The sequence below is a fragment of the Diabrotica virgifera genome, chromosome 2, assembly GCF_917563875.1.
Source record: "Diabrotica virgifera virgifera chromosome 2, PGI_DIABVI_V3a".
Taxonomy (NCBI): domain Eukaryota; kingdom Metazoa; phylum Arthropoda; class Insecta; order Coleoptera; family Chrysomelidae; genus Diabrotica; species Diabrotica virgifera.
The window spans coordinates 93260375-93368512 of NC_065444.1; the positions used below are offsets into that span (position 1 = coordinate 93260375).

Below are 108138 nucleotides of genomic sequence, written 5' to 3' on the forward strand. Positions count from 1 at the left end.
AGTCTACCTAATTTTACTTTCACATTTAGGCAGCAACCATTTTTGTTTTGAAAAATGTCTGAGTTTGACAAAACGGGACACTTATAAGTTGGATAAAATGGGATACAGTTTCTTATGTCCCGTTTTATCTACCTATTTATTTGTTGGCCTATTAATTTTAAATAGAGATAAAGAATACATATCTACCACGATAGAGATATGAAGCGTTTTCTCATACCGCAGAGAAGAACAACATATTTTTTATGTGACTTTTGTTTTAATATACGTACCTAGTCCTAAATAAAAGGTCTTATTTCCCATTTTGCCATAAAACATAAAAACGCCTATTTTGTTTGTGACTACTGAAGACAAGAATAAAAAACCGCTAAACGCCGTAAAAATGAGTGGCGCATAAAATATTCCAGCTACAAAAGATCTGATATGAATATTACGTGGCGCGAAAATGGATTTTCATTTGATGCAAAACAAAATTCTAGTTTTATTTTAAAAGATTTTTCCATAATATTTGCTAAATTTGAAGTAAACGCGCCACAAAAGAGTAAATTTGATACAGTTTGAATTTTGAAACTATTTTGTGGCGCGTTTACTTCAAATTTAGCAAATATTATGGAAAAATCTTTTAAAATAAAACTAGAATTTTGTTTTGCATCAAATGAAAATCCATTTTCGCGCCACGTAATATTCATATCAGATCTTTTGTAGCTGGAATATTTTATGCGCCACTCATTTTTACGGCGTTTAGCGGTTTTTTATTCTTGTATCAGGAGTTTTTCAAAGTTATTTATAAATTAAATGTATGAAGTTGAATGCAATGTTCCTCTATTACACGTCAAGCTTTATAAATGGTCACCTTTGTTGCATTATCTCCCAAATGATCTAGTGTCCATCGAATGTACACTAGATTTTTTTTTATTCGAAATAGATTGAAAAAAAAATTAAGATGGCCGGTAAATGAAGTCGGATTGCCCGTTGCCAGATCAAATTTAACGTCGTAACCACTACAACTACATAAACCATTTCGAGAATAATCGTTAATTGGATTATACTTTTGTAGCTTAAAAACTTCTAAACGGCTTAACCGATTTTGATCAGTAAACATGAGTTTGAAACGTATTGACCAGTAGTATCTGATGGATCTAAGGTCAAGTATGAAAATTGAAGCTATTACAGGAATTATTGAGCTTGAGAAACCGTTTTTCCCACAGGAAATAGATTTTATCATACTTATGAAGCCTATAACCTAAAAAATTCAAATTTTCCGGGATATGAGGTATACACCGTTAAATTCGTCTGGAATACTTTTATAAACGCTAAGTTATTGGCGCAATTTGTTGGTTGAAATGTTGAGTAATTGTTGAAAAACCAAAATTTTCAAAGTTTAGTTTTTCAGTTTTTCGGCTATACTGAGCCGTGTGCATGTCTGATTCTGACGGCTTAGACACCATTTGAAAGCTTAAGTCAACACTATTAATTTGATGTATTTGCGGTTCTCCTGGCTCTTCTTGATCCGAATATATATACCCCCAAAACATATGCCGTTTTGTACCTACCAAGTCCTATAGCTGGCTTATGGGTGGTCAAAAGTCACAAACTACACCGGTTCTAAATCGGCCCTGATCCCCTCTTCAAACAAAGAGGAAAAATATCAAATCGGTTTAACTTTCAAACACACATACATATATATCCACAAACATTTTCCCTTTTTTAAATAAAAATTAAGTCACATTTCTAGTCTCTATAACTTTTGAATGGAATAACCGATTTTCAAAATTAGACATGCGTTGGAAAGGTAATGATCAGTACTGTTAGAAGCCGCAAAAGTCGGACTTAAATTTTTGAAGTTTTTGGGAGTTTTGGGGGCCAGAACGAAAAACAGACCTAAATAGGAAGGGCCGTAAAATCTTGGATCACCCCTGGACCAAAATGGATGGTTGACATATGAATGGGTGAGTCTTTTTCTGAACTTGAAGATGGGAGTTGGCACAATTTTCAATTCAGTCAGATTTAGAAAATTGAAAATTTCGTGTATATAATAGTGTCGCGTGTAGGGGGGTGTATTTCTGCGCCACTGGCGAGAACTGCCGTTCTCTGGTAATTTTTTCGATATAAAACTAACAGCTTCAATAACCAATAAATCGAAAACTATTAATTTTATTAAAAAAATGTATAATGAACATTTTTTGCTTATAATTAATATTTTTACCAGCATTTGCGGTCAAAATATAATAAAAAATTTCCACCCTCGAGATGAGGTGGCAACCACCCCATGGTAAAAGCGTCTTTCGGCATCATATAGATTTTGATCCTTGGACTATCCACTACTTATTGTCAAATTTTCAAGCAAATCTATCCATTCTGTAAAAATTGCGAAGTGAAAAAATTCAGTACCTGGACTAATTATACTTTTGGAGCTCTATAACTTCTGAACGGTTTACCTGATGTTGATCACTAAACATGAATTTGAAACGTATTGACAAGTAGTATCTGACCAGCATCCAAAATCGAGTATGATAACTGAACGTATTACAGGAATTATTGAGCTTGAAAAACCGTTTTTCCCATAAGAAATAGATTTGATTATACTTATGAAGCCTATAACTTAAAAATTCGAATTTTCCCAGATATGAGGTATACACCGTTAGACGCGTCCTGAGTCCTTCTACAAACGCTCAGTTATTGGCGCAATTCGTAGGTTGAAATTTTGAGTAATTGTCGAAAAACCAAAATTTTCAAAGTTTAATTTTTCAGTTTTTTGGTTATGGCGAGCAGTGTGTATGTCTCAGCTTGATCGCTTAGGCGCCACTTGAAAGCTTAACTCAACCCTATTGATTTGGTGTATTTGCGGTTTTCCTGTCTTTCCTTGAACCTAAGATATATACGCCCAAAAAATATGCTATTTTGTATCTACCTAGTCCTCTAGCTGGCTTACGGGTAGTCAGAATTCAAAAATTAGACCGGTTCTGAATCGGCCCTCACACCTTCTTGAAACACAGAAAAAAAAATTCAGATCGGTGTAACTTTTCCACACACATAATACATACATACATACATATCCACAAACATTTTCCATTTTTTAAATAAAAATTGAGTCATATTTCTGAGCTCGATAACTTTTGAATGGTATAACCGATTTTCAAAATTAAACATGCGTTGGAAAGGTAATAATCTGTGCTATCAGAAGCCGCAAAGGTCCGGCTTAAATTTTTGAAATTTTTGGGAGTTTTGGGGACGAGAACGAAAAACAGGCTTTAAATGGGAAGGGCCGTAAAATCCACACCCTTGGACCAAAATGGAGAGGTAACATATGAATGGACGAGTCTTTTCCTAAACTTTAAGATGGGATTTGGCCCAATTTTCAATTCAGTCAGGTTTAGAAAATCGAAAATTTCGTGTATATATAGTGTCGCTTGTAGGAGTGTTGTGCGCCACTGGTGAGAACTGTCGTTCTCTGTGGATATTATTCTTTCAAGAGTAAATTTTACTATACAGTTTAATGTCTACTTAATTTAGACATAAATTAAGTTTTAGATAATTTTATACAAAAAATTAAATATTATATATGTGTAGGATGTGTAGGACTTTAATAAAAAAAATTTTTACTATTTTCCAGTTATTATAAATAGCTAAAGATATGTGTTTTGTGTGCTGCATTAAATGTTATACCTATAAAAAATAATACTATGATAATTTCTAACATATTTTCCGTAGTAAAAGTAACGAGAATGGTATCCCGTTTTGTCCAACTCTCCCCTACTTTACTTATATATTTTTTATATGATTTGTAAGTTTCATCGGTTCAAAGTGTTCGTTTTGGAAAAAAATTGGTTTCAAAGTAAAAAATGTATTTTTAATTTTGAAAAAAATTCTTTTTCTTTCAAAATAACTCAAAAACTATTAGTGATACCAAAAATATCAAACAGTAAAAAATTGTAGGTTTTGCTTTTCTGAATATTTTGGATTTTTTGTTTTCTTGATATGGCTGTTCAAAATTTGCATACACTCGTGATTAGTGACTCGTTCAAGCCCTTTTAACTACAGCCTTTTCAAAAATGAGCACTTTGAACCGATGAAACTTGCCAACCATATAAACAATACGTAAATAAAGTAAAGATACAACGATTAACTTCATTTGAGGTGGTAATTAGGGGGTGATTTTCACGATTTTTTTAACAAAAAAATAAAAGGGAACAACATTATTTTGAGCGTAAAAATTATAGAATAGAATAGAGATGTGCTTTATTGTCATGAAAAATTTAACAATTTTATAGACAAAGCTTACAAGAGTCATAAATAAAAATAATAACAAAAATACAATTTACTAAAATTATATAAATCGTCAAATATAAATAACATATAATGAAGTGAAACAAAAAACAGTAACAATCTATTGCAAATTGCATAATCTTCCTTAAGAAATTTAATAAGTTAAGCTGCTGCATATGACACTCAAATATAGATTAAGATTCTACTTATACCTAAGACTGACTGTAATTTCTTAGTTATTGGTTAAGAAACTCTGCTATTGAATAATGGTCTTCCAGGTAGATAGGTTTTTGTCATTTTACTGAACTTGCGGAAAGATGTTGCAGATTTAAGTTGTAGAGTGGTGACTTTTTCGAAAGGGGAAGCGATTCAATAAGGATATAAAAATATTTTCTTAAGGGTCGAGGGTCGAGCAACTTTCCACCTGATAACACTCTGATGCGCAGGGGCTCTCTATCAGCAAAGTACTTAATTATGTGAGACGTCCTGCGTACAAGGACTCACACACTAAATCCGTGACGCGTGAATGCGTGAGGCACTCTATTCCCGCTATTTCTAGTGACTAGTGACCTATCATTGATCTGTATTGCTAGCTCGGGCCTTGAGTCCTCGCGCCGGGCTTGGTTTTCTAAAGAAGAATCCTATTTAAAAAAAATATACTCCGAGGCATTTTCCACAACACACAACTTTCACTAAAATGACACTTATTTATACTCGAGGTCTATTCTCCTATCAACTTCTGATAATTGTTGAATGCAGTCTTTTTCAATGGATAATAGGGCTAACTTTCAAAGTCTGTCTTCGCTTGTTGAATTTATTTTAAACTCTTAATTTGAAACTTTTAATGCATCTTAATACTGCAAAACTTCGTTCAACTGATGCACTTGTGGCTGGGATAGTTAGTAGTAGTACTAATTCACACAACTTGACCACTTCACACAGCGACTTGTTTAAACCAGTAGTTATAAAGAAATCCCAGATTTCTGGGTATTTCTTTATCATTCATGTCAGTTGTTTCATAAATGATACAAAGAGAATGCAAAGCTGGGATATCAAAAAATTTTCGGACCGGCCCTGGCAAGGTATGGTGAAGTTGTACTGATATTGTACTCCTAGTTTTTACTAAAAACAAGTGGTATTATTAAATAGTTTTTTAAAATTAAAGTGTTTATCTACTAGATACTACTACGTAAGTTATCTATACGTAATTATTACTTTATTATTGTGAAAAGAAAACGTCAAATAATAAATATACACCAACGTTCAATCATTTTGTGAGGTTAGCTAGCATGCGGTTGGTTTGTCACTTACCAGAGCCGGACTGAAGCTTTCGCCACCGCAGCTAAAATGACTTCACACAATGTAAACACACCTTCCGATCTAACCAGTCCAGTAAATCAACGTTCGAATATCACAAACAGTTATGCATCAGCCGCTTCAAACTCTTTTCCGAGTAAGACCCAAGCAATTGTATTTAGTTGTATCGATAATGCTAAACTGCAGGATTATTTAATTCCGTTGGGCACAATAATCAACCCAAAAAATATTATTTTTTCATCTAGATTATCTCATAATAGAATCTGCATGTATTTGGCAAACAAAACCGTAGTAGATAATTTCATGCAACAACATGGCTCTATAGAACTACTCGGCGAAATTGTAACAGCACGGAGACTTGTCTCTCCAGCAGAAAGACTAGTCTTGTCTGGTGTCTGCCCGTCAATTCCTCATCAAGTATTAGTTGAAGAATTACAGAATATTGGTTTAAAGCTTATTTCCCCAATAACATTTCTGAAAATTAGCTCAACTCTTCCCGAATATAGTCACATATTGAGCTTTCGAAGGCAAGTTTATGTAAGCCCTATAACATCACCAATTCCAGATTCTATTCTAATAAATTTCGACCAAACACCTTACCGCATATTTTTGTCACAAGGTACACTCACTATGCAATATATACCAATGCAATAACAGTTCAGTAACGGAATCAACTCATATTGATTCAAACAATGAAGTACCAAATCAAACAGACCCAACAAGTATATTACACAAGTTACCAAACACTCAGCAGTCATCAAGTTATGCATTATCAAATCCGAGCATATCACCTACACCTACAAATCTCCATGACCAAGAAATTACTAATACTCCTACTCATAGCAACACTTTCAGTCATCCACATTCAGCGGCAATACCGTTTTCACAAACTCCTAAAGCAATATCCTCCAATCTATCAGCACCTCTTCCATTAGATACAATTGCAGAAAACTCCAATAAAACTGATACATCACCACAATTTTCCGAAACAACCATTTCAACCAATCTTACAATCAAAACTTCAAGCTCGACTTCTGTCATTACCATATGAGTCTGCTCCAGTACTTCCAAAGGTAATAAAGCCACAACATCCAAGTGAAAACTCTAATAGCACTTGCGAAAATGCAAGTTCTTCCATAAAACGCAGTATTGGTGAGATCGATACTCCTCCTTCAGACTCAGCAATCTCATCACAAAATCTGTTTGCAAAACCCAAATCTTCTAAACCAAAAAAACCGCGCTCATCTAAAGTCCCATCTACACGGGAAACTCTTGAACATTTTATTGATAATCATACCCCACCATTCGTTTTAAATTACCACCAATTGTCCTTACTGATTGATAATGTCCAAGGCTCCCCCGACACTATTAGCGTCGTTAAAGAATTTACAACTGATATGCCTGGTTTACTCTATCTTTTACAAAGCAGCTATCAATATGCAAATGATAGATCTACAAAAACTAAGTTTACAAAACTTCAAAAGAAACTTCATAAACATTTAGGGAAAGAGATTTCTGACTTAGACAGTGACTCTTCTGTAGATAATTGCTCAGTATCATCTAACTCCGAATCTGTTAACAACATTCAACTCGATACTTCAATGGAACATTGATGGATTTTTCCATCGTCTCCCTATGCTACAGCTTCTTTTATCTGAATATTCTCCAGATATTATTTGTCTACAGGAGACAAACTTAAAGGCCAATCAGTTGTACAATTCAAAACATTTCACTTGTTTCCGCAAAGACCGTACAGATGCAAGTCGTGCAAGCGGTGGTGTAGCGATACTAGTAAACAAATCCATCGAGGCGGTACAAATTCCAATAGTCAGTGATTTGGAGGCCGTTGCTATCAGAATCACATCTACCAGTTTAGTATCTATTTGCAATGTTTACCTTTCTTGCGACATACAAGTAAGTTCTGATAGCCTTTGCAGGTTATTAGAGCAACTGCCACGTGCTCGTATAATTCTAGGCGACTTTAATGCTCACAACATAATTTGGGGTTCAGATCACACATCTGCCAGAGGTTCAAGTATTGCCGATATCTTAGATCAACTTAATATAAATTTTCTTAATGATGGTAGCCCTACAAGGTTCAATATTTCAACAGGGTATTCCTCATGCATCGATTTAACTCTTTGCGACCCAAATTTAGCTCATTGTTTCAGTTGGGATGCTCAAACCTATACATATGGTAGTGACCACTTTCCAATCCTAATTAGAAACCATAATTATCCCTCATCAGGTCCCATATTCATATCTAAGTGGAGAATAAAAAATGCAAATTGGCAAAAATTCTCCGAATATATCGATAATAATATTTCCAGTTTGGATATAACAGACGATGTGAACTCGAATGTAGAGCAGTTTAATCAACTTATCTTAAGCGCCGCCCACAAATTTATTGGTAAATCTAAATCTGTTAAAGGCCGATGTCCTGTACCATGGTGGAATGACAGTTGTGCTACAGCAATCCGTGAAAGTAAATCAGCCCTAAACCGATACAAAAAACATAAAACACCCGAAAATAAATTAAAATTCAAAATGCTAAAAGCAAGGGCACAGCTAACTGTCAAAACTGCTAAACGATCTTCATGGAACAAATACACATCGGAAATTAATAGCAATACCCCCCTCTCTGATGTCTGGAACAAAGTTAGGAAAATATCTGGTTTACACACTTCATATAACTTCACGGGGCTAAAAGAAAATAATAATTTCATAACATCGAGCAGCGATATTGCAAACATTTTTGGAAGAATCTATCAAGGCCACTCATCGAATCAACAGTATACCGCCAATTTTCTCAAAGCCAAAGAATTCGCCGAACAAAATCCCATTTATCCGTTCGAAGCACAAAATAATTCATTAAACCATCCCATCTCTCTTCAAGAGATAAACTCATCTATTCTTAACTTGAAGGACTCTAGTCCTGGGCCTGATGATATTCCTTCAGCATTTCTGAAACATCTCCCTGCTTCAGCCATAACGTATCTCTTAAACATATTCAAGAGAATTTGGCTTCACCACCAATGGCCAGCTATTTGGTCAAATGCAATAGTCATTCCTCTCCTAAAAACTAATAAACCTAAATATGACCCAGAATCATATCGACCCATATCTCTGACATCAACAATCTGCAAATTACTAGAAAATATTGTTAACTCCAGGCTCTCATGGGTTTTAGAAAATTCTAATTTCTTAATCTCCGAACAAAATGGCTTTAGAAAAGATCGGTCAACCACAGACAACATTTTAGACTTGGAAAGTGAAATACATGAAGCTCTTGCTACAAACCAAAAATGTGTTGCTATATTTTTTGATTTAGAACGTGCATTTAATAAAGCTTGGAAGTACAACATTTTGAGACAACTTCATAAATGGAATATTCAAGGTCACTGCCTTGCTTTCATCCAAAACTTTTTAAATAACAGATCTTTTCAAGTAAAAATAAATAATATATTTTCAAATATTTATAGTTTGGAAAATGGTACACCCCAAGGATCCATACTCAGTCCAACACTATTTCTGGTAGCAATAAATGACATCATCAAAAACATTCAAGCACCCTTACAGGCTCGTTTATACGCTGATGACCTATGATTTGTAAGGTCATCAGTAACATATTTCAAGTCCAGATTATGCTAGCAAGATAACTAGCTAAAGGACTGTGTCCTACACGAAGCGTGTCCGCCTACCGTCCTTGTTACTGATGACCTTACAAATCATCCCTTGCAACGGCATCAGTTAATCACTTGTAACGCTGACCTGAAGATGATCTGTATATTGTAGAGATCGAAACCGGTTGTCGTAGTGAAATTAAATGATTGTGAGTACGTATGTGTCTAAAATATATAAAGAAGGTAGTGTTAGAATCCTGTGATCTTTGAAGTAGCTTCTGTAATGTGTTGTTCTTTTGAGGCCAAACAGATATATTATTGCTCTTTTTTGTAATGTAAAAATAACATCGGATTGGGCAGCTGTACTAGAACCCCAAAAAGGAAGATTATATCGAAGATGGGACTCGAACAGAGAAAAATATGTTATTTTGGAAGAGGCTAAATTCATTTCCTTCGAAACAGATCTTATTGCAAAGCAAGCTGAGGATAGTTTCTTGCTTAACACATCGATAGGAAGGAACCATTTAAGGTTGCTATCTAAAAAAATACCAAGAAACTTTACAGAATCAACGATACTGATCTGGCTGTTATGAAGAGATAAGGGTTGAACAGCTCCTTTATAGGATAATGCTACTGTTTTATCTACGTTAAAAGAGAGTAAATTAGAATTGGACCAGGGTTTTATTGTGAGTAGATCACATTAATTACATACATACTTTTGATGTTAGAAACGTTTTAAAAAAATATATAATAGTTATTTATGAAACAGTTCGTGAAGTATGCTTTTTGCGAACGCACGCGATGTGTAGAGCACGAGCACGAGCGACAGCGGAGCGAGTGCTATACATCGCGTAAGTTCGCAAAAAGTACTTCACGCACAGTTTCATACAATATTTTATCTACGATAAACAAATAAAAAAACTGATAACTGTTCTTCACTGGAATTCATTTCTATTCTACAATTTTTAGAACTTTGAAATTTAAAAATTCTAACTTTTTTCAAACCACAAAACTGTCAAAACTTTTGTTGTAATTTATTGCTCACATGTCATCACCACGACAACGCGAAAGTTAAGGATATTTGATTATATGAAAGTGTGTCAAAAACAGTGCGAAAAAGTAAATTCCATTTAAAATACATTGTTACTTCACGCACAACGCGCACTTTAAATCCTTCACGCACTGCTATCTATAATGACAGTTTTCACAAACTAAAAACTTATACATAATATGTCATAGAGTAGATAAAGTTTTTTTAAACACTTTAAAAAAGTTGTAATGAGATTTCACGTTGAATTATTCGATTTGGAAGTTGACGAATAAGAACCTACTTTTCATTAGCTACCACTCTACTTCCACTGGGTCTAGAGTCTAGAGACTTCATATGTACCTACACCTTTTTTTTTTCACTTTTTTATAAGCTATATTTTTACCACCAATATTTTTTTCGATAAAATACTTTTTGAGTTATTTGCGAAAAACCGCCTAAAATAATGTTTTTTTTTTAATGAACATATTTACTCGCAAATAACTCGAAAAGTATTGACTTAGTGAAAAAAACTATAGATCAAAAGTTGCTTCAGTTGTCAAAGAGACGTTGCTGAGGTCCTCCACATGAACAGAAGTATCATTAATCGTTTGTGGTTAAGGTTTCAAGAAGCTGGTGCTGTTGCTGAACATCATACAGGCCGTAAAAGGATAACTGCATCACTATTACAAATGACTTATCAGGTGTTTGTAAAGAGGCCAAACCATTATAAATAAACTGCATGAAGTACCTAGGGTTAAATGCTCGAAGACCTGTGAGAATGCCTGTGTCCTCCAGAGGAAATCGAGCTCATCGACTTCAGTGCGCACAAGAACACGAAAATTGGGTTAGAGGTGAGTGTGAGTGGCCTCTTAGGTCTGGATCCCGCGTATGAAAAAAAAGTTGATTAATAGCAAGCTGAAAATTTGTTAATAGCTTAAGGGTGTCTAGTCGGATAAACTTTGATATATGGGAACACTGGAACAGGGGCAGTTTTAATTGTGGAACAGGTTAAAAATTTGGAACGGTCATACCACGAAAACGGCACATTTATTTTGTCCGACAGAATAGACTTAAACTCTCCGAACAGATATTAAACACTCACGCAAAAATCAGACTGCTATTTATCACCTGTCATAATTCCTGTCATTTGACATATTCTACATGTTCCACTCATTAAAACGCCCATTTGGTGATAAATAGCAGTCTGATTTTTGCATGAGAGTTTAATCTCTGTTCGGAGAGTTTAAGTCTGTTCTGTCGGACAAAATACATGTGCCGTTTTCTTGGTCTGACCGTTCCAAAATTTTAACCTGTTCCACAATTAAAACTTCCCCTGTTCCAGTGTTCCCATATATCAAAGTTTGTCCGACTAGACACCCTTAAGCTATTAACAAATTTTCAGCTTGCTATTAATCAACTTTTTTTTCATACGCGGGATCCAGACCTATCTACTTTGTTTACAGATGAGTATCGATTTGGATTTGCACCAGCTTACAAAACAGACAAGAATTTGGAGATAATCTGGCAATACTGAACGATTGGCCACTGTACAGGAGGTTCACAGACAGCAGTATAATGGTATGGGTGGCATCACTCTTGGTGGAAGAACCAATCTCGTTTATCTGGAACGGTTTCTAAATGCAACATACTACCGCGATTTTATTCTCGAACCTATTGTTGTATCCTTTGCACAACAAGCTGGTCTCCGATTTCAATTAATGCACAATGCGCTTCCGCATACTGCTAGGGTCGTGCAAACATTCCTCGACGAGAATGAAATTGATGTTTTACCATTGCCTGTACAATCGCCAGATTTAAACTAAATTGAGCATGTATGGGACGCATTTTACAACAAAATATTGCGTTCAATACAAGACAGCAACTGTTTGAGGGCCTTTCAATGGAGTGGAACAGAATACGGCAGAAAGTCATTTACCATCTGATGAGGAGTTTGCCTTAGAAATATATGACAGCAATCAACAACTGCAGAGGTCATACCCACTACACTAACTGAACCCAAAGGCTACTCTATTGGGAGATGAGGGGCAATATATTTTTTTGTTGTTAACATTTTTTGATATATAGAGTTCTCTTTTAATTTTCCTAATACTTATTGCGATAATCCTAGGAAAAAAATGTTTTTTATATTCGGGACACTTGTTTATAACTGTTTTTTTAGAAATATTTGAAATCTTTCTGTAATCTCGCATTTTATTTTTTTATTCAGAAAATTATTCTGAATTTGCATGGATACGTAATCCCTTTCTTGTCGAGTCGTCGATCCAGCATTTAAGTGCAAATGAACAAGAAAAGCTGATTGATTTATCTTGTGATGATACATTAATAATTGAAAATAAACATTTTCAATAATACTTATTAGGAGGAAGACAAATCCACAGACATAAAAATTATAATAAATATATTTTCTAAAAACACTAATAATATATTCTTTTCACGCACACCTTATTTGCGCTACATAACTTAAAATATGTAGCGACTAATACCATACTGTCGGTGTGCGCATACGCCAGGGAATGTAAAAATTCACCCTCTTGCCTAAAAAAGTATAACTTCAAAAATAATTTTTTGGTACATGACTCAAAAAGGTTGAGAACCAATATTCTAGTAAATTTGTGTAAGGTAAGAATGTTCAACCAGTTGAACAGTCAGAACATTAATAAAGAATGCAAACAAATACCAACCATCCGTATTTCTTGACTTCGTAGATTATGAAACGGCATTTGATAATATGTATCGAGGTGTGTGCTGTAGAACAAGCTATTAATAATTGTACAATAGATTCGAGATGTAGGCAACTAATACATAATTATAATATTTATGAAAACGCAACTACGATAGTACGTACAACTATATGAAAATACAAATCTCATCCCAGAATAGAAATCAAAAAGTCAAAGGATATTTTAGGTAAAAATTTACTTTTAATTACTGTCAATTGTGGCTGAATCCCATATACGACAGAATAAGGAGGAGATATACAAAGTAGAATTAGGATGGGATAGATGAATTGGAAAGAAATGAGTGGTATGTTTTGTGGCAGAAATATTCCCATAAAACTGAAGGGTAAATTCTATAAAACTTCCATAAGACCAGCTATGATAAACGGAACTAAATGTTTGCCAATTAAAAATAAAGGGGAAAAACAAATGTAGGTGATGATGAAGCTTAGTTTGAAGAGTGGAATCGCAAAGAACGGATAAAATTAAAAATGAATATATTGGCACAAAGCATACATGAAGATGGTTTGGACATGTTTAATATTGAGATGTTAATCACCCAATATGAAGATTTGCTTATTTGCAAGTTCTCTGTAGGACAGGAAGACCAAAGACCTGAAAGAGACACTTAGGCAGGGCATTAGTCAGCAAAGGGGATTGTTATGGGATGGGTATGGATAGAAACTTATAAGAGAAATGTAACTGAAGAAGCTGACCTCTCATAGGGATAAAGATGATGATATGTCATGTAGAGAAAGGAAAGGTATCTAGTTTATAATAAAAACTACAGTTTTAAAGTATTACTAATATATTTTATAAAAACTTAATACACCATGTGATTTTTTTACTATAGTGCCTAATAACTAAATAAAATCTTTTTTTATTACATACAAGAATGAGATAAACACTTTAACTAAATTTTTACAATGAATTGGATCTAATGTTGTTCACAGATAGTAAATCAAAGCAGAAGCTAATATACAACATGTTAATGCAAATATCCATCTAAGAGAAACATAAACTTTTCTATGAAATATGAAAATTGTGATCTTTGTTTTGTGTAAGGAGTTATTGCTTATTATACGAGAAATAGTACAGAGAAAAAGTAGAAATAGTACCAGAGAAATATGAAATTATAATTCAGTGACTTGTAGTTTTACAATCTGTTATATAAAAAATTATACTGCAAGTGCAGAAAATAAAATATTTATTGAAATTTTTGTTTTCAGATGGAATATACTATAAAATGTGTATTAAAATGACCAATTTGTAAATATATAGAATGCAAGCTGGATCAAAATCAAACGCTACCAATTAGAAAACCAAGATAATATGTATGTATATGTAAATAAGCAGTCTCCTATTATATTCAGATACTTTTTGCGAATCGTGTACATATTTTATTAGCTACAATACGCTAAAAATGCTGTATACAACCTTTAGAATAGAGTACATAAGTCATTTTTGTGTTTGTTATAATTGAATAGTCTCATTTCGAAAACAATACATGTTATTAATATATAAATTTTTCAGGAAAAGTAAAACTCTTTCAGGGGCGACAGTACCCACAATGTACCACAAAAAATTGACTGAAATGGGCAAATACAAATTTCGTACTGCATTTACATTGATTTTCTCTAATTCTGCCCACTTAAGGTAAAATTTGTTGTAGCATTAGTAGAAGCATTGTTAGAAATGCATGTTTCTGAAAGACAATTAAAAGACTAAAAAATGTTACTTAGTTTTTTGTATTATGACGCGTCCTCACTGGTATAAAGCGTCGAACCAGCTTTTCGTCGCAAATATTTGGATGCTCGAGGTAAATGTGCTAATGTGGATGTGTTCGTAAGAATTTTCGACGCACACGCTCCATCGATTGTCCGTCCTCACTAGTAAGATTTACGACGAACAATTAGTTCAATACACACGAAAAATTTACCAATGAGGACGCGGCTTTAAGTTTTTAATTATGTGGACTTATGTAGTTTTCGAAATAAATCATAAGCTTTAATGTTTGTACTAAAACTTCAGCAAGAAACAGTCAAAATACATAGAAACTTAAATATACAGTGCTCTTCAGATAAAACTATCCACCTTAAATAACTTTAAAACCACTGATTTTTAGGGAAAGCGCAAAAACACGTCAAATAATAATTGAAGGGGGAGACATTATGCCATACTTAAGCTTGCAGGGAAAGGCACCCTCTCACCCCACGTAAGTACCATCCCTTAAATTTTTTTAAATCACTACCACCTTTTTTATTTATATTTGCATTATCCTTGTTGTACTGGTTTCAAAAATGTATAACACAAGATGCTTTTAGTGATTAGTTTATGAGGAAAATAAATACAAAAGTAAGAAAAATGGTATTGAAAAAATAACTTTTTAACAATTTTATTACAAACATTTAGAATGAACATTTCACTAGCAAAAATTTTTATCATCAATAAAATTGTTCAAAATGACTGCCATTCACCTCCATACAATAGTATAATAGCTAATAAATGGCAGAAATTCTGAACAATAAATTATTATTGTATAAATTTTTGGGAATGAAATATTCATTCTAAATGTTTGTAATAAAATTGTTAAAAAAAATTTTTCAATCCAGTTTTCTTGCTTTTGTATTTATTTTTCTCTTAAACTAATCACTATAAGCATAATGTGTAATACATTTTTGAAATCAGTACAACGAGGAGAATCCAAATATCAAATAAAAAAGGTGATAGTAAATTTAAAAAATTTAAGGGATGGTATGGGGGGGTAAGAGGGTGTCTTTCCCAGCAAGCTTAAATATGGCATGTCTCCCCCTTCAATTATTATTTGACTTATTTTTGCGCTTTTCCTAAAACTAAGTGGTTCAAAAGTTATTTAAGGTGGATAGTTTTATCTGAAGAGCACTGTATTATGTATGTGTATCGAACAAAAAGACTAAAAATATTCTTAGTATTTTTGATATTAAGTTTTTAATTTTGTGGACTTTCCAAATGAACCAAAATTTTTAATGTCACTAAAGCTTTCTTTATTTTCAGCAAGAAACGGTCAAAATACATAGAAACTTAGGACAACTTACTTAAGGACATAATTTGATATGGATAAGAACATACATGGTTTTCGAACTGAACCTAAACACATACTGACCTGCCATACAGTATTTTAAACAATAACCTTCGTTTTTTTGGCATGAAATGGTTTATTTCAATGTTGAAATCATCATGGCGTCGAAAAGTCATTTTTTACCCCAAATATGGACTTACGTTGTTTTCGAAATGACCGATTCAATTATTTAATAAAAATAGATGTTAAAAACTCCCATTAATTCTGTGTCGATACTTGGGAGTGTAAAAACCCCACAAAAATAGTAAACAAAAGTACTGAAACCATATTTTTTATAAAGTCCCATTGAATAAAAAATTGTAAAGTAAAAAATGAAACATCATGCTTTAATCTTTAATACAGAGATGTTCTTGTGTAATAGAAAATGTTTATCACTAACACACACTTAAGTATCTGACTAATTCTTATACACTATAATATAATATATTAATTAGCAGTTTCACATGCATCAATCCAATCATTGTAGACATCAACTGGCTCAGACAGAAAGTTTATAGTTGTTTGGAAATCTTCTAAACAAACCCGACATGTTATCCGAGCTGTACTCCTCCCTTTATCCCTAAAATATAACCAAAAATGTATTTTACTTAAAATATATTCTAAACGGTGGTTCTGAAGGCTGGGGAAGCTTACTTAGGTATAGAGGCTTACTTAGGGTCATTATTTTTTTTTAAGTTCATTTACAGTATAACGCAAAGAGAATGATAATGAATTATCCAATTATGAAATAACCAATTATGCAATTAATGATAATGAATAGTCTTATGTCAAAACAATAAAAGACTTGGGACACTTAATGAACAGTTGCGATGTGTCCAAGATATTAATAATATAACAGCAAATTCATTAAAATCTGTATGCTTTATCATTCACAACGGTCTGAGACTACCTTTTTGAGCTTTAAGAACAGTTTATTATGCTTTGGTCATATCTAAAGTGTAATGTGCATCTATTTTATGATCTCCACAATACCAAGTTCATTCTACTACATTGGAGAGATTGCAGAACAAATTTTTGAGATGTTATGCTTATAAATTAAACATATGCATTATTAATCATGATTTTACAGATATTTTAATAACACTCAACATAAATTTATTAACCCCTTGAATGTTGATGACGTCTAAGAACAGTATTACCGTTATTACTACTGAGTTTGCATCACACCTTCAGGCGTCATATTGTCGACCTAATCTGTAAACTATGTAACTCCATTTATCCAAATTTTACAGGAGACACAAAAAACTATTTCTCTAAATATGACTAATGCGAATAGAGTAGAGCGTCGATTATCCGAAATAATTGGGGGACATGGGTGTTTGGAAAACCGATTTGTTCGGATAATCGAACTATACTGATATAGTCATACATATTTATCCACAAGGGAATAAAAGCCAAATTTATATACCTACATATTTATTGTTATTTTGAAGAAAATTTAAGATATTTTAAGCGTTAATTACTAACGCTTACTCGTACTTGAGTGCGGGGCACAGGAGTCGAGAGGTCAGATAACCGGTCATTCGGTTGATCGACATTCAGATAATCGACGCTCTATTGTACTATATATCTCCCATTTTAAAAGATAGGACGCTAAAACGGAATATTTTATACATACAGTCCGTCTAATTTATTTACTGTTGCATGTCATTAGCTACTTTAGAGATCTAAGTTGACACTGTTGCCCAATTACCAAAAATTCTTGAATCAATTTTAAATCAAATACATCACATAATTTTTGCGGAAGTGGATTATACAGCAAAACAAATTAATATTCAATCTAAATAAATAAAAAACTTTAGAAATAGAAAACAAGAATTAAGTTATAATCTTACATTAAAGTACATACTTAATAAAAACAGTAAATATAATGAAACAAATACTTACAGTAAAGAATAAAAACAAATATGAAGTGTCATCACCACAACTGTCAAATAAATGTTACCAATTTATGCCAAAATATCACCTTCGTTTGATTACAGTTACGGTGTGTTCCGAACAAATGTGCTTCATAAAAACGCTTTTTAATCCATTTATACAAATTAAATGAAACATATTATTGTGTATTCCTTTAAGTTAACATTAATAGAAATCTTTAATTATTATTTCTACTTGTACATAACAAAATATGTCTAGTGGCTGTAATGCCAGTGTACTCGGCAAAATGATTCTAAAAAGAACACACCTACTGCCTAAATATTTCGTGTTGGTATCATGTGAAGTCACGGGCTATGACACAGATGACATGCAACGGTAAGTAAATTGGACAGAGTATACACATATCACTCTGTATAGTGTTTAATGAGTATTTAATATTACTTACCACCAACTTTTTCTTGAAAATATCACTTTCTAAACAGTGATAAGTCAGTCGTCAGTCATATGGTATGGGTATGACAAACTAGGGAGTTACATATTTTTTGTACCAAATTTGGCCACAAGGGAGATACAGTGGCATCAGATACATCTAGCAAAAATATGCAAATGCATCCTTTTTTAAATGATAAGTAGGGACTTTTTCAAACAGATGGCAGTAATAACTCATTTCAGAGAATTATGGAGTTACACAGTTTACAGAGTGGGAAAACGATATGCAGATATGCATAACATTTGTTTTATAAGTTAATATTTGTTTCACTTTGACTGAAACAAGTTGTATTTCTATTGAGTACATAGATTAATTTGTAACGTCAGCTTAGATTTATACTATGGATAAAGCAATTCCAGGGCCATCTCAACCTAAGCACTACAATGTAAATGCAGCAAAAAATTGAGTTTGCACCCAAATCAAGTTAGGTATATTTTGTCAGCAATGAAGGGTTAAAAACTTGATGAGATAACTCTGATTTAGTATTTGTGTTTAAATTAATAAATGGTTTAATTTGTTGTTCTGAACTTCTCTAATCTATTAGTTTATCAACACATTGCTTGCCACGTCGCTCATATATGAGAGACACAGATATTTCACCAGGGGCCATGTCGCTCATTTTTGATATATGTACATGTATGACTAACTTTCATGGCCGTGGATATCACCCAGCTAGCAAGAAAACGTTACATTAACGTTAAATTTAGGTTTTTTTGTATTGTTACGTAACATCTATCAAAAAATGACGTTACTGATATGAAATTTTAATACATATATTACACATATGAATTTATTCGTTTCTGAAACGTGGCTCTTTGGTAGGTTTTAATACGTACGAATTTATTCGTCTCTAACACGTGGTTTTTTGGTAAGTAGGGTATAGACGTATAGATCTCGTTTGAGATTGCAGCGCCATCGCGTTTATTTCGAACCTTTCACTAATGCCTAACCTTACATTTCCGTAATTAAAATCGTGTTTGTTTTTATGGAGTTATGTCAAAATAATCGAATTATTATTGTTGTGTGAATCAATGTGATTCTTGGATAAAGCGTACCTAATAGTAATTTATCGTTTCATTCATTCCCTAAATAGGATAAACAAAATAGAATTCTATTCAATGAGAGTTTAGTTGAAAAACGAAAAGTATGGAAATATCTTCTAAAATTGGGGAAGCAGTGGAAGCAGCCTAGTCCTTATATGAAAGTGTGCAGTTTACACTTTACGAATGAAGATTACTTCCAGGGTATGGTTATGTATTGTAATATAAAGTAGCTATTAATAATTTTGTAATAATTTTGTATCTTTCTCTCACATAAAAGTCAAATATATAATAAATGTTTATTTCAAATATTTAATAAATGTGTCAGCATCATGTATGTGGTTTTATTTACACAATAATTTTATTTATTTATTTATTTATTTATTTTCAACGGGACACTGCCCAATAAGATTACAAGTTTATAAGTCCAATATACATAATACATGTGTCAATAATAATAAAACTACAGTAAAATAGTAATAATAAAACAATAATACAATAAAATATAAATATCACAAACTTAAACACATAAATCAGATTCATATATCACAATAATGAATATCCAACAACTACTCAAACAAACAAACGTCTGAGGCCAGAGATGAATTCAGACTTCGGTGCAAAGAAATCTAGATCAGGTTGAGTGTTTGCCCATCTTAGTGCTCGAGATAAAAAGTTGTTATATGCATAGTTGGTTCTATGGATAGGAACATAGAATGTTTGATTTAATCGAGTTCTGCGGAGAGGTACATGGAGACCAACCTGCTCAAGTAGCTGAGGACACAAAACTGTTGAATTAATTATGCCATAGAGCATCATTGCATCCTTAATTACTCGTCGGTCACGCAATGAGAGAATACCCAATTGGGTTTCAATTTGATAATAATTTAACTGATTTAACTCAAAAGGTATACCCAGTTTATATGCTATGTACCTTAAGAACTTGTGTTGGACTGTCTCGATTTTTGTTATGTAAATATTGTAAGATGGAGACCAAACACAAGAACAATACTCTAGATGAGGTCTAACTAAAGAACAATATAGTAATTTAATTGCATCAATATTCTGAAAGTCTCTAGTGCATCTTTTTATAAAACCAAGCATTTGTAAAGATTTGGAAATTTTTGATGTATAATGTGATTCAAATAAAAGTTTACAGTCTAAATTAATTCCCAAATCACGAATTTCAGTAACCCAGTCAACAGGAATATTCTGTATATTATAATTATATTCTATTGGGTCTCTCGATCGTCCAAAAGAAATAGCATGACACTTAGATTCATTCAGGGCCATGGCATTCAACATACACCACTCACTCAACCGATCAAGATCATGTTGAAGATTAATACAGTCTTCTGTATTGTTGATAATTGTATAGAACTTTAGATCATCTGCAAAAAGCAGAGGTGAACTGTGTCGGAAGCAGTGGTGTATATCATTGATGAATATGTTAAATAACAGGGGCCCCAAATGTGAACCCTGAGGTACTCCTGAATGAACCTTAATCTCACTGGAAACAAAATCCCTGATACGCACCATCTGAACTCGGTCAATCAAGTGTGTTCTCAGCCACTCAAGAAGTGGACCATTAACACCCATTTGTTTAAGTTTAAATATTAAAATATTATGGTTGACCCGATCAAAGGCCTTGGAGAAATCGGTGTATAGTGCATGTACCCTACAACCCCTCTCCAATGCCTTCCTCAGGAAGTCCACAAATACTAGTGTGTTACATTCGGTTGATCTGTTATTCCGAAATCCAAATTGTTGGTCTACTAGTTGTTTTTCAAGTGAAGCTTTAAGATAGTCACATACAAAACATTCAAATATCTTTGGTATTACACTAATTATACTAATGGGCCTGTAATTATTCACCAATGAATTATCTCCCGCTTTATAAATGGGTGTTAAAAAACTATTTTTCCAACATTCTGGAAATTCACCCGTATTTAAGGATAGATTAAAGATGTGAAAAAGAGGTCTGGATAATATAAAACAACAGTTCTTGAGAAAGCTAGGAGGCAATCCATCAGGACCAGGACCCTTATTCGCATCCAGTTCTGATAATTTTAGATAAATATCAGATATAGTTATGTTGAAACCAGTCAGATTAGTAAGACCAAATGTAGGTGAGTCACTGGGTATGACACATATTTGAGTGGAATATACTGTAGAAAAATATTCTGCAAAAAGATTTACAATATCTGGTCCATGACCGGATTCAACACCACCATACCTCAACACAGCGGGCATAGAGGGCTTTCCTCTCCGTGAATTCACAAACGACCAAAATCCCTTCAAATTATTTCTTATTGATAATTCTGTTAAGTAAATATGATTTCTGTAGCTTTCAGCTTTTAACAATTTACAATTAGCCCTCAGCTGTGAAAAAGTCTGATAATCCAGAACTGATTTAGATAAAAGATATTTTTTATGAGCTTTCTTTTTCTCAACTATCCGGTTCTTTAACTCTAAAGAGAACCAAGGAGGGAATCTACGTTTTGAATACCTTTTTAGGGGGATGAATAATTCTATAGCTAAGTAAACTATATCATAGAAAATATTTACAATTTGATTCAGTGTTTTTCCTAAAAATAAATTATCCCAACAGAACTGTGACAAAAAATCAGTTATTTTCACATAGTCAGCCGACTTGAAGTCCCTATAAAAACCGTCACTAACCAAACCACCATCATTGGGGCGCCTTTTGGTCATCTTTATCTCAAATTCCAGGGGTGGGTGATGCATACCCTCCCTCAAAAGAGCTTCATTAGCTCTGGACACAGTTACATCAGCATCATCGACCAACACCAAGTCCAGAATATTACCAGTTGCATTCACAACAGTATTGGACTGAAACAAATTGTGGTATGCACACATACCAGTCACAACCTGCAGGGCTTCAACTTCAGAAGCTGTGGCACCTGGCAGAGGAATTGTTGAAGAGCACATATCATTTGAAAACCATTCGCAGTTTGGTAAATTGAAGTCAGCAGCCAGATAATAGTGTGCAGATGGATAATCTTCGGCTATTTTTTCCAGGGTTTCACAAAATATGGAATATTTGTCCAATGTAGACTTAGGTGGAAAATATGCTGTTCCTATAATAAACTGATTTGCACCTTCGGTCACCAAGACAAAAAGCTGTTCTATTGTCCCGTTAACTTTTAAAGATCTACTGCTTAAGCCCTTATGAACTGCAATAAGGACTCCACCACCTCTTGAGAATGAACTTGTTTCACTGGAGCGATCAGTTCTATATACGTTGAGGTCAAACAACTGCAGCTCTTCATCGGCATAGTTACATGTCAACCAGGTCTCGTTGAATATGATGATACTGTAGTGAGAATAGGAAACATTCATAAACAAATGGTCAAGCTTAGTTCTGAGACCTCCTACATTTTGGAAATAAACCCACAGTCCAGAGGAAGACTGTGTTAGTTTTTTGACATTATTCTAGGAGTGCCATTTAAGTACTTGATAAATAAGTTTTGTTCGCCCTTTCTCTCTCTTTCCTTAAGTTCACTCTTGACAGTGTTTAATGCTGTTCTCTGGTGTGGGGTAAGATCTGAATCGATAAAAATCTTTAGTGACCTATCAATATTTCTTCTGTTTCTGAGTATTGCCAGATAGTCTTTATGATTACGAAGGACAATTCTGTATGAACGGTATCCATTTTTGTTCTTTTTTCCAATTCGTACGGCCTCAGCAATATCAATGGCTGAGTTCATTAATCCAGACAAGAGGTCTGTGGCTTTGTTTAAATCGTCATCCTCACCATACTCAGGCATATTAAAAATCATAATGTTGTTGGATCTTTTCTGTCTCTCGATCATTTCACTTAACACTGATTGGTCTGTTGTGATTTGTTCAGTAGGTTCAGTTGTTTGAGCAACTCTTATATCTTTCAAACTGGATATTTCAGATCGAATTTCAGATTTAAGTTCATTAAAGCTTACCTGAAAAGAGCCTGGTTCGTCCACATAAGTAGGAATAACAATTTTTAATTTTCTTGTTTTTGTAAAGAATGTTTTAATTCATTTTCTTTTCAATATTATGGGACACCCCGTATATACGAGTAGGCCAATACCTAATTCAGTGAGTATGTATTAATTTTTATCATTATTTTCAAGTAAAAACCTTAAAGTTTTTTGTATGTAATTACCTGCCTACTCGCCTCATTTTAAAAAGACAATTCGCCAACCAACTCTCTTGGTTAACAGTCACTTACAATCATTCCGAAAAGTGTATAGAAACTCAATATAGTCCTCGCGAGTGATTTATACTTTATACTACTCAGCAATAGCAGTACGAAAAATAGCAGGCCTGCTCCAGCTTGTGCAACGAGAAATGACAAGGTAGGAAATATTTTTATTACAATTTACTTTAAGGTCTGGTTTTTTTACTGTTATTTTTTTTATTCTATTTTAAATTCACCCTATGCTAAACAGTCCACTAATAAAGCTCACTGAGTTAGTAATCTCCTCCAAGATGATTTATTGATCCGTTACGAGCCTGATAGATCCATTTTCTATATTTTTTTCTTGCATTTTTCATTTTTCTAAGAGGGTAATATAGTCGGGGAAAGTTTCTTTTAAACCTGAATTGTTTGATTTTATTGTCATACTTTGCTAATTTACAAAGATCAGAATCAAATTCAGGTTATTTAACCGCATTTCCTTTGACTTTATTTTTTGTTATTCTTTAACATAAGGCGATAAAATATTCTTTACAAAATTAAAATCACGTATCAATTAGTACATTGGTTTTTTGTTTGTGCCGATCGTTAGTGGTACCTATACCTCAGTTAATGTTGTTTTTTAAGTAAAAAAGGAACACATTAATGTAAAAGTAATTATTATTAAATTGTCAACGTCGGCCAATAGACAAATTTTGTTATAATAATTATTATACAGGTTGACTCTATTATAGATGAAACTGTGTGTTTATTTTACACAGTAATTTTTATTTAAAGGGTTTATGTTTTATAATTATTTTTTGTCTATAAATATTCAAATAGCAGAGGACATAGTTTTCTATTTTATTAGCACAAAGTTCGGTTGTATTTTATTAATTTTCGTGTGGTGAACCTATTTTATTTCCTAACGCTAATTTCATATTTTTCTAAATTTATTAATTCTACATTTAAATTTACAAAATGGCAGATAAAATTAAAAAATATCAATCTTTAAGACAAGTTGAAGTGCAACAAATGACTGAAATTCATGCTGTTGCTTTAAAGGTAGCTGCTGACGATAAGAATTTTTACCCGGTTTTGGAAGTTATGTATGAAGGATTGGAAAAAATTCGTGACAATTTTTATGATCTTCATAATAAAATAATTATGTTAGTTTCTGAGCAAGATAATGAGGACGCGCTATTTAAAGTCGAAGATGATTGCCGTAGTAATTTTGACAAATTATATTATAAAATTAAATTAACATACGTGCAAGCCTTTAGAAAATCTTCAACATCAAGTCAGCAAACTACATCAACTTCACAGTCTCAAAATCCTTTACCTATAAATTATTTTAATTTACCGAAACCGGAATTGCCATCTTTCAGTGGAAAAATAACTGAATTTAGAAGTTTTATAGATCAGTTTGATGCTCGCGTTCATACTCTTACTTACTTACAACCAATTGACAAATTTAATTTGTTACTATCGTGTTTAAAGGGTGCAGCGCGCGATGCTGTGGATCATATTGACATCACAGCAAACAATTATCCAATTGCCTATGATCTGCTTTGTGAAAGGTTTAATAATGTTAGGGTAATCGCTGCCAATTTATGGAATAACCTTGAAAGTTCACCACAACTGACTTCAGAAGATCCAAAAGAACTACGCAAGTTGTTAGATACATTTTCGAAAAATGTGGCATCTCTAAATAAGCTAGGACTACCCACAGTACATTGGGATTTTATACTTGTTCAAATGATTTTAAAACGATTAACTGTTTCTTTAGTAACACGTTTTGAGCTTTTTCATAATAATTCAACCATCCCAAGCTATAAAAAACTGATTGATTTTTTAAATCAAAGTTGTCTCGCTTTAGATAATATTGATTTTCACACTAAACCAAAATCTAACTTTTCTAAAAAACCTAATTCTTCCAAATCTACATCACTGCTTGCTCAAACAGAACCTGAACCAAAATGTTCTATCTGTAAAACTAATGATACCCATGCCATTTATAAATGCTCCGTTTTTTTGGCAAAATCTCCTGTAGATCGATTTCAATTAATAAAAAAGAACAAGATGTGTATTAACTGTCTTGGATCACATCGTTCTAGCCTATGCAAATCTACATGGACTTGTCACTCGTGCCATAAAAAACATCATACACTCCTTTGCTTCTCCTCTTCTAAGAAAGAAGAGAATGTTCAAGATTCGGCGGCATCCACTTTAAATTCAACGACTGGATCATCCGTTTCTGTGTGTTTTTCTTCCGCTGATAAAAGTACTTTGCTTTCCACTGCATGTATTGAGGTGCTTGATTGTCACGGTAACTACCAACCTGTTAGGTGTCTGTTAGATTCGGGAAGCATGACGTCCGTCATCTGTCAAAAGACCCTTAGGCGTTTAGGTTTACGTCCCATGAAAACTTCAGCTAACATCCAAGGATTAGGTTCTATGCAGTCGACCACTAATTTAGGTGGGGTTACCATTTCTTTTAAACCAGTACGTAAATCTTCTCCTATTTTGACAACCGATGCGTTAGTCTTGACAAAAATATGTGAGGATCAGCCTTTATGTAATTTAGAAGTTAATACTTGGCCCCATATTGCTAATTTAAAGTTAGCAGATGATAACTTCTTTCGTAGAGGATCCATCGACATTCTTTTAGGAGCTGATGTATTCTCTACAATTCTTTTGGATGGACGTATTTACGGCAATCAAGATCAACCTGATGCAATTAATACTATATTTGGCTATGTGCTTATGGGAAAAGTAAATATTTCAAAGGCACCTACTCTTACTTCTTTATTTTGCCAAGTTGAAGATACGGTTTCTTTGGATCAGCAAATAAAGAAATTCTGGGAATTAGAAGCAGTCCCTGAAGTTTTTTGCTTAGCTCCTGATGACGCTAAAGTGGAAAATATGTTTATGAATACTTATACGCGTGAACATTCAGGACGCTTTGTAGTAGATCTACCTTTTAAGGAAGAAAATCCTGTCTTTCCTAATATTAGATCACTTGCTCTTAGTAGGTTTTATTCATTAGAAAGAAGGCTTCAAAAATCTCCTGAACTTTATGACCAATACCGCACCTTTATGAAGGAATTTGTTGAGCTCGGTCACATGGAACCTGTCCCATTGAATAACTTCGATTCACCTTATGTTTACTATTCATCGCATCATTGTGTTTTAAGACCTGAAAGTCTAACAAGTAAATTAAGGGTCGTTTTTAATGGTTCCGGGCATCTTCCAAATCAACCCTCACTCAATGACAAATTATTCACTGGTCCTAAGCTTCAGACTGACATCTGTACAATTTTGATTAATTTTCGATTGCATGGTTATGTAATTACGGCCGATATTTCTAAAATGTATAGGCAAATTTTAATTAATCCTACTCAAACAGATTATCAAAGAGTACTTTGGCGTTCTAATAATTCTGAACCTGTTCGAGATCTTCGTATCAACAGAGTTGTTTATGGTCTCTCTTGTTCTCCTTATCTTGCTATTAGATGTCTACATCAGTTGGCTAATGATGACGGGGATTCGTTTCCTCTAGCAGCCGAGGCACTTAAAACTGGAACCTACGTTGATGATATCGTTTCTTCCTGTCCTAGTTTCGAAAATGCCTTAGCACTAAGAGACGAACTTATTGCCTTACTTGCCAAAGGAGGTTTTGAGTTGAAAAAATGGTCCAGTAATGTACCCGATTTATTGAAAGGATTAGCTGTATCAGATTTAGCAATAAAACCTCTTACATTTAATGATGATATTTCGTCCAAAACACTTAAAGTATTAGGGTTGGAATGGGACGCTTCTTCGGATACATTTGCTTTTAAAGTTCAAGTTTTAGACTCTTCTTGTACAAAACGTCATCTTTTGTCCAATTTAGCAAAAATATTTGATCCTCTTGGATTTTTATCTCCAATAACATTTCTAATTAAACACCTTATTCAAAGAATATGGACTCAAAAGATTGGTTGGGATGATGCTCCATCAAAAGAAATTATCCGTTTGTGGAAAAAATACATTGATGATGTAGCATATTTGAGTAAATTAAATTTACCTCGTCGTTTATTAATTGACGATATTTTACGCTTAGAAGTTCACTGTTTTGGTGACGCTAGCGAGAAAGGTTACTGCGCTGTCTTGTACTTTCGATGCTTATCACCTTCAGGCCAACCTTTTGTTTCTTTTGTTATAGCTAAATCTAAGGTCGCACCCATTAATAAGGGACTTACTATTCCCAGATTAGAATTGTCTGCTGCGGTTTTAGTGGCTCGACTAGTCTCTTTTGTTTCTTCTGTTATTAAAGATAAAGTAGAAATCAAGGAAATATACTGTTATTCTGATTCTGCTGTTACATTACGTTGGTTACAATCTTCCCCTCATCAGTGGAAAACTTTTGTGAGCAATAGAGTAGCTTATGTGCAGGAACGAGTAACTTCTTCATGTTGGCACTATGTTCCTTCTGAAGAAAATCCTGCTGACATTGGTTCAAGGGGTTGCTTACCCTCTGAGTTAATTAACTGTTCCAAATGGTGGGCGGGGCCAACCTTCTTACAATCTGATCCGCTAACGTTCTTCGAACTTAATTCAAAGGAGTCTACTAATGTAAATTTGGAAGTGCGGCCTGTCGCATTGATTGCTGAAATTCCCAATAATTTTTTAGATATTTTATTGGATCGTCATTCGTCTTTAAATAGGTGTGTTCGATGTTTGTGTTACATTATTCGTTTTTTCCATTATGTAACCAAAAACCGATATGGTAATCTGGAAATAGGTTGTTTAAGTTTATTAGAGCAACATAACTCCTTACTGGTTTTTGTTAAACGAACACAGCAGATCTTTTTTAATACTTTAATAAATTTTATCCAAGATAAACAGCTGCTTCCAAAAAATTTAAGAAAGCTTTCACCTTTTATCGATGCAAAGGGAATTCTCCGTGTAGGTAGTCGCCTAGCTAATGCGCCCATTTCGTATGATCGCAAATTTCCGGCATTACTTCCTAACAGTTGTAAATTAACTGATATGATTATTGAATCTACTCATCTGCAATATCTACACGCCGGGCTTCAAACTGTTCAATACCTAATTTCTCAGCGTTTTTGGATTATATCTTCCAAACGAGCCATTCGTAGAGTACTGTCTAAATGTGTTAAATGTTTTAAGGTGAATCCTTTGTCCCCAGTTCCGTTAATGGGAAATCTACCGCTAGCTCGAATATCTCAACTAAAACCTTTCAGTAATGTTGGAGTTGATTTTGCGGGCCCTTTTCCTATAAGAGCTTCCAAACTTCGAAAGTCTCAAACTCTTAAAGCGTATTTGTCGCTTTTTATTTGTTTCTCAACAAAAGCTCTTCATTTAGAGCTCGTATCTGATTTATCCACTGACGCGTTTTTAGCTGCGTTTAAGCGATTTGTCAGTCGTAGAGGCCGATGTCAACATGTTTATAGTGACAATGGCACTAACTTTGTTGGAGCCAGAGCAGAACTTAACAGATTGGCATCACAAGCTGCTTCTCATGAATCTATTCAATGGCATCTCATTCCCCCTTCTTCTCCACACTTTGGAGGTTTATGGGAATCTAATATTAAGACGGTAAAGGGTCATTTAATTCGCACAATTGGAGAACAAGTACTAACTTTTGAAGAGTTATATACTATTTTTTCTCAAATTGAGGCCATCATGAATTCGAGGCCAATATGCCCGTTAAGTTCAGACCCAAACGATCTTAGTGCGTTAACTCCAGGACATTTTTTGACCATGGAGCCTTTGAGTGCTCCGCCCGAAGAAACGTTGCTCGATGTTCCGCACAATCGGTTGAATCGTTGGCAATTATTAAATAAGTTGCACCAACAGATTTGGGAACGGTGGTCTAAGGAGTACCTCCAAACTCTTCATCAAAGGGCTAAATGGAATTCTCCGTCTCCAAACGTCCAACTAGGTACCTTAGTGGTAATCCGCCAAAATAATATTCCCCCGCTACAATGGCCTTTGGGCCGTATAATTGAGGTTCATCCTGGATCTGATGGTATAGTTAGAGTGGCCACAGTGAAAACTAATAGTGGTATATATAAACGCTCTATAGTAAAATTATGTCCTTTGCCTTTTGAGCCGTAACAATACTGCGTATTGTGGTGGGCGGTTGTGGTTCGTCCACATAAGTAGGAATAACAATTTTTAATTTTCTTGTTTTTGTAAAGAATGTTTTAATTCATTTTCTTTTCAATATTATGGGACACCCCGTATATACGAGTAGGCCAATACCTAATTCAGTGAGTATGTATTAATTTTTATCATTATTTTCAAGTAAAAACCTTAAAGTTTTTTGTATGTAATTACCTGCCTACTCGCCTCATTTTAAAAAGACAATTCGCCAACCAACTCTCTTGGTTAACAGTCACTTACAATCATTCCGAAAAGTGTATAGAAACTCAATATAGTCCTCGCGAGTGATTTATACTTTATACTACTCAGCAATAGCAGTACGAAAAATAGCAGGCCTGCTCCAGCTTGTGCAACGAGAAATGACAAGGTAGGAAATATTTTTATTACAATTTACTTTAAGGTCTGGTTTTTTTACTGTTATTTTTTTTATTCTATTTTAAATTCACCCTATGCTAAACAGTCCACTAATAAAGCTCACTGAGTTAGTAATCTCCTCCAAGATGATTTAGAGCCATTCAAAGAGTCCAACTCACTTCTAAAAGACTTTATTTGTTCAATCATGTCCATGGCCTGATTATTAATAAGTTGTTCCACCTTTTGTTCAAGAGAACTTATTTGTTTCTTCATCATAGGAATCATTTTGATTCCATCCTCACAGGATTCGCAAAAAAGTTTAAGGACTCTTCTACCCTTCAACTCCAACACCCTGATTTCTGATGCTGTCAGATTGGCACATTGATGATGAATATTTTGATCGCAACCATCACAAACCCAACATTCACCACCACTCACATCCAACAAACATTTTGTGCATGACATATTTAAAAGTTTAGATCAAGCACTGGCCTATCTTCAAAATATATTATTTGTAGAAGTACTGATAACTTTTTATGAAGAGTACTTAAGTTTTTGTTGAACTCAATTAGGAGAATATGTGCTTCTAATTGCAAATAAATGCAATTTCTGAAACATTCACTAATAAAAATGAAAGATAACTTACAGATTAATAGGGTCTGAACTTTTACGGATTTTTTGATACAAAACAACACATTAAACACTAATAAATATCACTTAAATTGTACATCATTAACAGAGCAGGAAAATATGTGCTTTCGCCAGTAATTATTGAAACTGAATGAGTCCTATTTATAAATATTATTTATACCAAAATTCTCCTAAAAAGTGACGTTAAAAAGGTTACGTAGAAATAACGTAAAATTGTTAGGTAACATCGCTGTGACTTTTATATGTAATTTTAGGTAAAAGTTGATGTAACTTCTCCCAAAATGTTGACGTTTGTTTGACGTTATATATACGAACATTGTTAGCTGGGCAGTGGCCCCTGAGAGTAGTAACCTGATTAAAGGATGACACACAATGTGTTAATATGTTCCTTCCAGAAGTCTCCGACATGTTGATTTGTTTTCAATCATACCTTTTCATCATAAAAACTATGGTATGCATTCGCCCATTGAGGGAACATTGAAAATTATAAATGAGACCAACTTTTGACGTAACTTCTCCCAAAATGTTGACATTTGTTTGACGTTATATATACGAACATTGTTAGCTGGGCAGTGGCCCCTGAGAGTAGTAACCTGATTAAAGCATGACACACAATGTGTTAATATGTTTCTTCCAGAAGCCTCTGACATGTCGATTTGTTTTCAATCATACCTTTTCATCATAAAAACTATGGTATGCATTTGCCCATTGAGGGAACATTAAAAATTATAAATGAGACCAATTTATGTCTCCTTGGCTTCATTTAAAAATCGGATAGAAAGAGCTTGACAGGAATACATACTTTTTTGTTTATTTTAATTCATTTTGTGTCATATACAATTATTGTCATTTCATTTAGTTTGTAGAAAATTACAGATATTGATTTTTATACTGTATGTTAGCATATCTTTCTTTAAAATTTAACCTGAAGTAAAACACTCCCTGGTGTAGTTGGTATATTTTAATAGAAATTAAAAAAATTTTAAAAATCCAAAAGGATTACGTTCAGAACATTTTCGGACTTATCAGTCCATCATCAGTGAACTTCCTGTCCTTGCTAAATAGCCACAATGCCAAACACTGGTTAAGATGTATGTTCTAACTACATGGTAAAACTTGTAAAAGAATTTGGCCTAAATTGGATGCCAATAGGTTACTTCTAGCAACATGATGCTCTACTAGATTACATTAAAAGAGTTTTTTAGGTGATTAAGTCTTCATTGAACCACGTTTAGTCTGTCAATTATTATTGACAGACTAAATTATTATTTCTTTGTCAATTATTATTGACAGACTAAACGTGGTTCAATGAAGACTTAATCACCTAAAAAATCTTTTAATGTAATCTAGTAGAGCAGGGGTCTCCAAACTTTCCAGCCTTAGGGCCATACTGATTACTCCTGTAAGTTCCGAGGGCCAAGATGGCAACACTGCATATTATTAATTTTCCTGTATTTAATTTTTTCCCATAAAATAACGAATAATTTAATTTTTTGTAAGTGTGGTAAGCTGTCAACATTATTAAGTATGTCAAATATTCACCTATTTTTGATATATTTTAATTTAATACAAGGTAGACATAAACAAACAAAATATTTCCACCAGTGGAAATCTCCAATCTCTCCCGAGATTGTCCACTAATAACATAATTATTCTTTCTACTATTTTTCAACGCCATCGTTAGAAATTGTCACAAACACACTTAACTATCCGAAATAATAAGAAGTCTGAAAAATAATAGCCGCAAATCACTAGGCTATGGAAGTTAGCATTCTATGTTGATTTGACAAAACATGTGAACGAACTGAATTTGAGATTGCAAGGAGAAAACCAGCATCTTCCTGATTTATACACTAATATCAAGTCATTCCGGATGAAATTGATACTGTTTCAATCACAACTACGAAGTAAATGTTTTTCACATTTTAAAACATGTGAAATATTCAGCCACACTACTGAGACTGAGTTTCCTATCGATTTTGCAATCGAAACTTTGAGTGCTTTGAAGATAAATTTTGATACTCGTTTCTCGGACTTTGATGCCATTGCGAATCAAATTAAGATTTTTAAGAATCCTTTTGATGCTGACATTGAAACCCTAGCCCCGGAACTTCAAATGGAAATGATTGATCTTCAGTGCAGTGATATAATTAAGAACAAATATGAAAACTCATCTTTGTTGGAATTTTATAAGAGTCTTCCACTGACACAATTTGATAATTTGCATAAATTTGCTCGTGGGCTGTTTTCCGTTTTTGGTACTACTTATTTGTGTGAGAAAACCTTCTCCAAAATGAAGTACACAAAAAATGTATACAGATCTAAATTAACTGACGAGCATCTTAAATCTCTTTTATATGCTGAAGTTAAATTTACTGCATAAATTATACATGTCTTTACTCATTACCATTCTGTGTTTCTTTATCCAACTTATCACAAACATTTTATTTGCTATAAAAAATATTAAGGAGTTTTCAAGTATGTCTCCGCGGGCCGGACAAAATCTGTCTGCGGGCCGGATGTGGCCCTCGGGCCGTAGTTTGGAGACCCCTGTAGTAGAGCATCATGTTGCTGGAAGTAATCTATTCGCAAAATTAAATTCCGACAGAGCGCTCAAAATTTCAAAGATGGACAATAACTCTAGGAAAACAATTCATTTTGTCATTTGACCTCACAGTTCTAAAACGTTAAATTAAAATTTTTTTTTCATAAAAAAATCTGGCCCCCCAATAATCACACAGCGTTTTAAAAATTATTGTTGTTCTGAAGCTATTTCCTTGTGGCATTTTTATAATTACGTATTTTTTATGGGAAATAAGCCACAATTTTACTAAAATTTATTCATAGTATTTTGTATTTTGACAACGAAACCCGATTTGGGCTTCGAAACGTTAATAAATTCATTTTTTAGTAAAATTGTGGCTTATTTCCCATAAAAAATACGTAATTAAAAATTATTAATCTATCTTAGAATCTCTAATTTTGTTTTTAATTTAGTTAATAGGTACACTACAATTTATTTTACAAGAACAGATAATAATTTTTAATGAAATAAAAACTGGAAACTAAGTGGGTGAATTTATTTTATAATAATTGTGTTCTGAAAATTATGAGGTGGTCGGAATATTTTGCATAACAGTGTACAGCTGTAGAAAATTGAGCAGTGTACTTTCTTCTTCTTCTTCTTTTTGTTGTTGGTCTCGCTGCAAGGCAATTACCAGCCTGATTTATAGGTGATCTTGATGTAGTCTGGCTCTAAGCCATATCAAAATCGCTAACTATGTTGTTGTAAAAAGCTTTTGATGAGGTGTGATATAATGAATATGAGTTTAATTATATTTAATTTATTATATTTTGAAGGATAAATACTTATTATTTATATACCGTCACTGTCACTGCCAAATCTTAAAATTTGTCAGATAACTTCAACCTCAAAAAATAGCTGTTTGTTTGTTTATTTTATTATTTGTCTGTCATAATAAATATAATATAATGTCAGACCAATCATACACTGCTCAAAATGATCAAATCTTACTAATGCCCAGTTGCACCAACAGATCTTAACCTTAAGTCAAGAATATTTATTTATTTATACTGCACATTTACAGCAATGATGCCAATTATAAATGCACAGTTGGCCAATACAAGGCAATAAGATCATACAATAATTTATACAATACAATAAAACAAATACACATTAAAACAATAAATAAGGGTATCACAGTTTATGTAGCATAGTACTCTTTTTCATATTATATAGGTCAAGGTCTTCACTCACGATAAAATCGTTCATTACCATTAAGCAGTTTGCCATCGGGGAGTTTGCATATTCTGGAGTTATTTTAAATAAAGTGTGTCTACATCTAAGTCTTTGGTCTGGTACATTAAAATTTATAAATGAAAGAATCGTAGGAGAATCTATGATTTGATAAACTATATTAAATATGAAAATGATTTGGGCATTTCTACGTCTTTCGCTCAATAACACAGTGTCAAAAAGCATTCTCTGCAAGTTATAGGAAACCTTAAAAGGATAAATCCCAAATTTCCTCGGATATAAAGACCTCAAAAATTTCTTCTGAATCCTCTGTATCATATCACCATGTGATATGGTGGAGGGACTCCAGATGGTACAACAATATTCAAGTTTTGACCTCACATATGCATTAAAAAGCTTAATTGTAGTGTCACAATAAAATTCTTTACTGGATCTTAGGATAAAGCCTAACTGTCTATAGCAATCATTAGTTAGTTTGAGAATGTGCTCATTGAAGGAGAAGTTGCTAGTGAATAACACCCCTAGATCTCTGATTTTTGTTAACCTTTCAAGTTTTACTTCGTTAATAAAATAATCTGTTCTTATGATTTCTCTCTTTCTAGAAAAAGTCAATAGTTTACATTTTGACTCATTTAAGTTCAAATCATTATTTTTACAGAATGTGGATATACCTCGAATATCTTGTAAATTAATAGTCATGTTCGTTCTTTATTGTAAGAAATAATTTTAAATCGTCTGCAAATAGAAGAAACTTGGCAAATTTTATATAATCGGTGATGTCATTTATAAACATAATAAAAAGTAAATGCCCAAGGATGTAACCTTGCGGTACACCTGACCTGGTTATAAAACTGTCTGAGTAGCAGTTCCCAAATTTGACTACATTAGTACAGTTGGTAAGGTAAGATTCAAAAAATTTTATAAGCTTGTCACAAAGTGCATATGACCTCAGTTTTTTTAATAGTACTGAATGATTTAGGTACTCTATCAAAGGCTTTTGCTAAATCAGTAAAGATAACATCAACTTGAGAATTATTTATGGACGAAGCAATATAGTGACTGAAAATGCACAGATTTGTTTGAGTTGATTTTTTGTTTATGAAACCATGTTGTTCTTCCATTAAAGTTTTTGAAACATGAGTATACAGTCTATTGTACATAATTTTTTCCAAGATTTTTCAATATCATAAGAATTAATATATTATTATAATATATTATAATAAGAATACCATAATATAATCATAGATATAATTGATAATAAGGTAAGAACCTAAAATTATGGTGCAACGTAAGTGATACTCAAGGAGCCCTATGTATAAATAGAGCTTAGCTAAGCTGGAGCTTAAGATCTGTTGGTGCAACCAGGCATTAGAGTCGTATCAGTTTTTTTTAGGAACCAGCTGTACATTCTATGTACAGAATATATACAGTGGAACCCCGATTATCTGTGTGCCGATTATTTGGGCTGTGGATTATCCGTGCTATGATTTTCTATTACTCAAATTGCATTTTTGAGGTTTTATCAAAATAGCGTCACCATAAATATTTCGATGGAAGCTCTATATGTCGAGAGGGAGATTCATAGTGCAAGATTTATTTTTTCTGTTATCTTTTTATGGTAGGTACACTTGTATTTATATACATACATTATGTATTATATAAGAAATAAATGTTTGGATTATCAACTATTTTCAATTATCCGTGCCATGTCCGGTCCGGAGCACGGATAATCAGGGTTCTACTGTACTACATTTTATTTCTTTATTTAATTTTGCAGTCGCTTTAACATTAAAAAATACTACGTTTAATACACACGTTAAATTAACAAAATGTGTGATTTGGCATTGGTTAGTTTATGTCATTACGTAGAGTATAATAGGAATGCATACTGAGCAAAACTGCAATAGTGTTTTTAAGTTGAAATCATTGTTAATTACAACATAAACTGACCGCAAACATGTACACAAATTAATGACAGACTCAATGTTTTCCTAGAGTTGATGCTTTTCAAATTCGCCACCAGGCATTGCCCACTTTGCGGTTACTCGCCAATTGGCATCCAATTTAGGCCAAATTATTTTACAAGTTTTACCATGTAGTTAGAACATACATCTTAACCAGTGTTTGGCATTGTGACTATTTAGCAAGGACAGGAAGTTCACTGATGATGGACTGATAAGTCCGAAAACGTTTTGAACATATTCCTTTTAATTAAATTTTTTTTAATTTTTATTAAAATATACCAACTACACCAGGGAGTGTTTTACTTCAGGTTAAATTTTATTTAAGTAGATGGTATACAGCCAACCCTTGAGGTATTAGGTGTTATTGCGTTTTATATATCTTTCTTTGTAATGGGGCAATCCCGTATATTAATAAATAGAAAAATAGCGTCAGTATTTCTGTTACTAATGTTAAACAATCCTATAATATTAATCATAGAATAGATACATGAAAAACTTACATTTTAACATCACAGGATTTCTCGTGATTGCAAAATGGGCAGTTAAACAGTATGTCCAATGGTTCTATAGCTTTTCTTTTTGGTGGAGGCTTTCTTTTTGACTTTCGACGACCCATTTTTTATCTTCAGTGGAAAATTTTAAAAGTAAAATGTTAATTAAACTTTATCGTTACTTCCTTACTATTACTAAACAAACTGAAAATGACACATGACATGACGCGTCTTCTTCTTACTGCTAAAAAGCCAAATGTCAAACTTAAGGCAGTGTCACAGCCACCTTTACTTTACAAGCCATGAAGAGAAAAATGCAGCGTCGCAATTGATGACGTCGGTAGTCTGACTTTCGGGCTACCGCTTTCAAAACCACAATTTTAAAGTACAAATTCAACTAAAATTTATAGTATTTTTTGAGTCGAACAGGAAAATATATTAATTAGAAGCTTTTACAAAATCAAATTAAAAGTAATTCCTTGCAAGTATCGTTATCAAAAAAACAAACAATGACAAGAATATGTGTAAAATACTTTATTTTAAATAAATAATATCTTATTTTAAATTATATACAAAATATCACTAAAAATAACTAGGTATAAAAACAATTGCTCACAATGTTTGATGTGCATTGTTGGGGTTTAAGAGTAGATAACTTTCTTTTTTGTTATCGCCCTTATCGTTATTTTTCTTTTATACTTTTCTGAAGATTCATTATTTTGATGGCTGTTATTTTTGTATAATTATTTAAAACAATATTACACATAATTTTTATAGCAGCAGAATAAACTTTGAAGGCATTTTCTCCACATTCACACTAAAATTCAAAATTTAAATGAAATCCTTCATGCTGTTGTAAATTTTTCATTACCAAAGATCATAAAGGTTTGTTCCAACACGACCCAGAAACCGTCCATGAATGATCACGATAATCTGACGTTTCTTGGTCGTGTTGGAACAAACCTATTAACATCAGGTGACAATAATTGTTTTGCAAAAATAATTTTTTAAAATTGGGAATTTTAATAATAAATTCAAATGTTGAACAAAAGTGATAATAAATAAATTTTACCGAATCCGTTGCTAAGCACAAAACCATCCCTTTGCAAATAATCATAGTAATAATCTGCTCCAGTTGTCTCTTACAATGCTTTGATATTAAGCTATCGATATATTTTCTCAACAGATAACAATAGATTTGTTCCAACATGAACTTTTGGACGGTCCAGAAACCGTCACGAAACTACTTGTACCGTTTGTTGTGCGCATGTTCGTAATTGTATCGCCCAGTTATCGTCCCATGACGGTAATCATATATTTGTCATTTTTGTTGGTGACAGCTTGTGTGCTTTTAGTCGATTAAAGGCTCAAAAACTTTAAATAATTAAATCCTAGTGCGCAAGTCAGTCCAACCAGCACATTATGCATTTGCCCGATTACTGAAATGATCATCACGAAACCGTCACCGAAAGATCACAATTCTTGTTGGAACAGTGGGAAGGACGATCCGATGACGATCATATTTTTGTTGGAACGGATTTTGTTTACTGCGCAGAAGCGTTACCGTTTCGTGACGGTTCTCGGTCGTGTTGGAACAAACCTAATATTACCAATTACAATATTAACAATTAAATAAAAACTTTAAACTAAGTAGGTGAATTTATTTTATAATAATTGCTTTTAAAAATTATGAGGTGGTCGGAATATTTTGCATAACAATATACATTCTGTGCACAGGATATATACCACATTTCATTTATTTAATTTTGCAGTCACTTAAACATTAAAAAATACGTTTTATACAAACGAAGAGCACAGGGGGAAAACAAGGAATGACACATTTTATACATATTAAGATAAACACCAATAAAGGTTTAATTCTTATGATATCTAAAAATTACTTAGGAGATTATTAGCAGAATTCTAGCAATTCTGATTGTATAATATTAATCTATATTAATTTAATAATGCACCAAAAAACTGTTAACATTCCTTATAAGGTTTGTTCCAACACCGTCCTGCGCAGTACCATGGAACGTATTATTTCGTTCCCATGGAACGTTAATTATATAGTAACGCACGTGATGGTTACATGACGGTTCTTCGTTGTGTTGGAACAAATAATACGTTCCATATGGTACTGCGCAGGACGGTGATCGGTACATGGACGGTTTCTCGTTGTGTTGAAATATACAAATCGAATAACAACATATTAGTTATTTTTAACTATTTTTACGTATATTATACAGTCTTATGCGTTCCTCCCCACTCACCCTGTATATGCAGATACATTCAATTTAAGAGAAACTTTATGATCATTTCTTGTATGGGATTTCACTAGCAGGAATAACTGTCAAATGGGATTTCAAATTGCGTAGATCCGGTTTTTTCTCCGGTGTGAACTTTCGTGTGATCAGTTAAATGAAGTTTTTGAGCAAAGTGCTTTAAACAAATTTCACACTGATAAGGTTTTTCTCATTTTCTCCAGTGTGTACTCTTAAATTTTTTTTAAAGCACCTGCTTGACTAAACTGCTTAAAACAAATTTCACACTTGTGTATGAATATACGCGTATAAACTGAATGTAATACGCATTTGAGTACAAGGGAAAATGAATGAAAAATTAAAGAAATATGATATTCAAATTAAAGGTAAATGACAATGTAGAGAAACTGAAAGAATAAAAAGGTACAAACAACAGAACAATTATTGTCAAAATATACCAAGCAGGTCGATCAGTTAAGGCTGTATGACACTATGCATTTTCTTGTATCATTTCTAATATCGTTTCTGATATCGTTTCTTGTATCATTTCTTGTACGTACATTTGTGCCCTGTATGACACTATGCAAGTTCTTGTATCGAAAATTGTATGAAATTCGGCACGTGATTGGTCGAAATTTTGTTTGTCACCCTGTGTCACGTTATGGTAGTACTGCATCTACAGCTGATTTTAAGGATTTTATAAAATTTATAAACTTTTAATTAACATTTTAATGTTAACCAGAATTTTACGTTGACTGTTTGAGGTTGATTATTTGTGTTTCTATTTTGTTTTGATATTTGTGCTAAAATATTTTCATTAGAATTATCTTCAGTTTGATCCAAATTAGGAACTATTGTATTTTCGTCTATTAAAAAATTATGCACCATGAAACCTAAATTTATAGTTTGAACCTTACTAGGAGCTAAATATATGGTTATTAGTAGAACAGTAGTCCATCAAACGGTATATTAAGTATCAATAAAAGATTTATAAATAATACCTACAAAAACACAAATAAATTCATCAATATATGATCCCATTTTCATTTCAGCCGCCATTATGAGTAAGTAATTATGACATTTTAGATGTTTTACCAGCAGGTTTTACGTTTTTGCTCTTTGCGCAGAAATTGGCGCAGTTCTTGTACAAGAATCTGTGTCTGACTCAAATTCTTGTATCGTTTCTGATATCGTTTCTTGTATCTGTGTATGACACTATGCATTTTTTTGACATATCAGAAACGATATTAGAAATGATACAAGAAAATGTATAGTGTCATACAGCCTTTAGCCACGCGGGCAAATGGTCCACCTCACTTCGCTTCGATATGCTCTAGTTCGTGTGAGTTCAAATCGTGGACCGGTGAACAGAAAACTAAAAATGGCTAACGAAGCGAAGAATATATTGCAAAGAAATCAAGGCACAAGTAATTAACGCAACAGAAAAGGTGATATGCACAAAAAACAAAACAAAAAGAGAATGATTCGATAACTAGTGTATGGAGGACATTAAGCACAAGGAATCGAGACAACAAAAATATATGAAATGAAAAGGCGTTAGTAGTCCAGAAATGCTAAGCATTCCGGTGTGATCCAAATGGTCGCATAATAATGTACACCGCCAAAATCAGAACTGAACCTGACTTCCGCGTTTATCTCTAGAATGGAAAGAGATACAGAATTTTTTAACTTGATCATGTGAGCTGTCTTTACTTTCAACCCCAACCGGGGGTAATCTAATGGCTATTGATATGAAACGCAAAAAGATTTCGACATTCGCTCGCCTATCATAATTAATCAGATCTGTTAGGAATTACATCTTATATTGTAGGTTTGTGTGTAGAATTTGGTAGTGTGTACAGTGAACGTGTAGCACGCAGTGTTAGGGTCGCGCATGCGTTTTTGGTAGTCGGTAGAGAGACTGAGAGACATATGAAGATCACATCGAACATCGCAAGCAATGGAGAAGCGTCGTGTAATGTAGCGTAGTTAGATATAGAGAAGTTAGCATGTAGTTTGTAGGCAATAAAGTACGTTGAAACATAAGCCGTTGATTAATCCGATCCACAATCCTTTTCTTAACAAGATCATTATTTTAACTTGTACTAACTAGGAACAAGAAAGAAATAAAAGAATAGGGAAAAGGGCATAAAGATAAAAATCTAAAATGCAATTCGAAATGGAATAGTTTATGAAATTTTTATTATATATACAAATTGGATAAAAAATATTACAATAGATGTAAAATATAAAATAAACATTTTGTTGCTTGATAAAACAAATTTGAAAAAACAAACATGTGTCTATTTTTCAAAAGCACTATTTTACATTCCCATTACATCGCTTTTATGTTCTACTCTTTGTTGTAGAAACGTTACTTTGACAAGGAAAATCTTCTAAAATAAACACTTCGCGATAAACTTGCATATACGTGCAAATAAATTCAATTTAAGAGAAACTTTAAACAAATTTTAACTTTATGATCATTGCCGGTTTAACACCTAACTTCGAGCCCTGAGCGCTGGAGGTTTACGGGCCCCCTTCATTGCTATTCACTGTCAGTTTTTTAACAAGAAAACACATGCATTTTTAAACAAGGAAGAAGATTAGGAAACGTAAAAAATAATCCAAAGAATACATTTCAAAACAAATAGAAAACAGAAAGTTGACATGACAAACAAAAAAACACCTTCTAAAAAATACATAAAGACAAAAATTATATCACTTTTTTTCTCCAGTTCTTCATTCATACAATAGTGATAATGTGTCTAGCTTTTCTTGCCCAAATTTGACTTTAAATATATGTTTTTATTATTTTTAACGCCAAAAAAGACCGCTCGCCTGATGCCTTAGAAATTTGTGCCGTCAAATAAATTTGCTGTAAAGTTAAAATATTGGGAAAAGTTGCCTTTACATCCTGGATGACATCAAATTTTTCATAAATTGTATGTTTATTCAAATTTTGGCATAACGTCACAAAATGGGTAATTTCATTATGCAAGTTCTCTTTTGTTTCATCAACATCTTTTTTATATTTCATGTTACATATAGCATTCGATTCTCTTTAAAAGATCTTGAGTAATATTGTCGCATATAAAATTAAATACTTCGATTCTGAATCTCTCTTGTCCCTTTAAAATAATTGTTTCATTTTCACCTGCTTCATCGAAAAATATTTTTCTTTCCTTTGGTCTTTGAAGGTCTGCTGTATAGTAGATGTATGAGATTGAGATATCCTCGCCTTCGCAAAAGAAAGTTTTCGCTTCTTGTTCAATTTCGCTAAACTCATTTCTTACGTCTCCAACAAAGCTCAAAAGAGATGCCAATAATTCTACTCCAATTGACACGTTTAAGTCCACAGTTTCTAACGTTTTGCTTGTTGCATTCACTCGTTCCAAAATTTGTGCCCAAATCAGTGTCAATAGAGCTGTTTCAAGGGTATCCAATTTATTATGCAATACCTTGGCTTCATTTCTAACTGCTGATTTTTCATCTATATTATTGGTTAACTGGTATCCTGGTCACCTTTATTCCTTGAGGTATCCTCTAACTACTCACCAATTTTCATGAAAATCGCTGGAGGTTCAACGTAATCGGAGGTGAAAACCTTCAGTGACTGCACTATCAAGCGTGTATTCGCAAATGTCTTTTTAAATGACTTGCTTGCGAAAAGTGTTTTAAACAAATTTCACACTGATAAGGTTTTTCTCCAGTGTGCACTCTCAAATGTATTTTCAATTTACTTGCTGTAATAAACTTCTTAAAACAAATTCCACACTTGTGAGGTTTTTTTCTAGTGTGAACTTTTATGTGTTCAGTTAAATGTCATTTTTGAGCAAAGTATTTTAAACAAATTTCACACTGGTAAGGTCCCACATAACAATTTCATGTTCTTAGTAGATTCATAGAACATACTTTTCAGAAAAAGTATATACTGAGAATGTGCGTAATTACCATTGCGAATGTGCAGAGCAGATACTGAGTATATACTACATTACAGTACTTAAACGTTCTATGTATATACTTAGAATGTACTACCGAACTTCTTTTCAGTATATACCAAGAATGTTCTTTTTAGAACATTCCAAGGATGTGCTATAAACCTTCTATGTGTATACTTAGAACATACTACCTAAATGCTATAAACCTTCTATTTATATACTAAGAACGTACTACCGCACATCTTTGTATGGGAAGAATATTATATTTTTAAGAATATTCTAAGAAAGTGCTATATTGCTTAGAAGTATGTTTTCAGCATCACCTAATCTCATCTTAGGTTCTACTGGTTCTACCAAATATCTATTTACATATTTTAATTGCAAATGAGAATGTAGTTAGTACCTACATTCTACAATATTACTTAAAAAGTAAGTACATTTTTATAAATTTTAGTTATTTATATAAATCATTATATAATATTTAGCTAAACTAAACTATGCATAATAAGTAACTAAAATTTATATAATACTTATATGTACTTACCTATTTAAGTAATATTGAGTTATCAAAATAGATTATGTATATGTATTTTGAAGCACCGCAAACAAAATAAACAGATTATGTATGTTCTTTAGTCCTAGTACTACATCATTCGCCTTCATCCTTAACACTGCATAGATCCATAGATGATACAAATAATGAAATAATGCCTGTTTTCTTTTTCATATTTTACGGTTTTTTCCTATCCCTGTTCCATTCAGGTAAGAATAGAAATGGTCAGAATATGATGGGGGGGGGGGGGGGGGTTATGAATGTATTGTGGAAATAACAAAATCGGTGGTCAGTGTTGCCAAACGGAGAGAAATTTCCCTTTTTGCGGGAATTTTCAACATAAAAGGTGATAAAGGGAAAAAGTTAACTCAAAAGGGAATTATTGTTCCAGTCCAAATTGTAAAATATTAAGAAAAAATCAAAATATTTGAAAATAATTCAACATATCTTCTCAGATTTTGTAAACAGGAGGGAAGTTTTTTTTTATAAAAGTGGGAATTTTTAAGGTAAGTTGACGGAAAAAGCTTACTCGACGGTTGGCAACGCCAAAGCCTTTGGTTGCTTTGGTTGTGCAGTTTGGCACGTTTTGGTTCTGCGAAATGGCCTATTGAATTGAATGTACCTAAATTCAAATTCCAAGGATGTAAAAATACTAATGATTCATGATAAACTCGAAATGGTAAAGTCATTTCAATTATGAAAACGAATTTTTAATAGTATCTATGTAAACGTTAATACAATTAATGTTTAAACTTTTTTACCCTACAATAATTTTGAAATGAAATTCGTCCAATACTACCTACATACATAAATTTTATTAATTATGTATTCTAAAAAATAACGAAGTTGATAATCTATAAGGCTAATATTATACTTCCTATACATACAAATTATTTTTAAGATATTTTAAAAGTATCTACTTATAAGTATGTGTTAAGAATGTACTTATAAGTATGTGTTAAGAATATTCGATAAAGGTATATTCTAAGAATAAACTTTTACGAATATTCCGAGATCCTACGTACACGAATATACTTAGTATATTCGGTACGAGAATATACTTTGAAGTATATGCAAAGAACATGAAATTTAGAATGTTTTTTAAGGTAGATGCTATGCTTGTACTACACATATACTAAAAAGAATATACTCCGACGAATGTTGGTAGTATATGCTTAGAACATGATGCGAACATCATTGTTATGTGGGGTGTTTCTCCAGCGTGGACTCTCAAATGCCTTTTAAAAGTATCTTCGTGATTAAATTGTTTAAAACAAATTTAACACTTGTGAGGTGTTCCTCCAGTGTGCACAATCAAATGATTTTTCAATTTTGACCTTTCAACAAATTGCTTAAGACAAATTTGACACGGGTAATGTTTTGCTCCAGTGTGCACTCTCAAATGCCTTTTTAAAGCACCTGCTTCCTTAAATTGCTTAAAACAAATTTCACACATGTGAGGTGTTTCTCCAGTATGTACTCTCAAATGTGTTTTTAAATGAGCTCTTTGACTAAATTGCTTAAAACAAATTTCACATTTGTGAGATTTTTCTCCGGTGTGAACTTTCGTGTGATCAGTTAAATGAAGTTTTTGAGCAAACGGTTTTAAACAAATTTCACTCTGATAAGGTTTTCTCCAGTATGTACTCTTAAATTACTTGTTTGAGAAAAGTGCTTAAAACAAATTTCACACATGTGAGGTGTTTCTCGAGTATGCACTCTCAAATGTCTTTTGAAATTACTTGCTTGTCTAAATTGCTTAAAACAAATTTCACACTTGTGAGATTTTTCTCCGGTGTGAACTTTCATGTGATTAGTTAAAGAAGGTTTTTGAGCAAAGTGTTTTAAACAAATTTCACACTTATAAGGTTTTTCTCCAGTATGAAATCTTAAATGTATTTTTAAAGCACCTGCTCGACTAAACTGCTTAAAACAAATTTCACACTTGTGAGGTTTTTCTTTAGTATGACTCTCAAATGTACTTTCAATTTACTTGCTGTAATAAACTGCTTAAAACAAATTTCACACTTGTAAGTCTTTTTCCAGTCACAACTTTCATATTTTTGTCTAATGTGCGTCCTTCAGCATGTGAATTAATATAATTTGCTTCGTGAGATGAATGTTCCATTAGTGTTCCCATAATTTCCATCTTGTTCTTTTGGAGATAATCTAAAAACCAAACTGAATGTAATATAAGCATTTCAGTAAAAATAAAATTATAGAAATACAAGGTAATTTAGTGAAACGGTACGATTTGGCAACACTGCTATAAAAAAGAGGTGACGTGGGCTTGTGTCTTAACGTTGTGAATCTAGAGAGTGGGAAGTTTACTTATCATGGAGACCATATGGAGACGTGGTCGGATTAACAACGCGCATTTACTGTGAAATCTTATTACAAAAATTGTGAAAATTTTGTGCCTGTACAACGAGCCATGATACTATAAATAACGAGATAGTATCTTCCCGTAGCGCAAATACGTCCGAGCTCGCGCATGATAACATAACTGGAGACCGGAAGTTGAATTTGAATTCTTGTTAAAGTTAAATGGGATTTGTATGCATTATGTGATGAAATTATTTAATTAGCAAAATAACATTAAACTTCAATGTATTAGCAAAGAATACTCCATCCAACAAGAAGCGAAAGTACCTGTCGGCTCCTTTGATATTCAGGGGACAGAAATATCCGTCAGAGAATGGTAGGGGTAATACTTCACACTACACTGAGAAAAGTAATGAGGAATTCGTTCAAGACAGTAGGAAATTTGAGTTACACTGAGAAACAAAGTAATAATTAAAACTATAGTGTTTTTAAGTTGATCTATTTAATATGAATTGTATTTTTTTTCTGTATAATTTAATATAACCTATATATCAATTTTGTACTGATAAGTAAAAAGGTTTTAAGTTAAAAATATCGATTTTGACTAAGTTTTGTAAACTTATATAAACGTGATGGATTTTTAATACTTAGTTGAATTTAATAGTTAATTTCAAAATAGAGATTAAAATTTCTATCGATTTCTATTACATTTTTTCGTACTAAAAAACTTGTCAAAATAGATATTTTTGACCCAAGACCTTTTAACTTAGTACAGAATTATACTTTCAAATTTTCTATGAACTTTGTCTTATGTTAATAACTTTTTTGCTTCCTTTTGAGAAATTTCTTTGAATGTCTGTTAACCTCCAACACCACCATATTCTCGCTGCACGAGGAAACTCTGCGGCTGAGGCTAGAATGACTTTATTCACCTTCGATTTCTTTCTGTGCATCTGAGGTTTCTGGAAACTCTGGTTGTACTGTACCAAATTCAACTTGCCTGGATATATAACAATTATTCCATCACATCTAGCATCTAATCCCTGGGAATTAATCTATCAGCTGACAATATCGAAGAAGAGGTAAAAGAACAAATCATTAAAGATAATAGAACGGCCCGATGCTTAAATGACACAATTTGGAAAAACAAACACGTAAGAGTACAAACAAATGCCCCAATAAGTCAGTTATTAGGCCGTTATGACTTATACGGCCGAAACAAGACCAGATACAAGCAAAACACACAGACATCTGGAGACCAACGAAATGAAGATCTTAAGAAGGATTGCTGGAAAAGGACTACAGTACAGGGTAAGAAGTGAGGAAATCAGAAGCATATATGTGGGGTAGACAATATAAATACCTGAGTAAAGAACAGAAAAGAAGAGTGGACTCAACATATAAGCAGGATGTTTTAATCAAGGATAGTAAGAATAGCCAGGGACAGGTCACTGTTAGGCAGAAGAAGTATAGGACGCCCAAGGAAAAGCTGTAATGACAATTTAGGGACAGAATGAAATGCACCGTTGAAGAAAAACAGGCAGTACTGCCTATATGAAACAAAGAAGATATCAGATCTAGCATCTAGCCACCTTAACCTGTTTCTTATTTTGTTTCCAATAGGATCCACACCTAATTTTATCGTATATACTGATTCCTAACATTATCTTTTTTAGTTATTCGCTAGTTCTAGTTATTAATAACTGCGGGTTTAATACGGAACTTAACCTAACCCTAATGAAGCTCTGCTTTCACACAAAATTTTCCAGTTTCAGCTGCATTAGCTGCTCTCTAATTGTTACCGTCTGACACATATCTTATGCCACTCTCACATATGCAGCTGACACTCCGTTCCTACTTCATACCAATAGGTTTCTGGTAACTTTGCTATATGCCTTCTCAAGATTAATAAACACTATGTGCAAGTCTTTCTCTTCCACTCGTAAGTGTTTCCCTCAGCTGCCATAAAATAAAAATTGATGTTGTGGACCTGCCTTGCATAAATTCAAAATGACTTTTATTTCTAGAACCGTATACACTAAAGTTTGTTACGATTTCAAATGTATTACGATGACGAAAACTTATTTTGAATAGGGTGCTAAGACAAATACTAAATGATCTGAACAAAATTAAGCAAATATTTGTTAACTGGAAGTAAAATAATACTATTGCAAATTACATAAAACACTAATAAAGTAGCTATGTTTAAATTGTTTTTATTCTTTATTAAAAATCAGGGAATAAATAATTTTAATAGATAGGTACGTAGATATATGAAATCACATAAATATTTGAAAATTAATCACATAATGTTTAAAAGGAACTTCTCTCATTGCGCTACGATCGTTTACCTGCTACGATTTCTCGGTACTGAAAAGAATTATTTGTTCACGATCTAGTGGGGCATCCCAGTACGAACTACGAACCACACAAGAAAATCCACCTTTGCGTGGAGCCATCACAATGAGAGTTTATCTTAACAATAGATATATTTACCCTAACAACACACAACATTCCAGGAATGTACTACCAAAGTTCTATCAATATTTGAATGTCTTGGACATTTAGGGAACATTCGGTGAACATCTGATTAAATTATTCCTGGAATGTTACCATAAGACATTCTGTGAACCTACTACCAATGTTCCTATATGTTCATTTTCAAATTCACGGCGCATGTATTTGTGCATGGTGCTTAGAGAGGGCATCACGTGACTAAAAACGACCAATGACCTCACTTCGGACTTCGGCGCTTCGGCCATCTTGGCATGCATCTTGGCCTTGGCCACCTTGCCGTGCGTGATCGTTGTTTGTTTTTATTTGTGCTTTTTAAGAATATTTTTTTAATTCGGATACTTTTATAATAACTTTAATAGCATTATTAACATAGTGCATAAAATCAGTTGGAGTAGCAGAAGCAATGTAGATAAAAAATCTGCAGGAATAACGTTTCAAAGGTTAGTACCTATGCAAATATGTAAACAAAGGCATGCCCCTATTTCAGAAAATATCCATTTATTATTTTAATAATTGCGAATAAGCCACAAACTTGCTTATTCCTAACAAAAATAGTAAATAGAGATAATAACAAACGGATTATTTGTAAAATTAATTTTTTTTTGCGTTTTTGCTAATGTATGCATTTATAAACAGGATGGTAGACCACACACTATAATAGTACCAACCAATGAATACACAGTATGAATAGTATAGTCGGTTCGCTAAACTTAGTCTGAGACACAACTGGCTAGTGATTTTAGTAAATAATTTTGACAATTTGGTAAAATTGGCAAAAAATAATAACCAAATAGTTAGTAATTTTGGCAAAATTGGCCAAAAACAAAAAAATTACCTACTAAAATCACTAGCCAGTTGTGTCTAGGGAAACGACTATACTAATAAACAATTTCTAAGCTGCTTTTTATAATATTTTGTGAGTTCATTAATCATATTTTTTATTTAAAACTAAAATTTGTTAATAATGCTCAGTAATGCATGTATTTTGTATTTTTAGCTTTCCAGAAGATCCTGCGAAGAAGGCATGAAGTATAGATCAGATTTGTTAATAGAGCAGTATGTTCAAAACATTTTTTAGAAAAAGATATTGACAGAACTTCACTTTCAACTGTTTGTTTGAGAGACTGTGCTGTTCCAATAGCTTATATCACACAGGTATAATATGCTTAACCCAATTAATAATACAATTACAATATACAGTTGGAAAAATTAAAGAACAGGGCTTTTCATTTACAGTCATTTGTTTCGAGCTTCTGTCATATGTCGTATAATCCGTGTTGTATTAATATTATACACAGATTATATAACATATGACAGAAGTTCGAAACAAATAACAATCGATGAAAAGCCCTATATAGGGCTTTTCATTCACAGTCATTTGTTTCGAGCTTCTGTCATATTTCGTATAATCCGTGTATATTAATATTATACACAGACTATACAACATATGACAGAAGATCGAAACAAATGACAATCGATGAAAAGCCCTATTGCTTTGTTCATTGTCATTTGTTTCGAGCTACTGTCATGTGTCACATATATTAATATATCTACGTCATACGTCTTTGGTTTGTATCATTGGTTATGTCAATAACATATGACGTAGATATATTAATATTATGTGACACATGACAGAAGCTCGAAACAAATGACTGTGACTGAAAAGCCCTATAACCATGAACGATCACATCAATCACTTATTTTGTATTTGCTGTCTTTTTCTATAAATCACAAACATTTGTTATAGAAAAAGATCATCATCATCATCATCATTGGCTCGACAGCCCTTTCTGGGCTGGGTCTTGGCCTGTTCCAGGATTCTTCTCCACTCTGATCTGTTTCGTGCTTTTTTTCTCCAGTTTTTTATTTTTAAGGTTTTTATATAATTTCCTATTTGTTCTAAAATAGAAAAAGATAGCAAATACAAAATAAGTGATTGATGTGATCGTTCATGGGTATAGGGCTTTTCATTCACAGTCATTTTTTTCGAGCTTTTGTCATGTGTCACATAATATTAATATATCTACAACATACGTTATTGGTATATACAATAATACAAACCAAAGACATATGACGTAGATATATTAATATTATGTGACACATGACAGAAGCTCGAAACAAATGACAATCGATGAAAAGCCCTATTCTTTCATTTTTACAACTGTAGATACCGTTGCTCTTCATTATCTACATCAGAGATTTAAGTTGACATTGTTGCCCAATTACAAAAAATTTTTGAATTCACTTTAAGTCCAATATATCACATAATTATTGCGAAGTAGATTATACAAGAAAACAGATTAATATTGAATGTAAATAAATAAAAACATCAGAAATAGAAAACAAGAATTAAGTTATAATCTTAAGTTAAAGTAAATAATAAAAACAATAAATATAATAAAACAAAATACTTATTTGTTTGTGAAAAAACTATTTCTTTGTGGCATTTTTGTAATTATTGTAACTATTTTAATGGGGAAATAAGCCACAATTTACTTGAAAAAATAACTTTATTATGGTTTCTACTTCCACATCGGACGTCGTTGTCAAAATACAAAATGTTTTATTATTTTCTTTATTAAATATTATTTATTATTTATTTAAATATTATTTAATTTATTATTTATTTTATTATTATTATTATTTATGCATATTATTACCTGTAAATATTTCTTCTGATTGTTAATTGTAAAGGATAGAAAAATTACCATTTATTTTTTCTTTTAGAATCAGCTGAGAGAAGTGGTCTACAAAAAACCAGGAAGGAAATGGAATATGTGGCTATGAAAGGCAAAAGAAAGGTTTATAAAGCAAATGTGACACATTTTTTATAGGAATATCAGTAAATTACATTAAAAAAATGTATGAAAAGATTTTTTGCAATAAAAATGTTTATATTTATCAAGGATGTATTATTTGGTATGGCCACATATCGTCAGTGATGTGACAATACCTCCTATCTGTTTTTTCATGAGATTTGTAAGATAGACTAAAAACTTGTTTGGGCCACCTCCTGTTTTCATATATTTTTTGACTTGTTTTGCAGTAAATTTAACTATCTATTTACTACAAAACAAGTCAGAACTTACGTATGAAAACAGGAGGTGACCTTAAAAAATGTTTTTCGTCTCCTGCAAACCTCATGAAAAAAGATATAGGAGGTATTGTCACATCACTGACGATATATTTCAGAGAATGTCTAAAAAATATACTGTGAATGTTCAAAGAACGTTCGTAGACATTCATGGAATGTTCCAACAAGACATTTAGTCTAAAAAATATACTGTGAATGTCCAAAGAACATTCATGGAATGTTCCAACATTCATGGAATGTCCCAACAAGACATTCAGTCTAAAAAATATACTGTGAATGTCTAAAGAACATTCGTATACATTCATGGAATGTTCCAACAAGACATTCAGTCTAAAACATATACTGTGAATGTCCAAAGAACATTCGTAGACATTCATGGAATGTTCCAACAGAACATTCTAAGAATATTTAAAATGCTGACACAGCACTTTCCTGGGACTTTCCAGGGACATTCGTGTGCATTTGGGGACATTCCAGGAATGTTTTCAATGTCCTGTGAGTACATTCTAGGAACATTCCTGGAATGTTTTGTGTTATTAGGGTATGTATTGAAACATAATTATGTACGTAATATGAGCAACTTAATAAAACATTTACCATACACAAATTCTTCATTTTAAATACATTTCATGTTTTTATTTTAAATACTCAATGCATAACAATACCCCAAAGATACGTCGATGATCAAAATCTCTGGTGTCGGTTTGGCTTCACTTTTGGTCATATGAGTACTCGTCCTCTCTCTTTCCTTGTCTAAGGGTTCAACAAACAGTTGTTAGGGGTTAGGTTGAGAAATAAGAAATAATACATGAAACATGGCGGATCGTACATGCGCAAAGAAATTTGGATCCTGAAATAGTCGATGCTTTCGCTTCTTGTTGGATGGAGTATTCTTTGGTATTAGAGAAAAAAAATTAGTGCCGAGAAAATGCGCGTGTCTTGTCAAAATTACTGTCAAAGATAAAATATAAAATACACTTAGTTTACAACCACGAAGAATTGTCCGCCCATCAAGTCCTTATTATCCTGCTAGCATAATTTGGACTAGAAATCATGTTACTGATGACTTTACAAATCATCCCTTGCAACGGCATGTAAGTAGATCAAATTTCAATTCATAGTCATAAACCTCATACATTTACATGTGTTTGCAGTCTTTTGAGTACTTGTTTTACTTATGGGTGTGCATACATATGTATTTGTTTGTCGTTTTAAAATTTTATATACTTTTCAAAATTTTGGCTTTCTTATTAGCATGTTTTAGTATAACCAGACATTGTTCCAGGGTTGGACAAAAATTGGTTTTTTAAGAAAAAAACAAAGAACATGATTTTTTTGTTTAAAAACAATGTTTTTTGTTTTAAAACAGTTTTTTTTTCATCTAAAAAAAACCAGTTTTAAAACAAAAAAAAAACGTTTTAAAATAATTACGTACTTCACTGGATTTCTAACGGGGATTCCCATAAACCTCAACTGGCACACCTATGGGATTCCCGCGTAGACGCGACCTGCGCGCACATGCAACGAGTGTTTAACCGTTTCGTTTCCTTATACCACGTGATATTATGTAAATCACATTTGCTATTCAGTTTGTCAGGATACGTCGAAAGCTTTAAGTTCTGCTTTATTATAATATAATTTCATATTGGTATCTTCGGTTCTATTTTAATTTCCAGTGGATAGTTGCAGTGTATACAGTGTAACGCAAAGCTGAAAGTTGTTGCAACAGCTTTGGATAAATGCCAGAGAAATACCTGCACCATAGCAGATGCACCAGACATTTGGAAGGACTTACTGTGTAATTTCCAGAGTGAAAGTCAAGCTCAACCTGACGATTGTAGCAACGTGTTGGAACTTCATAAAGCAGAAGCACGTTTTCAAATGGCTATAACAGATGCGCATTATTTAGCTTATTTATTAGACCCTCAGTACTTAGGTCAGAAATACTGTCATTTCGTGCCTTAGCACCGCCATTTAATAAACAATATTTGTTTGCAAAAATACAGTAGACAATTTAAGTTTAACATGGTCCCTAATAACACAAAACATTCCATGAATGTTCCTGGCATGTACACACAGGACATTGAAAACATTCCTGGAATGTCCCCAAATGCACACGAATGTCCCTGGAAAGTGCTGTGCCAGCATTTTAAATATTCTTAGAATGTTCTGTTGGAACATTCCATGAATGTCTACGAATGTTCTTTGGACATTCACAGTCTATTTTTTAGACTGAATGTCTTGTTGGAACATTCCATGAATGTTCTTTGGACATTCACAGTATATTTTTAGACTGAATGTCTTGTTAGAACATTCCATGAATGTCTACGAACGTTCTTTGAACATTCACAGTATATTTTTTAGACATTCACTGAAATATATCGTCAGTAATGTGACAATACCTCCTATATGTTTTTTCATGAGGTTTGCAGGAGACGAAAAACATTTTTTAAGGTCACTTTCTGTTTTCGTACGTATTCTGACTTTTTTGTAGTAAATAGATAGTTGAATTTACTGCAAAACAAGTCAAAAAATATATGAAAACAGGAGGTGGCCGAAACAAGTTTTTAGTCTATCTTACAAATCTCTTGAAAAAAACAGATAGGAGGTATTGTCACATCACTGACGATATGTGGCCATACCAAATAATACATCCTTGATAAATATAAACATTTTTATTGCAAAAAATCTTTACATACATTTTTTAATGTAATTTACTGACATTCCTAAATATTATAAAAAAATGTGTCACATTTGCTTTGTAAACCTTTCTTTTGCTTTTCGTAGCCACATATTCCGTTTCCTTTCTGTTTTTTTGTAGACCACTTCTCTCAGCTGATTCTAAAAGAAAATAAAATAAAAGGTAATTTTTCTATCCTTTACAATTAACAATCAGAAGAAATATTATTTACAGGTAATAATACGCATAAATAATAATAATAAAAAAATAAATATTAAATAATATTTAAATAAATAATAAATAATATTTAATAAATAAAATAATAATAATGAACATTTTGTATTTTGACAACGACATCCGACGTGGAAGTAGAAACCTTAATAAAATTATTTTTTCAAGTAAATTGTGGCTTATTTCCTCATTAGAATAGTTAATTACAAAAAAGCCACAAAGAAATAGATTTTTCACAAACAAATAAGTATTTAGTATTCATTATATTTATTGTTTTTATTATTTACTTTAATGTCCTACTGGTACATTATTTGACAAATAATGACATTTCGAAGTCTGTTAAGTATGATATAACGCCCTTGGGCATTAAATTTAAATAACGACTTAGATACTGTCAAGTTGACAAATATCAACCTAAGTAAAACTATGGTTACCACAATTATGTTACTACTGTTACTGGTAAATGTACTTATTTAAAAACTAATCAATTCAAAATTCATTCAAATTTTTCGCATATAAAGAATAATTTAGTCAGACATTAAACGTTGAAGGCACCACAGGTATTATAATAATAACGCTTTCGGTCAACGTATATCCCTCAGGCCCTTGTTAAAAACACCATTGACCTCAAGCGTTATTATCCTTATAATACCCTTGGTACCTTAATAACTGTAACATAAGATTATACCTTAATTCTTGTTTTCTATTTCTGATGTTTTTATTTATTTACATTGAATATTAATCTGTTTTGTTGTATAATCTACTTCGCAATAATTATGTGATATATTTGACTTAAAATGAATTCAAAAATTTTTTGCAGTTGGGCAACAATGTCAACTTAGATCTCCGATGTAGATAATGAATTACAACAGTATCTATATTGTACAGACTGTATTATTAATTAGGTTATTTATTTATTGAAATATACATCCACCAGGTATAAACCCATAAAGGTGTACATAAGAAAACTACATACATTGACTGAACACTTGATGACAAAATATAAAATAAAATAAAGAATAACCAAAAATGTTTCTGTTGTTAATACACATACACAATAATAAACAAAGACCTTAATAAAGAAAAATAACATGGCATCAATTCGATAAGCTATTGTGTATTTCGCGTTTAAAGATGTTAAAACCAAGAAAAAAAATGCATATACCTGTGTGACATAAGCTATTGGAACAGCACAGTCTCTTAAACGAACAGATGAAAGTGAAGTTCTGTCAATATCTTTTTCTAAAAAGTGTTTTGAACATAGTCCTCTATTAACAAATCTGATCTATACTTCATGTCTTCTTCGCAGGATCTTCTGGAAAGCTAAAAATATAAAATATATGCATTACTAAGCATTATTAACAAATTTTAGTTTTAAATAAAAAATATGATTAATGGACTCACAAAATATTATAAAACAGCGCTTAGAAATTGTTTATTAGTATAGTCGGTTCCCCAAACTCTGACACAACTGGCTAGTGATTTTAGTCGGTAATTTTTTTTTGTTTTTGGCCAATTTTGCCAAAATTACAGTAATTATTAACTATTTAGTTATTATTTTTGTTTTTGCCAATTTTACCAAATTGGCAAAATTATTTACTAAAATCACTAGCCAGTTGTGTCTGAGACTCAGTAGTACTGAGACTGAGTTTAGCAAATCGACTATAATATTCTGTGTATTCATTAGTTGGTACTGCATATTATAGTGTGTGGTCTACCATCCTATTTATAAAGGCATACATTAGCAAAAACGCAAAAAGAATTACTTTAGTTTTACAAATCCTATTGTTATTATCTCTATTTACTATTTTAGTTAGGAATAAGCGAAGTTTGTGGCTTATTCACAATTATTATTAAAATAATAAATGGATATGACCAATTATTAACTTATAAAATAAAATAATAATTCTTCTGATTTATGCCTTTTATTCACTTTGTTATATCTAGGTTACTTAAAAGATTTTTTATGAATAGTATTATTAGGGTATTAATAGTATTAATTTATTTTCTGAAATACAGGGCATGCCTTCGTTTACATATTTGCATACTAACCTTTTAATAGGGCTTTTCATTCACAGTCATTTGTTTGGAGCTTCTGTCATAATTGAAACGTTGTTCCTGCAGATTTTTTTATCTACATTTGTTTCTGCTACTCCAACTGCGTTAAAAACAGGACACCATTTTATTCACTATGTTAATAATACTATTAAAGCTATTATAAAAGTATCCGAATTAAAAAAATATTCTTAAAAAGCACAAATAATACAAACAACGATCCACCCACGGCAAAGCAAGGTGGCCAAGATGAAGATGCCAAGATGGCCGAAGCGAGGTCGTTGGTTGGTCGTTTTTAGTCACGTGATGCCCTCTCAAGCGCCATGCACAAAAATATATGCACGGCGAATTTGAAAATGAACGCAAAAGAAATAAATATAAATGCCTCTCTTGGGTTTTGCATAAGTTATAAGTATTTTTTTTATTAACAAAATCGCATTCCAAATTGAATATTCGCGAACAATAATTTTTATTACATTTGTATGTTTATAATATTGTATTAATTGAACTTGGGAAACTCTTTAAATTTGACATATTATTGCACTGTAGGCCTAAAGTGTCACTTAGTTTGTCTGGTATGTTATAAGTAATGTTGTATCTGTTACACGTATGTATTATTTCGCAACTTAAAATATAGGAACATTGGTAGTATGTTCACAGAATGTCTTATGGTAACATTCCAGGAATAATTTAAACAGATGTTCACCGAATGTTCCCTAAATGTCCAGGACATTCAAATATTGATAGAACTTTGGTAGTACATTCCTGGAATGTTGTGTGTTGTTAGGGGTGGCTATCTCAAAAACAGTTTATTTCATCGGAGTTGTTGCAGTTGACAACTCAATTATTTTCAGCAGTTGCATCCAGCGCTGGAGTGGACAGTCTCTTTTCTTCATATGGTCTAGTTCACTCGAAATTGAGGAATAGGTTAGGAAGTGACAAGGCTGCTAAGCTATGGTTCTTTTCATGAGGATTTTTCAGTGCGTCACAAATGATAGAAAGAAGGGTAAGTCCGTGATAATATACATTTATAACATTTATTCTAACATGACATTTTAGTTAAATCTGACAGTTGTCAAATTTTATTTGCAATTGGACATAAAAAATCAATCGTCTTTATTGCATTTATAAAATGGTATTTTCTTTGATTTGTCTTATAAATTTGTACAGATTATATTCGTAGATATATTATACCGGGTGTCCACTTATATTTTCCCCCATTTTAACTGCCTGTAACTTCTAAACGGTTCAAGATAGAAATATGCGGTTTTCGCTGAAATGTTTTATTTTAATAAAAGTTTTGTCTGAATGGATTGAATTTTATATATCGCTTTCAAATACGAAATAAAAAATGGCGGATTTTTGAAAAAAAAACTTTGTTGACATTTTTTTAATGGAACACCCAGTATATTTTTTTGTAAATTGAAAGAAAGGTCATTCACCTATCCAGCTATATAAGGTTTTTCAAAATCGGTTGTCAAATGACTGAGTAATTAATTTTTAAAATGAGGGGTGCAACGTGGATATCACATAACTAAATAACATAACTGAGCAAAATGATATTATGTTATGTGATTTCCACATTGCATCTCTCATTTTAAAAATTAATTGCTCAGTCATTTGGCAACCGATTTTAAAAAGTTTTATATCGCTGGATAGGTAAATGACCGTTTTTTCAAGACACAAAAAAATATACTGGGTGTTTTAATAAAAAAAGTAAACGACGTTTTTTTTTCAAAAATCCGCCATTTTTTATTTAAAAGCGATATAAAAAAATGGTCATTTACCTAAAAACTTGAAAAAACGGTCATTTATGTATCCAGCGATATAAATTTTTTTAAAATTGGTTGTCAAATGACTGAGCAATTAATTTTTAAAATGAGAGATGCAATGTGGAAATCACATAACTTGCTTAGTTATGTTATTTAGGTATGTGATATCCACGTTGCACCTCTCATTTTAAAAATTAATTCCTCAGTGATTCGACAACCGATTTTGAAAAACTTTATATCGCTAGATAGGTGAATGACCTTTCTTTCAATTTACAAAAGAATATACTGGGTGTTCTATTAAAAAAATCAACAAAGTTTTTTTCAAAAATCCGCCATTTTTTATTTCGTATTTGAAAGTGATATAAAAAATTCCATCCATTCAGACAAAACTTTTACTAAAATAAAACATTTCAGTGAAAACCGCATATTTCTATCTTGAGCCGTTTAGAAGTTATAGGCAGTTAAAATGGGGGAAAATATAAGTGGACACCCGGTATTAGTAAATAAATTTTTTTCTATTATAGCGCCATATATCGACAACTAGAATAATCACCGAACTAGAATAATTACCAAAGTAATCACCGACGTGCCTTTTTTTCTGTCATATACAACTTAATGTGTTAGAAAGAAATCGAAAACCTGTGACGCACTGAAAAATGCTCATGAGAAAAAGCATAGTAACAATATTTCAACCTTTAAATAAAAATGTTTAAGGTTACATTATTAACCGTAAAAGCTCATTATTTATAGTTTTGATTTTTTTAAGGAACATTCATTGTTATTTTTATTTTTTGTATCACATAGCAGTTGCAGGATGTAGGACTATGTAATAGATGCTGTTGTAATTCAATAATTATTTACTTAATTTTCTTTTTCTTTCAACTTTATTAGGAGTATTGGTTTAGTTAATGTTACTACAGCACTCAGCACTGTCTACCAGTACTAGTATGCTTGCTACCTGAACATAAATAAAGTTTAGTCAGGTACTTTTTTCAGTTTTACTTTTTACTTCGCATTAATATTGTTATTGCACCTTCTTACTCTATAATCTATGTTTGCAATTTTGCAAATTAGCAAACGCAAATGTCTTATAACAATGTTATTTAAATAAACAATAACGAAAAAAAAACTATGTTTTAAAACAGTGTTTTAAAACACAACTGTTTTTTTTTTCAGTGTTTTTAAACATGTTTTAAAACGTTGTTTTAAAACAGCCCAACCCTGCATTGTTCTAACTCCGGGTTTTCTTTAATTGTATCATTTAATTACTTGTAACATCTGACCTGAAGATGATCTGAATACTGTAGAGATCGAAACCGGTCGTCGTTAGTATGAAGTGATTGTGAGTGAGTCTGTCTTTTACTTTATTTAAAATGAACTCGCATAATATGCAACCCATTCAACGTTTAAAAAAGTAATTACCGCAACAAGAAAGGTGATATGCACAAACAAGAAAAAGGTTCAAATAACGAGTGTAAAGAGGACATAAGCACTAAGCACAATAGTCCAGGGCGCATCTGTTTTGAGATGGACGTTGAGAGGTGACTCAAATTTTTTTGCAGAAATTGCTTGAAAATAAATCAAATAATAATATTTGAGTTATCCTCCCTCTCAAAAAGGTCCGGAACATTGTTTAAATAATCAAAATGTCAAAAATTGAAGGAAAAATTCGATTTTTTTCTTCGTTTTTTGATTATAACTTTAAAAGTATTCATTTCCGAGAAAAGTTGTACTAACATAAAAGTTGCGTAATTAAATTTCCTATAATACAGAATTGGCTAAAAATTTAAAAAATAGTCACCCTAGTTGCAAAATAGCAATATTTGCGAAAAAACCATACAAAAACAAGTATTCGCATTTTACGTTTTTCAACCATTTATGCTACACTTAGGACCTTCATATTTCACCCAGAAAAACTTTATGATACAGTAAAACAATACTGTAAATTTCTTTAAGATCGGTTTAATAGATTTTGCAAAATAAATTTTGCAATCCAGCTTTCGCAAAAAATATTCATTTTTTCAAAATGTTACAGGACTGAAAAGAAAGCAGATAGCAAGTTGAATTTTTTTTTGCTTATAGAAGTTTACTGTACCTTTCATTTGCAATTTTCAAAATTAAAATCGATTAATTATCACGGCGTCAAAAAATTTTTGAAATAAAAAATAATTTTTGGTGATACGCGCAGGACAGCGGTGTTCGATTCACACAAGTTGATTTCCACCAAAATTTCTTCCAATCTTTATATAATATATTATTTTCTTACTCTATATTTTATTGTATTTTAATATTTTAATTCCACAAAAATCAAACTAATTTTATTATTGTTTGTGAAATATTGTTTAAACAATTGCATATGTTTAAAAATAATAAACTTTTATTATTAAGTTAAAATATATGAACAAAGAAAGTTTTTGCTAATAAAAGTGTTATTTCAAAGGATAGAGTAGGTGTTTTTATTTTGCAATAAACAAATTTATTTATTTATATCGAAATGTAATAAAAATTAAAATGTATCAATCATTATCAAAGGTCATTGGAATGCCCAATCAGAGCAAACTATCCGCTGTCCTGCGCGTAGCACCAATAATTAATGTTTATTTAAAAAAATTCCTGACGCCGTGGTGTTAATCGACTTTAATTATTCAAAATTGCAAATGAAAGGTACAGTACACTTCTATATGCAAAAATTTTTTCAACTTGCTATCTGCTTTATTTTCAGTCCTGTAACATTTTGAAAAAATTAATTTTTCTTTACGAAAGCCGGATTGCAAAATTTATTTTGCAAAATCTATTGAACTGATCTTAATGAAATTTACAGTATTGTTTTACTGTATCATAAAGTTTTTCAGGATGAAATATGAAGGTCCTAAGTGTAGCATAAATGGTTGAAAAACGTAAAATACGAATACTTGTTTTTGTATGTTTTTTTCACAATTATTGCTATTTTGCAACAAGGGTGACTATTTTTTTGAATTTTTAACCAATTCTATATTCTAGGAAATTTAATTACGCAACTTTTATGTTAGTACAACTTTTGATGGAAATGAATACTTTTAAAGTTATAATCAAAAAACCAAGAAAAAAATCGAATTTTTCCTTAATTTTTTGACATTTTGATTATTTAAACAATGTTCCGGACCTTTTTGAGAGAGAGGATAACTCAAATATTATTATTTGATTTATTTTCAAGCAATTTCTGCAAAAAAATTTGAGTCACCTCTCAACGTCCAAATGTACTAATATTTTTACAGATGGGCCCTGGTCTACAAGGAATCCAGACGACAAAAAATATATGAAAAGAAGAGGCGTTAGTCGCGCCGAGATGCTGAGCATTCCGGTGCGATCCAAATGGCCGCATATATTATGTACCTACACCGCAAAAATCAGAACTGAACCTGAGTTCCACGTTTATCTCTAGAACGAAAAGTGATATGCTTTTTGTCATGAGCTTTTTGTCATGTGCGTCACAGTTTTTCGATTTCTTTCTAATGCATTAAATTGTATGTATGGGGTGTAATGCTAGTTCGCCTCCATGTGGTGCACCCTGGGTAACGCTAAATGAACTAGCAAAAATTTGGCGGCAGACGAACGAAAAACAAAAACAATATCCTGCCAACATCACAGATCACAAACAGAAATCTTATCTATACGTAAACATACGATGGGAACAAATAAAGGTTCTTCTCAGAACCAACTGACTAGAGATCTCGGACCGTGTATCCGAGTCTGTCACCTTAACATCGAGGGCATAAGCCAGGCAAAATGCCAAGTGTTGCAAAAAATCCTACACGATAACGACATTGACCTGGTTGCCATACAAGAGACCCATACTGAAGACAAAGTCCAGCTTGATTTAAGGGGAAAGATGCCTGGCTACGATTTAGTGGGAGCCACCTATGATAAACATTACGGCGTCGCAACTTACATTCGCTGCAATATAGAAAATGGTTTCCTACTTTCTGCTTCCAATGAAAATAATATACATGAAGTAGTCACCAAGATTGGAGATATTACCGTAGTTAACATATACAAACCTCCAGCCACTACATGGAACCCAGAAGTGCTAAAGACTCATCCACATCCTACTATATACATCGGCGACTTCAACAGCCACCACGAAATGTGGAAGTACACCACGAATGATGAAAATGGGGAGGCACTAGTAGAATGGTCCGAAGAGCAAAACACATATCTAGTTTTTGATGCCAAAGACAGAGGAACATTTAAATCAGCTGCATGGAGAAAAGAATATAACCTAGACCTATGTTTTGTCTCAAAAGATACCAATGACAGACCACTAACAACTGCAAGAAGTGTCCTTGCAGACTTCCCACATACTCAACATCGTCCGGTGCTTATCACCATCGGAATATCAATTCCAATAATTAGATCATATCCTCGACCCAGGTGGAATCTTAGAAAAGCAAACTGGAAGAAGTTCTCTGAACAACTAGACCGGACCTCGAGCTGGGTCTCTCCAACCAGCAAACATTATGAGAGGTTTGTGGGCGCAGTAATAAGCACTGCCAAGAAAACCATCCCTAGGGGGTATCGCAAAGAATATGTGCCTGGATGGACTGAAACATGTGAAGACTTATACACGAAGTTTCTCGAAAGTGGTGACCGAGAAATAGCCGATGAGCTTTTACACAACATCGATACAGCTAGACGCCAAAAATGGATAAAGACTGTCGAAAACCTTGACTTCAAAAAATCAAGCCGGCAGGCATGGTCCTTGTTGCGGAAAATTGGAGGAGCTAACCAGCTGGAATCCAGAGAGTCTAAAATGTCTCCTAACAAGGTTGCCTCCCATATAGTATCTCTATCCAGAGCTCCACGAGATCTAACACATACTACCAACGTGAAAAGAGACTTAAGGGCATTAAAACAAATGAACAGAACGAACTCCGAATATTCAGCAAGAATACTTATTTCTGAAATCACACATGCGCTGAAAGTATCCATCCAGAGTTCTTGATACACAGTGGTGCATACACGAAACAGTGGCTTGCTATGTTCTTTAATGATATACTTCAGTAAGGTAACATTCCTTTCTCACTTAAGCGAACACAGATAATTGCAATTCCGAAACCGGGCAAATCAAACGATAAGCCAGAAAACTACCGCCCCATAGCTCTACTCAGCATGGTATATAAACTATTAGAAAAGCTTCTCCTCAACAGAATTAGTCACAGGATACTAGAAACTGTCCCCATTGAACAAGCTGGCTTCCGCCCTCATCGAAGCTGTACGGACCAAGTGCTGTCATTAACAACTTTTATAGAAGCTAGTTTTCAAAAGAAACAAAAGACAGCAACAGTATTTATAGATCTAACAGCAGCATATGATACTGTTTGGAGACAGGGATTAATATATAAACTGGCCCGCATTATCCCCTGCAGAAAGATAATTAACCTCATTGACAACATGCTGACCAACAGAGCCTTCCAGGTTATAATGGGAAAGGAGACGAGTAGACAGATGAAACTTAACAATGGTCTTCCACAGGGTTCTGTCCTTGCCCCTTTACTTTTCAGCCTCTATATTGCTGACATGCCTGAAACCGAATCTCGGAAGTTTAGATATGCTGACGACTGGACCCTTGCAACAAGCCACCAATCTTTAGAAACTACAGAAATCACTCTCACGAATGACTTATCCATCCTCAGCGAATACCTTAAGAAATGGAGACTACAGCCAAGTACTACAAAAACTGAAGTATCAGCTTTTCATCTAAACAACAAGTTGGCAAACAGAGAATTACGAGTGTATTTTAATAACAAGCTGTTAAAACACAATAAATACCCGAAATACCTTGGGGTTACTCTAGACAGAACGCTCACATTCAGAGAACACCTGACAAAAACAGCAGCAAAATTGAAAACACGCAACAATATAATACAGAAACTCTGCGGCACTACATGGGGGTCCACAGCATCAACATTAAGATTCTCTGCTCTTGGCCTGATATATCCGGTGGCAGAATACTGTGCTCCAGTGTGGCTAAATAGCAGGCATACCCACCTGGTCGACACCCAACTAAACCGTACTATGCGTATGATAACAGGCACAATTAAGCCCACCCCTACAATGTGGCTACCTACCCTTAGTAATATAGCACCACCCAACCTACGCCGCGAACATGCATTGGTTAAAGAATATAACAAAATAATGGACAGTCGCCAGCTTCTACTCCACAACGACATCCCCGATATTCTTGGAAACCGTCTCCGATCCAGGTTACCCCCTCTACAATCTGCTCAAGCGCTGCAGCAATCCAACTTTGACTTAACTACCCGATGGAGAGAAGATTGGGAAAGTAGGACAGATCCGCATTACCATAGTCTACCGGACATCATAGGGAAACCTGGCGAATTTGAACGTCCCCGTAAGATTTGGGCAGCCCTTAATCGAATTCGAACAAACTGTGGAAGATGCGCCGACTCCCTCCACAGATGGGGTAAACTCCCCTCGCCTTCTTGTGACTGCGGCGCTGCAAGACAGACGATCAGTCATATTGTTCAGGACTCCCACGCAGAGCATACACAGGCGACCCTATAGACTTTGTAATGGCAACCGAAGGGACAATCGAATATATAAAAAAATTGGACATCTGTTTGTGATGCATTGTATAATGCATAAATCTAAATATATTCTGTGATATACTTAAGCCATACGCTAAATAAATAAATAAATTGTATGTGACAGAAAAAAACGCACGTCGGTGATTATTAGTGATTACATTTCGTCGGTGACATTTATAACATTTATTCTAGTTGTCAATAGATGGAGCTATAATCGAAAATAAAATAATTTGCGAATTATATAATATATCTACGAATATAATCTGAACAATTTATAAGACTATACAAATCAAAGAAAATACCATTTTATAAATGCAATAAACACAATTGATTTGCTTTTATGCCAAATTGCAAATAAAATGTGACAACTGTCAGATTTAACTAAAATGTCATGTTAATAAAATTAGCACGGACTTACCTTTTTTCGACCATTTGTGACGCACTGAAAAATGCTCATGAAAAGAAGCATAGATTTTGTTCTCTCGACGATACGAGTTGTCTTTAATTTCAACCCCAACCGCGGGTAATCTAATGGCTATTTATTTGAAACGCAAAAATATTTTGACATTCGCACTCCTATAATAATTGATCAGATCATTATTGTAATTCGAACTAACTAGGAATGAGAAACCAATAAAAGGATAGGGAAAAGGAGATAAATATAAAAATTTAAGGGGCAATTCGCAATATAAAATAAACATTTTATGAAACTTTTATTGTATTTTATATATGCAAATAGATAAAAAATACTACAACAATTTTAAAATTATAATGAACAGTTTGCTGTTTTTATAACACAAATATGCGTAAGTTTGTACTATTTTTCCAAAGCACTTTTTCACATTCCCGAATGATTCACATTGCATGAATTTTATGATCTATTATTTGTTGTAGAAACGATATTTTGACAATGAAAAGATTCTAAAATAAGCCTTCCCGAATGAACTTGAATATATGCACATAATATCAGCTTAGGGGAAACGTCTAAAACAATTTCAGCTTTAATAAAATCATTTCTTGTATGACTTGTCTCTAGTGTGAACTGTCAAAAAATGTGTTTTCAAATCAGGTGGTCGACTAAAATAATGGACCGTGATAGTCGTGACGTCAAATCAACGTTGGCTACTCTGAAAAAGGTTTCCAAACAAAGCAAACAGCTGACACACGTGGTTTTTGTGGCTTTTTTAGTTAAAAAAAAGTTTTATTTTGGTTTTTATAAGTGGAATATATTGCTTGTACCTTATTTAATTTTTACAAAATGGTAACGTGTTAAGTACCCGATTGTAACCACTGCTCATAGAGGAGAACTTGCCAAGTTTCTGAAAGAGACTGATGTTCAAAAACATTGATGATATATTGTAAGTACTAAAATAGTATATAAAATATATTTAAAACAGTTCAAAATTTCATTAAATTTAACTATTTTTTGCCGTTATTCCAATTAATCAAACGCAGATGATTTTTAAGGCTATGGGTACATAATTCGCAAATATTTTACGGCTATCCCTACCTTTTCTGTCTTTACATGGCAAATTACGTGTAGTAAAATTCACACTGGTATGGATATATACATATTACTAGAATGTCATTCTACTTGACAATGTCATAACTAGCTTAAAGAGATGGATTTTGAATGTTCTTGGATAACTGTTATTTTTTGTATAATTGCAAATTATTAATTCAGTTAATAAATGGGATAATTTTTTCACTAGCTGTGTATTCAGTGATTGTAATAATTTATATGTACCTACAACAAAAACTAATACTCAATCGAGAAAAGAGGAAAAATGTTAAAGTGATTTTTTAATAATATATTGTTACTATGGAACGCTTACAATTTTGAACATCTTCAACAAAATACTTGGATCACAGAATATATCTTAATGTATTCTCTGCTTCTATCTTCCATAAATAATACACAATAAATAACTTTTTATAAAGTTCACCTCTTAAATCAATTATTTATCATTTATCAAATACACTATATGTATATCATTATTTAGTCAACAACTAAAAATATTCTCGATTCATGTTAAATAATTATTTAAAATTGTCACTGATTGTCAGTGTCTGACTGACAATATTCTATTCGACTAAGTGCGTTGTATGACAAAGATAGATTTGGAAAATATTACCACGAACATTGTGTTCATTTTTTTCGAATCCTGAAAAAACCAATAAATATTTTTGAAAAATCTAAACGCAGAATGAAAAACTAAATTATTACCGAGGGCCGAAAGTCCCTTAGAATAAATAAAAAGTTTATTTTGAATGAGATATTTGAAATTAAAAATAACACTAAATTTTCTCTTAGTTTTTCACCCCTGTAACTTATTAAAATAAACATAATAGAAGTTCTCAGGGACTTTCGTCCCTCGCTAATAACGTAATCTTTCATTCTGCGTTTAAATTTTAAAAAAATGCTTACTAGTTTTCTCAGGATTCGAAAAAAAATTAATCCCCTTTTGAATAGCATTACAGCCGAAAAAACGTACCGATCCTCTTAAACCAAAATAAAATTACAAATGATTACACAAACCACGTGTATAATCAATTGACACATTTTTGTTTTGTTTGGAAACCTTTTTGACGTTTTGCCGTTACACTTACACGTCACACATTCAAATAATTTTATATTAATCAAATTTTTTCTCGAGCGTGTATTCGCAAATGGGTTTTTAAAGTATTTGTTCGAGAAAAGTGCTTAAAACAAATTTCACACTTGTGAGGTTTTTCTCCAGTGTGAACTTTCGTATGTTGACATAAACCACTTTTATTAGTGAACTGCTTAAAGCAGATTTCACACGTGTGAGGTTTTTTTCCCGTGTGCGTTCTAAAATGATCTTTTAAAGAACCTTCTTGATTAAATTGTTTAAAACAAATTTTACACTTGTGAGGTTTTTCTCCAGTATGCACTCTCAAATGTCTCTTTAAACTACCTGTTTGATTAAATCGCTTAAAACAAATTTCACATTGATAAGGTGTTTCTCCAGTGTGTACTCTCAAATGTATTTTTAAAGTACCTAATTCACGAAATCGCTTAAAACAAATTTCACACTTGTTAGGTTTTTCACTAGTATGCACTCTCAAATGTACTTTTAAATGACGTGCTTGACTAAATTGCGTAAAACAAATTTCACACTTGTAAGGTGTTTCTCCAGTATGCACGCTCAAATGTCTCTTTAAACTACCTGCTGTAGTAAACTGCTTAAAACAAATTTCACACTTGTGAAATGTTTCTCCAGTGTGGACTCTCAGATGTGTTTTTAAAGTACCTAATTCACGAAATTGCTTAAAACAAATTTCACATTGATAAGGTGTTTCTTCAGTATGCACTGTCAAATGTCTTTTTAAATGACGTGATTGACTAAATTGCGCAAAACAAATTTCACACTTGTGAGGTGTTTCTCCGGTGTGAACTTTCATATGACTAGTCAACTGAACTTTTGTTGTAAACTGTTTTAAACAAATTTCACACTGATAAGGTTTTTCTCCAGTGTGCACTCTAAAATGTACTTTCAAATTACTTGCTGTAAAAAACTGCTTAAAACAAATGGCACACTTGTGAGGTGTTTCTCCAGTATGCACTCTCAAATGGACTTTCAAATTACTTGCTGTAATAAACTGCTTAAAACAAATGGCACACTTGTGAGGTGTTTCTCCGGTGTGAAGTTTAATATGACCAGTCAATGGAACTTTTGTAGCAAACTGTTTTAAACAAATTTCACACTGATAAGGTTTTTCTCCAGTGTGTACTCTCAAATGTATTTTCAAATTATTTGCTTGATTAAATTGCTTAAAACAAATTTCACACTGATAAGGTTTTTCTCCAGTGTGCACTCTCAAATGTAGTTTCAAATTACTTGCTTTAATAAACTGCTTAAAACAAATTTCACACTTGTGAAGTCTTTTTCCAGTCACAACTTTCACATTTTTGTCTAATGTGCGTCCTTCAGCATGTGGATTAATATCACTTGCTTCGTGAGATGAATGCTCCGTTAGTATCCCCCTAATTTCTATCTTGTTCTCTTGGAGATAATCTAAAAACCAAACTGAATGTAATAGAAGCATTTAAGTACGAGGGAAAATGAATGTAAAATTAAAAAAATAAAATTTTCAAATTAAAAGTAATGAAAATATAAGACAATGCGGAGAAACAAAAATGACAAAACAGGTACAACCAACAGAACAATTGACGCAATATATCAAGCAGGTCAGTCAAATAGCCAAGCGGCACAGATGGTCCACCTCACTTCGCTTTAATGTGCTCTATCAGCGGTTCTCAACCTTTTAGCACTGGCGCCCCCTTTGAACACTGAAGATAGCTCACGCCTCCCCTCCAGTCAATAATTGGTTGGTTCAAGTTAGAACAGTGAAATTGTGAAACTGACGATGCTAACTCTACGTTAGCAAAAGCTGGGATGCAAAATAAAAATCCAGATATACTTAAATACGAAAGTTTATTTGATGTCTCATTAAACTTAACATTGTTTATTTATTTGAGAAAAAGAATAATCAAAAAATCAAATACGCATATAAAGTTGAAAGTCTTATATGAGTGTTTTGGCACTTTCAATGAGAGGGTTGGCATTGTCTGTTCTTGACAAGTTTTTCGATATTTGGTTGAAACTGTGTCAGAGCACACCTCAAGTCACTTTCAACGTCCAGCCTTGTAGCCCAATAAATGACCGTTTTGGAGTGTAATTTTCAGGGGCAACTCCGAATTGCATGAAAATTTGGATTTAGGTTCTACTTACACTCCACTTCAAAGTTGAATTTGTGTCGTTGGTTGCATTTACTTGGGGGGTGACAGTCACCCCTTCTCGGGGGGTGAAAAACGCGTGTCTAAAATAAGCCCGGAAATGGATAAATTGACAGATATAAGCAACTTTCGTTCTATTATAAAATTTTTTACCTAAGTTAATACTTTTTGAGTTATTCGCGATTGAAAATATTGATTTTTCGACAAAAAAACTACGTTTTCAGACAGTTTTTCGCCAATAACTTAAAAAGTAAATATTCTATTGAAAAAAATATTCTTAGCAAAAGTGTAGCTTATAAAATAACGAAAAAATGGTGTATCAGTAAAGTCTATAAATTGAGAAAAAGCAAAATTGTAGCTCATGAAATTACGTTCTTATTCGTCTAATTGCAAATCGAATAATTCAACGCGAAATGACCGAAAAATTAAGCACTTTCCGGGAAAAGCTTATTTATATTTTTAAAGTATCTAAAAAAAGATTTATACTTGTTTTTTACAAAAAAATTTTTAGTCAAAAATAAACGAGTTACACGAAAAAAAAAATTTGGCGTCTTTTTTTGGTAAAAAAAATCGTGAAAACCTCCTTCTATTTAGCACCCTAAATAAAATTAATCGTTACCGCTTTACCCTTTATTTTAACTGTATGGGTATTGTTTATACGATCTGTAAGTTTGATTGGTTTAAAGTTCTTATTTTTGAAAAAATTTGGTTTTAGAGTAAAAAAAAATTTCAAAAATTTTTGAAAATTTTTCTTTTTTCAATATAACTTAAAAAGTAATAGCGATAAGAACAATCTTAGACAGTAAAAAAATGTAGCCTTTGCTATTTAAATATGCTAGTTTTATTTTGTTTTTCCGTGAGACAAAAATTGGTTAAGATATGGCTGTTGAAAATTTGCATACACTCGTGGATAGTGATCCGTTCAAGCTTTTTCAACTATAACCCTTTCAAAAATAAGCAATTTAAACCGGCTAGACTGACAGATCATATAAAAGATAGATAAGTAAGTAAATTGTTTGTAAAGAGGTAGCGATTAATTTAATTTGGGGTGTTAAACACGGGGAGATTTTCATGATTTTTTTAACAAAACAAAAAGAGGGCCAACTTTGTTTTGAGCGTAACTCGCTTATTTTTAATGCTAGAGACTTTCATGAACAATTAAAATAAATATTTTTACAAACGCTTTAAAAAAGTTTAAAGGGGTTTTTCCCGAAAAGTGCTTAATTTTTCGGTGATTTCACCTTGAATTATTCGATTTGGAGTTAGACGAATAAGAACGTATTTTTTATGAGCTACAACTTTGTTTTTACTCGATTGATAGATTTTACTGATACGCAATTTTTTCGGTTTTTTATAAGTTACACATTTGCTAAGGATATTTTTTTCGATGAGATATTTACTTTTTGGGTTATTTGCGAAAAACCGTCTGAAAACGTAGATTTTTTGTCGAAAAATAAACATTTTCAATCGCAAGTAACTGGAAAACTATTGACTAACATAAAAAACTCTATAGAACAAAAAATGCTTAAAATCAGTCAATTTATCCATTTCCGCTCTTATCTTGAACCTATGGTTTTTTACCCCCGAGAAGGGGTGACTGTCACCCCTCCAAGTAAAAGCAACCAACGGCACAATTTCAACTTTGAAGTGGAGGGTAAGTAGAACCTAAATCCCAATTTTAATGCAATTCGGAGTTGCCCCTGAAAATTACACGGTCTCGCCGTATTTACCGTTCATTTACTGGACTATTGAATGGTATTTTGATTTTATATACGCCAATGCAGAAAAACCAGATTAACAAAGATATGTGGATGAAAACTGGACTAATAACTGAGCAGATACTAAAGCCTCTTCTGGGTAAACAGGAAAGTAGGTTAACCAAAATTCTTCCAAGTCCATGTTTGCAAAATCTTCTTTTGCTTGTGAATCACATTTTAGGTCAATTGCCTGCTTTTGAAGGTTAACTGGAAGAATGTCAACTTCGATATGAAAAGGATCAACAGTGTCAACTTAAATTTCCAGTTTTCCAAACTAACATCTGGAAAGTACTTTCGAATTTGATTTTTCAGTTCTTCCAAATGCCGTGATATGACGTCTTTCAAATCCGAAACTAGATCTAGTGGAAGAGTTTAAATATCATCGAGGAGGTCGTTCAGTTTAGGAAAAGAGGAAAAGTTTGGCTTGGAACTGTGAAGGCGACATTGCCAAAGCGATATTTTTTCTATAAACCCCTTAATTGCATCATAAGTGTTTAAGAGGTTTTTACGGCCTTGAAGCTTCAGATTCAGGACATTAAGTGTCTCAAAAAAGTCAGACAAATAAGCCAAGTAAAAGATATTTTTATCATCTGTAAATCTTCTGTGAAGATCTTGTTTTGAAGTCATTAACAAAATTTCAACTTCTGACTTTAAATTGAATAATCTTGCAAGCATATTTCCTTTGGATAACTATATACTTCCTTTGGAGAGTTTCCTGATCACTATTCAGTTCTTGACATAGTGCCTGAAAGAGCCTAGTGTTTAATGCGCTGGATTTGATGTCGTTAACTATTTTAATTGCTAAGTTCAATGTGGCGTTGAGAGGTTCAGGTAAAGTCTGACTAGCTAAAGCTTGTCTGTGAATAATGCAGTGAGAACCAATTATCCTAGGGTTCTCCTTTTTTGCCAACTCCATAAATCCAGATCGACATCCTGTCATGGCTTGGGCCCCATCAGTACATATGCCAATTACTTTCTCCCATGGAAGTTCATTGATTACTAAAAAATCTTCAAGAGCAGAAAATATGTCAATGGCTTTAGTTGTTGTTTCAAGAGATGTTGAAAACAATATTTCCTCCAGGAACCGTTTTCTGTCAATAAATCGACAGTCAAACAATAACTGTGCATGCTTTGAAATATCAGTTGTTTCGTCACACTGCAAAGAAAAAAACGGTGAACCTTTTAATTTTTGCAACAGTTGATTTTTCAAATCCAGAGCCATGTCATCAATTCTACGTTTTACTGTGTCGTTTGAGAGAGAAATTTTTTCTACTTTCTTACAACTGTCTTCACTAAGTACGGTACTACAAGCAGTAAGTAAACAAGGTTTAATTAGTGACTCACCAATAGTATGTGGTTTCTTGTCATTAACTATCAAAAGTGCTATTTTGTATGATGCTTCCACAGCTTTCTCATTTTCAACACGAAAATTTGCAGTAGAGTCAAGTTTCATACGTTTTAGGCTGCTTTTTTTGGCAATCAAAAATTCTGGGCCTTTATCTTTCAAAGAAGAATGGTTTGTAATTAGATGCCGTTCTAAACGTCCGGGGCGCATTGCATCATTACTAAGAACAGCATGGCAGTTGACACACTGAGGTAAATGACTGCCGTTTTTCTCCATAAAGGTAAAACCATACTTGATATAATCGTCTGAATACATCTTTTCTTTGGAAGTGACTTTTTCCCATTTTCAAAGCTGTTACACAACACTATTAAATAATTCACAAACAATCACTCTGTTATTAAATAACGATTACACTGATTGTTACAAACAGCACACAGACGCTGTCAACTGAGACTGAACTGGAGCCAGGAGTGCTTGCAGTACAGTGTTGGTAAATATACTTTGCGCTCCTACGATGTTGCCATACACAAGACTGTCGTGTTTAACTCAGGTTGTGTGTTTGAGTAAAACGATTTTAATCATGTTTAAATAAAGAAATAGTTCTAAACAAAATAAAAATACGAAATACAAAATATTTTGATTTTTAACAAAATATATTTTTTAATTTTAATTTTTTTTTTCTTTGTACCCTCACGCCCCCCTGAAATTCTCTCACGCCCCCCCCCCAGGGAGGCGCGCCTCCCAGGTTGAGAACCACTGGTGAAGTTGAGACGCAAAAGTGTACCCAAGGCTAACCGAAAAAACCTAATGCAACTACATTTTGAAGGAATTAATTCTTTGAGTTGTCGGCAATAACTAAATTTTTGATTGTTGAAAAGTTCACATGTGAGGTTCTGTTTTACCAGAACGCATGCGCTGACATGTCAAAGTAGTTCTTATGATTCTTTATAATGTCGTTAAGGTTCATTGGTGTAACAAGATGAAGTTAATTACCAGTTTAGGGTAATATTATTATTTTAGATTTTTCTTATTAAAAAAAAATTTGTTTTATATATTATATTGTTCATGTGTTGTTATTATAATATAATATCTTATTGAGATGTATATAAGAAAAGCAAGGGAATGTTATCTTTTTTTATAATTAATGAAAATTATTATTTAAGTAGGTTAGTTATTAATGGATAAATCAGTCAAGTTAGTTCTCTGTGATGTTACGCTGTTCTTGGTATCGGATTTAAGTAAAAAGTGGTATATATCACTTAGATTCTTAATGTCACTCTTAACATTGATGGAGAAATCGTTAAGGAAAATATATGACATTTCAATGAACTCTCTTTTAGATTTATTGTTCTCGCGATGGAGAATTGTAGTGTTAGTATAGTCCATGAGATGACCAGTGGAATGGACATGTTTGGCTAAAGCACAACGGTCTGGGTGAAGTCGAGAATCACTTTTGTGTAGTGTGATACGTGATTTCAATAATTGAGAGGTTTGGCCGTTGTAGGAATTGTTGCAAGAGAGGCATGGAATGTTGTAGACAATGTTACTAAGCATATCTATAGGTGTCTTATCTTTGATCTTAGAATAAAGATTATTAATTGTTAGGGCTGATCTACAAGCCACATTCAGTTTAATTTGTTATTGTTATTACCAAAGCTATTTTCTACACTTTTCAGAATCCTTGTTAACCCCGGAGTGATATCACTGAAGTATGGTAGTGAAAAATATTTGTTTATAGGAGTATCCGAGACTGGGTTCCCACTTAAGACATCAGGATCAGCATTGTTAGTCGCGAATCCTGATCCCAAGATGGGGTAGCAACCACCCCCATGGTAAAAGCGCGTTTCGGCGTCATATAGATTTTGATACTTGGACTATCCACTACTTATTCTCAAATTTTCAAGCAAATCGATCCATTCTGTAAAAATTGCGAGGTGAAAAGCTTCGGTTCCTGGACTAAACGTGTCAAAGTGAATCTCGGCAAAGCGAATTCAGTATACAGTGGAATCTCAATAAGTCTGATTAATAGGGACCGCGGTCGATCCGGGTTAGCCGGAGAATATGGTAAAAATTAATAAAATACTGATACTTACAGATTAGCTTCCATTATAATATTACAAAAACGTTAAATACATATGCACAGTACATCTAAATTACGTACAGTGATATACAGTATTGTTCATTTCTTGGTAAAAAACTCAGTAACATTTTTATTGTTGCAATGTTTGTTTGATGAAAATCGGTCCGGGCTAGCCGGACTTCCGGGTTATTGGAGGCCGACTTATCAGGGTTCCACTGTAGTAGCAAAACTACAACACATTCTTTGTCCTGTCACAATACCACTTAAGGGTTAAAACAAATTTCACACTTGTAGGGCTTTTCTCCAGTGTGTAGGCACCGACAAACTGTCAATACTGATGGAATGGCCCTGAATGAAAATTTGCTACAACTACCACCAGAGTTTCCAGATGTGATTTTATAAATCCCCCACTTAGAAACTGAAATTCCCTCAAATTGAAGCTCAAATTCGCCAAATTTAAATTTGTGACGTATTTTAATAAATTAGTAGTCAAATGTAGAGAACAGTAAACCAAAATTATACTACTTATCAACAGAGCGCCCTGGAAATAATTCATAATATACAGCTCTATGTATATTCATAAATTTAATTTACCATGACTTCTTAAAATCCTCCATAATTGCCCCCCCCCCAAATATCCCCCAACCATTTCTACTTAGAAAAATTCTCTTAGACGCTTTCAAATTACTCCAAAATTTATTTATTTTCAACTGGCTGCTGCCCCATATTATAAACCATATTATGGTTCTTTTCATAAGCATTTTTCAGTGCGTAACAGTTTTTCGATTTCTCTCTAACGCATTAAATTGTATGTGACACAAAAAAACGCACGTCGGTGATTACATTTCGTCGGTGACATTTATAACATTTAATCTAGTTGTCAATAGATGGCGCTAATAATATAATATTAAATAACATTATATTATTCTGGACTTCGAGTTTGGCAAGCGAGGCGAGAGGTCGTGTGGCAGGTGTATTGGCGATAAGGTAATTTCGAATTCGAAACCTATCACAATAAAAACACCGGTTTTTTAAAAGACCTATCGTTATCGATAATCGTTAAACTTAAAAAGCGTTCTTGTGCGAAATAAAAATAAACTTCTAAGTGTATAATAATAATATTTATATTAGTGCTGAGGTTAACATTTAATTTAAAATGGCCAGTGGCGGAACAGGAACAATCCGAAAGGAAACCTATAGAAAGAATGAAGAACTATCTGATAGTGGCGACGAAGAATCTAAGAAGAAAAAATATAAAGAAGATAAATTATATTTTGAAAAGAGTAACCTGACGAGACGAACACCGAATAAAAGCAACGACACAAATGAAGAGATGATAAAAATGATGCGGGAAGTTATGTGGAAAAATGATGAAATGATGGCAGAAATAAGAACCATACGGAAAGACCAAAAAGAAACGATGGAATATATTAAGGAGCTGAAAGAAAAAAACGAAAAATTGGAAGAAGGTTTAAAAATGGCAAACAATAGAATAGAACAATTGGAAAAAGATAGACGGAGAAATAATATAGTATTAAAAGGCCTAACACTAGATGCTACCGACGGAAAGCCTGTAAAGGAGTCAGTAGAACACTTCATAGGAAGAAATCTGAAATTAGAGGTCAGACTGAGAGGAGCGGTGAAGATCGGCGACCAAATCTTTGTAGCAGAAATGGAAAACCTAACGGATAAGATGAGTGTACTAAAAAACAAAGGAAAACTGAAAAATCTACAGGGACAAAAGGTGTATATAGAATCAGATTTAACAAGAAAGGAAAGGGAAATACAAGCAAAAATTAGGAAAATGGCAAAAGAAGAAAAAGACAAAGGTAATACTACGAAGATAGGATATATGAAACTAGAGATAAATGGAAAGGAGTGGAAATGGGACCATAATAAAGAGAAACTTATACTAACTCACAGAAATATCGGGGAAGGGACTTCAAAAAACTAAAAGAAAATAATGAGACCGGACCCACAACAATGACAACCAAGGCAATGAATGGGAAAAGCGATAGGGAAAAAGATGATGCAAAGGTAAACAAGGATGAAAATAGGAAAAAGGGGAAAGCTAGATTGCAGAAAAAAGGAGAGATAAAAATGGGAACATGGAATGTGAGAAGCATCAATGGAAAAGAGGAAGAACTGGTAGAAGATATGATAAGACAAAAAATAGAAATACTAGGAATAACAGAAACGAAGATGAAAGGAAAAGGTCTTAAGAAAATACACAAAGGATATTGGTTACTTTGGGTAGGAGCGGATACAAAAGAGAGAGCAAAAGAAGGAGTCGGGATAATAATTGCACCGAATAGACTACAACACGTTATAGAAGAAACATATGTTAACCAGAGAATATTATCGGTGAAAATTAAACTGATGGACGAAGAAATATGGACAATAATAACAGCCTACGGAGTAAATGAAGATGCAAGAAAGGAAGAGAAAGATAAATTTTTCGAGGAGCTCCAAATGCAAATTGATAATGGGGAAGAAAACATAATTGTAATGGGAGATCTAAACGGTAGAGTCGGAAACAACAACAGCGGAATAGAGGAGTGCATGGGAAAAGAAGGAGAAGAAATGCTAAACAGAAATGGTGAAAGAATAATAGAAATATGTATGGAGAATAAACTAGTTATAACAAATACAAAATTTAAACATAAAGAAGTACACAAATACACGAGAGTACAAGACAGCAGAAACGAAAAATCAATCATAGATTACTTTTTGGTAAGCAGCAACAAATGGAAAAGAGTACAGGATACGAAAGTGAAAAGAGGCTCGGAGATTGGCAGTGACCACCATCTAGTAATAATGAGAATGAGAACAACAGAGGAAAAAGAAGAAAAGAGAAGAAAGGTAGTAAATGAAAAAATAAAAAGTTACAAATTAAAAGAGGAAATATATAAGAAGAAATTCCAAGAAAAATTAGATAATACTTTGAAAGGTAGGGCAAAAAATACAAATATAGAAAAAAAATGGGAATATCTAAAAACCAGCATAATCAAAGCAGCTGAGGAAACTTGCGGGAAAGCAAAAATAGCAAACACTAACATGAGGAGAACAGAATGGTGGACGGAAGAAATACGAGAGAAAATAAAGAACAAAAAAGACAAATGGAAAAGATACCTAAGCACAAAACACCCGGAAGATTACGAAGCATATAAAGAAAAAAGGAAAGAGGTTAAAATAGCGGTGAAAGCAGGAAAGGAAAGGTCATGGGAGATATTTGGACAAAAAATGACAAAAAATTATAGGGAAAACCAAAAACTCTTCTACGGCGCATTAAAACAACTCAGACAAAAGAAAGAGCACACGATGCCGAATATAAAAGACAAGAATGGAAACGTACTAACAGAAGAAAAACAAATAATGGAAAGATGGAGAGAACATTTCAAAGAGCTAACTCATGTAGACAAGGACAACAAAGGGGAGATACAAGAAAGGAATGAAGAACAACAAGTGGAATCCATAACAAGAGAGGAATTAGAGAAAGCAATAGAAAGAGTAAAACTGGGCAAAGCACCAGGCAAGGATCATATCACCCCGGAAATGATAAAATTCATGGGGACAGAGGGAATGGATAGCATGAAAGAACTAATGAATGATATCATAAATAGAGCAGAATTACCAAAGGACTGGAAGAAAGACATTATATTACCAATACACAAAAAGGGAGACAAGAGAAACTGTAATAATTACCGAGGTATCACCATATCAAGTATCCCTGGGAAGGTATTAGCAAGAATACTAGAGACAAGAATAAAAACACAAATAGAAACAACTATGGAAGACACACAGTGTGGATTCAGGAAGGACAGAAGCACGCAAGACCTAATATTCACATTAAGACAAGTAAGTGAGAAGGTAATCAAGAAAAATAGAGAGATACATATGTGCTTCATTGACCTGGAAAAGGCGTTTGACAGAATCCGAAGAAAGGACGTTTGGAAGACACTAACAGAAAGGGGAGTCGACAGACACATAATAGAAGTAATAAAGGATATGTACAAAAATAATACAAATACAGTAAGAACCAATAACGAGGAATCCAGAGAATTTTCTACAAGTCAAGGCGTCAAACAGGGATGCGTGCTGAGTCCACTGCTATTCTCAGTGGTACTGGATGAAGCGATAAAGAAAGCCAAGAGAAGAATGAGAAAACTAACATTAGGATACTGGCAAATGAAACAGACTCAACTATCGGAGCTACTATTTGCAGACGACATGGTATTGATAGCAGAAAACAGAGAAGACTTACAGAACAATCTTGAAATCCTAGAAGAAGAACTATCAAACATAAATATGAAAATTAATACAGAGAAAACAAAAACAATGATAATTTCAAATACGAGGAAGACACACGCAATAGAATTAGACGGGAAACAACTAGAGCAAGTGGAATATTTTAAATACCTAGGAGTAATAATCGAATCAAATGGTAAACAAGACATGGAAATAAACGAGAGAATGGGACGAACAGGAAGCTTATTTAACACTATGAAAACAACATTTTTTGGGAAAAAAGGGATACCGGAAAAAGTAAAAACGGCAGTCGTTAAATCAGTAGTTAGACCAACAATCATGTATAGCAGCGAGACATGGACATTGACGGGGAGACAAAAATCCAGAGTCAATGCTATGGAAATGAGGTTCCTGAGGAAAATAGCAAACAGAAAAAGGACAGACAAAATACGAAACGAAACAATTAGACAAAACCTAAAACTAGAACCAATCAATGAAAAAATAGTAGAAGGACAACTTAGATGGTTCGGGCACGTGTGTAGAATGTCGAACGAGAGGCTAACAAAACGAGTGTTCGAAACGAGAGTGCAGGGGAAAAACAAAAGAGGGAGACCAAGAGTTATGTGGGTAGATGAAATCAGGAAAGAAGTCGAGAAGAAGGGATTGACATTGGAAAGTGCAAGAAACCTAGCGCAAGATCGGAAAGCATGGAGACTACAATGCCAAACTCAACTCCACCAGCCTTACACCTAAAGGTAGAAGGGCTTAGGACTAAGTAAGTAAGTATATTATTCTGTATAAAAGAAATTTAATCTGTACAATTTATAAGACTATACAAATCAAAGAAAATACCATTTTATAAATGCAATAAACACAATTGATTTGTTTGTTTTTAGGCCAAATTGCAAATAAAATGTGACAACTGTCAGATTTATCTAAAATGTCATAAATGTATATTATCACGGACTTACCTTTTTTTCTATCATTTGTGACGCACTGAAAAATGCTCATTAAAAGAACCATACTTATGTGTGTCAATAATTAAAATATAAAATAGTTATAATAATACAATAAAATATAAATGTCACAAACAGATTAACATATCACAACAATGACTATCTATTCCACAACTACTCAAATAAACATACACCTGAGACCTGAAATGAATTCAGCTTTTGGTGCAAAAAATCTAGATCAGGGTGAATATTTTCCCATCTTAGTGCTCGAGATAAAAAGTTGTTATAGCATAGTTGTTCTGTGAATAGGAACAAAGAAAGTTTGGTTTAATCGTGTTCTGTGGAGAGGTACATGGAGACTAACCTGCTCAAGTAGCTGAGGACACAAAACTGATGAATTAGCTATGCCATAAAGCATATTTTCATCTGTTTCATTTTTTTATAAGCTAGATACATTTTTGCTAACAATATTCTTGTCGATCCAATACTTACTCTTTGAACTATTTGCGAAAATCGCCTAAAACGTGTTTTTTTTGTGGAACAATAAACATTTTACTTAACTCATAAATAACTCGAAAAGTCTTGAGTTGACCACTTAGGCCGTGACACTGAAAATTACACGGTATCGCCATATTTTACGTTCATTTACTGGGCTGTAACACATATAGGTATTTGTTACACATGTCGCATTTAGTAATTTTTTAAAGGGGGCCCCATTTCCAATTATGCGTGGGGTCCCCGACGGAGTTTGTTACGCCACTGTGAATAGGTATGTTGATAAACAACTTTAACTTTACAAAATTGATGAGGGCGTGGCCACTTTGGGTGACAGAACAAAATTCTTCCTTTCGATTGGCCAGACATAAGAATACAATAAAATATAAATATCACAAACAGATTTACATATCACAACAATGATTATCTATTCTACAACTACTCAAATAACCATACACCTGAGACCTGAAATGAATTCAGCTTTTGGTGCAAAAAATCTAGATCAGGGTGAATATTTTCCCATCTTAGTGCTCGAGATAAAAAGTTGTTATGAGCATAGTTGGTTCTGTGAATAGGAACATAGAAAGTTTGGTTTAATCGTGTTCTGTGGAGAGGTACATGGAGACCAACCTGCTCAAGTAGCTGAGGACACAAAACTGATGAAATAATTAGGCCATAAAGCATCTTTGCATCTTTAATTATTCGTCAGTTTCGCAATGAGAAAATGTCAAGTTGGGTTTCAATTTGATGATAAGTTACTTGATTTAACTCAAAATGTATACCCAGTTTATATGCTATATATTTCAAGAACTTGTGTTGGACTGTCTCGATTTTTGATATGTAAATATTATAAGATGGAGACCATCTACAAGAACAATACTCTAGATGAGGTCTAACTAAAGAACAATATAGTAGTTTAATTGCTTCAATATTCTGAAAGTCTCTAGTGCATCTTTTTATAAAACCAAGCATTTGTAAAGATTTGGGAATTTTTGATGTGTAATGTGATTCAAATAAAAGTTTACAGTCTAAGTTAATTCCCAAATCACGAATTTCAGTAACCCAGTCAACAGGAATGTTCTTTATATTATAATTATATTCCATTGGGTCTCTCGATCGTCCAAAAGAAATAGCATGACACTTGGATGCATTCAGGGCACTGGCATTCAACATACACCACTCACTCAACCGATCAAGATCATGTTGAAGATTAATACAATCTTCTGTATTGTTGATAATTGTGTAGAACTTTAGATCATCTGCAAAAAGAAGAGGTGAACTGTGCAGGAAGCAGTGGTGTATATCATTGATGAATATTAAATAACAGGGGGCCCAAATGTGAACCCTGAGGTACTCCTGAATGAACCTTAATCTCAGTGGAAACAAAATCCCTAATATGCACCATCTGAACTTGGTCAATCAAGTATGTTCTCAGCCACTCAAGAAGTGGACCAATAACACCCATTTGTTGAAGTTTAAATATTAAAATATTATGGTTGACCCAATCGAAGGCCTTGGAGAAATCGGCGTATAGTGCATGTACCCTACAGCCCATCTCCAAGGCCTTCCTCAGGAAGTCCACAAACACTAGTATGTTACATTCGGTTGATCTGCTATTCCGAAATCCAAATTGTTGGTCTACTAGCTGTTTTTCAAGTGAAGCTTTAAGATAGTCACATACAAAATATTCAAATATCTTTGGTATTACACTAATTATACTAATGGGCCTGTAATTATTCACCAATGAATTATCTCCCGCTTTATAAATAGGTGTTAAAAAACTATTTTTCCAACATTCTGGAAATTGGCAACCCTGACTACCACTATCAATTTTTTTGTTTACGATAGATGACGATTATCTTCCATCCTTACCTGACTACGCTATCTCATCCTGGCCGCATTAAATTCGCTTCATGCCCATTCCATCAGTATTGACAGTTCGTTGGTAGGCATTCATGTTGTTTAAAAATACTGGCATAACAAAACTGATTAAAACAAACCTCACCCATGTAACTGTGTTTTTCTCCAGTATGCACTCTTAAAATTTAAATACAGTAGAACGCCGCTGATCTGAACGTTAAGCAAATCCGAACCAAAGGAAAGTGAAATAAATTTAAAAAATTCAAGTCAAGAACTTAAAAACATGTTTATTATACAGAGTAAAACCAGAGGTCTTTGACTCTGTCACTTTCTTTTGACGCATGGAGGTGTAGTGAATTGACACAGTGATGTTAAATCATTTACGCATAAACATTACATTGACCAGTAACGCAGCAGAGTTCTGCTCCACGTAACATAGAGCCACACCCAGAGCTTTAGTGGCATCTAGTAATCTAGTGTGATACTCGATATGGCAGAGAAACTTCTTCCTCGCTTTTTTCATCTTCATTAGGGTTGCCTTGAGGTTGAACCAAGTCTACAATGTCTTCATCAGTAAGTTCTTAGTGCCTATTGTCGTCTGCTTCAACTCATTCTGTATTTACACTTTCTTCTTCGTTTTCTCATCATGACTTCTACGAGGTCATCTTGTAATGGAGCGTGGAAAAATGGAGCTTCTTTAGATTGTAGATCTAGCCAGTGAATAAGCGAGTAAACACAAATAATGACACTGGCTCTGCATCAGTGACATCAATCTGAGATGGGTGGAAGAGGGAAAAAGTGAGACAGGTGCAGCTACTCAAAATCAATGACAACGAAAGCTTTGGATTATTAGTTAGGCTAACTTTCGGATAATCTGAACTTTTCGGAATCCGAACAGGCTGTCCCCCCAATTAGTTCGGATCTGCGGGGTTCTACTGTACATTTAATGTATTTTCAAAATACCTGCTGTACTAAAATTCTTAAAACAAATTTCACACTTGTGTTTTTCTCCGGCTTGAACTTACACGATGTAGTATAATTTAGTATTCTTTTGTCTTTGTTTATTTTATTGATTAATTGTTTTGTCATTCTAATTAATTCTACTGTCAAGTTTTATGTAAATAAAAGCCTAATTCTGTAAAAGGCATTTTTACTACAATTTTATTCACATAAATATACCAAAATAATATACAATGGAGAAGTACTTTAGACCTGATAAACTAGAGGCTGATCCAAACTCCCAAACTGCCGCTAAAGAATTTAAACATTTAAGAAATTTTTGGAACGCAATAAATCCACAGAAAAATCGCTAGAAGATAAATACAAGTACATGCTTTTAATCAATTTTGTCTCACATTCAGTATATGATTACATAAGCGAAGCAAAAACAAACATTTCTGCTATCAAAATTTTGGAAGAATTGTATATTAAACCTACAAATGAGATTTACGCAAGACATATTCTAGCTACAAGAAAACAACAAATAAACGAATCTATAATCAGTATGCACAACAGTTAAAGCTTTTGGCTAAAAGTTGTAATTTTAAAGCAGTTTCTTCAGAAGAAAATAAAAATGACTATATTCGTGATGCTTTTATTAATGGTCTCGTTCAATCTAATATATGTCAAAGATTATTAGAGTTTAGTTCTTTATCTTTGGACGAAGCCTTATCTAAATCTAGATCTTTAGAAGATTCTCAAAAACAATCTGATACATATAATGCAGCATTAAATAATATAGCACCTTGTAGTCATCAAAATTCAGAACAAACTACTTTAGCTTCTGTTCAAACAAAACCTGGTCAGACTTGTTATCTTTGTGGACATCCAAGACATCCTCGATCTTTATGTCCAGCAAGGGCTGCGACTTGCCAAATCTGTCATAAAATGGGACACTGGGCTAAAATGTGCTTGCAATCAAAGAAAATTCAAATGAGATCAACTTATGCATCTACAATGGTAATCCCTTCTTCAATGGAAACACCTCAATCACTTTCAAAATGTATAGCCAAAGTAACAGTTAACCAAATTGATGCCAACGCTTTAATAGACACTGGAAGCTCAGATACTTTCTTAGATCATGAATTCGCTATTGAAAATAAGCTTAAAATTTTTCCAATACAAGGGGTCCAAGTTTCTATGACATCTATGTCATTAACAGCTAATATTCAAGGCTATTGTTTAATAAATATTCAGATTGATAAAGAAAAATATGATCAAACAAAAGTTTTAGTTTTATCCAATCTTTGTACAGATGTGATTTTGGGTCAAGATATTATAAAATAACATGACAGTTTAGAAGTTAAATTTTGAGGACCAAGAAGATTTCTTATGGTGAAGATATGCTGTCTTACTGAAGCTAAAATTAAGCCACCTTCATTGTTTGCCAATTCAACAGAAAATTGTCACCCTATTGCTACTAAATCTCGCAGACATTCACAGGAAGATGAAGAATTTATTAATCATGAAATAAAACGTCTCCTTAAAGAAGAAATTATTGAAGAAAGTAAATCACCTTGGAGGGCCCAAGTATTGGTAACTAAAAACGAAAATCATAAACGTCGGATGGTAGTTGATTACTCTCACACAATAAATAGATTCACATTACTTGATGCTTATCCGTTGCCGAATATTGATTCACTAGTGTCTTAAGATATCAAAATATAAATTTTTTAGCTCAATTGATTTAAAATAAGCATATCATCAAATAACAATTAACGAATCGGACAAACAATTTACAGCTTTCGAGGCAAGTGGATGCCTTTACCAATTCCGTCGTATGCCTTTTGGGGTTACCAATGGAGTATCATGTTTTCAGAGAGTCATTGATTCTATCATTAAAAAAGAAAATCTACAAGGTGTTTACGCTTATTTAGAGATGTAACAGTTGGTGGTGAGGATTAAGATAGACATGATTTAAATTTACAGAATTTTTTAAATACTGTTAAAAAATATGGGTTAACTTTAAATCAAAATAAATGTCACTACAATCAAAAAGTTATAAATATTTTGGGATATACAATAGAAAACTCTACAATGAAACCTGATCCAGACAGATTAAAGCCTCTACTAAATTTATCAGTTCCGAATGATTCTAAAAGTCTTCAGAGAGCACTTGGAATGTTTTCACATTACTCAAAATGGGTTAATAATTTTTCAGCAAAAATTAGAGGTCTTATAGATTGCAAGAAATTTCCATTAGGTCCAGACTTGGTATTTACTTTTGAGGAGTTGAGAACTGATATAGCTAATGCGCTTCTATGGACAATTGATGAAAAAGAAATTCTCATTGTTGAAACTGATGCTTCTGAATTTGCTATTGCTGCCACTCTGAGTCAATCTGGAAGATCTGTTACTTTTTTCTCAGGTACCCTTACAGATTCTAAACGAAAACATTCTGCAATTGAAAAAGAAGCATATGCTTGCATTGAAGCATTGAAAAAATGGAGACACTATCCCTTAGGAAGACAATTCAAACTAATCACAGATCAAAAATCAGTTCCGTTCATGTTTAATACAAACCATACAAGTAAAATCAAAAATGAAAAAATTTTGAGTTAGCGTTTGTTTTAAATATGATATTAGCTATCGTCCAGGAAAGGCTAATGATGCAGCTGATGCACTATCAAGAATATGCAATAATATAAATAATACAAGCAAGTTATATCAATTACATTCAGATTTATCGCATCCTGGGATTATTCATATGCACCATTTTGTAAAAATTCGAAATTTACCTTATTCTTTAGATGAAATTAAACACGTAATTACCTCTTGTCCAACCTGTGCAGAAATTAAACCCAGATTTTATAAGAAAGAAGATGATACGCATTTAATTAAATCAACAGCTCTGTTCGAAAGATTGAACATTGACTTTAAAGGTCCAATACCCAGTTCTTCTAGAAATTCCTATATGCTTACAATCATTGATGAATTTTCAAGATTTCCATGGGCTTTTCCATGCTCAGATACATCCAATCAGACAGTAATTGAATGTTTGAATCAACTATTTTGTTTATATGGAATGCCGGCATATATACATTCTGACAGGGGAACTAGTTTTACTTCACAAAAATTTATTAATTATCTACACTCTAAAGCAGGGGTTCCCAACCTTTTATGTCTGGCGACCCACCTTCTGATGTTTTTTCATATTCGCGACCCATCGATCACCTATGATGATATAAATGTATGTTATTCAGCTACTGTAAGAGCCCCGCCGTGACCCACCTGAAATCCGCCTGCGACCCACTAGTGGGTCGCAACCCACCGGTTGGGAAACGCTGCTCTAAAGGAATATCGTCAAGTAGAACAACACCATATACTACATACCATATAACCCTGGAGGAAATGGTCAAGTCGAAAGATACAATGGAGATATATGGAAAGCAGTGAATCTAGCATTGAAAACCAGAAATTTAAATCACTAAATGGAAAACTGTTCTACCAGATGATCTGCACACTATAAGAAGTTTACTGTGTACAGCAACCAATTGTACACCTCATGAACATTTGTTTACTTATCAACGAAGATCAATTAGCGGAACTTCTATTCCATCATGGCTTAAAGATTCAGACAAAGTACAGTAGAGCGTCGATTATCCAAAGGTCGATCAACTGAACGACCGGTTATCCGAACTTTCGACTCCCGTGCCCTGCACTCGAGTATCGAGCAACCATTAGTAATTAACGTTTAAAATATCTTCAATTTTCTTCAATATTGTATCCAAAAATGTCGTTGCAAAGACTGCACTTTGGGTTTAATTGCTCTGTCATTATCAAGATATAAATAAATATGTAGGTACCTATATAAACATGGCTTTTATTCACTTGTGGATAAATATGTATGCCTATATCAATATAGTTCGATTATCCGAACAAATCGGTTTTCCGAACACCCATGTCCCCCAATTAGTTTGGATAATCGACGCTCTACTGTATTACTAAGAAAATTTGTACAAAAAAGTAAGTTTGATCCTTTAGTTGAAGAGGTTGATCTTTTAGAAGCCAATTCAGATTACGCTTTAATACAGTATCCAAACAGAAAGAAAAGTACAGTTTCAACGAAGCATTTAGCTCCTAGAGGTGACCTGAAGTTATTGAAGCTAGATAACGATGAAGATGAAAATGAAAGTTCAAATAATACACTAGAGAATTCCACTACTGAACCAATAGCAGAGGAGATAGAAAATTTACCTATTCAAGAACCGAATCAAGTACCTGATGATAATCATGAACCAAGATTGGAAAATTCAGATTTTCAATCTAGCCGTACATCAGCTAGAACTAAAAATAAACCAAGATATTTGCAAGATTTTGTTCAAAAATAGGGCCGGGTGAATGTAGTATATGGTCCAAGAGCTGTGAGACATTTTTGAGTAGGTATTTTAGGCAAGCTGAAAATTTTTCAGGTGACTCTTCCATAATAGCCTAATACAAAAATGCCGGTCTGGCTGGAGGGTAGCGGTTATTTTCCCCAAAAATCCCCCCCAAAGTTAAAAAAAGGGTAAAAATTGTTATTACAAAAAATATCATTGACGTGACTTTAAAGTAAATTTAAATATTCAAATATTAGGAAAATAAACAAGCCAGGCGATTTGAGGGCGATTTTAGCTCTGCAAGATACTTGCATGGGCGTCCCAGGATTATTTTCAGGGGATGCATATTAACTTCAGAAGATTTTATCTGAATCTGTACATACTATTAACATGTATAAAATATACAACTATACATGCATAGCTATGTATATTCCTTCTGGACAGGGAGGTACAATTGTTATTTTGACAGGGTATTTTTTAATATTAAAAATAAATATTCTAAAAAAGGCAGCTTTTTGGTGAAATTTTCCAACTGCCATGTGATCAAACAAATTACGGGTTCATATAAATGAAAAGCGCTATAGGTAAGCAGCAGTGTGAGAAAGAGCGTATACCGATAGCTGTTTGCGTCCTCTGTTCTAGCGAAGTGAGTCCGTTCGCTCGAGAAAAATCACGTGACCTGGTGATACCCATGTTGTTGTGCCTCGAAACGTTAGAGTAATTGTTATATATTATAGTTTTTTAAGTAACTTTTCCTTAATTAAAGGAAAATAATACGTACTATACAATAGATTTTGCAAATATGATAGGAAATGACAAATTTATTATTATAAATATATAGGTAGAAAATTATAAAACTATAAACTAAATAAATTCTGTGTCCGAATCTTGTACTTCTTCTTCAAACTCCTCATCTGAGCTTAAATATTCATTCTTTTCTTCTTCGTCAGACTCCTCTCGAGACTCAGATTATTCTTCTACATGAACTGTAGATAGTTGTAATATGCATTTAGAATTTATTAAAAATTAATTACTGATTAATTAATTGATTTGCTACGTATTCTCTGTCATTTTGTACGGAGTCGAAGCCTGCACAACCACGGGCGCATCTGAAGAAAGACTTGCCATTGTTGAGATGTGGTGTTATCGAATAATGTAAAAAAATAATGTACACAACATGTAACAAACGCGGAAACATTAAGAAAGATGAAAATTAGACAAGAAATACTCAACACTATGAAGGAAAAAAATGAGCTACTTTGGTCATATACTAAGAAATAAAAAACCTGATGTGATTGGTTATATAAGGAAAAGTATTAAGTATTGGTTTTAAAAGAAAGAATACGTAGCAACTCAATTAATTAATCACTAATAATCTTTTAATTAACTCTAAATACATATTATAACTATTTACAGATTAGGTAGAAGACGAATCTGAGTCTTGAGGGGAGTCTAACAAAGAAAAAGAGAATGAATATTTAAGCTCAGATGAGGAGTTTGAAGAAGAAGTACAAGACACAGAATTAATTTAGTCTATAGTTTAATACTTTTCTACCTATATATTTATAATAATACATTTGTTTTTTTTTCTATCATATTTGCAAAATCTACAGTGATGAGCGCGCTAATAACCGGCAAAACAGCTCAAAAGATGGAAAACATAATACATCTCGAAACAAAAAGAGATGAAACTCTTTTTGTTTCGCAATGTGTTATGTTTTCAACCTTTTGAGCTATTTTGCCGGTTATTAGCTTGCTCATCACTGTATTGTATAGTACGTATTATTTTCCTTTAATTAAGAAAAAGTTACAACAATATGGTTATCGCTAGGTCACGTGATTTTTCTCGAGCGAACGGACTCGCTCAGTTAGAACAGAGGACGCAAACAGCTATCGGTATACGCTCTTTCTCACACTGGTGCTTACCTATAGCGCTTTTCATTTATATGCACCCGTAATTTGTTTGATCACATGGCAGTTGGAAAATTTCACCAAAAAAAACCTGTCTTTTTTAGAATATTTATTTTTAATATTAAAAAATACCCTGTCAAAATAACAATTGCACCTCCCTGCCCGGAAGGAGTGTACATAGCTATGCATGTATAGTTGTATATTTTATACTCGTTAATAGTATGTACAGATTCAGATGAAATCTTGTGAAGTTCAGATGCATCCCCTGAAAATAATCCTGGGACGCCCATGCAAGTATCTTGCAGAGTTAAAATCGCCCTCAAATCGCCTGGTCTGTTTATTTTCTTTATATTTGAATATTTAAATTTACTTTAAAGTCACGTCAATGGTATTTTTTGTAATATCAATTTTTGCCCTTTTTTTAACTTTGGGGTGGATTTTTGGGGAAAATAACCGCTACCCTCCAGCCAGACCGGCATTTTTGTATTAGGCTATCATAGAAAAGTCACCTGAAAAATTTTCAGGTTGCCTAAAATACCTACTCAAAAATGTCTCACAGCTCTTATACTAATAATTTAGTATTCTTTTGTCTTTGTTTATTTTATTGATTAATTGTGTTGACATTCTAATTAATTCTACTGTCAAGTTTTATGTGAATAAAAGCCTAATTCTGTAAAAGGCATTTTTACTACACAGGAGACCAGATAAATGAATAAATTAAGAATAAATTAAATCAAATTTTACGCCCTTTTAATACCCACTTTTAGTGCCTTAATTGCGCCTAAAAGCAGTTGAAAGTGAGCAATATTATGTGGAATTAGAGCTTAGAATCAAAATCTGCTAAATCCAAACTAAAAGTACTACTTTTTGGGTAGGTACTTTTAATATTTTTTTAGTCTTCTGAACAATTTCAAAAAATGGATCTAGTAGTTATTGATTCTATAGGCCTCAAATAGTTTTACACTAACCTTGTTCAGTTTTTTGGTTTTCTTCAAATGGGTTAAGTTTATTTCCATGTTGTTCTATTTCAGTCTTTATGGGCAAGTCTAACGTTGTGCTATGTGCACTTTGTCCAATGGATTCTTCCTTAATTTCACGTTTAACGCCATCCAGAAGAGCCTCATCCAGGTCGTTATGCTCTATTTCTATTTTACACGTTTCCTCGCTAATTTCTTGTTTTACTTCCATTATAATAATAATTTTTAAAAAGAAAAAGAAATTCTCTGAAACGAAAAACTACAGTTTAAATATTTTACATTAGACAGATGACAGATGACTGACAGGCAAAATCAATAGGCATTTCGATTGGCTGTCATAATCAAATCAATATGGCAGCCGGGAGGCAATGATAAAAGTTGGATTCACTGAAGTTCGTCATTCGTGCAGAAGTTTATCATCAGTTCTCCATTTTCGTTTTTAACATTTTCATTGTTTGCTTAATTCCGGGTATTACTTGGTTACCTATACGAACGTTAAAATCCCCCAGTAATTATCATCTTCCCTCTAACTTGATCTACTACTTGTTGTAATTCGTCATAAAAGATTTCCCTTGTTGTTTGAGGCTTGTTATTTTCTGGGCCGTATTGGCTCCGTGCGTCTCCCCTCTACGTACAGTCACGTGATACGCTGTCAGATTTTGTAAGGACGTTTTAACATTGAGTCTTATGGGATTATTTTGTTAAACTTGAATATTTTATTTTGTAGTGATAATAACCGAATACAATTGTTAGAATTCATTAGTTATTAATTTATACTGTAATTTATAGTGCAACAAAATATTTTCTTTTTCGTTAATAAATATTTATTGACATAAACTGCGATAGTGAGGTTGTGCATACAAAATCAAACTGATAATCAATATTGGAAAGTGAAGAATTTATAGTGCGTTTTTATTTTCTGTTTATATTAATACATAATATCACTAGCGTGACACGACATTTTTTTAAATGTCTCATTTAAACATACACAAAGCGTCCTTATAAAATTTCAAAAAACCGCCACCATGAGCAGGTCGGTCGATTTTGCTTTGACACTTTGTTAACGCTCGGAGCGAATACTCCGATGATGTTCTGGGCTTGGATTCTGTGCACTGTAGATATCTACATGTCGCTTTCTATTGATATTTGAACATCAAAATATTTGAATTTTTAGCTTTAATTGAATTATTTTCTAGTGTTGCTAGGTTATACTCTAATTGATGCTGAAGTTCCACTTAGTAAAACAAAAAAATATTTGAATTAAAACTAAAAAATTCAAATATATTGACATTGATAGAAAGCGATAGGCGTTAGCGATACGTACACAGAATCCCACCCCAGGTCTTCCTTTTCCATTCTAATTTTTGCTGTGACAATTCTTTCCGATATATATATATATATATATATATATATATATATATATATATATATATATATATATATATATATGTATATATATATATATATATACATACATATATATATATATATATATATATATATATATATATATATATATATATATATATATATATATATATAAAGAAGTTTGGTATTATTGACTGACAATATGTAGACTTTAGTTTTTTATTGAGGTTGCAGTCATTTATTTCTAAGGGGCAGGGTAAGAGAAACTCTGTGTTATAATCAAGCTTTCGCAAAATTTATTTGCTTCGTCAGGATTAGCTAAAATTATTATATAGTTATAAATAAATACAACGAAATGAAAGAACATTGCATAAAAATTAGTACAAAAACTTACAACGTGAGGCTTGTTCCTTAATTTGACATTTCTACAAAACATAAAATATCTAAAAAAATCTTTATCCTAATGGTTTTCAAGTTCCAATGTTTCAATTTTTACAATTCATGATAAAAAATATGATTTATTAATTTAGTTCTAAATTTGACTAATGCCAGAAAGACACTTAAATAATGTCAAAAAGACACTCGTAGGTATTTGTTTATTTGATTTTAAGTTGTTAAGAACTAGATTTTTGATTATTACTTGCTTGTGCATTTTAAAATTTTAGAAGTTATAGATGTATATACACATATATATCGAATACCAAATACCCAATAACCAAAAATATATTAAATACCAAATGAATATGTAAATGAATGAATGAATACCAAATACCCATATATATGGCATTTATAGATTTTGAAAAGGCATTCGACTCTACAGAACACTGGGCAGTGAAACAATCACTACACAATAGCAGAGTAGATTACAGGTATACAGAACTAATCTCTAATATATATAGTAAGGTCACAACTACGATCCAACTTGAAAACAGAATACACATCTCATATCTATCAAAAGGGGCGTTAGATAGGGAGATACGATTTCGCCGAAACTCTTTAACCAAGTATTAGAAGAACATTTTTAAGAGATTACAATGGGAAGAATATGGAATCATTATTAACGGCCAATATTTAAATCACCTAAGGTACGCTGACGACATCGTCCTTATCGCTACAGATACGGGATAAATACAAATAACGATACAACAATTAGACCAAGAAGCCAGTAAAGTTGGATTAAATATGAATTACAGCAAAACAAAAGTAATAACAAATCAAGAAGATGAGTTAAGAATCGTAGTTAAACAAAATCAAATAGAGGAAGTGAATGATACATATACTTGGGACAAATAATAAAATTGAATATAGACAACCATATAGTAGAAATAAAGAGACGAACGGAGTTAGCGTGGGCCTCGTTTGGTAAGCTCAGCTTCATATTGAAGAATAAAAAATACCCTCAATATCTAAAAACGAAAATCTATGACAAATGTATCCTTCCGGTCTTTACATATGGATATCAAACATGGAAAGTTCATAAAAGCGAATATGGACAGAATTGCGAAAACACAAAGAGCAATGGAAAGACAAATGATCAACGTAAGACTGTCTGATAGAAAAAGGAATTCCTGGGTAAGAAATATCACAAAAGTTAAAGATGCTACTCGTTAAACAGTTAAACTAAAATGGAAATTCGCCGGTCATACGATTAGACAAAAAGACGAAAGATGGAATAAAATTATTGCAGAGTGGAGACCATGGACATATAAACGAAAGAGAGGGAGACCACAGATGAGATGGGTAGATGACCTAAAACACCAAGCCGGCTAAAAATGGATACATGGCTCAGGATAGAGAAAGATGGAGGAGCGGAAGAGAGGCCTATGTCCAATGTTGGATGTCGCAAGGCTAATAGATAGATATACATACATATATACATATATATACTTATATACGCATATACACGCATATATACATACATACATACATATATATATATATTTGTTAATTATTGTTTTCTTAACAAATTAAAGTGGTGTTAAATTTGAAAATTTAATTTAATTTTTGAAATTTTGTCAGGGAATTTATTATTTTTGAATTAAAATATCAGTTATCGAAAGATAGAATATAATTATAGATGTTACTCAGTTTATTTATGTCAGTTTTTTTATTCACACATTGATATTTATTTATGCACACCATTTCTAGAAATTCTCTTTTATTTAAATTATTTTCGTGTTTTAGTATCATTGTTTCATTGAATTTGAATGTATGTTTTTTATTTATTGCATGATCTACTAATGCACATGTGTTTTTGTTATTTCTAAGATCGCTTTTATGTGACGTTAGTCTACCTATTAAATTCCTGGATGTGTGTCCGATGTATGACTTATCGCAATTTTCGCATGGTATTTTGTATACTACATTTGAGTTTTCCATAATACCAATAGGTGTTTTAGTTTTTGTATATAGTGTTCCCAATGTTTTTACATTTTTAGTTGCGATTTTAATTTGTGAGTGGTTAGCAAATACTTTAGTTAATTTAGGTGTTAATATTGGTATATAAGGTAGTGATGTATAAGTAAATTGGGATTGTAAAATTTGGTTATCTGGTTCTGTTGTTATATGCGTATCAGTCATTCTATTATTAGGGATATTAAATAAAAATTTGTTTATTAGTTTAATTGGGTAAGAATTCTCCAATAAAATGTCTTTTAGTTCCAGTAATCCTTTGTTGATGTTGCTAGTGTGAGATAATTTAGTGACTCTGTTTTTTAGAGCTATTATTAAATTTATTTTCATATGAGGTGGATGCTGTGAATGATAGTTGATAAATCTATTACTATCTATAGGTTTCCTGTACCATGTAGTGCTTAATATATTTTGTGGATTTCGTTTGATTTAATTTAAATCAAACGAAATCCACAAAATATATTAAGCACTACATGGTACAGGAAACCTATAGATAGTAATAGATTTATCAACTATCATTCACAGCATCCACCTCATATGAAAATAAATTTAATAATAGCTCTAAAAAACAGAGTCACTAAATTATCTCACACTAGCAACATCAACAAAGGATTACTGGAACTAAAAGACATTTTATTGGAGAATTCTTACCCAATTAAACTAATAAACAAATTTTTATTTAATATCCCTAATAATAGAATGACTGATACGCATATAACAACAGAACCAGATAACCAAATTTTACAATCCCAATTTACTTATACATCACTACCTTATATACCAATATTAACACCTAAATTAACTAAAGTATTTGCTAACCACTCACAAATTAAAATCGCAACTAAAAATGTAAAAACATTGGGAACACTATATACAAAAACTAAAACACCTATTGGTATTATGGAAAACTCAAATGTAGTATACAAAATACCATGCGAAAATTGCGATAAGTCATACATCGGACACACATCCAGGAATTTAATAGGTAGACTAACGTCACATAAAAGCGATCTTAGAAATAACAAAAACACATGTGCATTAGTAGATCATGCAATAAATAAAAAATATACATTCAAATTCAATGAAACAATGATACTAAAACACGAAAATAATTTAAATAAAAGAGAATTTCTAGAAATGGTGTGCATAAATAAATATCAATGTGTGAATAAAAAAACTGACATAAATAAACTGAGTAACATCTATAATTATATTCTATCTTTCGATAACTGATATTTTAATTCAAAAATAATAAATTCCCTGACAAAATTTCAAAAATTAAATTAAATTTTCAAATTTAACACCACTTTAATTTGTTAAGAAAACAATAATTAACAAATATATATATGTATGTATGTATGTATATATGCGTGTATATGCGTATATAAGTATATATATGTATATATGTATGTATATCTATCTATTAGCCTTGCGACATCCAACATTGGACATAGGCCTCTCTTCCGCTCCTCCATCTTTCTCTATCCTGAGCCATGTATCCATTTTTAGCCGGCTTGGTGTTTTAGGTCATCTACCCATCTCATCTGTGGTCTCCCTCTCTTTCGTTTATATGTCCATGGTCTCCACTCTGCAATAATTTTATTCCATCTTTCGTCTTTTTGTCTAATCGTATGACCGGCGAATTTCCATTTTAGTTTAACTGTTTAACGAGTAGCATCTTTAACTTTTGTGATATTTCTTACCCAGGAATTCCTTTTTCTATCAGACAGTCTTACGTTGATCATTTGTCTTTCCATTGCTCTTTGTGTTTTCGCAATTCTGTCCATATTCGCTTTTATGAACTTTCCATGTTTGATATCCATATGTAAAGACCGGAAGGATACATTTGTCATAGATTTTCGTTTTTAGATATTGAGGGTATTTTTTATTCTTCAATATGAAGCTGAGCTTACCAAACGAGGCCCACGCTAACTCCGTTCGTCTCTTTATTTCTACTATATGATTGTCTATATTCAATTTTATTATTTGTCCCAAGTATATGTATCATTCACTTCCTCTATTTTATTTTGTTTAACTACGATTCTTAACTCATCTTCTTGATTTGTTATTACTTTTGTTTTGCTGTAATTCATATTTAATCCAACTTTACTGGCTTCTTGGTCTAATTGTTGTATCATTATTTGTATTTATCCCGTATCTGTAGCGATAAGGACGATGTCGTCAGCGTACCTTAGGTGATTTAAATATTGGCCGTTAATAATGATTCCATATTCTTCCCATTGTAATCTCTTAAAAATGTTCTTCTAATGCTTGGTTAAAGAGTTTCGGCGAAATCGTATCTCCCTATCTAACGCCCCTTTTGATAGATATGAGATGTGTATTCTGTTTTCAAGTTGGATCGTAGTTGTGACCTTACTATATATATTAGAGATTAGTTCTGTATACCTGTAATCTACTCTGCTATTGTGTAGTGATTGTTTCACTGCCCAGTGTTCTGTAGAGTCGAATGCCTTTTCAAAATCTATAAATGCCATATATATGGGTATTTGGTATTCATTCATTCATTTACATATTCATTTGGTATTTAATATATTTTTGGTTATTGGGTATTTGGTATTCGATATATATGTGTATATACATCTATAACTTCTAAAATTTTAAAATGCACAAGCAAGTAATAATCAAAAATCTAGTTCTTAACAACTTAAAATCAAATAAACAAATACCTACGAGTGTCTTTTTGACATTATTTAAGTGTCTTTCTGGCATTAGTCAAATTTAGAACTAAATTAATAAATCATATTTTTTATCATGAATTGTAAAAATTGAAACATTGGAACTTGAAAACCATTAGGATAAAGATTTTTTTAGATATTTTATGTTTTGTAGAAATGTCAAATTAAGGAACAAGCCTCACGTTGTAAGTTTTTGTACTAATTTTTATGCAATGTTCTTTCATTTCGTTGTATTTATTTATAACTATATAATAATTTTAGCTAATCCTGACGAAGCAAATAAATTTTGCGAAAGCTTGATTATAACACAGAGTTTCTCTTACCCTGCCCCTTAGAAATAAATGACTGCAACCTCAATAAAAAACTAAAGTCTATATATATATATATATATATATATATATATATATATATATATATATATATATATATATATATATATATATATATATATATAAATGTATATATATATATAAAGAAATGGTTTGGATAAAAAAATCAAATTGTATTAATAAGAGATCTGATATCAATAATCTAAGCATTATTTATAATAACATTTTGGCTTTGACTAACTAACTTTGACTGTAATTTTTACTAACTTTGACTTTAATTTTGAGATCTGATATTACTAATTTATGCATTTTATAAACAATTTGGTCTTATTAATTTTTAAAATTTCACTAAATAGTATCAAAAGAAAAATATTTATAACATTCTAAATCAACTTGTTTTACATTACTATCAGTTTTTTTTTACTAATAATTATAACTTCAAATTTACTTACATCTTTATATCATTATTTTATACACTGTTAACTAACTTCTTTCCCAATCTATCGAGTTATTAAAGTAGTCTAACTACATTTGATTAATGTCTTTTTGACATATTTCAAAATTAATTTACGTTTACAATTTATATTTTTTAGAAAGAATTTTTATGTTTTTTATAATTATGTTAGTTATTTTGTAAACCACGAGCAGTAAGTTTTTATTTTTCTAGTTTTCATCTAAATTTAAACATTTGTATTTTTAGATTGTCTTGATAAAGGAAATAAATTGTCCGAAAGCTCGACAAAAGTTCAAAGTGTTTCACTTCTAATCAGCCCAAAACACATTGACTGCATTCCCCAAAATTATTCTTTTTTTTTTTTATATATATTGTAGCGGTTATTTGTGTAATTACTTCTAATTACAATAAAACTAGCGGTTCGTAATTTATATACGACTTTATTTTTTATTTATACAAGTTTACTTTACAAACTTTAGCTTAAGACTAACTCTATTTACAAATATGTCATATTTATATATGCGATACAGATATTCCAGAAATATCTATATATCTCCAGCTATGTCCATGTGACCGCTTGCACGTCATCGGCGCTGCATCGGCGTATCTCGAAACATCGATAGTGTTCTGTCTGTGCTAAGACGGGAGCTGGTATACGAGGGTAGGTCAATAATTATTTTGTTACACTGCTCCCCTCTTAAGATCTGAGCGTCCCGATCAGCAACTCTAGATGGCCCAGGATGGCGGAATCTACAGGATTCTCCAGCTCTGCATACACCCCTAGAAAAGAAGTAACAGTCTACTGTCTTTGAAGGGTATGACATCTTCGGGTTCATGCAACACACAGTAATCCGTACGCCAGTTTCTCTGAAGATCACTTCCAGCATGCTTCTCACAATCTTCCAATCCAGATTTTCTACTGCATGGCCAATTTTTGGTAAAGCCAAATCTTTGATGTCATAATTACAGACCATTTTCTTCAAATTAGTTAGAGCACGCCATATGTTCTCGTAGCTTGGCGTGTCCGTATAAGACTTCCTGGTCACTATATACAGCAAAGATCGAGGACCATCTTCCAATCGCAATACTCTTCCAATTTTAGGTTGTTGATTCCTTAACTCGTCCAGGCGGCCGAACTTTCTATTGAATACGGACGAGATTCCTTTAGTCATCTCGAGGTCTTGTGCAACACAGTGGGCTAGAGAGACGTTTTCTGGAACACCAAACAGATCTTGCTGAACTTCTGTGGTCACGCCGAATCTAGCACTCTTTCTTTCTGCGTAATTTGACATAAATTCCTTAAAACTTGGCTGTGGTGCATCTTTCATCTCCTGTTGGAGGACTCGGGCTTCCTCTGTTTCATTTGAGCCAGCATATGGTGCAAGACGATTTATGTGAATAACTTTTGGTTTACCGTTTGGTAACTTCTTAATTCTGTATATTACGTCATTTATTTTCTTCTTAACTTCATACGGACCTTCCCATTGTCTTTGCAGTTTAGGACACAGGCCTCGACGACGTTGTGGATTATAAAGCCAGACAAGATCACCTACTTCGAAGCTTTCATTCTTGCAGCGAGAATCATATTGATCTTTCATTCTGTCACTGGCTATCTGGATGTGTTGTCGGGCAAGTTCATGAATGTTGTTCATTCGTAACTTCAGGCGGTCTACGTATTCTTCGCCTGCAACATATTCCTCGGAAGGTCTGCAGCCAAACTCTAGGTCGCAGGGCAAACGAACTTCACGACCCAACATCAGGCAGGTTGGTGTTTGACCTGTAGTTTCATTCACGGCCGAGCGGTAGGCCATCAGGAATAAATGAATGTGTTGGTCCCAATCTCGCTGATGTTCAGATACAACTTTGGACAAGTGTTTACCCATCGTTCGGTTCATCCTCTCGACCATTCCATCTGATTGAGGATGCAGGGGTGTTGTTCTGGTCTTATTGGCACCAATCAATTTACAAACGTTTTGGAAAAGAGCTGACTCAAAGTTTCGCCCTTGGTCGGAGTGGATCTCCAAGGGAACACCAAATCGGCTGAAGAATTCTTTAACAAGTACCTCTGCAACGGTAGCAGCTTCTTGATTCGGTAATGCATAGGCCTCGGTCCATTTCGTAAAATAGTCCATGGCTACCAGAATGTATTTATTTCCAGCATCGGTTTCTGGAAATGGACCTGCAATGTCGATTGCTACTCTTTCCATAGGACTTCCAACATTGTACTGTCTCATGGGTGCTCTCTTTTTACCAACTGGACCATTACCGGATGCACACAGTTCACATTTCCGGCACCATCTTCTTACATCATCTTTACAGTTCACCCAATAGAACCGTTCTCGAACCTTTTGCAGAGTCTTCGTAATACCAAAGTGTCCACCTGATGTACCGTCATGCAACTGACGCAATACTTCTGACACTTTACTTTTAGGTACAATCAACTGAAGCTTAGATTCTGTACCATCATCGTTCTCAAAGGTTCTGTACAGAAGATCATCTTTTAGTATCAGGCAATTCCATTGGCTCCAGTAGGCCTTGACTTCCGGACTACATGCACTAATGTTTTGCCAACTAGGTCTCTCACCTCGACGCATCCAATCCAATACTCTTTTTATACATGGATCGTCTTCTTGGGCTTCTTGTAACTGTTGTGGCTGCCATTGCTCATTAACGACGGTGGTTCGTCTCACGGGGCAAAATCGTTCCTCTAATTTGGCACAGTGATTACAATTTGCACTGCATGGTCGTCTCGAAAGGGCATCAGCATTTGAATGAACTCTTCCGGCCCTGTGTTCTATCTCATAATCATATTCTTGAAGTCGTTCTAACCATCTTGCCATCTGGCCCTCTGGATTACGGAATTGTATGAGCCATTTTAGAGCAGCGTGATCTGTTCGAAGAAGGAACTTTCTGCCGTACAAGTATTTATGGAAATGTTCGCAAGCCTTCACTACACCCAGCAGTTCTCTTCTGGTAACGCAATAGTTTCTTTCTGGTTTCGACAGGACTTTGCTGAAATAAGCGATGACTTTTTCCTGTCCATCCTGGATTTGTGAGAGAACAGCTCCTATGGCACTGTTGCTAGCATCGGTATCCAAAACAAATTTTCCTGCCTGTCCCGGGTAGCTTAATATCGGTGCACTGATCAGAGCCCTTTGTAGTTGTTCGAAAGCTTTTTGACACTCCTCACTCCATGTATATTCTTTGCCCTCCTCCGTCAACTTTGTTAGGGGCTTGGAGATATTGGCAAATCCTTTGACAAATCGTCGGTAATATGTACATAGGCCAAGGAAACTTCTAATTTCATGTTTATCTTTTGGTACTGGCCAATCTTTAATTGCATCAATCTTTTCAGGATCAGCTGTTACACCATTACTCGATACAATATGTCCTAAGTACTTAACTTCTCGTCGAAACATGTGACATTTCTTCGGACTTAACTTCAAGTTCGCTGCCCTCAATCGTTGAAAGACGTCTATTAGATTCTTGGCATGTTCATCAAAGGACCTTCCAACCACAATTACATCATCCAAGTAAACCAGGCATGTTTTCCATGTTAGACCTCTTAAAACTGCCTCCATTAATCTTTCAAATGTGGCAGGGGCATTACATAAACCAAACGGCATAGCCGTAAACTGCCAAAGCCCTGATCCTATCGAAAATGCGGTTTTCTCCCGATCGGCTGGCTCCATGTCTACTTGCCAATATCCACTTTTTAAATCGAGTGTGGAAAACCAACGAGAACCGGAGAGAGTATCCAATGTATCGTCTATTCTGGGCAAAGGATAACTATCTTTTTTTGTTACCGCATTGAGCTGGCGGTAGTCGATACAAAAACGCGTTGAACCATCTTTCTTCTTTACCAGAACTACTGGTGATGTCCATGGACTGTTCGATGGTTCAATTACCCCTTGTTTGTCCATATCCTTGATAATCTCTTCGGCTTCATCTCTTTTCGCAAATGGAAGTCGTCTAGGCCGTTGTCTGATTGGCTGAGCGTCTCCGGTATTTATTTTATGCGTTACTATGCTTGTTTTTCCCTTATCCTTCGTGTCAATAGCAAAAACATCTTGATACTCTATCAGCATAGATGTCACTTTTTCCGTTCGTTCATGATCAAGATCTTGGCATCTTTCAATGATCATCTCAACAAGCTCCTTTGGATACTTCGCCTTCGATGATTTCTCATTGGTATTCACAGAGCAAATTGAAGCCACGGGAACACACTGCCCGATCAAAGCTCCTCTACTTAACTTGATAGCAGTTTCCCTTAAATTCATAACTCTTACAGGGATCGCATCTCGAACTTTTACCAAAGTTTTCGCCGTTAGGAACTCGACATTATCCACATCTTCGACCATCCTTAAACTTCCCTCTCGGCAGTGTCCATCAAGCATGGTCATCAGAATTTTCTCACTATTACCGGGTATGGTTACGTCGCATGTAGTAAGTAAGCGGATGACATCTTCTTTGTCGTCGTGAAAGGGCAACTCTTCACCATTGATCTTGAGAACTCCATTTTGAACATCCAATATTGCCCCCACTTTCCTTAGTACGTCCATCCCCAATATGAATTCGTCGGAGATCTCGGCAATTAATACTTGATGTTCAACTGTGGTCTGGCCAATGGACACTGACATATTAGCCTCGCCATATGTATTAATTAGCTCACCAGTCGCTGTTCTAAGCTTTACTGTTGCAGGTGATAATTTATTATGGTCTCGTACTACATCTGGACGTGCGATAGTTCTCGTTGCACCTGTATCCACCAAAAATGATCTACATCTATTACTGATACGACCTTCGATGTATAAGTTGTGGATTCCACCGGAGGACGTAAGGTTGACAGTTACTATGGGGGCTCTAGTTCTCGAGGTCGGCAGTTGCCCCTTGGTGTCGACCCGCTCTAGTTTTCCGACGGCTGTACGATCTTCTTACAATTACGACGAATGTGGCCTACGTCTCCACAATTCCAACATCTAGGCTCGCGTCTCTTTGGCATCTGATTACTTAATACTCTCCGTATTATTTCCTCCAGACGTTCATCGTTGTGTTCGTCACTTTCTTCAATGGTTCTTACTCTATGGCCTCGTGAAGTTTGACTAGCCGTTTCGTGTTCCAATGCAATAGCAAGTGCTTCATCTAAAACTTTCGGTCTTGCTAGTCGTAAAGCTTTCTGTAGTTCATTATCTTTCAGCCCATTGACGAAGGTATCTACTGCAATTTCTTCTAAAACGCTGTCTGGCACCTCTGGATAAGCCAACCGCACCACACGAGCCACATCTGCTTCAAATTCTTGCAGATTCTCACTTGCTCGTTGACTTCTACTTCGCAGTTGTGCTTTGTATACTTGTTGTAGATGGGCATCTCCATAGCGTTTTTCTAGACGAGTGAACAAGGTCTGGTAACAATTTTCTTGACCCTTGGGAATTGACCTTAATATATCTGCAGCATCACCTCGTAAAGCAGCAGTCAAGGAAACAGCCTTTTCCTGTTCGGTCCAATGATTGGCGGTCGCAATAGCTTCAAATTGTCTAAGATATATGGACCAAGAGGACTTTCCATCGAATGGTGGTAATTTGAATCTCATATTATGCGACGTTTCGTCTCTCGGTAGTTCATCTTTCACTACAGGATCTAACGCTGCTGCATTAACTGATGGTTGTACTTTTGTATCGGTTATCATGCTCTCTAGTTGTTTGATCTTTTCTTCTACGGTCTCTACACTTTTCTGCATCTTATCGAATGTTCTAGAAACTTCTTCAAATTTCTCGTCATTCTGTCTACAAACGTCTTTAATTACTTGAGAAACACTTTCAAATTTCTCGTCGCTTTTTCTAGAAGTTTCATCGATCTTTTGAGAAACACTTTCAAATTTCTCGTTGTTCTGTCTACTAACTTCTTCGAGTTTTTCGTTGTTCTTTCTAGAAGTTTCATCGATCTTTTGAGAAAGACTTAGACTTATCTTAGACGTTTCATCGATCTTTTGAGAAACACTTTCGAATTTCGATAAGATCGCTTGTTCTGCTGACTGGAAGTGGAACGTCTTTGGGTCATCTCCATTCTTCTTGAGGACCTCCTCGAGTCGTGCTTTCAGGACTTTCTTGGACCCACTGGCATCTTGCTCGTACTCTTCTAATTGTTCACGGAGCTGTTTTAGCGAAAGTTCTTCTAGCAACATCTTTAGTCGGCACACACGTACTTTTCAAAATGTCTTTTAAAAGTCTTTCCGAATACCGAACAATTAACGCACTCCGATTATTCCCGACGAATAAAGTTCAAAAGTCTTTTTTTCACTTTTCATTTATTTACACTCCACACCGTTAACACCACTGTAGCGGTTATTTGTGTAATTACTTCTAATTACAATAAAACTAGCGGTTCGTAATTTATATACGACTTTATTTTTTATTTATACAAGTTTACTTTACAAACTTTAGCTTAAGACTAACTCTATTTACAAATATGTCATATTTATATATGCGATACAGATATTCCAGAAATATCTATATATCTCCAGCTATGTCCATGTGACCGCTTGCACGTCATCGGCGCTGCATCGGCGTATCTCGAAACATCGATAGTGTTCTGTCTGTGCTAAGACGGGAGCTGGTATACGAGGGTAGGTCAATAATTATTTTGTTACAATATATATATATATGTATATATATATATATATATTGTTTTATATATACATTATTTCATCTGTTTGATTTTATATATATATATATATATATATATATATATATATATATATATATATATATATATATATGACAAACACGTGGTTTATTAGGGTTGCAGTCAGAAGTTTGGCCAGGATATCAAAGAAACACTACTCTTTTGACTTTTTGTCTAGCTTTCGGGGTTGTTTGACCCCTTTATCAAGACTCTGTAATATAAAACAAAAATGTAAGTATTTTAAAATATTACATTGTTTTAGTAAACCTACTAGTCGTTGAGATTATTAAAGAGAAGCTTGATGATGCTCAACATTTCAAATTAACACAAATATTGGAAACAGAAAACAAAGGACACAATACATTTTAAAATTTTTGAATAATTAGCAGAAATACAATAATTATTCTGTCATGTTAACCTACTGATAATGTAAGTCAAAAACTCTGACACATAGAGAACAGAAAGAAGAAACAATCAAATTAAATAGTATCAAATAAAAAAGTAATTAAGTGTTATGATTATTGTGGTTCTTTTTAAAACATATGTGGCCCATACAAGGTGTGTTCAAATTCACTAACTGTACTTAAGAGTATGCAACTCATTATACGTCCATGTGTGTTTTGTAAAACAAACAAGTATTTTTATGTTTTGGTTTTTAGTGTTGCGCAAGTAGATAACAATATATGTTGCTAAGTTTTTCTATATCTGATTTTTTATTTATACATGAGTTGCTAGATTTTATGCAACACATTTCCACAAAAACGCCTTTACAGTGGTTTGTTTCCCTTGCCAAAATACAGGAACCCTCGAAATTGAACTCATGTTTCAATGTTATAGCATGTTCTGTTAGTGCACATGCATTTATTTTGTTAACTTTTATGTCACTACGGTGACTGATGGCTCTACTATGGAAATTACGAGATGTTTCGCCAATGTACACGTTGTTACAATTGAAACAAGGTATAGAATATACAACATTCGAAGATTCCTGCATAGTGAAGGGATCCTTAGTTTTTGTGTATAACATAGACACCGTTTTCACATTCCTTGTTGCGATTTTTAAGCCATTCACATTTTTGAAAATGTTGAATAGCTTCGGTGTCAGATCAGGAATGTAGGGCAAGGAACCAAAAGTTATTTTGGGTGGTACTACTGATGTGTTGCCTGTCAGTTGTCGGACTTCATTATTATGACAATTTCGTCCGTCAGCTGATTGACAAGAAGGAGAACCAAAAATAAGTTTGTTTAGAAGCCCTATGGGATAAGAATTTTCTAATAATATGGATCTCAGCTTTTTTAGTCCCCTATCCCTAAATTCCAGGTGCGACAATTTAGTGACTCTACTTTTTAAGGCCAAAACCAAGTTTGTTTTCATCTTAGATGGTGTTGGGAATGAAAATTTATGAAACGGTTAACAAGGCTTGCGATACCACTCAGTCACAGCATAATAAACGAAACCAGCAAGGACACTCCCTGATGCCGCCTTTGAAGTTGAAAAGTACAGGGTCGCCATTTTTCGCGTAGTACATCTCAGTAGTGATGTGATGTGTTGGTTCATCAGTGTTGCCGATGTCACCAACTTTATTACCCGTAAGAGATTTTTTTTGAATAATTTCTGGAATTTATGCAAAAGATTAACAATACAATCGCCATTCATCGTCAATATTTTGTGTTATGTCCCAATTGTTGACATAATTCCCACAGGCATACGTATAAAATTATGTTAAAAAATATGAATGTCATAAAAGTTAAGTAAATCTGATAATTATGTACAAATCGGCAACACTGTCGATTTTCTACATTCTCTGTACTACGCACAAAATGGCCGACGATCTGCGCAGTAATAGTGCGCGAACTTTTCCCGCCTACTAATGTGTCACTGCTGTTGCGTCTTCTATGCTGTGACTCAGTCTTCAGAATGCCATCCCTGCCACGATGAATGAGCATGTCTAAAAAAGGAATCATATTATCCGCCTCCCTCTCAACCGTAAACTTAAGGTGTTCACATTGGTTATTAAAAGTGTTTAAAACATCAGTTACTTTGTTCTCTGGAACCGATAAAATCAAGTCATCTACATATCGTTTAATAAAAGATATGTGAAAAGGTATCCTTTCTTTACACGTTGTTATAAGTTCATCCAAAACAAAATTACATAGGATGGGAGATATTTTACTGCCCATGGGAGTGCCAAATATTTGTTTAAAATAAGTACCATTAAACAAGAAGACATTGGAGTCAAATATGAACGTTAGAATTCTAATGAAATCATCTAAATTAATCTTGGTATGTGGAGCAATGTTATTCCAGTTATTTTTGATGCTGTTGAGAATAGCATCTAAAGGTAAGTTTGTAAAAAATGACACAACATCTAAACTAATTAATATATAATTATTCGGAACTTTAACATTGTTAATGAAGTTACTAAAAGTGAAAGAATCTCTAATATAGAATTCGTTAGACTCATTATAGGAAATCGTGAGAATATCCGTGAGGTGTTTGGCAAGTTTACTGTTAGGGGCATCAATAGAAGAAACAATTGGCCTCATTGAGATAATGGGTTTATGAACTTTAGGTAGTGTATAAAACCTAGGTGCCACTGCATTATAAATTTTCAAGGATTTAGCAACTTCTGTTGTTATGGATTTGGAAGAAGCTAAATCCGAAACCAGCTTGTTCGCCTTTTGTTGGAGGGTGCATACCGGACTGTTCTTTAGTTTGATGTAACTTTTTGTGTCATTTAGTAAACTATTACTTTTTTCAATGTAATCGTTCTTATACATTGCTACTGTTACATTTCCTTTGTCACTCCTCACAATGTAAATTTCCGGATGTGATTTTAAAAATTGTTTGCACTCATTATATATATCGTTCAAAAAATGTCCTTCTTTACTTGTTTTGTGTAAATAGTTAGTGATAACATTAGTGCTGTGAGATCTCATGATGTCTTTCTCCTGGTGTTCTAGACCAGAAATTAGAAACTCAATATCTGAAATCAGAGAAGACATCCTGAAATCTCTGGCACTAGGAAACAGGCAAAATTTTGGACCCAGCGACAAAAGTTTTTTAACATTGTAAGGAAAATTGATGTCAGTTAGATTTTTAAACCACTTATCTTGAAAAGTTATTTTTGAGAATTGATCTATTTTTATTCTGTCAAATTTTTTGATGTTTTGATTTCTAATTTGGAAAAATACTTTATTATATTTAATTTTTTGTCTTCTATAAAATTCTTGTAGTAAAGGAGCAGGTAAATGTTGTTCTAATGTATTATTTAGTTGATGTAAATTATTTTCTATATGTTTAATATCACTTATTGTAACTGAAATTTCTAAGTTTAGGATTTTTGTTTTTAAATTTGAATTAAAGTTTTGAATTTTACTACC

The 108138-nt window shown here is 33.2% G+C and overlaps 2 protein-coding genes and 2 long non-coding RNA genes across 6 annotated transcripts; 1 reads left to right on the forward strand and 3 right to left on the reverse strand.

Annotated features, from left to right (window-relative positions):
* Positions 1-13761: 13761 nt before the first annotated feature.
* LOC114349491 (transcription elongation factor 1 homolog) lies at positions 13762-37322 on the reverse strand. Its single transcript, XM_028299879.2, has 2 exons — positions 37096-37322; positions 13762-16648 (listed from the first exon to the last, which is right to left on the reverse strand). The coding sequence occupies exons 1-2, from the start codon at positions 37209-37211 to the stop codon at positions 16516-16518; spliced, it is 249 nt and encodes an 82-aa protein (XP_028155680.1). The 5' UTR covers positions 37212-37322; the 3' UTR covers positions 13762-16515.
* A 23-nt stretch (positions 37323-37345) lies between these two features.
* Positions 37346-91400, reverse strand: LOC114349481 (zinc finger protein 664-like). 3 transcript variants are annotated; one of them, XM_050642730.1, is made up of 4 exons: positions 90806-91399; positions 67961-69145; positions 45053-45095; positions 37346-43218 (listed from the first exon to the last, which is right to left on the reverse strand). In XM_050642730.1, the coding sequence occupies exons 1-4, from the start codon at positions 91023-91025 to the stop codon at positions 43176-43178; spliced, it is 1491 nt and encodes a 496-aa protein (XP_050498687.1). In that variant the 5' UTR covers positions 91026-91399; the 3' UTR covers positions 37346-43175. The 3 variants fall into 3 exon arrangements, with proteins under 3 accessions (XP_050498687.1, XP_050498686.1, XP_028155664.2); XM_050642729.1 differs by lacking the exon at positions 37346-43218 and having other exon boundaries at positions 44086-45095; positions 90806-91400; XM_028299863.2 differs by lacking the exons at positions 37346-43218; positions 45053-45095 and having other exon boundaries at positions 65802-69145.
* Positions 48812-51587, forward strand: LOC126879564 (uncharacterized). Its single transcript, XR_007696121.1, has 3 exons — positions 48812-49126; positions 49684-49841; positions 51414-51587. It is a non-coding gene; the product is annotated as an uncharacterized LOC126879564 (long non-coding RNA).
* LOC126879563 (uncharacterized) lies at positions 54441-57255 on the reverse strand. The gene is made up of 3 exons (XR_007696120.1): positions 56744-57255; positions 55857-56014; positions 54441-54621 (listed from the first exon to the last, which is right to left on the reverse strand). It is a non-coding gene; the product is annotated as an uncharacterized LOC126879563 (long non-coding RNA).
* Positions 91401-108138: the final 16738 nt, after the last annotated feature.

Coding starts and splice junctions, on each gene's coding strand:
- LOC114349491 (XM_028299879.2), bottom strand. CDS start 37,211: ATGGGTCGTCGAAAGTCAAAAAGAAAGCCTCCACCAAAAAGAAAAGCT. Junction 16,649..37,095: donor AAATCCTGTGATGTTAAAAT/GTAAGTTTTTCA, acceptor GTTATATTTTAG/GGATAAAGGGAGGAGTACAG.
- LOC114349481 (XM_028299863.2), bottom strand. CDS start 91,025: ATGGAAGTAAAACAAGAAATTAGCGAGGAAACGTGTAAAATAGAAATA. Junction 69,146..90,805: donor AAACCAAAAAACTGAACAAG/GTTAGTGTAAAA, acceptor TTTGGTTTTTAG/ATTATCTCCAAGAGAACAAG.